This window comes from Carassius gibelio, chromosome A8 (genome assembly GCF_023724105.1).
Source record: "Carassius gibelio isolate Cgi1373 ecotype wild population from Czech Republic chromosome A8, carGib1.2-hapl.c, whole genome shotgun sequence".
Taxonomy (NCBI): Eukaryota; Metazoa; Chordata; class Actinopteri; order Cypriniformes; family Cyprinidae; genus Carassius; species Carassius gibelio.
In genome coordinates this window covers 12,564,337-12,693,180 of record NC_068378.1, presented here as the reverse complement: position 1 = coordinate 12,693,180, position 128,844 = coordinate 12,564,337, and the positions used below count along the sequence as shown (strand labels likewise).

General features: G+C 39.9%; 108 non-coding genes across 108 annotated transcripts; all 108 read right to left on the bottom strand.

The window, feature by feature from the left end:
- Window positions 1-39,749: 39,749 nt before the first annotated feature.
- On the bottom strand, window positions 39,750-39,843 carry trnai-uau (transfer RNA isoleucine (anticodon UAU)). Its single transcript has 2 exons — window positions 39,806-39,843; window positions 39,750-39,785 (listed from the first exon to the last, which is right to left on the bottom strand). It is a non-coding gene; the product is annotated as a tRNA-Ile (tRNA).
- Window positions 39,844-40,160: 317 nt separating this feature from the next.
- Window positions 40,161-40,254, bottom strand: trnai-uau (transfer RNA isoleucine (anticodon UAU)). Its single transcript has 2 exons — window positions 40,217-40,254; window positions 40,161-40,196 (listed from the first exon to the last, which is right to left on the bottom strand). It is a non-coding gene; the product is annotated as a tRNA-Ile (tRNA).
- Window positions 40,255-40,677: 423 nt separating this feature from the next.
- Window positions 40,678-40,771, bottom strand: trnai-uau (transfer RNA isoleucine (anticodon UAU)). Its single transcript has 2 exons — window positions 40,734-40,771; window positions 40,678-40,713 (listed from the first exon to the last, which is right to left on the bottom strand). It is a non-coding gene; the product is annotated as a tRNA-Ile (tRNA).
- Window positions 40,772-41,603: 832 nt separating this feature from the next.
- On the bottom strand, window positions 41,604-41,697 carry trnai-uau (transfer RNA isoleucine (anticodon UAU)). The gene is made up of 2 exons: window positions 41,660-41,697; window positions 41,604-41,639 (listed from the first exon to the last, which is right to left on the bottom strand). It is a non-coding gene; the product is annotated as a tRNA-Ile (tRNA).
- An 834-nt stretch (window positions 41,698-42,531) lies between these two features.
- trnai-uau (transfer RNA isoleucine (anticodon UAU)) lies at window positions 42,532-42,625 on the bottom strand. Its single transcript has 2 exons — window positions 42,588-42,625; window positions 42,532-42,567 (listed from the first exon to the last, which is right to left on the bottom strand). It is a non-coding gene; the product is annotated as a tRNA-Ile (tRNA).
- A 317-nt stretch (window positions 42,626-42,942) lies between these two features.
- trnai-uau (transfer RNA isoleucine (anticodon UAU)) lies at window positions 42,943-43,036 on the bottom strand. The gene is made up of 2 exons: window positions 42,999-43,036; window positions 42,943-42,978 (listed from the first exon to the last, which is right to left on the bottom strand). It is a non-coding gene; the product is annotated as a tRNA-Ile (tRNA).
- Window positions 43,037-43,459: 423 nt separating this feature from the next.
- Window positions 43,460-43,553, bottom strand: trnai-uau (transfer RNA isoleucine (anticodon UAU)). The gene is made up of 2 exons: window positions 43,516-43,553; window positions 43,460-43,495 (listed from the first exon to the last, which is right to left on the bottom strand). It is a non-coding gene; the product is annotated as a tRNA-Ile (tRNA).
- An 834-nt stretch (window positions 43,554-44,387) lies between these two features.
- On the bottom strand, window positions 44,388-44,481 carry trnai-uau (transfer RNA isoleucine (anticodon UAU)). Its single transcript has 2 exons — window positions 44,444-44,481; window positions 44,388-44,423 (listed from the first exon to the last, which is right to left on the bottom strand). It is a non-coding gene; the product is annotated as a tRNA-Ile (tRNA).
- Window positions 44,482-44,797: 316 nt separating this feature from the next.
- On the bottom strand, window positions 44,798-44,891 carry trnai-uau (transfer RNA isoleucine (anticodon UAU)). Its single transcript has 2 exons — window positions 44,854-44,891; window positions 44,798-44,833 (listed from the first exon to the last, which is right to left on the bottom strand). It is a non-coding gene; the product is annotated as a tRNA-Ile (tRNA).
- Window positions 44,892-45,314: 423 nt separating this feature from the next.
- trnai-uau (transfer RNA isoleucine (anticodon UAU)) lies at window positions 45,315-45,408 on the bottom strand. The gene is made up of 2 exons: window positions 45,371-45,408; window positions 45,315-45,350 (listed from the first exon to the last, which is right to left on the bottom strand). It is a non-coding gene; the product is annotated as a tRNA-Ile (tRNA).
- A 317-nt stretch (window positions 45,409-45,725) lies between these two features.
- On the bottom strand, window positions 45,726-45,819 carry trnai-uau (transfer RNA isoleucine (anticodon UAU)). The gene is made up of 2 exons: window positions 45,782-45,819; window positions 45,726-45,761 (listed from the first exon to the last, which is right to left on the bottom strand). It is a non-coding gene; the product is annotated as a tRNA-Ile (tRNA).
- A 424-nt stretch (window positions 45,820-46,243) lies between these two features.
- trnai-uau (transfer RNA isoleucine (anticodon UAU)) lies at window positions 46,244-46,337 on the bottom strand. The gene is made up of 2 exons: window positions 46,300-46,337; window positions 46,244-46,279 (listed from the first exon to the last, which is right to left on the bottom strand). It is a non-coding gene; the product is annotated as a tRNA-Ile (tRNA).
- Window positions 46,338-47,171: 834 nt separating this feature from the next.
- Window positions 47,172-47,265, bottom strand: trnai-uau (transfer RNA isoleucine (anticodon UAU)). Its single transcript has 2 exons — window positions 47,228-47,265; window positions 47,172-47,207 (listed from the first exon to the last, which is right to left on the bottom strand). It is a non-coding gene; the product is annotated as a tRNA-Ile (tRNA).
- Window positions 47,266-47,676: 411 nt separating this feature from the next.
- trnai-uau (transfer RNA isoleucine (anticodon UAU)) lies at window positions 47,677-47,770 on the bottom strand. The gene is made up of 2 exons: window positions 47,733-47,770; window positions 47,677-47,712 (listed from the first exon to the last, which is right to left on the bottom strand). It is a non-coding gene; the product is annotated as a tRNA-Ile (tRNA).
- Window positions 47,771-48,087: 317 nt separating this feature from the next.
- Window positions 48,088-48,181, bottom strand: trnai-uau (transfer RNA isoleucine (anticodon UAU)). The gene is made up of 2 exons: window positions 48,144-48,181; window positions 48,088-48,123 (listed from the first exon to the last, which is right to left on the bottom strand). It is a non-coding gene; the product is annotated as a tRNA-Ile (tRNA).
- Window positions 48,182-48,605: 424 nt separating this feature from the next.
- Window positions 48,606-48,699, bottom strand: trnai-uau (transfer RNA isoleucine (anticodon UAU)). Its single transcript has 2 exons — window positions 48,662-48,699; window positions 48,606-48,641 (listed from the first exon to the last, which is right to left on the bottom strand). It is a non-coding gene; the product is annotated as a tRNA-Ile (tRNA).
- An 834-nt stretch (window positions 48,700-49,533) lies between these two features.
- Window positions 49,534-49,627, bottom strand: trnai-uau (transfer RNA isoleucine (anticodon UAU)). Its single transcript has 2 exons — window positions 49,590-49,627; window positions 49,534-49,569 (listed from the first exon to the last, which is right to left on the bottom strand). It is a non-coding gene; the product is annotated as a tRNA-Ile (tRNA).
- A 317-nt stretch (window positions 49,628-49,944) lies between these two features.
- Window positions 49,945-50,038, bottom strand: trnai-uau (transfer RNA isoleucine (anticodon UAU)). Its single transcript has 2 exons — window positions 50,001-50,038; window positions 49,945-49,980 (listed from the first exon to the last, which is right to left on the bottom strand). It is a non-coding gene; the product is annotated as a tRNA-Ile (tRNA).
- Window positions 50,039-50,461: 423 nt separating this feature from the next.
- On the bottom strand, window positions 50,462-50,555 carry trnai-uau (transfer RNA isoleucine (anticodon UAU)). Its single transcript has 2 exons — window positions 50,518-50,555; window positions 50,462-50,497 (listed from the first exon to the last, which is right to left on the bottom strand). It is a non-coding gene; the product is annotated as a tRNA-Ile (tRNA).
- A 317-nt stretch (window positions 50,556-50,872) lies between these two features.
- On the bottom strand, window positions 50,873-50,966 carry trnai-uau (transfer RNA isoleucine (anticodon UAU)). Its single transcript has 2 exons — window positions 50,929-50,966; window positions 50,873-50,908 (listed from the first exon to the last, which is right to left on the bottom strand). It is a non-coding gene; the product is annotated as a tRNA-Ile (tRNA).
- Window positions 50,967-51,389: 423 nt separating this feature from the next.
- Window positions 51,390-51,483, bottom strand: trnai-uau (transfer RNA isoleucine (anticodon UAU)). Its single transcript has 2 exons — window positions 51,446-51,483; window positions 51,390-51,425 (listed from the first exon to the last, which is right to left on the bottom strand). It is a non-coding gene; the product is annotated as a tRNA-Ile (tRNA).
- Window positions 51,484-51,800: 317 nt separating this feature from the next.
- Window positions 51,801-51,894, bottom strand: trnai-uau (transfer RNA isoleucine (anticodon UAU)). Its single transcript has 2 exons — window positions 51,857-51,894; window positions 51,801-51,836 (listed from the first exon to the last, which is right to left on the bottom strand). It is a non-coding gene; the product is annotated as a tRNA-Ile (tRNA).
- A 424-nt stretch (window positions 51,895-52,318) lies between these two features.
- Window positions 52,319-52,412, bottom strand: trnai-uau (transfer RNA isoleucine (anticodon UAU)). Its single transcript has 2 exons — window positions 52,375-52,412; window positions 52,319-52,354 (listed from the first exon to the last, which is right to left on the bottom strand). It is a non-coding gene; the product is annotated as a tRNA-Ile (tRNA).
- Window positions 52,413-52,729: 317 nt separating this feature from the next.
- Window positions 52,730-52,823, bottom strand: trnai-uau (transfer RNA isoleucine (anticodon UAU)). The gene is made up of 2 exons: window positions 52,786-52,823; window positions 52,730-52,765 (listed from the first exon to the last, which is right to left on the bottom strand). It is a non-coding gene; the product is annotated as a tRNA-Ile (tRNA).
- A 423-nt stretch (window positions 52,824-53,246) lies between these two features.
- Window positions 53,247-53,340, bottom strand: trnai-uau (transfer RNA isoleucine (anticodon UAU)). Its single transcript has 2 exons — window positions 53,303-53,340; window positions 53,247-53,282 (listed from the first exon to the last, which is right to left on the bottom strand). It is a non-coding gene; the product is annotated as a tRNA-Ile (tRNA).
- A 317-nt stretch (window positions 53,341-53,657) lies between these two features.
- On the bottom strand, window positions 53,658-53,751 carry trnai-uau (transfer RNA isoleucine (anticodon UAU)). The gene is made up of 2 exons: window positions 53,714-53,751; window positions 53,658-53,693 (listed from the first exon to the last, which is right to left on the bottom strand). It is a non-coding gene; the product is annotated as a tRNA-Ile (tRNA).
- A 424-nt stretch (window positions 53,752-54,175) lies between these two features.
- Window positions 54,176-54,269, bottom strand: trnai-uau (transfer RNA isoleucine (anticodon UAU)). The gene is made up of 2 exons: window positions 54,232-54,269; window positions 54,176-54,211 (listed from the first exon to the last, which is right to left on the bottom strand). It is a non-coding gene; the product is annotated as a tRNA-Ile (tRNA).
- Window positions 54,270-55,103: 834 nt separating this feature from the next.
- trnai-uau (transfer RNA isoleucine (anticodon UAU)) lies at window positions 55,104-55,197 on the bottom strand. Its single transcript has 2 exons — window positions 55,160-55,197; window positions 55,104-55,139 (listed from the first exon to the last, which is right to left on the bottom strand). It is a non-coding gene; the product is annotated as a tRNA-Ile (tRNA).
- A 317-nt stretch (window positions 55,198-55,514) lies between these two features.
- On the bottom strand, window positions 55,515-55,608 carry trnai-uau (transfer RNA isoleucine (anticodon UAU)). Its single transcript has 2 exons — window positions 55,571-55,608; window positions 55,515-55,550 (listed from the first exon to the last, which is right to left on the bottom strand). It is a non-coding gene; the product is annotated as a tRNA-Ile (tRNA).
- Window positions 55,609-57,371: 1,763 nt separating this feature from the next.
- trnai-uau (transfer RNA isoleucine (anticodon UAU)) lies at window positions 57,372-57,465 on the bottom strand. The gene is made up of 2 exons: window positions 57,428-57,465; window positions 57,372-57,407 (listed from the first exon to the last, which is right to left on the bottom strand). It is a non-coding gene; the product is annotated as a tRNA-Ile (tRNA).
- A 1,763-nt stretch (window positions 57,466-59,228) lies between these two features.
- On the bottom strand, window positions 59,229-59,322 carry trnai-uau (transfer RNA isoleucine (anticodon UAU)). The gene is made up of 2 exons: window positions 59,285-59,322; window positions 59,229-59,264 (listed from the first exon to the last, which is right to left on the bottom strand). It is a non-coding gene; the product is annotated as a tRNA-Ile (tRNA).
- An 832-nt stretch (window positions 59,323-60,154) lies between these two features.
- On the bottom strand, window positions 60,155-60,248 carry trnai-uau (transfer RNA isoleucine (anticodon UAU)). Its single transcript has 2 exons — window positions 60,211-60,248; window positions 60,155-60,190 (listed from the first exon to the last, which is right to left on the bottom strand). It is a non-coding gene; the product is annotated as a tRNA-Ile (tRNA).
- Window positions 60,249-61,082: 834 nt separating this feature from the next.
- trnai-uau (transfer RNA isoleucine (anticodon UAU)) lies at window positions 61,083-61,176 on the bottom strand. The gene is made up of 2 exons: window positions 61,139-61,176; window positions 61,083-61,118 (listed from the first exon to the last, which is right to left on the bottom strand). It is a non-coding gene; the product is annotated as a tRNA-Ile (tRNA).
- Window positions 61,177-61,599: 423 nt separating this feature from the next.
- On the bottom strand, window positions 61,600-61,693 carry trnai-uau (transfer RNA isoleucine (anticodon UAU)). The gene is made up of 2 exons: window positions 61,656-61,693; window positions 61,600-61,635 (listed from the first exon to the last, which is right to left on the bottom strand). It is a non-coding gene; the product is annotated as a tRNA-Ile (tRNA).
- A 317-nt stretch (window positions 61,694-62,010) lies between these two features.
- On the bottom strand, window positions 62,011-62,104 carry trnai-uau (transfer RNA isoleucine (anticodon UAU)). The gene is made up of 2 exons: window positions 62,067-62,104; window positions 62,011-62,046 (listed from the first exon to the last, which is right to left on the bottom strand). It is a non-coding gene; the product is annotated as a tRNA-Ile (tRNA).
- Window positions 62,105-62,938: 834 nt separating this feature from the next.
- Window positions 62,939-63,032, bottom strand: trnai-uau (transfer RNA isoleucine (anticodon UAU)). The gene is made up of 2 exons: window positions 62,995-63,032; window positions 62,939-62,974 (listed from the first exon to the last, which is right to left on the bottom strand). It is a non-coding gene; the product is annotated as a tRNA-Ile (tRNA).
- Window positions 63,033-63,455: 423 nt separating this feature from the next.
- On the bottom strand, window positions 63,456-63,549 carry trnai-uau (transfer RNA isoleucine (anticodon UAU)). Its single transcript has 2 exons — window positions 63,512-63,549; window positions 63,456-63,491 (listed from the first exon to the last, which is right to left on the bottom strand). It is a non-coding gene; the product is annotated as a tRNA-Ile (tRNA).
- Window positions 63,550-64,383: 834 nt separating this feature from the next.
- Window positions 64,384-64,477, bottom strand: trnai-uau (transfer RNA isoleucine (anticodon UAU)). Its single transcript has 2 exons — window positions 64,440-64,477; window positions 64,384-64,419 (listed from the first exon to the last, which is right to left on the bottom strand). It is a non-coding gene; the product is annotated as a tRNA-Ile (tRNA).
- Window positions 64,478-65,312: 835 nt separating this feature from the next.
- trnai-uau (transfer RNA isoleucine (anticodon UAU)) lies at window positions 65,313-65,406 on the bottom strand. Its single transcript has 2 exons — window positions 65,369-65,406; window positions 65,313-65,348 (listed from the first exon to the last, which is right to left on the bottom strand). It is a non-coding gene; the product is annotated as a tRNA-Ile (tRNA).
- Window positions 65,407-66,238: 832 nt separating this feature from the next.
- Window positions 66,239-66,332, bottom strand: trnai-uau (transfer RNA isoleucine (anticodon UAU)). The gene is made up of 2 exons: window positions 66,295-66,332; window positions 66,239-66,274 (listed from the first exon to the last, which is right to left on the bottom strand). It is a non-coding gene; the product is annotated as a tRNA-Ile (tRNA).
- Window positions 66,333-67,166: 834 nt separating this feature from the next.
- trnai-uau (transfer RNA isoleucine (anticodon UAU)) lies at window positions 67,167-67,260 on the bottom strand. The gene is made up of 2 exons: window positions 67,223-67,260; window positions 67,167-67,202 (listed from the first exon to the last, which is right to left on the bottom strand). It is a non-coding gene; the product is annotated as a tRNA-Ile (tRNA).
- A 423-nt stretch (window positions 67,261-67,683) lies between these two features.
- trnai-uau (transfer RNA isoleucine (anticodon UAU)) lies at window positions 67,684-67,777 on the bottom strand. The gene is made up of 2 exons: window positions 67,740-67,777; window positions 67,684-67,719 (listed from the first exon to the last, which is right to left on the bottom strand). It is a non-coding gene; the product is annotated as a tRNA-Ile (tRNA).
- A 424-nt stretch (window positions 67,778-68,201) lies between these two features.
- Window positions 68,202-68,295, bottom strand: trnai-uau (transfer RNA isoleucine (anticodon UAU)). Its single transcript has 2 exons — window positions 68,258-68,295; window positions 68,202-68,237 (listed from the first exon to the last, which is right to left on the bottom strand). It is a non-coding gene; the product is annotated as a tRNA-Ile (tRNA).
- An 834-nt stretch (window positions 68,296-69,129) lies between these two features.
- On the bottom strand, window positions 69,130-69,223 carry trnai-uau (transfer RNA isoleucine (anticodon UAU)). Its single transcript has 2 exons — window positions 69,186-69,223; window positions 69,130-69,165 (listed from the first exon to the last, which is right to left on the bottom strand). It is a non-coding gene; the product is annotated as a tRNA-Ile (tRNA).
- A 317-nt stretch (window positions 69,224-69,540) lies between these two features.
- Window positions 69,541-69,634, bottom strand: trnai-uau (transfer RNA isoleucine (anticodon UAU)). The gene is made up of 2 exons: window positions 69,597-69,634; window positions 69,541-69,576 (listed from the first exon to the last, which is right to left on the bottom strand). It is a non-coding gene; the product is annotated as a tRNA-Ile (tRNA).
- A 423-nt stretch (window positions 69,635-70,057) lies between these two features.
- trnai-uau (transfer RNA isoleucine (anticodon UAU)) lies at window positions 70,058-70,151 on the bottom strand. The gene is made up of 2 exons: window positions 70,114-70,151; window positions 70,058-70,093 (listed from the first exon to the last, which is right to left on the bottom strand). It is a non-coding gene; the product is annotated as a tRNA-Ile (tRNA).
- Window positions 70,152-70,985: 834 nt separating this feature from the next.
- Window positions 70,986-71,079, bottom strand: trnai-uau (transfer RNA isoleucine (anticodon UAU)). Its single transcript has 2 exons — window positions 71,042-71,079; window positions 70,986-71,021 (listed from the first exon to the last, which is right to left on the bottom strand). It is a non-coding gene; the product is annotated as a tRNA-Ile (tRNA).
- Window positions 71,080-71,503: 424 nt separating this feature from the next.
- On the bottom strand, window positions 71,504-71,597 carry trnai-uau (transfer RNA isoleucine (anticodon UAU)). The gene is made up of 2 exons: window positions 71,560-71,597; window positions 71,504-71,539 (listed from the first exon to the last, which is right to left on the bottom strand). It is a non-coding gene; the product is annotated as a tRNA-Ile (tRNA).
- Window positions 71,598-72,842: 1,245 nt separating this feature from the next.
- Window positions 72,843-72,936, bottom strand: trnai-uau (transfer RNA isoleucine (anticodon UAU)). Its single transcript has 2 exons — window positions 72,899-72,936; window positions 72,843-72,878 (listed from the first exon to the last, which is right to left on the bottom strand). It is a non-coding gene; the product is annotated as a tRNA-Ile (tRNA).
- An 832-nt stretch (window positions 72,937-73,768) lies between these two features.
- On the bottom strand, window positions 73,769-73,862 carry trnai-uau (transfer RNA isoleucine (anticodon UAU)). Its single transcript has 2 exons — window positions 73,825-73,862; window positions 73,769-73,804 (listed from the first exon to the last, which is right to left on the bottom strand). It is a non-coding gene; the product is annotated as a tRNA-Ile (tRNA).
- Window positions 73,863-74,694: 832 nt separating this feature from the next.
- On the bottom strand, window positions 74,695-74,788 carry trnai-uau (transfer RNA isoleucine (anticodon UAU)). Its single transcript has 2 exons — window positions 74,751-74,788; window positions 74,695-74,730 (listed from the first exon to the last, which is right to left on the bottom strand). It is a non-coding gene; the product is annotated as a tRNA-Ile (tRNA).
- Window positions 74,789-75,622: 834 nt separating this feature from the next.
- trnai-uau (transfer RNA isoleucine (anticodon UAU)) lies at window positions 75,623-75,716 on the bottom strand. Its single transcript has 2 exons — window positions 75,679-75,716; window positions 75,623-75,658 (listed from the first exon to the last, which is right to left on the bottom strand). It is a non-coding gene; the product is annotated as a tRNA-Ile (tRNA).
- Window positions 75,717-76,139: 423 nt separating this feature from the next.
- On the bottom strand, window positions 76,140-76,233 carry trnai-uau (transfer RNA isoleucine (anticodon UAU)). Its single transcript has 2 exons — window positions 76,196-76,233; window positions 76,140-76,175 (listed from the first exon to the last, which is right to left on the bottom strand). It is a non-coding gene; the product is annotated as a tRNA-Ile (tRNA).
- An 835-nt stretch (window positions 76,234-77,068) lies between these two features.
- trnai-uau (transfer RNA isoleucine (anticodon UAU)) lies at window positions 77,069-77,162 on the bottom strand. The gene is made up of 2 exons: window positions 77,125-77,162; window positions 77,069-77,104 (listed from the first exon to the last, which is right to left on the bottom strand). It is a non-coding gene; the product is annotated as a tRNA-Ile (tRNA).
- Window positions 77,163-77,994: 832 nt separating this feature from the next.
- Window positions 77,995-78,088, bottom strand: trnai-uau (transfer RNA isoleucine (anticodon UAU)). The gene is made up of 2 exons: window positions 78,051-78,088; window positions 77,995-78,030 (listed from the first exon to the last, which is right to left on the bottom strand). It is a non-coding gene; the product is annotated as a tRNA-Ile (tRNA).
- An 834-nt stretch (window positions 78,089-78,922) lies between these two features.
- On the bottom strand, window positions 78,923-79,016 carry trnai-uau (transfer RNA isoleucine (anticodon UAU)). Its single transcript has 2 exons — window positions 78,979-79,016; window positions 78,923-78,958 (listed from the first exon to the last, which is right to left on the bottom strand). It is a non-coding gene; the product is annotated as a tRNA-Ile (tRNA).
- A 423-nt stretch (window positions 79,017-79,439) lies between these two features.
- On the bottom strand, window positions 79,440-79,533 carry trnai-uau (transfer RNA isoleucine (anticodon UAU)). The gene is made up of 2 exons: window positions 79,496-79,533; window positions 79,440-79,475 (listed from the first exon to the last, which is right to left on the bottom strand). It is a non-coding gene; the product is annotated as a tRNA-Ile (tRNA).
- A 317-nt stretch (window positions 79,534-79,850) lies between these two features.
- On the bottom strand, window positions 79,851-79,944 carry trnai-uau (transfer RNA isoleucine (anticodon UAU)). The gene is made up of 2 exons: window positions 79,907-79,944; window positions 79,851-79,886 (listed from the first exon to the last, which is right to left on the bottom strand). It is a non-coding gene; the product is annotated as a tRNA-Ile (tRNA).
- A 423-nt stretch (window positions 79,945-80,367) lies between these two features.
- trnai-uau (transfer RNA isoleucine (anticodon UAU)) lies at window positions 80,368-80,461 on the bottom strand. Its single transcript has 2 exons — window positions 80,424-80,461; window positions 80,368-80,403 (listed from the first exon to the last, which is right to left on the bottom strand). It is a non-coding gene; the product is annotated as a tRNA-Ile (tRNA).
- A 317-nt stretch (window positions 80,462-80,778) lies between these two features.
- On the bottom strand, window positions 80,779-80,872 carry trnai-uau (transfer RNA isoleucine (anticodon UAU)). Its single transcript has 2 exons — window positions 80,835-80,872; window positions 80,779-80,814 (listed from the first exon to the last, which is right to left on the bottom strand). It is a non-coding gene; the product is annotated as a tRNA-Ile (tRNA).
- A 423-nt stretch (window positions 80,873-81,295) lies between these two features.
- On the bottom strand, window positions 81,296-81,389 carry trnai-uau (transfer RNA isoleucine (anticodon UAU)). Its single transcript has 2 exons — window positions 81,352-81,389; window positions 81,296-81,331 (listed from the first exon to the last, which is right to left on the bottom strand). It is a non-coding gene; the product is annotated as a tRNA-Ile (tRNA).
- Window positions 81,390-81,706: 317 nt separating this feature from the next.
- Window positions 81,707-81,800, bottom strand: trnai-uau (transfer RNA isoleucine (anticodon UAU)). Its single transcript has 2 exons — window positions 81,763-81,800; window positions 81,707-81,742 (listed from the first exon to the last, which is right to left on the bottom strand). It is a non-coding gene; the product is annotated as a tRNA-Ile (tRNA).
- A 423-nt stretch (window positions 81,801-82,223) lies between these two features.
- On the bottom strand, window positions 82,224-82,317 carry trnai-uau (transfer RNA isoleucine (anticodon UAU)). Its single transcript has 2 exons — window positions 82,280-82,317; window positions 82,224-82,259 (listed from the first exon to the last, which is right to left on the bottom strand). It is a non-coding gene; the product is annotated as a tRNA-Ile (tRNA).
- A 317-nt stretch (window positions 82,318-82,634) lies between these two features.
- trnai-uau (transfer RNA isoleucine (anticodon UAU)) lies at window positions 82,635-82,728 on the bottom strand. Its single transcript has 2 exons — window positions 82,691-82,728; window positions 82,635-82,670 (listed from the first exon to the last, which is right to left on the bottom strand). It is a non-coding gene; the product is annotated as a tRNA-Ile (tRNA).
- Window positions 82,729-83,560: 832 nt separating this feature from the next.
- Window positions 83,561-83,654, bottom strand: trnai-uau (transfer RNA isoleucine (anticodon UAU)). The gene is made up of 2 exons: window positions 83,617-83,654; window positions 83,561-83,596 (listed from the first exon to the last, which is right to left on the bottom strand). It is a non-coding gene; the product is annotated as a tRNA-Ile (tRNA).
- Window positions 83,655-84,077: 423 nt separating this feature from the next.
- Window positions 84,078-84,171, bottom strand: trnai-uau (transfer RNA isoleucine (anticodon UAU)). Its single transcript has 2 exons — window positions 84,134-84,171; window positions 84,078-84,113 (listed from the first exon to the last, which is right to left on the bottom strand). It is a non-coding gene; the product is annotated as a tRNA-Ile (tRNA).
- Window positions 84,172-85,005: 834 nt separating this feature from the next.
- trnai-uau (transfer RNA isoleucine (anticodon UAU)) lies at window positions 85,006-85,099 on the bottom strand. The gene is made up of 2 exons: window positions 85,062-85,099; window positions 85,006-85,041 (listed from the first exon to the last, which is right to left on the bottom strand). It is a non-coding gene; the product is annotated as a tRNA-Ile (tRNA).
- Window positions 85,100-85,934: 835 nt separating this feature from the next.
- On the bottom strand, window positions 85,935-86,028 carry trnai-uau (transfer RNA isoleucine (anticodon UAU)). Its single transcript has 2 exons — window positions 85,991-86,028; window positions 85,935-85,970 (listed from the first exon to the last, which is right to left on the bottom strand). It is a non-coding gene; the product is annotated as a tRNA-Ile (tRNA).
- An 832-nt stretch (window positions 86,029-86,860) lies between these two features.
- On the bottom strand, window positions 86,861-86,954 carry trnai-uau (transfer RNA isoleucine (anticodon UAU)). Its single transcript has 2 exons — window positions 86,917-86,954; window positions 86,861-86,896 (listed from the first exon to the last, which is right to left on the bottom strand). It is a non-coding gene; the product is annotated as a tRNA-Ile (tRNA).
- Window positions 86,955-87,788: 834 nt separating this feature from the next.
- On the bottom strand, window positions 87,789-87,882 carry trnai-uau (transfer RNA isoleucine (anticodon UAU)). The gene is made up of 2 exons: window positions 87,845-87,882; window positions 87,789-87,824 (listed from the first exon to the last, which is right to left on the bottom strand). It is a non-coding gene; the product is annotated as a tRNA-Ile (tRNA).
- A 423-nt stretch (window positions 87,883-88,305) lies between these two features.
- On the bottom strand, window positions 88,306-88,399 carry trnai-uau (transfer RNA isoleucine (anticodon UAU)). Its single transcript has 2 exons — window positions 88,362-88,399; window positions 88,306-88,341 (listed from the first exon to the last, which is right to left on the bottom strand). It is a non-coding gene; the product is annotated as a tRNA-Ile (tRNA).
- A 317-nt stretch (window positions 88,400-88,716) lies between these two features.
- Window positions 88,717-88,810, bottom strand: trnai-uau (transfer RNA isoleucine (anticodon UAU)). Its single transcript has 2 exons — window positions 88,773-88,810; window positions 88,717-88,752 (listed from the first exon to the last, which is right to left on the bottom strand). It is a non-coding gene; the product is annotated as a tRNA-Ile (tRNA).
- Window positions 88,811-89,234: 424 nt separating this feature from the next.
- Window positions 89,235-89,328, bottom strand: trnai-uau (transfer RNA isoleucine (anticodon UAU)). The gene is made up of 2 exons: window positions 89,291-89,328; window positions 89,235-89,270 (listed from the first exon to the last, which is right to left on the bottom strand). It is a non-coding gene; the product is annotated as a tRNA-Ile (tRNA).
- A 423-nt stretch (window positions 89,329-89,751) lies between these two features.
- Window positions 89,752-89,845, bottom strand: trnai-uau (transfer RNA isoleucine (anticodon UAU)). The gene is made up of 2 exons: window positions 89,808-89,845; window positions 89,752-89,787 (listed from the first exon to the last, which is right to left on the bottom strand). It is a non-coding gene; the product is annotated as a tRNA-Ile (tRNA).
- A 1,763-nt stretch (window positions 89,846-91,608) lies between these two features.
- On the bottom strand, window positions 91,609-91,702 carry trnai-uau (transfer RNA isoleucine (anticodon UAU)). Its single transcript has 2 exons — window positions 91,665-91,702; window positions 91,609-91,644 (listed from the first exon to the last, which is right to left on the bottom strand). It is a non-coding gene; the product is annotated as a tRNA-Ile (tRNA).
- An 834-nt stretch (window positions 91,703-92,536) lies between these two features.
- trnai-uau (transfer RNA isoleucine (anticodon UAU)) lies at window positions 92,537-92,630 on the bottom strand. The gene is made up of 2 exons: window positions 92,593-92,630; window positions 92,537-92,572 (listed from the first exon to the last, which is right to left on the bottom strand). It is a non-coding gene; the product is annotated as a tRNA-Ile (tRNA).
- Window positions 92,631-93,053: 423 nt separating this feature from the next.
- Window positions 93,054-93,147, bottom strand: trnai-uau (transfer RNA isoleucine (anticodon UAU)). Its single transcript has 2 exons — window positions 93,110-93,147; window positions 93,054-93,089 (listed from the first exon to the last, which is right to left on the bottom strand). It is a non-coding gene; the product is annotated as a tRNA-Ile (tRNA).
- A 315-nt stretch (window positions 93,148-93,462) lies between these two features.
- Window positions 93,463-93,556, bottom strand: trnai-uau (transfer RNA isoleucine (anticodon UAU)). Its single transcript has 2 exons — window positions 93,519-93,556; window positions 93,463-93,498 (listed from the first exon to the last, which is right to left on the bottom strand). It is a non-coding gene; the product is annotated as a tRNA-Ile (tRNA).
- A 423-nt stretch (window positions 93,557-93,979) lies between these two features.
- Window positions 93,980-94,073, bottom strand: trnai-uau (transfer RNA isoleucine (anticodon UAU)). Its single transcript has 2 exons — window positions 94,036-94,073; window positions 93,980-94,015 (listed from the first exon to the last, which is right to left on the bottom strand). It is a non-coding gene; the product is annotated as a tRNA-Ile (tRNA).
- Window positions 94,074-95,318: 1,245 nt separating this feature from the next.
- Window positions 95,319-95,412, bottom strand: trnai-uau (transfer RNA isoleucine (anticodon UAU)). Its single transcript has 2 exons — window positions 95,375-95,412; window positions 95,319-95,354 (listed from the first exon to the last, which is right to left on the bottom strand). It is a non-coding gene; the product is annotated as a tRNA-Ile (tRNA).
- A 713-nt stretch (window positions 95,413-96,125) lies between these two features.
- Window positions 96,126-96,219, bottom strand: trnai-uau (transfer RNA isoleucine (anticodon UAU)). The gene is made up of 2 exons: window positions 96,182-96,219; window positions 96,126-96,161 (listed from the first exon to the last, which is right to left on the bottom strand). It is a non-coding gene; the product is annotated as a tRNA-Ile (tRNA).
- Window positions 96,220-97,374: 1,155 nt separating this feature from the next.
- trnai-uau (transfer RNA isoleucine (anticodon UAU)) lies at window positions 97,375-97,468 on the bottom strand. The gene is made up of 2 exons: window positions 97,431-97,468; window positions 97,375-97,410 (listed from the first exon to the last, which is right to left on the bottom strand). It is a non-coding gene; the product is annotated as a tRNA-Ile (tRNA).
- A 317-nt stretch (window positions 97,469-97,785) lies between these two features.
- Window positions 97,786-97,879, bottom strand: trnai-uau (transfer RNA isoleucine (anticodon UAU)). The gene is made up of 2 exons: window positions 97,842-97,879; window positions 97,786-97,821 (listed from the first exon to the last, which is right to left on the bottom strand). It is a non-coding gene; the product is annotated as a tRNA-Ile (tRNA).
- Window positions 97,880-98,302: 423 nt separating this feature from the next.
- trnai-uau (transfer RNA isoleucine (anticodon UAU)) lies at window positions 98,303-98,396 on the bottom strand. The gene is made up of 2 exons: window positions 98,359-98,396; window positions 98,303-98,338 (listed from the first exon to the last, which is right to left on the bottom strand). It is a non-coding gene; the product is annotated as a tRNA-Ile (tRNA).
- A 317-nt stretch (window positions 98,397-98,713) lies between these two features.
- On the bottom strand, window positions 98,714-98,807 carry trnai-uau (transfer RNA isoleucine (anticodon UAU)). Its single transcript has 2 exons — window positions 98,770-98,807; window positions 98,714-98,749 (listed from the first exon to the last, which is right to left on the bottom strand). It is a non-coding gene; the product is annotated as a tRNA-Ile (tRNA).
- Window positions 98,808-99,174: 367 nt separating this feature from the next.
- On the bottom strand, window positions 99,175-99,268 carry trnai-uau (transfer RNA isoleucine (anticodon UAU)). Its single transcript has 2 exons — window positions 99,231-99,268; window positions 99,175-99,210 (listed from the first exon to the last, which is right to left on the bottom strand). It is a non-coding gene; the product is annotated as a tRNA-Ile (tRNA).
- Window positions 99,269-99,691: 423 nt separating this feature from the next.
- trnai-uau (transfer RNA isoleucine (anticodon UAU)) lies at window positions 99,692-99,785 on the bottom strand. The gene is made up of 2 exons: window positions 99,748-99,785; window positions 99,692-99,727 (listed from the first exon to the last, which is right to left on the bottom strand). It is a non-coding gene; the product is annotated as a tRNA-Ile (tRNA).
- An 834-nt stretch (window positions 99,786-100,619) lies between these two features.
- On the bottom strand, window positions 100,620-100,713 carry trnai-uau (transfer RNA isoleucine (anticodon UAU)). Its single transcript has 2 exons — window positions 100,676-100,713; window positions 100,620-100,655 (listed from the first exon to the last, which is right to left on the bottom strand). It is a non-coding gene; the product is annotated as a tRNA-Ile (tRNA).
- Window positions 100,714-101,030: 317 nt separating this feature from the next.
- Window positions 101,031-101,124, bottom strand: trnai-uau (transfer RNA isoleucine (anticodon UAU)). Its single transcript has 2 exons — window positions 101,087-101,124; window positions 101,031-101,066 (listed from the first exon to the last, which is right to left on the bottom strand). It is a non-coding gene; the product is annotated as a tRNA-Ile (tRNA).
- A 713-nt stretch (window positions 101,125-101,837) lies between these two features.
- On the bottom strand, window positions 101,838-101,931 carry trnai-uau (transfer RNA isoleucine (anticodon UAU)). The gene is made up of 2 exons: window positions 101,894-101,931; window positions 101,838-101,873 (listed from the first exon to the last, which is right to left on the bottom strand). It is a non-coding gene; the product is annotated as a tRNA-Ile (tRNA).
- A 1,155-nt stretch (window positions 101,932-103,086) lies between these two features.
- On the bottom strand, window positions 103,087-103,180 carry trnai-uau (transfer RNA isoleucine (anticodon UAU)). Its single transcript has 2 exons — window positions 103,143-103,180; window positions 103,087-103,122 (listed from the first exon to the last, which is right to left on the bottom strand). It is a non-coding gene; the product is annotated as a tRNA-Ile (tRNA).
- Window positions 103,181-103,497: 317 nt separating this feature from the next.
- trnai-uau (transfer RNA isoleucine (anticodon UAU)) lies at window positions 103,498-103,591 on the bottom strand. The gene is made up of 2 exons: window positions 103,554-103,591; window positions 103,498-103,533 (listed from the first exon to the last, which is right to left on the bottom strand). It is a non-coding gene; the product is annotated as a tRNA-Ile (tRNA).
- A 713-nt stretch (window positions 103,592-104,304) lies between these two features.
- Window positions 104,305-104,398, bottom strand: trnai-uau (transfer RNA isoleucine (anticodon UAU)). Its single transcript has 2 exons — window positions 104,361-104,398; window positions 104,305-104,340 (listed from the first exon to the last, which is right to left on the bottom strand). It is a non-coding gene; the product is annotated as a tRNA-Ile (tRNA).
- Window positions 104,399-105,553: 1,155 nt separating this feature from the next.
- Window positions 105,554-105,647, bottom strand: trnai-uau (transfer RNA isoleucine (anticodon UAU)). The gene is made up of 2 exons: window positions 105,610-105,647; window positions 105,554-105,589 (listed from the first exon to the last, which is right to left on the bottom strand). It is a non-coding gene; the product is annotated as a tRNA-Ile (tRNA).
- A 317-nt stretch (window positions 105,648-105,964) lies between these two features.
- Window positions 105,965-106,058, bottom strand: trnai-uau (transfer RNA isoleucine (anticodon UAU)). Its single transcript has 2 exons — window positions 106,021-106,058; window positions 105,965-106,000 (listed from the first exon to the last, which is right to left on the bottom strand). It is a non-coding gene; the product is annotated as a tRNA-Ile (tRNA).
- Window positions 106,059-106,771: 713 nt separating this feature from the next.
- trnai-uau (transfer RNA isoleucine (anticodon UAU)) lies at window positions 106,772-106,865 on the bottom strand. The gene is made up of 2 exons: window positions 106,828-106,865; window positions 106,772-106,807 (listed from the first exon to the last, which is right to left on the bottom strand). It is a non-coding gene; the product is annotated as a tRNA-Ile (tRNA).
- A 1,155-nt stretch (window positions 106,866-108,020) lies between these two features.
- trnai-uau (transfer RNA isoleucine (anticodon UAU)) lies at window positions 108,021-108,114 on the bottom strand. The gene is made up of 2 exons: window positions 108,077-108,114; window positions 108,021-108,056 (listed from the first exon to the last, which is right to left on the bottom strand). It is a non-coding gene; the product is annotated as a tRNA-Ile (tRNA).
- A 317-nt stretch (window positions 108,115-108,431) lies between these two features.
- trnai-uau (transfer RNA isoleucine (anticodon UAU)) lies at window positions 108,432-108,525 on the bottom strand. The gene is made up of 2 exons: window positions 108,488-108,525; window positions 108,432-108,467 (listed from the first exon to the last, which is right to left on the bottom strand). It is a non-coding gene; the product is annotated as a tRNA-Ile (tRNA).
- Window positions 108,526-108,949: 424 nt separating this feature from the next.
- Window positions 108,950-109,043, bottom strand: trnai-uau (transfer RNA isoleucine (anticodon UAU)). Its single transcript has 2 exons — window positions 109,006-109,043; window positions 108,950-108,985 (listed from the first exon to the last, which is right to left on the bottom strand). It is a non-coding gene; the product is annotated as a tRNA-Ile (tRNA).
- A 2,033-nt stretch (window positions 109,044-111,076) lies between these two features.
- Window positions 111,077-111,170, bottom strand: trnai-uau (transfer RNA isoleucine (anticodon UAU)). Its single transcript has 2 exons — window positions 111,133-111,170; window positions 111,077-111,112 (listed from the first exon to the last, which is right to left on the bottom strand). It is a non-coding gene; the product is annotated as a tRNA-Ile (tRNA).
- A 317-nt stretch (window positions 111,171-111,487) lies between these two features.
- trnai-uau (transfer RNA isoleucine (anticodon UAU)) lies at window positions 111,488-111,581 on the bottom strand. The gene is made up of 2 exons: window positions 111,544-111,581; window positions 111,488-111,523 (listed from the first exon to the last, which is right to left on the bottom strand). It is a non-coding gene; the product is annotated as a tRNA-Ile (tRNA).
- Window positions 111,582-112,294: 713 nt separating this feature from the next.
- trnai-uau (transfer RNA isoleucine (anticodon UAU)) lies at window positions 112,295-112,388 on the bottom strand. Its single transcript has 2 exons — window positions 112,351-112,388; window positions 112,295-112,330 (listed from the first exon to the last, which is right to left on the bottom strand). It is a non-coding gene; the product is annotated as a tRNA-Ile (tRNA).
- Window positions 112,389-113,543: 1,155 nt separating this feature from the next.
- Window positions 113,544-113,637, bottom strand: trnai-uau (transfer RNA isoleucine (anticodon UAU)). The gene is made up of 2 exons: window positions 113,600-113,637; window positions 113,544-113,579 (listed from the first exon to the last, which is right to left on the bottom strand). It is a non-coding gene; the product is annotated as a tRNA-Ile (tRNA).
- A 317-nt stretch (window positions 113,638-113,954) lies between these two features.
- On the bottom strand, window positions 113,955-114,048 carry trnai-uau (transfer RNA isoleucine (anticodon UAU)). Its single transcript has 2 exons — window positions 114,011-114,048; window positions 113,955-113,990 (listed from the first exon to the last, which is right to left on the bottom strand). It is a non-coding gene; the product is annotated as a tRNA-Ile (tRNA).
- Window positions 114,049-114,472: 424 nt separating this feature from the next.
- trnai-uau (transfer RNA isoleucine (anticodon UAU)) lies at window positions 114,473-114,566 on the bottom strand. The gene is made up of 2 exons: window positions 114,529-114,566; window positions 114,473-114,508 (listed from the first exon to the last, which is right to left on the bottom strand). It is a non-coding gene; the product is annotated as a tRNA-Ile (tRNA).
- A 2,033-nt stretch (window positions 114,567-116,599) lies between these two features.
- On the bottom strand, window positions 116,600-116,693 carry trnai-uau (transfer RNA isoleucine (anticodon UAU)). Its single transcript has 2 exons — window positions 116,656-116,693; window positions 116,600-116,635 (listed from the first exon to the last, which is right to left on the bottom strand). It is a non-coding gene; the product is annotated as a tRNA-Ile (tRNA).
- A 425-nt stretch (window positions 116,694-117,118) lies between these two features.
- On the bottom strand, window positions 117,119-117,212 carry trnai-uau (transfer RNA isoleucine (anticodon UAU)). Its single transcript has 2 exons — window positions 117,175-117,212; window positions 117,119-117,154 (listed from the first exon to the last, which is right to left on the bottom strand). It is a non-coding gene; the product is annotated as a tRNA-Ile (tRNA).
- A 423-nt stretch (window positions 117,213-117,635) lies between these two features.
- Window positions 117,636-117,730, bottom strand: trnai-uau (transfer RNA isoleucine (anticodon UAU)). The gene is made up of 2 exons: window positions 117,692-117,730; window positions 117,636-117,671 (listed from the first exon to the last, which is right to left on the bottom strand). It is a non-coding gene; the product is annotated as a tRNA-Ile (tRNA).
- Between the last annotated feature and the right edge of the window lie 11,114 nt (window positions 117,731-128,844).

The following is a 128,844-nucleotide window of genomic DNA, read 5'->3' as shown; positions in this document are numbered from 1 at the left end:
ACATAATTTTGCATTTCTATCTTTATAGTAACAGGGTCTCTTCAAGGTGAGCATATCATATCTATCTATCTATCTATCTATCTATCTATCTATCTATCTATATATATATATATATATATATATATATATATATATATATGATCATACATTTTTAGTCATAGTACATATTTATTTCTCAATGCAAACTGCTGTTCACACAGAGTATGTTTGAATGGAATAGGTCACTATACACTGATTAATTGTGCCTTTGTGCTGGGTTGATTTTACAAATAACCAGGTGGATTAGAGAGGTCAGAAATGCCCTGGTAAACATTACAGTTTTATCTTGCTACATGTATACATTTGAAAAGACACTGAGTGTACATACACTGGAGACCAAAATCTTGCACGTGCGTGTGAATATAAATTACTCATGCAGCTTTGCACAAACCTAATCCGAAAAGTATGCTGGGATGCTATTAATAATGAAGATGACAGGGCTCCATTTATTAAAATAGTGAAAAGTCATGTTTTCTGTGATGTGGCCTATTTAGGAATGAGCAGCACTGGGAATAACATGGCCCACCAATTGCCAACTGTTCAGTCCCGGGCCATGCGAGAGAACCGGTGAGGACGAGAAGCTACAAAGAACATAAGCACAATCCAGCACTCCAAAGGGATCTTAAATCTTAAGTGATGGAAAACAGTTTGAACACAAGTTCCTTGCATACATGGGTTTATCTGGACTACATGCTCTTTCTTTCTCTGAGCTTCTCTTTATCTTTTTTCCATTTTAGTCTCTCTCTCTCTCTCTCTCTGTCATGCATGGATCTTACATTTTATTATCCATGAAAATATTCAGTATATTTTTATGCCTTAAGCTATAAAGAGTAATGAAAGGGGAACACCCCACGGTGCATAAAATATTTTCTTTTCTTTTTTTTTCTTTTTTTGCAGCCATACTGTAGACAGCTCTCTCACAAAAGGCCAAAGGCTTTGGATTTTATCTTTTGATTCCCACATTAACCTTCCATTAAAAATTATCTATGTTATCGTCACCTCAAATTTGAGCTTGTAAATTGCCATTTTATGAGCCATCTTAACAAGGAGAAATATTCTGATGTTATAGATTAAGCAACATATGTTCCAATTTACTGACATCTACCAGATTTGACACAACACCAGCCATCCATACACATCAGTGTCATTTGGTGGCACTAAATTGCCTCGCAATAAGTCGCCCCGTGGAATTTTTTGGTGATCAGGCAGCACATGGAGTTAGAAATTAATAGCCCGCAGCCTTTACAGGGGAGACAAGGCCAAATCAGCTCGTCTCCAAAAAAACTGCTCCCATTTTCAGAGACTGTCCCGTATGGTGCACAGTTTCCTTGTGGCACTCTTTCTCTAACAGTTAAAGGATTAAATGCTGAGACATTTTTATCTGGTTTGGATGGTCTTATTGAACATTTTATTATTTGGCCTATCAAGTGATTAACCAAATTCATGACATGTCAGTTAATATGTAAATGTGAATTCATAAATGTAAATGTTAACATGGAATTTCCATCCATTGATTGCATTCCATCTATAAAAAAATAAATAAAAGAGGCACATACAGTCATCGAAGAGAGATTACAAAAAGTGTCTTTGGAAGGAAATATATTGTTTTGTGTCTCGTTGTAACCTTGTTAACCCTCTCAGGCTCAAATTAAGTTTTAGTAACAAGTTTTTAGTACTCCAGATAAATGAAATATGTAAGGTTTTTAGTTTTTAACTGTTGCAAATCAGCAATGTCTGCCTTGAGAGAGTTAAGTGCAGTTGTTTTGGTTTACATGCGTTTCATTTTTTATTTATTTATTATTATTATTATTATTAATTACACTGAATCAACAAATTAATTAACAGTTTTTGTATTCTTTTGGTACATTGGTAAACCAATTTTTTTTTTTCTGAAAACCAAGAATCTTAGATTTTCAATAGCTAATTAATTAGTAAATCGTAAAAATTTGTAAAACTCGTCGTTTTGGATGAGACAAGACCCATAAAGCGTTGTTTCGTACCCTTACGTTATTGTGCATACAATCAGTCTGCTATAGTGGTTTTATAATGCATTGAATTCAAAATCTATTCCAGTTGGGTGACCTCACACTGAAAAGGTCAACAGGTGAAAGGTTAGGGTCATTTTTATCCATTTCTCTGCTCTGATGCACACCCCGGGATGGGTTCAGGAGAGAAACAGGCGCCAAGTGGAAATGAACCCTCACTGGACAGCTGAGGCAATAACCTGAATAGATGTCAGCTCCCAGTGCAATTAAACCCTCCCTGATTACACCTCTCTAGCTATCGATTGGAAACTTTCACTTAATAACCACTAGCATGGTCTCTTATGGTAACCCAAGGTCCGGGCTTTAAGATTGGGACTTCTTGAAATTTATGTCCAATGGCTTAGTGAGTCCTAAGGGAGTCCGTGTCATTTCGTTATTCCAATGTGTAGAGTGGGACTAACTCAGCTTTTTACATCATGTTATTCAGGGTCAGACATCTGTAGACAACAGGACATTGTTTTGTGTACAAAGATATATTGTATTTGAGTAAAGGGTGTGGTGTTACATTGTTAAAGACGGTGCATTACTGTGTATCCTTTTTAATAATGTAACTCCACACTCCAAACAATATATCTCTTGACATACATAACTAATGCATTTGATATACATGTATATTACTTGATACACATTGTATACATTGTACATTGCCAGGTAGTTAAAATAAAGGCAAATCAAATCAGATCAAGTAAAGGGAAAAAGCAAGATATATATATATAAATAATAAATACAAACGGTACACTTAACGGAATATGGTTAAAATTTGTGTCACAGCAGACTGAAGTGCACACAGACTACAACCAACAGAATTAAGAAATGTGAAAATGGCATTGCATAATCAAAAATTCATGCCATTTACGCCCATGAGGCAATTTTATTCAAAACAGTCAGTTTGCAATGTGTGTAAAGCTTCTTGAGTCAGGTCCCAACAGCAAGACTGGCTCCAAAAGCAACATTACCTCCACGTAAGAAAATTCACCCTTCACAGCCTGCGTCTTCCCACCATACACCTGTTTGGCTGAGCATGCCAACTTGGATCCCTGGACCGCTTGCTGCTTACTCATGTGAGGAGAGCACAGGTTGTCCACGGTACTGCCCTCAGGCACTGCAATGTGTTCACAGCCCCGGCTAGGGAAAAGAAGCGAGGGATGAGAGGGCTAGAAAGAAAGGATTAGAGGAACAATGCTATGGCCTTTATGTCTTACTGGATGAGGAGATTAAAGAAGGTTGATCTAACAATGAGCACTTCACAATATTCCCTGCACATAGATGGTCTTTTCGAACTGTGTTCGCACTAGCAATATCTGAACAGAATTTGATTTCTAAAAGACACTTGAATTAGAATTATTAACAAAGGATGTGATTTCATGTATATGGCCATATGCATTGGATGGATGCATATAGGCTATGTGGCACATTATATAATTCAAACATTGTGTATATGGTGCTAGGCGTAAACAAACAGGAAAAGGAGACTAGGAGCAGTGCATTAGGTCGGTGTCACAGAAAAATAAAATCCACATGAAACTATAAGTCAGCAAACTAAGGAGCCTTTCATACATAGCGTGCTCTTGTGATTAAAATCAATTGACTTAGCGCAGCAGAATAAAAAAAGAAAGCAGGGTCTCTAGAAAATTCTTCAAACTTCAAAGGTGTCTTAAAAACTTGGTGCTCAAAACAAATTTACACCAAAGAATGATTAAAATTCCATTCTCTCAAATGCAAAAATCCATTCTGTGTGTAACTTATCAATGGCCCTATTAACCGTCTGCAAATGAAGCTGAATGAGTTTTTAGTGCATCTGTAACAGTTTATGGATAACAGGGAGAGAGACAACAGATTAAAACATGTAGCTACAAAAGTGCGCTAAAGTACATGCTGTGAACGCACAAAATAGATTAACAGGGACAATGTGCCTCAAACGCCAGACACTTGTTATTTTACTATTTGCTACAGAGATCAGAGTTTGTCTATTTTATAAGGGAGTATGATCATTTTCTGTATACCATTCCTTAAAAATGCACACAGAACCTTTAAAAAGAGTTACAACTACTTAAATTTACCACTAGCCTTTTGTGGCAAAATGTAGAAATAGTAGAATCAAGTCTAAATTTAGTATAAAATCATTAAAGATGAAGGTCACACCTTATATTTACCTCAATAAACTGGAGTGGTTTGGTCAAGCATTAATTTGTTACATTTTTATAGCACTTTTCTGGGTACTCAAAGCGCTTTACATGAAAATAATATCAAAATAAATGCCTTTGAAATATCAAAAGAGATGCCTGTGCCCCTAAATGGTATATTGTTGAACTATGAGTATGAAAAGGGGGTTGAAAATCATTTGCAAGTGTGATGAGGCTATAAAGGTGTTTGATTGCTCTTGACTACGCCACTCCAATTTTACTTGGGTAGGAGATCCCCAATCATTCAAGGGTTTCCCCGCTCGGCTATCCAATTAAATGAATAAGCTTAAGGCCAAACTGCTATGAGAATTAAAATATCACTTTTATTAAATACACGGATTCTGGTCTCATTTGATTTCCTTCACAAGCTAACCACATTTAGTAATACAGGATGTCAGTACACTAGATTATGTAGGGTAACAATACCTCAAAAATAAAATATACACAAAAAAAATTAATAAAATACAATAAACCCCAAAAGAAATTACAAACTTTCTGCACCGCACACTATGTGCACAAAAACACACTCAAACTCGTTCCACACCACACTGGTGTATAAATCAAAAAGAGCATCTTCCCCACATAGTTACTCTATTAAGAGCTGTTGAAACTGACTTAGCTTGAAGTTCACAAAATAAACCATAAAGAAAATACAACGGATTAATTCTGGGCCAACAAACAAACAAAATTACAAATGAATAGAAAACTGATTACAATACCATAACCCTATAAAGAAACAAAAAAAAAAAACACAAAGGTAGGGAAAAACAGTGGTCATTTGCACTGGATGGATCGAATTCTATAAAGGAAAAACAATAAGGCAAAAACACATTCTTATTAAAAAATACAAGTATTATCTTCAGACATAACATTAGGCCCGTACATCTATTACAAAGTCAATCAATGTTAAAATATGCTAGCTATTCCAGAATTACATTAATAAATAGATACCTTATTTCAGACGCCACAGGAAGTACAACCGTCGTTAATATCCACTGCTCATCTCGTTCAGCAGCCAATATGAGGGCCTTTAAGGAAACTTCTCTAAAAAGTATTTATTTATTTTAATACATACAAAAAGGTATTTCACCGCTCATTTCGGACAATAAAACAACCTGCTTTGAAAAAGGGCAAACACTCACATGCAGTGTACTGCAATGGTAACCCAGTGTCCACCACTCATCCAGTCAAACCTTCTCAGCATTAAGGTATTTAGAACACACGTCTAAACAAACCAACTACATAAACACAATGAATTGATCAAATACGCCATGCCCAATTAAAACAACACTAACACCCAAATCGCTGGCTCTTGGCCAACACGTCAAACCAATCACAAAACATCACAAGTGAGCATTAAAACACTATTCTTAAGACCATAACCTCTCTTAAATAAACCTACCAGAGCTTGTTCTTCCAGCGACCGACCATACCAAACTATTCAAACACTGCAGCCATTCCAACCAACAGGAAGTGACATATTTAAAGGGAACTTACACCCTATACTGATACCCTCAGCAGCGCCCTCTACTGACCTGGCTACACAAGCTATTTAAACTGCAATGTTATAATCTAAAATGTACAAATATAATTAAAATAAACTACACTGGAGAATGTGTCAGACCACAGGAACTTGTTCCAGGCCAGTCTGTCCCACCAAACTGAATCCTAAGTTAGTTAAAATACAGTGTTCTGTGATTTTACCTCTGGCTGCTCGTCAGGGGAGACACCGCTTCCCCAAGTATTGTGGTGAAAATGGGAGGAGGAGGATTAAATGCTAGTAAAATTTACAATTCATTTCAGTTCATGTCTCAGAATGTGTATTGTTTGTTTATAATTTCAGAGCTATAATGCCATAACATAGGCTATTACTAAAGTTGTAAAGTACCGCTTTTCTATCGCAAATCAGATCGCGATAGATCTCCAACAGTGGATCATGTATCATTGTTAAATTTCTTCATATTGACCAGTAAAACTGCTCAGTGTAAAGAATTAAGCCATTATAGAGGTAACAGAGCTTACTAGAAGCTGCTTTGAAACTATGTGTATTGTGAATGTTATGCAAATAAATATCTTGTCTTAAATGATCCAAATTGAAGATTCTTACAATTAGAGATGCTGAACAACGATGCAAGCGATCAAATTAACCAATGAAACTTAATCTGTATCAACAAGCTGCCGCAAGATAACGTTTCCTTGTTCGATTTTCTTCTGTTAGTAGTGTGAGGGCTTACAGTTTAATGCAAACCACTGTATTTAATAAATCTAGAGAGATCAGTTATTAAGACACATCTTATTTGAGTTGTTTACCATATCAAGTTCCGTAGTGAATGCAGACATTTTATATTATTTTATGTTTATATGATTCAATGTAAGATCACGTTGAAATTATTAATGCTTACTCTGTCAACATAGCATTAATCAAAAGCAGAGGTATTTAATGCAGACATTGATAAGGGCAATGGCATTCCCCTTATCAATGTTTGCAGAAAATACCTCTGCTTTTAAGCTTTCTAACAATGAAAAAAGCCCAAAAAACCCATGAGCTGCCACTGGATTTTACCAATGCCGTGCAAATCACAAAAATACACCAGAAAAACTTTAATTTACCTGATGTAATTAGTGCGATCTAGTCCCATCCAAACAGAATGCAACAGTGCCTGTCCACTTTTTCAGCAACACTGATTCCAGAAGTATTTCTCCCATAGAGATAAAAATAAAATAAATAAGTTAAATTTATGCATTTAACAGACGCTTTTATCCAAAGCAACTTTCAGTGCATTCAGGCTATAAATTTTTACCTAACATGTGTTCCCAGGGAATCGAACCCCCAACCTTGCGCTTGATAACACAAAACACTTCACAAAAAGTCCACACACACACAAATAGTCTGAGAGTGTAGGAACATTCTATTACGTCATTCACAGTGCTACTTGGGACAAAGTGGGCCAAAAGCTATTTTTGCAATTTGCTTGCTTAGATTCTTTGTTTGGTGGAGAATTGTCTGCTGAATCAAAGGTAATGTTATTTTTCAATTCTTCTTTCAAATATGATTATTTAAAAAAAAAAAAAAATGCCTTGAACAAAAGCATATATCATTGATTAACACACTTGTCTTTAACAGCTTAGTTATCATTCAATATCAGTTCCCCCTTGGAGAAAATTAATGTATTTTTTATTTTTTGTCTGTTGCACTCTAACGGCTGATTTCAGCATTAGGGCCTAGAGTTTCATGGGATTCTTTTTTAGTTTCCTTCTTTTCATGGTGGAGTATATTATATATTGTGTAAATCCGTCTGCCATGGTCCTACCTGACAGCACACTCTGTGCTCTATATGATGGTTAATCTTCATAAAACATCAATGACTTCCCGTATTCCACACACCCCACTGATTTCACCATTAAGATCTGCTTTTATGACAAATACAATGAGGCTGATGGGAGCTCATATATAACGCACTGACAGACAGGAGTGAGTTTAAATATTTTAAACTACTAACCCATAGACACATTCACATTATAAAATATTTAAAGATTCATAGAGAAAATGAATGTGTTGAATTAAACCAGACTTGTTGAGGATGCTCCTGTTCTTTTTTTAATCATCCAAGGTGCTATTCTTTGGCATGGCGGAGTAGCAGTGACTGCTGCATTTATCACAGGGATCTACAGAGAGTGGAAGACAATAGCTAATGAGTGCTTTCTCCCCGTTGGGCTGGAGGGCCAGACAATGCAAAAACATCTGTGCTGGCGTTCTGAAGTTCCTCTTCCCCAGAGTTGTGGGACAAGAGTGGGGGAGGCAGCAGCCTCACCTGTCCTGTGTTTTCAGACACCCCCTTCTTCCCAACCCCCCTCCTCCTCAATCGTTCTCGTTCTTCCCTTCATTCAGCCTGCTGATCGAGGAGCCAAGCTTGTTGAGGGGACTCCCAGGTCAAATCCATAAAGCATCTCCCTAGAAGGTCACAGTTCATGCTTGTAACCCGGATCCCAGAAAATAAATATTTAAAACGTCCAAAAATTTTGAGGAAGCACTGTGAGTAGAGAAGGATGGCCTACCCCAAGAGGGAAAACGACAGAGAGAGAGAATGTGAAGAAAAAAAATTTGAGAAGAAAACCAGGTGTGGACTTCAGTTTTAAGTGTTGTTTAATGAATGGGCCCCCACAGTGGTTTAACACATGAGCGTGGCTCTACATTTCCCCCTCTTCTCCAAGGAAATGCACTGGACATACAGATGATTTAGGGACTGAGGAGTGCAAACTGTAAATACTATATGTCAATTTGTCTCGCGGTTTGGGGGTAACTCATCGCACTTGGACTGCCGCCTTGAGTATTGTCGCAATCCAAAACACAAACTTTTGCCATTTCAAACTCAAAACTTTTTTATTTATTTTCTGCCGAAGAAGGGATAATGTACTGTCAAATGTTCATCACAATATAAACACTGACATGGTGATCAGGGCTTTTGAACCACCCTATATCCCAACTATCTGTTCAGAAGTTTGGGGTTGGTAAGACTTTTTAATGTTTTTAAAGAGGCCTCTTATGTTATCCAAAGTTGCATTTATTTAATTAAAAATACACTAAAATCAGTAATAACGGGGAATATTATTACAATTTAAAATAATGGTTTTCTCTTTTTATATATTGTACAATGTAATTTATTCCTGCGATGCAAAGCTGAATTTTCTCCAATCTTCAGTGTCACAAGATCCTTCAAAAAACATTCTAAAATGCTGATTTACTGCTCAAAAAACATTTATTATTATAATCAATATAAAAAAAAATGAATAAATACAAAGTTAATAGTTAATATTTTTTGTGAAAACCGTGATGCATTTATAGGATACTTTGATAAACGGATAGTTCAAAGGATTTTTTTTTTTTTTCCCTGAAGCATATGTATTTTGTAACATTACACATGCCCTATATAATATATAAATATGTGTGTGTGTGTGTGTGTGTGTAAGAAATGTATGTAAATATTATACTAATATTTACAGTGGTGTTCCTCCCCCCTCTTTATGTTTATATTAATACTATACAAAATAAATACATATATAAAGACATGTATAAAAATGTATTTGCAATACTTATATTAGTTTAGTTGCAGATACTATAGAAAGACTGAATACAGGTTAAAAATTGGATTCCAGGAAGAATGGTCAGGTATACAGTGTTCCCATGGACAGCAATGATTATTCAGAAGTGTTTGAACACTCAGTGATGCAATCAAATATTCCAAAGTGCAATAACATGGAAAAATTAAGCCATCAAAATGAAAACATTGCAAAATGAGAAAATAACATTGTGTTGACATTTGCATGATACAGAAAAAAAGGAGATTGGCTTATATTGTAAATGATGCTGTTCCGATAGTGCTGATTGTCACAAATATGCAAGTAAATAAGCTAAACATTTTCACTCTCATTGGAACAAAAATATATTCTGATAAAAAAAAAAAAAAAAAAAAAAATCATGCAAACTACAGTTTTACACCAAGCATATTTAAATCCCTTTTCATGAATTAATGATCTGTTTTGAGCCTTTTGGGGGCCTAATGAATTTATTCCAGATGCCCATATAATCTCACAAATACCATCCATATATTAATACATTAATAACTGTAAATGTTTACAGACTTTACCTGCACCACATCTCCCATCTTTAACTCCAAGAGGCACATGCAGGCTGTGACCCCTGTAAAGGACAGAGAAGAAGTTGTTGGTAATTAAAATGCAATCTCCAGCACTTCAACCCCCAGGGCGCGCTGTAACAGCGGTGTCACCCAGGAGCCCCAGGGCATGAGGTGCCACCTGCCCAGCCGTGCCACCTGTGCTCATGTCCTCCCTTTATTAAAATTTGTATTTATACCATGCATTCCTCCTGGCCCCCCAATCCACAACCCCATCCCTCCTCCCATGCAGGACTCTTGTCCGCTTAAGCAAGGCTTTATTAGAAGTAATGTGCTGCCTCAGAGATGCAAAGGGAGGCCTGGAGCCGGGGTGCCAGAGGAGAGGGTCCCCAGCACTTGTACTGTCACTTTGAATAAACGTGAATGGGCAAGCTGAGCGTGGAGATAAGCATGGACAGGCACATGACAGCCATGTTTTCCACTCGGCAGAGGGGAAAAGCAAAGTATTTTTCTGTAGAATCTGTAAAACACATTAAATCGTTTTTTTTTTTGTTTTTTTTTATCAATAAACTCTTATTAATGTATAGCCTTATGCCACAATTGCATATGTAAACTTTATAATTATGACATTACATATTTAAATTTTCATGTAGCAGCCAGTATTTGTGTATGTAACAATCAGAACATTTCTGCATTCGGATACAACGTCGTACAGTTACTTGATAAGACCGTTATTTTTTTTATTTTTTTTCATAGTTATCACTGAACAAGTATGTAGTGTCAAAGAGAGATGTCATGACAAACATTTAGTGGTCTTCTGAACACGACTGAATCAATTCAATGCGCACATTTTCATTACGCAGAACACTTTAAGAGTCTTAATGTTTAGTGAACTTCACTAAACAGATGTGTGTGTGCCACGCAAACCAGCAAAAGGTAAAGAGGCTAACATTTAGGCCAAGTATACATTGTATATGTATATAAGCTGATTATTTGCCTACTCTTGAGAGAGAACTGATTTGGTTTTTGAGAGACTGAGACGCGCAACGCGGGTTTTTGATTGGTGAGCGTGCTGATATTAGTATATTAGAGTAGTACTTCATTCCCTTAAGACAATAATATGTAGGCCTACCTTTTGGGGTAAAAAGGGAACAAATATGTCCTTTAAAAGGTAAGCTGAAAAAACAGCAGCATATTTGGGCACTTTTTTGTATATAGCCTATACGTGCACGGCAATTTCTGAAACAACAGACAGCCCTATTATATGTATGGACATCACAAAAAATGGTCTAAATCCTAGTCTGGGGCTGTGGAAAATAATTTAAGGTTCTTGAACTGTACCTTCATGTAGCACACAGCTCGATACTAGATCCTACAAAATCAAAACCATGGACCAGAAACAGAAGATTTTCGGATCGACTCACAGAAGCAATTATTAGCAAGGATGATAGTAAAAATTTATAAATAAATGAACCACTCGGAATACTGGAATGTAGCTAATTAAAGGCTAAGTGTATTTCTTTTCTCTTTGTTTGTTGTCTTGCATATGTTGTATTTTTCGAAATTGGCAGAATGAAATAAAACAACAAAAAAATAAAACAAATGGATAACAGTAACACACAGTATTTGAAATAAATTATAAACACAGAAACAGTCAACAATTCCAAATGTCAGTTTCTGAAATTTGACCTCAGTGTCTCAATTTCAAGTTCAATATCTCAATTTCAAATTCAAAAAGAAAAAAAAAAAGAAGAAAGAAATAGGAATGTTCATCAAAAATGAATTAATGAGTACAGCCCATGGAGAAAAAAAAAAGAAAAAAACTTTGTCCTCAGGGAAATCCAGGAAAAACTTGGAAAAAGAAAGAAAACCCGTAATGTGTGCAGTCTGTCCTACCAATCAGAAAACTCTTTCTTGCAACTCTCACAACTCTTTTGCTCTGTTTCCAGGTACAAGAATAAGGGATGGCTCGCCAGTCCAAACCAGGGATAAGGATCCACAGCCAGGACAGAATTCAAGATCACAGCAGCAATCCAGAAGCTCACAAAAAAGAGAAATAAAACAAGAAACACAAAAAACCCGGCCTTGCAAAAACAAAGCCAAAACAATCATCCGTTAAACTCATTCAAATAAACAGTTTCAAATTACTAAAATGTCTATTTAAATTATTTGGATACAAGAAACAAATACATGCTAGTCACCCTGTGCTTAATCTACACACTAGAGTCTATATGCAGTACTAGCACCAACTTTACAACTTTTAGAAAAATATAATCTCAACAAAAAGTATGTCTTTCAAACATTTAAACATAACTATATGCACTCACATATTATATCAGAAACACTTAAAGCATTTTCAAACTATTTTTTTTTTACATCACATAATTTTTCAAATGTATTTTACACATTGAGATTACAAAAACAGTATCCACATTTCCAAAATACATTTCTTATAAAGAAATTTGTACTCACCAAGAAGAAATATAAATCAGAGAACAAAAGGAAAAAAAAGAAAAGAAAAATCGTTTCAAGGAAAAAGATCGCAAGGTTGATCCTTTCACATTAGTGTTATCTTCTCGTCGCATTCAAGTTCACAATGAACTTCTCAAAGCTTAAAGGGGGGGTGAAATGCTCGTTTTCACTCAATATCCTGTTAATCTTGAGTACCTATAGAGTAGTACTGCATCCTTCATAACTCCAAAAAGTCTTTAGTTTTATTATATTCATAAGAGAAAGATATTCTGTACTGATTTTTCCCGGAAAAACACGACCAGCTGGAGGCGTGACGTGTGGGCGGAGCTAATGAATCATGAGCGCGAGTAGGCTTTTGCATTGAGAGCGTTTGGAAGCTGTGATATTACCGTGAGGAAAACACATCCAAAACAAACCATGGCTAACAGTCAGATTCAGCGTATATTTATGATCCAGAATCAGATCCAGAGGCTGAAATTTAACAAGAGCAGCATCAGCAACGACGTCTCTATGTGGTATGTACTGAAAATGTAGATATTTGCTCAGCGGTTTTGGAAAATGACTAAGTTCCACTTTTTTTTTTTTTTTTTTTTAAGCTGTACATGTGGAAAGTGCAGTTTGATGACAACATCGCATGTTGTTTACTTGATGTGCTTACGCGCCGATAGCTAAGTTAACAACACAGATATATTTGAAGCAGTTTTACTCACCGCCTGCGGTTCCAACACACAATCGTGACCCTTTTTCGTTGGGACTGCATTATCCTTAAGAAATAAACTATGTGCAAATCCGGCGTCAAACTGGGCCTTGTTTGTAAAACAAGCATCTTCGAAATGCAGGGAACAAACACAAACACTTGCACAACTCCGTTGATATGCTCTGTAAAAATAAACTCCATCCACTGGTCCCTTAATGCTGTTTTTCTTTTTTTTTGGTAATCTGTGCAGGGTTGTCTTGCCCTGGCAACCAAAAACACAGTGAATGTCTGTTGTGCTCTCAGTGCTCTGCTATACGGGAGCCCGCGCTCTTCCGGGAGAAGTGCCCTTAGGACCCATATAAGGAAATTCCGCTCCATCTAACGTCACACAGAGCCATACTCGAAAAAAACTTTCCGAAACTTGTGACAAACCGGAAGGAGTATTTTTGGAACAGAAATACTCCTTCAAACGTACAACTTAATTTTTGAAACTTTGTCCATGTTTAGCATGGGAATCCAACTCTTTAACAGTGTAAAAAACTCAGTATGCATGAAATAGCATTTCACCCCCCCCCCCCCCCCCCCCCTTTGAATGATCTATAGCTGGATTATTTTAAACATCGATTCTCAAATTATTTAATCTACTATCACTGTCGTGTCGTTCGCAGTCTCTCTCACTCTCTCTCATCTCTGCTTGACATGATCTTTTTTGGAAACTTTCCAACAAGGGCGGGGCTAACCTTCCACCTCACCAATAAGGATTTAGTTCAACTTCTATGTTTTGGATTATTTGTAATGAAATAAATAAATTTTACTTCATGTCCTTCTTTTCTTACTATTAATTTTATAGTGATATAAATAAAAGAATAATAATTATTAATATTAGTGACCCGAGTTAATGACCTGGGTTACATTCACTTCCCTTTTCCTTTACTTTCCCCAATATCTCCCAATGTTCCAATGTCACCCTTTTCTTTTTCTTACCTGTCACTTCTTCACCAGCAGGTCTACTGTTATGAGCTATTATATTATATTATATTATATTTATTATATTTATTATATTATTATTTTTATTTAGCAAGGATACTTTAAATTTATTAAATGATAAAGACATTTATGATGTTACAAAATATTTCTATTTCAGATAAATGCTGATCTTCTGAACTTTCTATTAATCAAAGAAACTTGAGAAAAAAATACTGTTTTCAACAATACTACTACTACTACTACTACTACTACTACTAATAATAATAATAATAATAATAATAATACATGTTTTTTGAGCATAAAATCAAGGATATTAGAATGATTTCTGAAGGAATGTGTGACTGGAGTGGAATGATGCTTAAACTTTGAAAATAGCAGCTTTGAAATCACAGGAATAAATGACATTAAATGACATCACATAAAATATATTCAAATAGAAATCAGTTTTGTACGGAAGTTCTAAGCGGCCATGCATTTTATTTTTTTTATTTTTGTTTTCTCGTTATAACGACTTAATTTTCTCGTTATCTCGACATAGCGAAGGTCGTTTTCTCGTTATAACAACTTAATTTTCTCGTTATCTCGACATAACGAAGTTTGTTTTCTTGTTATAATGACTTAATTTTCTCGTTTTCTCGATATAACGAAGTTCGTTTTCTCGTTATAACGACTTAATTTTCTCTAAGAAGTTACAAAACTGCCCCAGCAGGTGGCACTATAGACATGAATATAACTGATGGGGTGTTGTATACTATCCACTTTACTGTACGCTGACCTTCCTCATGATCGCTACAATTTGTGCAGTCTTGTTCATTACTGACATTTAATTAATTCATAAATGTTAAATGCTTGAATCAATATGAATATTTTTTGTATTAAGTTTGTGCTAGATGCATGAGTTTCACCAACGCGTCCTGTGTCATAAAATAACTGCTTATCAAAACCAAGGTTGACATCACTGTATTCTGTTTGTCTACAGTAGGACGGGATTTAACGATGTAGGCTGATGTGCTTCTTTTCCTTATTACTAATCTTTATTGTTAACCATATTGATGAGAAATGTGATGTATATGTAAAATCCATAGGCTAATTTAATTCAGTTTTGCCCTATAATGTTGTAATCATTTTTTTCTACACACACACACACACACACACACACACACACACACACACTACACGTACACATGAACGCTCTTTTCAAACAGAAGCTTGTAACACACATGATATCTGCCACATCATATAATGACTACTACAAATTACAAATTATATATAACTGTATTTCAAATAAAGGGAAAATTAAAAGTGAGTTTAATCCAAGCAGCTCTAATGGCGCGGTGTTGCCATTTAAACATGTTAATTACAAAAACAAAACGTTCGTTGTACTGTCTCTGGAAAAATCAACAGTGATTGATCAGCCTTTATTTATGTACAGTACTGTAGACGTTATTACCTAGGCGAAGCAAAATTTGCTTAAATGTAAGAACGCCTGCATGGTTGTCCATCAGATGCCTGTCAAAGTTGAGTTGGTTACTATAGCAACAGTAAAACTGTCATGTCGTTATAACGAGAAAACAAACTTTCGTTATGTCGAGATAACAAGAAAAATAAGTCATAATAACGAGAAAATGAACTTCGCTATGTCGAGATAACGAGAAAATTAAGTCGTTATAACGAGAAAACAAAAAGGAAAAAAAATTATAATGCATGGCCGCTTAGAACTTCCGTAGGTTTTTTAAATATAAAAATATTTCACAAAATTACTGTTTTTACTGTATTTTGGATCAAATAAATGTAAGCTTGGTAAACCTATAAGAGACGTCTTTAAAAAACATTAAAAGTCTTTAGACCATGACATTTTCTAAAGTGCCTAGTTCTTAAAATTAGTACAATATATTTGTTGAAAAATTCTAATACTGAACACACTATTTAAATATTTGGCTGTGTTGCTCCCTCCCTCCCTGTATAACAAATCCATGTGAATATCTGTATCTGCTCATTTTTTATTTTATTTTATTTTTTGTCCTTTAGCGTAGTATTCTTAATGATGATAATAATGGGGTGCTACTGATAGCCTAACATATACTAGCAGTTTAATACTCAACTATTTTAATAAAGACAAAACTATCTATCACTATCTATTTACAGATGAAACTGATCAGCACTTAAACCCTAACAGGTCATTAATTTTGCAACATTTCACTGCTTTTTCTGGCCGGTTCCTCTCCTTCATCGAGTCCTGGGCATCAGGTCTGATCGGAATTGTTTGATAGATGCAAAGAAGAGATGTGAGCTGATTCGTATAGCACAGCGCCGCCAGTCAAGACTAACCGATATGATTTATAATCATATTAATAAATTGGAAATTATCACTTTGGTACATTGAGAAGGCATCAGTATAAAATAATAATCATTTAATAAAACAGGGAAGCAGGCAAAATCAGCCGCCGGGCCACTGGGAATGCTCTCAGTGCTACAGATGGACAGTCCGGACCTGAGATAAGATTTGACTTGCAGAGTGTCTCTTTAAGCACAAATATTATTTAGTCGTGTTCATTAGGAATGTTTCAGTCAAGTGTTGCAACTAGTTGCATTATGTCCTACTCGAAAATTCAGCATTCATCAGTAAAATACATTTGGGTCTAATTGAAGACAGCTGCATTGCATAATGCAATTACTGAAGACGATTCCACATTATAGTCCTGAAACGTGTCCATGTGGTCAATAAGTCAAGAGCGCAGGGGCAATGGAGAAGCTATGTGTGAGCTAGCAATGCTTAAAAGGGCATTTCAGTGGAGTCGTTATCATTCCACCACACCAATTAGACACAAATAACCTCCATACAACTCTATTCTGAGAAAGGGCAATCAGCGGCATGCCGTACTCTCGCACCGTAGCCTAATCCACATTTCATGTGCACACCCATCAAGAAACTATATACTTCATTAGTGTTAAAATGGCTAGCATTTTATAGGCAGATGTTGATTTTAGCATTATTACCCCTCCGTAATGTTCTCCTAAAGGGTGCGTGAGGCAACCAATTAAACTAGAAACTCTGCAAGAGAACAGACAGGGGAACTCTGAAAGATAGTATTTAGCACCCCAACCATCCGGAATGTGACTGTATTTTATTTCCTGAGGAATGACTAGCTCGCATCAGCCTTATCAGATGGAAAAATCAAAGAAGGTATATGGATTCTATGCTCACAAATAATACAATGCCCACTTCGCTGGGATTGCCTCTAATGAGATTACACTTTGAGATTACACGGTTAGTACCTGAGCAAGGACGCACATAATCTTTCCATTACCTTACAGATGTCTTGTTAACATGGTCATGCATTTGAAGTGTCTTTATTTTCCCACACATTGGATCACTAACTGTATGTACACATTTATTTGTAAATAAACCTGTGCGGGCGTGTTTTAACACAGTAATTATATTTCATCTGAATTTAAACTTGAGTGTTTCCTCAACTTAAGGCACTTTAATGCCCTAAGGGTTGATCTTTATCAAAATTATGGGGCAGTTGGATTAATACAGCCATTATGTTATGACTTCAGAACTATTTTTAAAAACTAGAAATTAGCCATGAGATCGGTCATACTTTTTAGTCTTAAATTCTAAATTTAATAAAATAATTATTTTAAAGCAGTTTATGATACCGATCTCATCTTTTTTTTTTTTTTTTTTTTTTTTTTTTTTGCATAATAGATCAATGTATATATACAGGTGCTGGTCATATAATTAGAATATCATCAAAAAGTTGATTTATTTCACAAATTCCATACAATTTTTACACTTGTAAATTATATTCATTAATTACACTCAGACTTTCTTTTAATTTTGATGATTATAACTGACATCTAAGGAAAATGCCAAATTCAGTTTCTCAGATAATTTAAAAAATATATATAACAGCTTGTGCCACACTCCAATCAGCTAGTTAACGCAAAACACCTGGAAAGGCCTTTAAATGGTCTCTTAGTCTAGTTCTGTAGGTTATTATGGAGATGGAGACTTTATGGAGGTGCAGATTTCATTTTCCCAACTAAGTATTGAGTGCTGTACATGCTCATACTTTTCATGTTCCTACCTTTCAGTTGGCCAAGATTTCTAAAAATCCTTTCTTTGTATTGGTCTTAAGTAATATTCAAATTTTCTGAGATTCTGAATCCGTGATTTTCCATAGTTGTCAGTTATAATCATCAAAATTAAAAGAAGAAATGAACATTTTAAATATATCAGTCTGTGTGTAATGAATGGATATAATATGCAAGTTTCAGTTTTTGAATGGAATTAGTGAAATCAACTTTTTCATGATATTCTAATTATATGACCAGCACCTGTACATCATCAGTCCTTCCACCTTTAGTCTTTATTTAAATGCATTCTAATATGAAGGTAAAGTAAAACTTATAAATAAGCACAACCTGCCATGACAGTGGTTGGTGTGAAGACCTCAGAGAGTGAGATAAGCTAAACACAGCACCAGTGTGAGGTGCAGAGGGATCTAGACGCCTGCTTTCCTCCTCTGGTCTGTGGTCTCAGTGCTGTTATAGTGCTGTCACTTCTCATTGGCTGTGCTGGTTTCCACTGGGTGCCACCACCTCAACTGTGGCATCACTCCTGATAGAAAACACAGCATGTGATTTGTGAACTCTCACCGTCTTTGTAATTTCATCAGGGTAATGGGATTATATTTCAAATCACCACTCCTTTCTTCATTACACCTCTAAGCTCCTCTGACAGACCAAAAAAAAACGTAAATAAAATGTGTGCATCAGCCCTGATTGACTTCGCCCGCCGCTTGCAGTTGATTAGACAAACAGCGCGGAACACAAAGGGGGGAATAATGTGCTCATTTATTCATTTTGCCAACGAGTCACAATAGATTTTTAACGACCGATGGCTGACCTCCCTTAAGTCCCCGTGTTTAGGAGGGTTAATAAAGCCCAACAGTCTGGAGCTGAGAAGAAGTAAGCGAGAGAGTGCCGAAGAACAGGAAAAGACTGGGCTCCCATATCAATATAAAGACAGCCACATTACAGGCCCCAAAACAAACTGCCACTCCTTCCTCCATCTTGTACACTACCACCCTAGAGAGATGGAGAGAAAGAGAGACAGAGGGATGGAGAGTTAGACTGCTTTTCCACTTAAGATTCCAACTCCACTGGTCTCTGAGGGACAATTAAAGGCAGTATGGTAGAAGCAGAATCACTTCTTAGAGCTCTCTGGCATGCATGTTAAAAGTTTTTCTCCTGGTATCACTGACACAACAGACTCTGTAGCAACAGGTTGGACAGGAGAGATAGAGCACGAAGGGGGTGGAGGGGTTCGGAGGAGGAGAAACTTGCCTCTTAAAAACTGACATCATACAGCAGAGGGTAATGAATGTTTAGCAGAACCAAAACCTGTTTGGCTTTTAAAGGTCTGGAGTGAGAAGGAACTTGTGTGATGATGATGGCATTGTGACAGAGGAAAATAAGTGCAGTGTGTACCTGATTGCAATACTATTTATTTTTATTTATTTTTTTTGCTTCTTTTATTATTATTTTTTTTTTTTTTAAGAAATCAAAACAAATATTATTGGAGTATGTTTTACAAGGAAGTACTATTTTATGCTTCTAAACTTCACAATTAATTAAATGTGTTAATTGTTGTTTCCAGGGGCGCAGATGGAATTTTTTAACTGGGGTTGACCAAGCTGTCCAGCAGTTAATTTTTTTACGACTTACAGCTTAAGAAAATAAAACAAATTCAGTATCTCAAAAATTTGAATATTCTATTTTGCTTGATTAGTTTCATTAATTTTTAGTATAAATACAGTGTACCTCCTGGGCTAGTTTAGAACAAACAACCACAATTATGGGAAAGACTACTGACAATTGTCCCGAAGACAATCATCAACACCACCCTCCACAAGGAAGGTAAGCCACAGAAGGTCATTGCTGAAAGGGCTGCTGTTCACAGAGTGCTATATCAAACTATATTCATAGAAAGTTAAAAGGTGTGGTAGGAAAAAGTGCACAAGCAACAGGGATGACCACAGTCTTGGGATGATTATCAGGAAAAGCTGATTCAAGAACTCGGGAGAGTGTCACAAGGATTGGACTGAAGCCGGAGTCAGAAACAGGAATCAGCACACTCAGACGTCTTTAGGAAAGAGCTACAGCTGTCACATTCCTAGAACCAAGCCACTTCTGAACCAGTGAATAACATCTGAAGCATCTCACCTGGGGTAAGGAGAAAAATAACTGGACTGTTTCTCAGTGGTCCACAGTCCTCTTTTCAGATGAAAGTAAATTTAGCATTTCATGTAGTCTGGAGAAAGACTGGAGAGGCACATAATCCAAAGTCCTGTGTGGGGTTTCTGAAGTCAGTGATGATTTGGGTGCTGTAATGTCTGCTGGTGTTGCTCCATTGTGTTTTATCAAGTCCAGAGTCAAAGCAGCCATCTACCAGGAGATTTTGGGAGCACTTCCGTCTTCCATCTGCTGACAAGCTTTATGGAGATGCTGATTTCCTCTTCATGCAGAACGTTAGCACCTGCCCCCAAGTGTCAAAACCACTTCCAAGTGGTTTGATGGCCATTACACTACTGTGCTTGATTGGCCAGCCAACTCACCTGACCTGAACCTCACAGAGAATATATGGGGTATTGTGAAGAGGAAGATAAGTTACATCTGACAAACCATACAGAGGAGCTGAAGGCCACTATTGAAGCAATCTGGGCTTCAGTAATGCCTCAGCAGTGCCACAGACTGATCACATTCATGCCACGCCACACTGCAGCCCAAAAACAAAGTATTAAGTGCATAATTAAACCTAATTTGGATTTAAAATGTTCTTTTTCTTTAAATGTTTCCTTCTTGTAATTTTTTTTAAGCTGTTAGTCACCATTAGAATTAATTTAGAATTTTGGGTTACACTTTATTTTATAGTATGTGTACTAACATGTACTTATAGTGTACTTACAGTGTATTTATCTAAGAATGTTCTGGTAATACAAGGCAACTACATGGGGTAGGGTTAGGTTTAGGGGTAGGTTCAGGGTTAGTACCTAGTTATTACATATAGTAGTTATTGTAATTACTATAATAAGTACATAGTGTGTATATGGGGAACAGGACTGTAAAATAAAGTGCTACCGAATTTTGATTTATCAGCTTATGCTGATGATGTTGTTGTAATTGTAAAAGAGCAAAATGATGTGAACCTTTTAATGAAAACTTTGGATGATTTTGAAATGGTATCAGCTGCAAAAGTGAAATGGTCAAAAAGCCAAGCTGTTTTGGTGGGAGAGTGGATAACAAGACCACCCCCCCCCCCCCAAACTCCCTGGTGGTCTGACATGGAAAAAAGATGGGTTAAAATATTTGGGAGTTTATTTGGGGGATGGGTCTTTTCTATAAAAAAATTGGGAAGAGATGATTGAGAAAATATGGCAAGTTCTATTTAAAAAAAAAAAAAACGGTGCAGTGGTCTAAATCTGGACAAATCCTTATTTTTATTGGATACAAAAACTTTAAATGTGGAGAAATTTCCATTTTTTATTCTTTTTAAAGTATGGAGTCTTTTTAAACTCAAAAGGATATGTGTTCTTCTCTCTTTTTCTTCTGGTTTCCTCTGCCGTTGCCCTTTCTCTCTACTCCCTAAACTTATACATGGATCTTTTGAGGGTGGGTTCATTAAATATGAATGGAGGGAGGGATAGTTATAAACAAGGTTTGTTCTCTGAAATCATGAAAAATAAAAAGTTACATGTCATTCTATTGCAAGAAACACATAGTGATATGGATAACAAGATTGGAGAATGGGGATTGGGAGAGTGGTCAATGTGGTGGAAAGGCCAACATGTAGCCATGGTACAAATCTGAGTGCTGGAATTGCTCTCCTTTTTTCTCCACATATAAAAGTTAGCATTAAAAAACTGAAGAAGTTGTAAAAGGTCATCCGGTTCTTGTCAAAACTATTATTGAGGGGATGACAATTTATTTTATAAATGTTTATGCACCAAATGTGGGAAATGAGTGATTACAGTTGGTAAGAATGCTATCTAATGTTTTAAAACAGGATTTCAGTGACGGAGACATCATCATTGGTGGAGATTGGAATTGTACAGAATGTTTCAATGTTGACCGTAATAATGAAGAGCCTCAAGTGGAGAATCAAGCATCCGGTAGATAAACAATATACATGGGTTAAAATGTTTGACAATAAAGTAGGTTCTGCTCGCTTAGACAAAATTTATGTTTCAAAAAACTTTAATAAGAGGATTATTGATTGTCTCATCTCTCCTGTAGGTTTTTCTGATCACCATCTGATATTTCAGTAAATATGGCACAATTTCCTAGAAAATCTTCTTATTGGCATTTTAATGCTAAACTGTTACAGGATGTTTTATTCTCCGAACATTTTGTGTTTTTTTTTTTTTTTTTTTTTTTTGGAATCATTGGAAGGAGAAGAAAAATTATTCTGAAAATTTAAAGCAATGGTGGGAGGTTGGAAAAACTCAAATAAAACTATTCTGTCAACAGTATACTGCATTTTGTAGGACTACTCAAAGAGAAACAATTCAAGCTCTGGAAAGAGATATAGAGTCCATGGAGACAGAAGTGATTAAAAGGAATGACCCAGGTTTTATTAAAACTTGCAACAGAAAAAGAAAAAGCTAACTTTTCATTTGAATGAGAGGGCGAAAGCAGCTTTGGTGAGAGCATGGTTTACATCAGTTAATGAGGTGGATGCCCCAAGTGCATTTTTTTTTTTTTTAATTTAGAATGTTTAGGGGCACAGTCCAAGCAGATGACATGTTTATGCTTTCCAGATGGGAAGATTACAAATGACATTATAGAAATGCATCATCATGCTGTTGGGTTTTATTCTTCTTTATACCAAGCTGATTATTGCAACTCTAGTTGTGCAGAGCAAATTTTGCATTAACTTCCTCAAATAGACTTTATTACTAAGACTGCTTTGGACACTCAAATTACTTTTCAAAAACTCACTATTGCTGTTGGACAGTTGAATTCCGGTCGTTCTCCTGGAATTGATGGGTTGACTTCTGAATTTTATTAAAAAAAAAAAATTGGAATATGTTGGAATGGATCTTTATGAAGTTTTCTGTGAGAGTTATATGTGGCACTTAACCTGCTACATGTCAACGTGCTGTTTTGCCCCTGTTATCTAAAAAGAGAGACTTGACTCTGTTAAAGAACTGGAGACCTATTGCTTTATTAACAACAGAGTATAAAATCTCAGTCTAAATGTTTGTCTAATAGGCTTAAAAAGTTTTTACATTTGAAAATTCATCAAGACCAAACCCACTGCATTCAAAAAAAGATCTATAATGGATTATCTTTTTTTTATTGAGAGATACTTTGGATATCTGCAAAATGGTTAATGCAGAGGTTGGATTGATTGCTTTAGACCAAGAAAAGGCGTTTAATCGCGTTTAATCGCGTCATAACTATCCTTTTAATCTACTTGCTGCATTCGGGTTTTATCAAATGGATACGTTTATTGTACACTGCAGCTTCTTGTATGGTTAAGGTGGGGGGTGGCCTAAGTTGGCCTAATGTGGTTTCAAGGGGCATCAGATATGGTTGCCTTCTATCAGGACAATTGTATAATATTGCCATTTAACCCTTACTTTCTAATATAAAAAAAACTCTAAATGGTTTATCAATACCCACAATGCCTCAAAATTTAAGAACTACAATTACTGCTTATGCTAATGATGATAACAATGATATAAAAGCTTTGTCCAGAGCATTCAAAGGATGCTGGTGAATTTTTTTGGTCAGGACAGCATTGGTTCTGATCAGATGTCCTGTTTTTGCCAGTGCAAGAAGGGGGGCAAGGTCTTGTGGACATCAGGTCGAGACTCATGGCCTTTTGTCTGCACGCTGTTTAGAGACTGCTGTATTATGGTGATATGGGTTGGTCCAATACTGCAGTTGCACTCTTGAGGAAAGCAAGCAACGTGGGACTTGACAAACATCTCTTTTTATTGAATCTGAACGAATCAACTCTTACAGAATTGACTCCCTTCTACAGATCTGTGATGGAAGCCTGGAAAGTTTTCTTTGTCTCAAGACCTGCTGGAATACATGCAGGTTTTTGGCTGATGGAAGAGCCATTGTTCCAGAACCCCTTTTTACCTTCTAGACACCTGTGCTCTGTTCATTTGTCATCACAGCTGATAGCTGTTGGATGTGTAAAACACATTTTAAGCATCAGTTTGGAGACCCTGAGTGAGAGAACTGGAATAAATTATATTCAGGCTTTGAAATCAGTTACTGACGAAGTGCTTGGAGAACTGAACTATGATCAGATACTTTTTATATTAAAGAGTGGATGGCTGGACATGACTATTATTTTCCATCCTTGATGATAGCTGCTGATGCAAGGGAATGGAATGAGGAAGATAATCTTTTATTGTCTTTTCAAAACTTTTAAGACCATCCTTAAAAATATTTTGGTTTGCTGTAACAGTCATTTTAAAAAAAAAGGGTCGGTAGATCGGTCTATTTTTTTTTTTTTTTTCAAGTTTCAATGTAAAAAAAAAAAGTACATTTTAATTTAAACAAATTAGCATATAGTGATGTCATAAACTGGGTCTTCAACCTGTGCCTTCGGGCGCATAATTGCAAACCTCATTTTGATGCAGGCTATATAGACCACAAACAAATGTAAATATTTGTCAAAAACATGTTTATTGCATGAATTTCAGGTGAGAAGAAAAAAAAATGAGGTACTGTTATACTGTTTTACTTGCATCCACCGCTAGGTGTCAATGCAACCTACAAATGAGAGACCGTTTACTTTGCTTTCTTGGGTTGTCATTTTCGTGAAAAAAATCCTGTTTGATTTGATTAAGTGTTCATTGAATCGATTGTAAAATCGATTTTGTATGTCTAAATAAGTTTTAAAAGGCAAATAACACCAAGTATAGGTAAATCCACGGACAACAGGCAGGAGGAATGTAAAGATTCAATATATTGGTAAAGACCAATATTTCTGATTATTTATTGGCGTGAAGTTACGTGCACAATGACAGACAGGAGTGCAACATTTTCGAAAAACAATAAGCAGAGTGGACTGCCATAACAATGCAAAACATTTACTGCAGGCTTCAACATTGCATTATAAGGTTATGTTAGCCTATCCAGTTGAAGCCACTACAAAAAAAAGAGAACATCAATGTGGAGAAGATCTTGTTTACTTCAAAACTGAAACCAAGCCGTTCACACATAATGCATATTTCCCACATTTTCTAGAGGGACAACGTTGGACTCGCGTCTCGAACAAGACAGCCGCATGTTTAGAAAGACATGTAAAATTAATGTATTTAATTTAATTTTCTAAAAATATCTTGAGACTTTATGTTGGGTTTTTGTTCCCCATCCCATTGCATCTCCTGTTTTTAAATGAAAAAATGTATTCTGTGAGACTGGTTTTCCACCCTTTTTATTTATTTAACAATGCATGCATACATGATGCTGTTTTGTTTATAGTTCTTTAAGCAACTTAATAATAATTGGTTCATAAACATTATTTTAAATATTATGTTGTTTTTTCACAGTCATGTATTCTACTGCTTTGAATATACGTGCAGTAATATTTTGCTCCATCCATCTTGAGGCCTCAAAAGAGAAGCAAAACGCTTTTATTCACCCTTACTGAAATTATGCATTTTAAATTCCAATACAATTCAAATTTTGATCATATTTAAGTAAAAAAAATCTAATTTAGTTTTTCAGCTATTTCGACAGCCCTAGGAGATTATAGCCCAAATCTGTATGTGACTGTCTGACTACTGGCAGAATTCATATTTCTGTTGTAAAAAGAGAAATGTTGTGCAGAAGTATTATTTGCTGTTATGCGTGTGTGTCCCAAGCTGCAGTTGCTGTGTGACGCGTGTAAAAAAAAAACAAACCTGAATGCGTGTCGAGTGAAGGTACTTAAAATCACCAAGGGATGGGAAAAGATCTGGGCACAGTTTTTCCAGAACTTCTTGCCAAGTTAAAGCGGTGTAGAGCTGTTTTCATGATTTTTTTAGATGTATTATGGTGCCCGAACCCGTATGACTTTGAACAGTGACCGCGAACATTTTGTTTACTGCAGCCGCATTATTACCAAGTGCGAACAGTTGACTCTGACAGTGAATGAGAGGAGACGAAGCGAACGCACAGGCCATAGTGTGACATCCGTGTAAACATAGGTGACATCACAGATGAATTGGACTTACCATTACTACACATCCACCTGTTTACTAAGTAACCACTGAGTGTCGCATTGATGGATTCTAACTTCTGTTTGCTGTCCTGTTCCGGTAGGATGCGGTACTGCTGTAATGGAAGATATGAGCAATATCTGTTTTCAGTGGCGCTAACCTCAGGCCGTTTCATGTCATCTACTCACTTTAAACTTTGACAGTTGAATCACTGCAAAAAGACAGTCATTGCTACATTGTAAAGTGATGGAACTATGGAGCAACATCCTTTTAAAATCTTTAATTTTCATTGGTTTAACAATTCATTATCAGCTCAGAAAATATGTTACTAGAAATACCATAGACTGTAAATGTAAAGCATCATTATGGTCTGAGTCAGGCAAGACTTCTGCACTCAGGAAAAAGGTGGATAAGAGGAAGAATCATTTTGGATGAACCGATTCATTATAATGAAAAGAAACAACTGAAAATTACATTCTGATCGAACCGAATCTCAGAAAGCTTTTCCATTTTTGCTTCTTCTCAGCACAGTGGAGTGGTACTGAAGGATGTATTCATTAATCTTAATTCAATAAAATACATAAGATTATGTCTATTCATAAGAGAAAACAACTGTATTAATATATATTATTTGACTGTGAGTAACTGTGGTCACCGTGATTTTGTCAAGACATGTTCCATCTTTTGTTGATCTGGGATCAACAGAACTGTCCAAAAATATAGACTTAACCCAATCACTACCCCTAAACCGAAATGATAGCTGGTTAACAAGGGTGTAAAAGCAATGAACACCTTAACCAGATATTTCATGAAAAGTTATCCCTCAATTATGATTGGTTGATAGGAATGTTGTTCCAGGATCAACAAAGATGTTGTTCCCAGGGACATGTTGTACTTGGTGAAATCACATTCACAGTGTAACTGTACACACTGTAGAAAATATTTAATTATTTAAAGTTTGAAAAACACTCATATATGGAAAGAGACTGTACCCATGCTCAGGAGCTAGAAATGCATGTATGACAAGCTATTGATCATCTTTTAGGAACTCATATATGGTAAAAAAGAAAATGCCTTGTCCAAAAATAAAGTGCATATATGGAATTCTTTAAACAGTTTCAGGTGTATATAGGAGAGTGCAAAACAGATATTTTGGATTGTTGCTTGCAAGAAATCACTCAACTTTTGTTAATAAAAGTCTTTCTGTCTTCAAAACCTCTTCAGAACAATTATTTTGATAAAGAATTACTCCACAACAATACAACCAGTGAAAAGTACCAGTGACTGTATTTGAAAAGTTGGAACAAAACTCGGCCAATCCCATTTGAAGACCCAAACTAACCGTTGTATAATTATAATTAAATAATTATTTGAGTTTGTCTTCTCTCTCTTATGCTTCCTCTATCTGATAGGGTGTCCTGCTATTATGAGGAGGTGTTTAACAATCACATAATTTTTCCATAATAGCTAAAGAAATGTCCTGTAATGTCCTGTAATGTTGACACACTGAACTTTAAAGGCCACTCAAGAAGCAAAGACCAAACTGGCATTAAGTGACACTGGGTGTCCATTTAAAAGACAGAGCATATTTTTTATCCTAGCAATCTTGGCATTTGAATGTATTAATGGGTTAATGCAGATGGCAATGTCCTCATAAACGTCCTGGCAAATTCCTGAATCTTGATCTTATCACGTCACACCTCCTCCATAATAGATCACAAAAATTAACATGCACAAAGCCATTCAAAGCCATTTGCTAGTGCACACACTTCTTCTTTCACATTTCTCAGACACTTTTCCATCAAAAGTGGCTAACATTGAAGTTACATTGCTAGCATGTGCTAAGGGATGAGTTAACATGCACTCTTGAAGTGTGCTTAAATGTATCGAATATATTCATGAAAGCATACATTTTTTGAAAGTATATATATAATTTTTGTACTTTCAAATAATATAATATTATTGAAATGGAAGGCAACTTGCGTGTACTTTTGAGTGCACATTTATGACACACTGTAATAATGTCAAAAGTTTTAATTTAAATTAATAATTGTCTTAATGATCTTTGAAGTAAGTATGCTTTTTGCCAGACAAACAAGACTGAAAATCTCAAAAGATAAACTGTCCGCACACTTGAATCCTTAAAGCAAATTTAATCAACAAAGTTTCGGTCAAACGACCTACTTAAAATCTTACTTAATTGCATCAGAAAGCACTCTTAAGATCAACTAATGGCTTCTAATATAAAGTAATACATATATTTTTATTTAATTGTAATATCATGTAATTAACTGTTCAAAAAGTTAACCTAATGTATATTATTATTTTAAAGTAAAATATTTCCATAATAACTACTTTTTTAAGTATGCTAAAGTGTCCTTATTTAACTATGAGTGGAACATATGAGTGGGAAAAATAATATATCACATAATCTGCTATGGACTTACAGGTGCATCTCAATGAATTAGAATGTTGTGGAAAAGTTACATTATTTCAGTAATTCAACTCAAATTGTGAAACTTGTGTATTAAATAAATTAAATGCACACAGACTGAAGTAGATTAAGTCTCTGCTTCTTTTAATTGTGATGATTTTGGCTCACATTTAACAAAAACCCACCCATCTCAACAAATTGGACCTTGGTTGAGATGGGTTACTAGGCTACAAAATCATGGGGAAGACTGCTGATCCGACAGTTTTCCAGAAGACAATCATTTACACCCTTCACAAGAAGGGTAAGCCACAAACATTCATTGCCAAAGAAGCTGGCTGTTCACAGAGTGCTGTATCTTAGCATGTTAACAGAAAGTTGAGTGGAAGGAAAAAGTGTATTACATAATCTGCTATGGACTTACAGATGCATCTCAATAAATTAGAATGTTGTGGAAAAGTTAAATTATTTCAGTAGTTCAACTCAAATTGTGAAACTTGTGTATTAAATAAATTAAATGCACACAGACTGAAGTAGATTAAGTCTCTGCTTCTTTTAATTGTGATGATTTTGGCTCACATTTAACAAAAACCCACCGATCTCAACAAATTAGAATATGGTGACATGCCAATCAGCTAATCAATTCTAAACACCTTCAAAGGTTTCATGAGCCTTCAAAATGGTCTCTCAGTTTGGTTAACTAGGCTACAAAATCATGGGGAAGACTGCTGATCTGACAGTTTTCCAGAAGACAATCATTTACATCCTTCACAAGAAGGTTCACTAGGCTACACAGTCATGAAGAAGACTGCTGATCTGACAGTTTTCCAGAAGACAATCATTGACACCCTTCACGAGGAGGGTAAACCACAAACATTCATTGCCAAAGAAGCTGGCTGTTCACAGAGTGCTGTATCCAAGCATGTTAACAGAAAGTTGAGTGGAAGGAAAAAGTGTGGAAGAAAAAGATGTACAACCAACCGAGAGCAAAATCGATTCAAGAATTTGAGTGAACTTCACAAGGAATGGACTGAGGCTGGGGTCAAGGCATACAGACGTGTCAGGGAATTTGGCTACAGTTGTATTATCCCACCCATCTCAACAAATTAGAATATGGTGACATGCCAATCAGCTAATCAATTCAAAACACCTGCAAATGTTTCATGAGCCTTCAAAATGGTCTCTCAGTTTGGTTTACTAGGCTACAAAATCATGGGGAAGACTGCTGATCTGACAGTTTTCCAGAAGACAATCATTTACACCCTTCACAAGAAGGGTAAGCCACAAACATTCATTGCCAAAGAAGCTGGCTGTTCACAGAGTGCTGTATCCAAGCATGTTAACAGAAAGTTGAGTGGAAGGAAAAAGTGTGGAAGAAAAAGATGTACAACCAACCGAGAGCAAAGTCGATTCAAGAATTTGAGTGAACTTCACAAGGAATGGACTGAGGCTGGGGTCAAGGCATACAGATGTGTCAGGGAATTTGGCTACAGTTGTATTATTTTTGTTAAGCCACTCCTGAGCCACAGACAACATCAGAGGCATCTTACCTGGGCTAAGGAGATGAAGAACTGGACTGTTGCCCAGTGGTCCAAAGTCCTCTTTTCAGATGAGAGCAAGTTTTGTATTTCATTTGTAAACCAAGGTCCTAGATTCCGGAGGAAGGGTGGAGAAGCTCATAGCCCAAGTTGCTTGAAGTCCAGTGTTAAGTGTCTGTGATGATCTGGGGTGCATTTTCATCTGCTGGTGTTGATCCATTGCTTTTTTTGAAAACCAAAGTCACTTCACCCGTTTACCAAGAAATTTTGGAGCACTTCATGCTCCCTTCTGCTCACCAGCTTTTTGAAGATGCTGATTTAATTTTCCAGCAGGATTTGGCACCTGCACACACTGCCAAAAGCACCAAAAGTTGTTTAAATTACCATGGTGTTGGTGTGCTTGACTGGCCAGCAAACTCACCAGACCTGAACCCAATAAGCAATCTATGGGGTATTGTCAAGAGGAAAATAATAAACAAGAGACCAAAAAATGGAGATGAGCTGAAGACCACTTTCAAATAAATTTGGGCCTCCATACCCCATAAGCAGTGCCACAAACTGATCACCTCCATGCCACGCCAAATTGAGGCAGTAATTAAAGCAAAAGGATCCCCTACCAAGTATTAAGTACATGTACAGTAAATGACCATACTTTCCAGAATTTTCCATACTTTTTTTGCACGAGCAACGAAGTGCGAGGACCCTCTTGTATCTGCTTTGTCTATTATTATTATTCCGCTTCTTCTTCTTCTTCTCCCGAATGAATTACATTTTTGAGGGCTTAAACATACTCAAAAAGTCATGAAACTTTGCACACGCGTCAAACCTGGTGAAATTTTCATCTAATATAGGATTCAGAAGAGGGTGTGGCAAAATGGCTCGTCAGCGCCACCTATATTTAAAAAAAAAATAACATCATCTAAGCTATGTTTCACGTATATGAACGAAAATTGCCACACACATGAAACACACCAATACCTACAAAAAAGACTCTTGGAGCAAAATTCTAATCCCAAAAGGAAGTCGGTTATTTTCAATATTATGAGCAAATTTTGTGTAATTTTTCCATTAATTTCCATGCACTGCATTTTAACGAACTCCTCCTAGAGATTTATTCAGATCAAAACCAAATTTGGTCTGCCAAATCTAAAGGCCTTTGCGATGTTAAATTGAGAAGATCTTGAGTTTTCGTTGAAGGGCGTGTCCGTGGCGGCCTGGTGAATTTCGATGATTTTCCATGAAAAATGAAGTTGCTACAACTCAGACATACAATGTCCAATCTGCCCGAAGATCAACTTCACATGTTTGATAAGACTCCGAACCTGAACAGATTGACATGTCCATACTTAGTTACAGTCATAGTGCCACCTATTGGCAACAGGAAGTGGCATATTTTACACTGCGATTAACTACTCCTAGAAATGTTATGACATCAATGACTTTTTTGTGGTCAGTCTAATCTAAAGGCCTGTGCGATGTGAAGATCTTGAGTTTTCTTTAAAAGGCGTGTCCATGGCACCGTGGCGAAGTTCGATGTCCTGGGACTAAAAGATGTTATAACTCAGGCATAAAATGTATGATCTTCCCCAAAATTCACATGTGTGATAAGAGTCCTGGCCTGAACACATCTGAAGGCCAATATTCCATCGGGTGTGGCAAAATGGCTCAATAACGTCACCTATACATGTTCAACGGAGTGCGCCTCGAGCTATGTTTCACCTACATCTACAAAAATGTGTACACACATGTAACACACCAATACCTACAAAAAAGTCTCTTGGTACGAAATCCGAATCCCAACAGGAAGTCAGTTATTTAGAATTTTCTCTGCAAAATTGTTGTTGTTTTTGCCATTTTCAGGGGTTGTACTTTAACAAACTCCTCCTAGAGATTTATTCAGATCAACACCAAACTTGGTCAGTGTAATCTAAAGCCCTTTGCGATGTTAAATTGTGAAGATCTTGAGGTTTTGTTAAAGGGCGTGTCCATGGTGGCCTGACAAAAATTTTATGTTTCATTGTGAAAAAGGAAGTTGCTGTAACTCAGACATACAATGTCCAATCTGCCCCAAACTTCACATGTTAGATGTGAAGACTTCTGCCCTTAACAGATCTACATGCCCATATTCAGTTATAGTCATAGTGCCACCTGTTGGAAACAGGAAGTGGCATGTTTTACGCTGTGACAAACTACTCCTAGAATTTTTTTGACATTAATGTATTTTTTTGTGGTCAGTCTAATCTAAAGGCCTGTGCAATGTTAAATTGTGGAGATCTTGAGGTTTTGTTAAAGGGCGTGTCCATGGCGCCATGACACAATTTGAAGTCTCACCACAGCAAGAAAAGTTGTTGTAACTCAGTCATAAAATGTTCAATCTTCCCCAAACTTCACATGTTTGATAAGAGTCCTGGCCTGAACACATCTGAAGGCCAATATTCCATTATAATGATCGCGTCACCTACTGGCAACAGGAAGCTTGGCACATACATGGAATATAATTTGTTATATTCCACTTATATGTATGACGTTAAATGCATATTTCTCCCTGTTCACCTTTTTACTAAAGCCACTCGCTGGTGGTGAGCCCGGGTGCGAGGGCCCGTTCATCGCTGCTTGCAGCTTTTATTTATTATTATTATTGGTCTTATGAAGTAGTCTAATTTGTTAAGATAGTGAATCATGACAATTAAAAGAACCAAAGACTTAAACTACTTCAGTCTGTGTGCACTGAATTTAATACACAAGTTTTACAAATTGAGTTGAATTTCTGAAATAACTAAACTTTTCCACGACATTCTAATTTATTTTAATTTATTTATGCACCTGTATCTTTAAATACATGCTAAATGCTAAAGTTGCATCATTGGCACAGCGAGTCATCTCCCCTTTAGATACAACAAAGTCGAAAATACAGTGTGTTATGATGTCTCCTTCAGATCACATTCATGACTTTAAAACAAGGAGCACTCGCCAGGAAGTTGAGCATATTCAGAGTGGAATATGAAATATATCCATTTGCTTTTCACCCCCCTCTCAACATCTAAGCAACATTTACATCTAATTGCTCCCTCTATTTTAGCAGCTCTTTGTTAGGGGCCACATGGGAATGGGGGAAGTCTACCTGATAATTAGCAAAGTTATGTCCGCCTCTTAGGGCTCCTACTGTGGAGGAGGTAGATGTTCCAACAGCAAAATCCAAATAAAGAGAAGAGAGAAAGAGAAAGAGAAAGAAATTGTTAGACTTGCCTTTGTCTTTATTTAAAACAATGAATAAAACTGACTCTAATGCTCCTGGTGTTTTACTATTTGTTTCAGACATAAATTGATTTTTTTTGGAAGTAGCAGTGGTGGTCACCATTACACACCACTTCAAACAGTGAGGCTTGTTCAGCTCATGTCACTCTTTAATTATTATAATGGCATTATCCATATCCCTCAATGTAACAAGGAAGAAAGAAAAAGCTGAACGCAGTGGGCATTAAGTGCAGGTTTTTAATCCCCTGCAGTTGAAATAAGTTTTTATCTAAAGTAGACTTTATTGGTGATGCTATCATCATCACTGCAACAAATTATTAAGCGGGATGCATCAGCAAATGTCATCACTCGTACATGTCGGGAAGCGAGATTTTCTCCTCAGGGGCTTTATTGGATATAATTATGACTTATGTGTTTGTTTGTTTTTATTTAGTTAAAATTTTTCTTACCCTGCTGAGCAGAGCGATGTTTTGCACTGAAGCTCCGTGTGCACCATGTCACCTCTCAAGAAATGTGATAGTTAACACGGAGGGATTGTTTAGATTGCAGTCCAATACAGTCGTGTCTAGCGAGCGAGCAGATGAGACTAAAGCAGAGGCAGTCATTATTTTATGTGCAATTAGAGGAAACCTGAAGTCCTTGATAATGAGCGCAAAAAATGCCACATAATTAGAAAAACACCACAAACAGCATTATTGTCAGGAGAACACAGCCTTATAATGAAGCAATTATAAATGAGCGGCTGAACTCCTTTCATTAATTTCAGCTTTTAAGGGTGCAAGAAGATGAGCAGAGGCTAAATGTTTCATAGAGAGTAAGTGCTGAAAGGGTGCTTAAGGGAATCAATGCCTTAAAAACCACTTGAGGTTTCCCACAACGGTCAGATTAAGCCTTAAGTGCCCTGTGGAATACTCCTCTGAGCCCAAGTGTGAGGAAAAGAGCTTTGAGCATTGAATCCTAAACAGTTATGGATGACACATGAGAGTTTGTACATGTTTTTGTACACGTTTTAAAGCATGAAACGAGGAAACTGACCTTGATGTAGAAAAGCATTTTAAAGAGCCAGCAAAGATTTGGAAGATCTGCACTCTTCCAAATGAAGGGCTCAATTGAGTGTTTTTGCAGCAATGCCACTGAAGAACCATTTTGGGTTCTCAAAAACCTTTCAGTAAACAGTTCTTAAATGAACTATTTTTTTTTTTTTTTTTAGTGTAATGAACATTTAAATCATCTAAATATCTTTTTTCACTATAAAGAACTTTGTGCATTTAAAAGATTCCTAATATTGATAGCATGTAAGCTTAAAGGCAGAGATAAAACTTAGTTATGGCCACACTTGGAGGAAAGAGAAAAACTGCTCATCCACGAAAATAACTAAAACGTATTGATCTCACTTTGAAATGCACATGATGTTCTCTAGGGCTGCAACTAACAATTATTTTGATAATTGATTACTTGGCCAATTTTTTTATTTTTTATTAATCGATTTAATCAGATCAATAAAACACAAATTTCTTTATTTAAATTGTATTGACAAAAACAAACTATTCCAGATTCTGCCCAATGTCCTTCAATCAAACAAATGTGCTACCTGAATGCCATGAAAACATACAGTGCTTAATAATTTATTAGACCACCTTTCATAAGAGAAAACACAAATATTTTAGGAATCTGTCAAAAAAAAAAAAAATACTTTTAAAAATGTTATTGTCATTTATTGGCAAATAACAAACCAAAACAACTAAAAACTATTTAATCACATAATAACACAAAAAAAGGCCTCCTTTCCCTTTGATAACAGCTTGCACGCTTGCAAAAAGTACTTTTTATGTACTTTTTGAATAATTTGGGTATCTGAATAAAACACAAAGCACTTGACTATTTTTGCTGCCTTTCTTTCATAGATAACATAAATATATGTATTTTAACATTAAAAATTGCCTACTACTGTAACTAAAGAGCTTATGAATATTGAAGGACTAACCAATACAGAAAGCTAAAAAATGATTTTGGTAATTATCAATACTGTTAGTTAAGAGCAGCAGTGGCACAAACCTTACAAAATTGGTTAAAAACCTTATAAACATAAATTTGTTTTATTACATCTGTTAATCACTGTAGGCAAAATAGTTAAAATCTCTAGATTACAAATTTAAATAATAAAGATAATTATGACAAATAAAATCAGTAAAGTTCTGCAGGAATGCAAGCACTTTGATCAGTCAGTCTCCACTTACTATCATTTCTTTATCCTGTAAAAGCATCTAACATTTATGTTCAGACAATTACACACTGCTGTCCCTTCAGTTTCTAGTACTCTCATAAATTACTTGCACCGCATGTTGACTTTTTAACATAAATGTAACAGATACAAACAACAGATATTAAATATAGCTGCAAGCAGCAATTACGGGGCCAAGCACTCCAACGGCAAAAGTAGGACTTAAGCATGGCATGGAGCATCAGACCAAATGCAACAATGAGTAATAAAAGCAATTTCAGGATGATTGTAATTGAAATGGCTGAACAATCATAAATTCAACCTCTAGTAATATGATTTAATGGCTTATCATTTTTGACCAACAGGTGGCATTGTAATCAAATCATCTTAGTGTGTTCTGTGTGAGGTGACAATGGCAGACACAAAGTTTGTTGTCATTATGTCAAAGGTAAAGCCTCAGACTCATTTTGGCACCATGACTTAAATTTGTAATGGTGCTGTACGAAAACGGTTCAAAGGTTGTCAATCGACACGAAATGGACAGTATTAAATCTAGTAATATAATAGTAATATAATCCTCTTCTTTGTGAAGTGCTTTCTTACTACTACTTTGTGACATGATTAGGTCTACCTGTTGTTGTTGGATAACTGTGGATGGAGTAGAGGCCCAAAGCCTGGCCAGGTGATCCACTCAGGCAAAATCAGGCAAAATCAGTAAGTAAGCGAAAGAGCTCAGTAATCCTGCGTTTGTCGCAGTCGTCTTGGTCCGAGAGCCTTATACGGTTTGGTTTTGTCTTGGTTTCTTGCCTCTGATCAGAAATGTTTTTTTGAATGTATTGAAGCCACGCCGAGACTCCGCTGAAGCGTGTCAGTAGTCTCAAGCGTCAGATGTACAAGCGTCTTTCACTCAATGATGATACTAAAAAACTGGTACTGTATGACTGTTGTCGGCATGACCCAAGGAATATTTTGAGATCAGTTTCATTACAATAGCATAAAGCAATCAAAAGTTATAAGCATTTTTGGAAATTTCATAATTAAAGGTTGATTAATGGTTATTTACTCTTGGCCAATAGGTGGCAAATTGACAAATTGATGCACTGTGGTCAGTGTGAGGTGACAATGGCACATACAGAGTTTGGTGTAAATATGTCAAACCTTTGCAGAGATACAGCCCTCAGATTCAGTTTGGCATCTTTCCAGCAAATTTTTTCATGTGCTAAACGAAAACTTTATTGTGTATCAACACAAAGTCAATAACTTTGGGCCTGCTTGGTCTAAAGGTGATCTGAGTGAAATTTGGTTGAAAATCAGACCAACGATCAAGGAAGAGTTTGTAAAAATAGGTTGTCATCATGAATCAAAATAGTGGACAAGAAAGTTAAGCATTTATAAGCATTTTTCTAAATTTCATCATAACTTTTGACCACAAGGTGGCACTGCCCCAAAACATTTTGTGTACCATGAGGGTATGGAGCCGAAGATTTTGGTAATTCATTCTGTTAAGATGCGCTAAAGCGTTCATAAAATACAGAATTTATAACAAAATTATTCAAAATGGCTGACATTGGAAAACTGTTGAATCTGCAAATTTAACGAGACCGGTTTTGTGACATTTGGCCAAAGCATTCAGAAGTTATGAGCAAAAATATCCTGACTACTAGGGGGCACAGTGCCGAAACACTGCAGGTAGTCTCAGGTCATGCTTGTTAAAACAATTGAAAATAGTGAAAAAATTTACCTTACGATTTTTGAATTTTGGTGTTCTTTCGACTCGGCATGAGCCAAGCAATCAGAGGAAAAAAATATTTTTAATTTGTGGTTTACGGTTCAAAATTTATTAGCATAAAATTTTGGAACAAGAGTGGTAGCGCTAGAGAGTTTGAGCTAGAGACTCCAAATTTGCTATGGTAAATTTTCTCACTGTCCTCTATCAGTGTGCCCAATTTCACAACTTTTCCCGCAAGCGGTTCTATGGGCTGCCATAAGCTTGCTCTGGAAGAAAAAATCACGCTAACGGATAGAATATGTGGTTAAGCACCTACAGTGCCTGACCCCTTAATAATAGATAAAAGATATCAAACTCACAAACTGGACATTGCTCTGCTGCAAACTGTCTAATACAAACCTCACACTGACCGATTGTACAGCTGGAGCTGTTGACTCAAATGCGTATTACTAAAGGCTATGGTCTTTAGTCAGACTTGTTTTAAAAGCTACAAAATGACCTTTCTTTGATAGTGATAACATTAATCCAGTTTTCACCTTATCATTTATGTTAGGCGTCAAACTCCATTGCTTTGGAAATGTCTATCACTTTCTAAAGCCTTTCTCCAGGTAAGGCTTGAACTCACAACCTCTGCATTGGTCTGCTGCATACTGTCTCATAAGAATCATGGTGACAGATTGAATTACTGGAGTTATTGACTCAAATGCATAATACCAAACACTATGATCTTTAGTTACGGTGATCTTTTTAAATTAATCCATTAACTTTCTTTTAATGAATTGCAACCGAATCATTTTCAAATGATTGTTTATGTTATGCTTTGAACTCCATTGTTAGTGAAATGTCTCTCACTTCCTAAAACCTTTCTTCATGTGAGGTACAAACTCACAGCCTTGGCATTACACTGTCTTACAAGCAACGCACATTGACCAATTGTGCCACTGGAGCAGTTGATAGAATCTCACTTAGTATGATCAATCTCTATCATTAAGCTATGGCCTCCTTTGCTATTGAAATGTCTCTTAATTTCTATACATTGCTCCAGGTGAGGCTCAAACTCACAACGGCATTGCTCTGCTGCGTACTGACTTAAAGGTAGCATGCTGACCAATTTCACCATTTGAGCTGCTGACTGATTGCACAACTGAAGCTTTTGATTCTTTTCTTCTAAGTTAGTGATCCTCAAATCTGGCTCGCGAGATCCAGTTTTCCTGCAGAGTTTAGCTCCGACTCTAATTAAACACACCTGCCTGTGATTTTCTAATGATCCTGAAGACACTGATTAGCAAACTCATGCGTGTTTGATTAGGGTTAGAGCTAAACTTCGCAGGAAAGTGGATCTCGCGAGCCAGATTTGAGGATCACTGTTCTAAGTGATAAAAGGGGTGTAACACTCAACTGACCATTTATGCAAGGATTCAAATTCCATTGCTTTTGAATGTCTTTCTAAAACATTGCTCCAGATGAGGATTGACTTCGGCATTGCTCTGCTGAATACTGCCTTATAAATACCACACGCTGACAGATTGTGCCACTAGAGCTACTGACTGTTTGTGCCATTGGAGCTTTTGACCGATTGCACTACTGGAGCTATTGACTCAAATACATATTACCAAACACTATGGCCTTTAGTTAGACTGATTTTAAAAACTACATCGTGACCATTCTACTAAGTGATGACAGGAATCTTATTTTCAACTAATCGTTTATGTTAGGTTTCGAACTCCATTGCTACTGAAATGTCTCTCACTTTCAAAAACCTTGATCCAGGTGAGGCGCAAACTAACAAGCTCAGCATTGCTCTGCTGAATACTGTCTTATAAACACACTGTTCTCACCGCTTGCACTACTGGAGCTATTGACTAAGCTTGACATTGGAGGTTTTGACCAATTACACTACTGGAGCTGTTGCCTCAAATACATATTACCAAACTCTAACTGATTACAGACATCTGATCTTCAACCAATCTTTAATATTAAGCCATGACCTTAGATGGTGATTGATTGTTTGATTGATTACTGTCTTATAAGCATCGCGCTCACCGCTTGCACCACTGGAGCTGATGACTAGTTGAGACATTGTACCTTTTGACCAAATGCACTACTGGAGCTGTTGACTCAACCGCATATTACTGAACAGTATGGTCTTTAATCAGACTGATTTTCAAAACTACACCGTGATCTTTCTTCTAGGTAAAAACACGAATCTTGATTTCAACTGATTGTATATGTTAGGCTGTGACCTCCATTGCTACTGAAATGTCTCGCTTTCTAAAACCTTGTTCCAGGTGAGGCTCGGACTCACAACCTCGGCATTGCTCTGCTGAATACTGTCTTATAAGTACCGCGCGCTGACCGATTGCGCCACTGGAGCTGACATCTTAGTTTGCCATTGTAGTTTTTTACCGATTGCACTACTTGAGCTGACCACATTGACCAGCTGATTACTGTCTTATAAGTAACGCACGCTGATGCCACTGGAGCTGGTGACAGAACCTTGCTTGAAGATGGGCATTCTTTACTAAGCTGGTTTCAATGAGACTCATCTTTCAGAACACCCTGTGATCTTTCTTCTAACTGATTAAAGATATCTGATTTTCAACGTATATTTATTATCTTAATTTCAACTGATTGTATATGTTAGGCTATGAACTCAATTGCTACCGAAATATCTCTCGCTTTCTAAAACCTTGCTCCAGGTGAGGCTCGAACTCACAACCTCGGCATCGCTCTGCTGAATACTGTCTTATAAGTACCGCGCGCTGACCGATTGCGCCACTGGGGCTGGCATCTTCGACGCCATTGTAGTTTTTGACCGATTGCGCTACTGGAGCTGTTGACTCGAATACATATTACCAAAGACTAACTGATTACAGACATCTGCTCTTCAACCAGTCTTTAATATTAAGCCATGACCTTAGCTGGTGATTGATTGTTTGATTGATTACTGTCTTATAAGCATCGCGCTCACCGCTTGCACCACTGGAGCTGATGACTAGTTGAGACATTGTACCTTTTGACCGAATGCACTACTGGAGCTGTTGACTCAACCGCATATTACTGAACAGTATGGTATTTAATCAAACTGATTTTCAAAACTACACCGTGATCTTTCTTCTAGGTAAAAACACGAATCTTGATTTCAACTGATTGTATATGTTAGGCTGTGACCTCCATTGCTACTGAAATGTCTCGCTTTCTAAAATCTTGCTCCAGGTGAGGCTCGAACTCACAACCTCGGCATTGCTCTGCTGAATACTGTCTTATAAGTACCGCGCGCTGACCGATTGCGCCACTGGAGCTGACATCTTAGTTCGCCATTGTAGTTTTTTACCGATTGCACTACTTGAGCTGACCACATTGACCAGGTGATTACTGTCTTATAAGTAACGCACGCTGATGCCACTGGAGCTGGTGACAGAGCCTTGCTTGAAGATGGGCATTCTTTACTAAGCTGGTTTCAATGAGACTCATCTTTCAGAACACCCTGTGAACTTTCTTCTAACTGATTAAAGATATCTGATTTTCAACGTATATTTATTATCTTAATTTCAACTGATTGTATATGTTAGGCTATTAACTCAATTACTACTGAAATATCTCTCGCTTTCTAAAACCTTGCTCCAGGTGAGGCTCGAACTCACAACCTCGGCATCGCTCTGCTGAATACTGTCTTATAAGTACCGCGCTGACCGATTGCGCCACTGGGGCTGGCATCATCGACGCCATTGTAGTTTTTGACCGATTGCGCTACTGGAGCTGTTGACTCGAATACATATTACCAAAGACTAACTGATTGCAGACATCTGCTCTTCAAACAGTCTTTAATATTAAGCCTTGACTTTAAATGGTGATTGATTGTTTGATTGATTACTGTCTTATAAGCATCGCGCTCACCGCTTGCACCACTGGAGCTGATGACTAGTTGAGACATTGTACCTTTTGACCGAATGCACTACTGGAGCTGTTGACTCAACCGCATATTACTGAACAGTATGGTATTTAATCAAACTGATTTTCAAAACTACACCGTGATCTTTCTTCTAGGTAAAAACACGAATCTTGATTTCAACTGATTGTATATGTTAGGCTGTGACCTCCATTGCTACTGAAATGTCTCGCTTTCTAAAATCTTGCTCCAGGTGAGGCTCAAATTCACAACCTCGGCATTGCTCTGCTGAATACTGTCTTATAAGTACCGCGCGCTGACCGATTGCGCCACTGGAGCTGACATCTTAGTTCGCCATTGTAGTTTTTTACCGATTGCACTACTTGAGCTGACTACATTGACCAGCTGATTACTGTCTTATAAGTAACGCACGCTGATGCCACTGGAGCTGGTGACAGAACCTTGCTTGAAGATGGGCATTCTTTACTAAGCTGGTTTCAATGAGACTCATCTTTCAGAACACCCTGTGAACTTTCTTCTAACTGATTAAAGATATCTGATTTTCAACGTATATTTATTATCTTAATTTCAACTGATTGTATATGTTAGGCTATTAACTCAATTGCTACTGAAATAGCTCTTGCTTTCTAAAACCTTGCTCCAGGTGAGGCTCGAACTCACAACCTCTGCATTGCTCTGCTGAATACTGTCTTATAAGTACCCCTCGCTGACCGATTGCGCCACTGGGGCTGACATCTTTGACGCCATTGTAGTTTTTGACCGATTGTGCTACTGGAGCTGTTGACTCGAATACATATTACCAAAGACTAACTGATTACAGACATCTGCTCTTCAACCAGTCTTTAATATTAAGCCATGACCTTAGCTGGTGATTGATTGTTTGATTGATTACTGTCTTATAAGCATCACGCTCACCGCTTGCACCACTGGAGCTGATGACTAGTTGAGACATTGTACCTTTTGACCAAATGCACTACTGGAGCTGTTGACTCAACCGCATATTACTGAACAGTATGGTCTTTAATCAGACTGATTTTCAAAACTACACCGTGATCTTTCTTCTAGGTAAAAACACGAATCTTGATTTCAACTGATTGTATATGTTAGGCTGTGACCTCCATTGCTACTGAAATGTCTCGCTTTCTAAAACCTTGTTCCAGGTGAGGCTCGGACTCACAACCTCGGCATTGCTCTGCTGAATACTGTCTTATAAGTACCGCGCGCTGACCGATTGCGCCACTGGAGCTGACTTCTTAGTTCGCCATTGTAGTTTTTTACCGATTGCACTACTTGAGCTGACTACATTGACCAGCTGATTACTGTCTTATAAGTAACGCACGCTGATGCCACTGGAGCTGGTGACAGAACCTTGCTTGAAGATGGGCATTCTTTACTAAGCTGGTTTCAATGAGACTCATCTTTCAGAACACCCTGTGAACTTTCTTCTAACTGATTAAAGATATCTGATTTTCAACGTATATTTATTATCTTAATTTCAACTGATTGTATATGTTCGGCTATGAACTCAATTGCTACTGAAATAGCTCTTGCTTTCTAAAACCTTGCTCCAGGTGAGGCTCGAACTCACAACCTCGGCATTGCTCTGCTGAATACTGTCTTATAAGTACCGCGCGCTGACCGATTGCGCCACTGGGGCTGGCATGTCCGACGCCATTGTAGTTTTTGACCGATTGCGCTACTGGAGCTGTTGACTCGAATACATATTACCAAAGACTAACTGATTGCAGACATCTGCTCTTCAAACAGTCTTTAATATTAAGCCTTGACTTTAAATGGTGATTGATTGTTTGATTGATTACTGTCTTATAAGCATCTCGCTCACCGCTTGCACCACTGGAGCTGATGACTAGTTGAGACATTGTACCTTTTGACCGAATGCACTACTGGAGCTGTTGACTCAACCGCATATTACTGAACAGTATGGTATTTAATCAAACTGATTTTCAAAACTACACCGTGATCTTTCTTCTAGGTAAAAACACGAATCTTGATTTCAACTGATTGTATATGTTAGGCTGTGACCTCCATTGCTACTGAAATGTCTCGCTTTCTAAAATCTTGCTCCAGGTGAGGCTCAAATTCACAACCTCGGCATTGCTCTGCTGAATACTGTCTTATAAGTACCGCGCGCTGACCGATTGCGCCACTGGAGCTGACATCTTAGTTCGCCATTGTAGTTTTTTACCGATTGTACTACTTGAGCTGACTACATTGACCAGCTGATTACTGTCTTATAAGTAACGCACGCTGATGCCACTGGAGCTGGTGACAGAACCTTGCTTGAAGATGGGCATTCTTTACTAAGCTGGTTTCAATGAGACTCATCTTTCAGAACACCCTGTGAACTTTCTTCTAACTGATTAAAGATATCTGATTTTCAACGTATATTTATTATCTTAATTTCAACTGATTGTATATGTTAGGCTATGAACTCAATTGCTACTGAAATAGCTCTTGCTTTCTAAAACCTTGCTCCAGGTGAGGCTCGAACTCACAACCTCTGCATTGCTCTGCTGAATACTGTCTTATAAGTACCCCTCGCTGACCGATTGCGCCACTGGGGCTGACATCTTTGACGCCATTGTAGTTTTTGACCGATTGTGCTACTGGAGCTGTTGACTCGAATACATATTACCAAAGACTAACTGATTACAGACATCTGCTCTTCAACCAGTCTTTAATATTAAGCCATGACCTTAGCTGGTGATTGATTGTTTGATTGATTACTGTCTTATAAGCATCACGCTCACCGCTTGCACCACTGGAGCTGATGACTAGTTGAGACATTGTACCTTTTGACCAAATGCACTACTGGAGCTGTTGACTCAACCGCATATTACTGAACAGTATGGTCTTTAATCAGACTGATTTTCAAAACTACACCGTGATCTTTCTTCTAGGTAAAAACACGAATCTTGATTTCAACTGATTGTATATGTTAGGCTGTGACCTCCATTGCTACTGAAATGTCTCGCTTTCTAAAACCTTGTTCCAGGTGAGGCTCGGACTCACAACCTCGGCATTGCTCTGCTGAATACTGTCTTATAAGTACCGCGCGCTGACCGATTGCGCCACTGGAGCTGACTTCTTAGTTCGCCATTGTAGTTTTTACCGATTGCACTACTTGAGCTGACTACATTGACCAGCTGATTACTGTCTTATAAGTAACGCACGCTGATGCCACTGGAGCTGGTGACAGAACCTTGCTTGAAGATGGGCATTCTTTACTAAGCTGGTTTCAATGAGACTCATCTTTCAGAACACCCTGTGATCTTTCTTCTAACTGATTAAAGATATCTGATTTTCAACGTATATTTATTATCTTAATTTCAACTGATTGTATATGTTAGGCTATGAACTCAATTGCTACTGAAATATCTCTCGCTTTCTAAAACCTTGCTCCAGGTGAGGCTCGAACTCACAACCTCGGCATCGCTCTGCTGAATACTGTCTTATAAGTACCGCGTGCTGACCGATTGCGCCACTGGGGCTGGCATCATCGACGCCATTGTAGTTTTTGATCGATTGCGCTACTGGAGCTGTTGACTCGAATACATATTACCAAAGACTAACTGATTGCAGACATCTGCTCTTCAAACAGTCTTTAATATTAAGCCTTGACTTTAAATGGTGATTGATTGTTTGATTGATTACTGTCTTATAAGCATCGCGCTCACCGCTTGCACCACTGGAGCTGATGACTAGTTGAGACATTGTACCTTTTGACCGAATGCACTACTGGAGCTGTTGACTCAACCGCATATTACTGAACAGTATGGTATTTAATCAAACTGATTTTCAAAACTACACCGTGATCTTTCTTCTAGGTAAAAACACGAATCTTGATTTCAACTGATTGTATATGTTAGGCTGTGACCTCCATTGCTACTGAAATGTCTCGCTTTCTAAAATCTTGCTCCAGGTGAGGCTCGAACTCACAACCTCGGCATTGCTCTGCTGAATACTGTCTTATAAGTACCGCGCGCTGACCGATTGCGCCACTGGAGCTGACATCTTAGTTCGCCATTGTAGTTTTTTACCGATTGCACTACTTGAGCTGACCACATTGACCAGCTGATTACTGTCTTATAAGTAACGCACGCTGATGCCACTGGAGCTGGTGACAGAGCCTTGCTTGAAGATGGGCATTCTTTACTAAGCTGGTTTCAATGAGACTCATCTTTCAGAACACCCTGTGAACTTTCTTCTAACTGATTAAAGATATCTGATTTTCAACGTATATTTATTATCTTAATTTCAACTGATTGTATATGTTAGGCTATTAACTCAATTACTACTGAAATATCTCTCGCTTTCTAAAACTGTGCTCCAGGTGAGGCTCGAACTCACAACCTCGGCATTGCTCTGCTGAATACTGTCTTATAAGTACCGCGCGCTGACCGATTGCGCCACTGGGGCTGACATCTTTGTGCGCCATTGTAGTTTTTGACCGATTGCGCTACTGCAGCTGTTGACTCGAATACATATTACCAAAGACTAACTGATTACAGACATCTGCTCTTCAACCAGTCTTTAATATTAAGCCATGACCTTAGCTGGTGATTGATTGTTTGATTGATTACTGTCTTATAAGCATCACGCTCACCGCTTGCACCACTGGAGCTGATGACTAGTTGAGACATTGTACCTTTTGACCAAATGCACTACTGGAGCTGTTGACTCAACCGCATATTACTGAACAGTATGGTCTTTAATCAGACTGATTTTCAAAACTACACCGTGATCTTTCTTCTAGGTAAAAACACGAATCTTGATTTCAACTGATTGTATATGTTAGGCTGTGACCTCCATTGCTACTGAAATGTCTCGCTTTCTAAAATCTTGCTCCAGGTGAGGCTCAAATTCACAACCGCGGCATTGCTCTGCTGAATACTGTCTTATAAGTACCGCGCGCTGACCGATTGCGCCACTGGAGCTGACATCTTAGTTCGCCATTGTAGTTTTTTACCGATTGCACTACTTGAGCTGACTACATTGACCAGCTGATTACTGTCTTATAAGTAACGCACGCTGATGCCACTGGAGCTGGTGACAGAACCTTGCTTGAAGATGGGCATTCTTTACTAAGCTGGTTTCAATGAGACTCATCTTTCAGAACACCCTGTGAACTTTCTTCTAACTGATTAAAGATATCTGATTTTCAACGTATATTTATTATCTTAATTTCAACTGATTGTATATGTTCGGCTATGAACTCAATTGCTACTGAAATAGCTCTTGCTTTCTAAAACCTTGCTCCAGGTGAGGCTCGAACTCACAACCTCGGCATTGCTCTGCTGAATACTGTCTTATAAGTACCCCTCGCTGACCGATTGCGCAACTGGGGCTGACATCTTTGACGCCATTGTAGTTTTTGACCGATTGTGCTACTGGAGCTGTTGACTCGAATACATATTACCAAAGACTAACTGATTACAGACATCTGCTCTTCAACCAGTCTTTAATATTAAGCCATGACCTTAGCTGGTGATTGATTGTTTGATTGATTACTGTCTTATAAGCATCGCGCTCACCGCTTGCACCACTGGAGCTGATGACTAGTTGAGACATTGTACCTTTTGACCAAATGCACTACTGGAGCTGTTGACTCAACCGCATATTACTGAACAGTATGGTCTTTAATCAGACTGATTTTCAAAACTACACCGTGATCTTTCTTCTAGGTAAAAACACGAATCTTGATTTCAACTGATTGTATATGTTAGGCTGTGACCTCCATTGCTACTGAAATGTCTCGCTTTCTAAAACCTTGTTCCAGGTGAGGCTCGGACTCACAACCTCGGCATTGCTCTGCTGAATACTGTCTTATAAGTACCGCGCGCTGACCGATTGCGCCACTGGAGCTGACATTGTAGTTTTTGACCGATTGCGCTACTGGAGCTGTTGACTCGAATACATATTACCAAAGACTAACTGATTACAGACATCTGCTCTTCAACCAGTCTTTAATATTAAGCCATGACCTTAGCTGGTGATTGATTGTTTGATTGATTACTGTCTTATAAGCATCGCGCTCACCGCTTGCACCACTGGAGCTGATGACTAGTTGAGACATTGTACCTTTTGACCGAATGCACTACTGGAGCTGTTGACTCAACCGCATATTACTGAACAGTATGGTATTTAATCAAACTGATTTTCAAAACTACACCGTGATCTTTCTTCTAGGTAAAAACACGAATCTTGATTTCAACTGATTGTATATGTTAGGCTGTGACCTCCATTGCTACTGAAATGTCTCGCTTTCTAAAATCTTGCTCCAGGTGAGGCTCGAACTCACAACCTCGGCATTGCTCTGCTGAATACTGTCTTATAAGTACCGCGCGCTGACCGATTGCGCCACTGGAGCTGACATCTTAGTTCACCATTGTAGTTTTTTACCGATTGCACTACTTGAGCTGACCACATTGACCAGCTGATTACTGTCTTATAAGTAACGCACGCTGATGCCACTGGAGCTGGTGACAGAGCCTTGCTTGAAGATGGGCATTCTTTACTAAGCTGGTTTCAATGAGACTCATCTTTCAGAACACCCTGTGAACTTTCTTCTAACTGATTAAAGATATCTGATTTTCAACGTATATTTATTATCTTAATTTCAACTGATTGTATATGTTAGGCTATTAACTCAATTACTACTGAAATATCTCTCGCTTTCTAAAACTGTGCTCCAGGTGAGGCTCGAACTCACAACCTCGGCATTGCTCTGCTGAATACTGTCTTATAAGTACCGCGCGCTGACCGATTGCGCCACTGGGGCTGACATCTTTGTGCGCCATTGTAGTTTTTGACCGATTGCGCTACTGCAGCTGTTGACTCGAATACATATTACCAAAGACTAACTGATTACAGACATCTGCTCTTCAACCAGTCTTTAATATTAAGCCATGACCTTAGCTGGTGATTGATTGTTTGATTGATTACTGTCTTATAAGCATCACGCTCACCGCTTGCACCACTGGAGCTGATGACTAGTTGAGACATTGTACCTTTTGACCAAATGCACTACTGGAGCTGTTGACTCAACCGCATATTACTGAACAGTATGGTCTTTAATCAGACTGATTTTCAAAACTACACCGTGATCTTTCTTCTAGGTAAAAACACGAATCTTGATTTCAACTGATTGTATATGTTAGGCTGTGACCTCCATTGCTACTGAAATGTCTCGCTTTCTAAAATCTTGCTCCAGGTGAGGCTCAAATTCACAACCTCGGCATTGCTCTGCTGAATACTGTCTTATAAGTACCGCGCGCTGACCGATTGCGCCACTGGAGCTGACATCTTAGTTCGCCATTGTAGTTTTTTACCGATTGCACTACTTGAGCTGACTACATTGACCAGCTGATTACTGTCTTATAAGTAACGCACGCTGATGCCACTGGAGCTGGTGACAGAACCTTGCTTGAAGATGGGCATTCTTTACTAAGCTGGTTTCAATGAGACTCATCTTTCAGAACACCCTGTGAACTTTCTTCTAACTGATTAAAGATATCTGATTTTCAACGTATATTTATTATCTTAATTTCAACTGATTGTATATGTTCGGCTATGAACTCAATTGCTACTGAAATAGCTCTTGCTTTCTAAAACCTTGCTCCAGGTGAGGCTCGAACTCACAACCTCGGCATTGCTCTGCTGAATACTGTCTTATAAGTACCCCTCGCTGACCGATTGCGCAACTGGGGCTGACATCTTTGACGCCATTGTAGTTTTTGACCGATTGTGCTACTGGAGCTGTTGACTCGAATACATATTACCAAAGACTAACTGATTACAGACATCTGCTCTTCAACCAGTCTTTAATATTAAGCCATGACCTTAGCTGGTGATTGATTGTTTGATTGATTACTGTCTTATAAGCATCGCGCTCACCGCTTGCACCACTGGAGCTGATGACTAGTTGAGACATTGTACCTTTTGACCAAATGCACTACTGGAGCTGTTGACTCAACCGCATATTACTGAACAGTATGGTCTTTAATCAGACTGATTTTCAAAACTACACCGTGATCTTTCTTCTAGGTAAAAACACGAATCTTGATTTCAACTGATTGTATATGTTAGGCTGTGACCTCCATTGCTACTGAAATGTCTCGCTTTCTAAAACCTTGTTCCAGGTGAGGCTCGGACTCACAACCTCGGCATTGCTCTGCTGAATACTGTCTTATAAGTACCGCGCGCTGACCGATTGCGCCACTGGAGCTGACATCTTAGTTTGCCATAGTAGTTTTTTACCGATTGCACTACTTGAGCTGACCACATTGACCAGCTGATTACTGTCTTATAAGTAACGCACGCTGATGCCACTGGAGCTGGTGACAGAACCTTGCTTGAAGATGGGCATTCTTTACTAAGCTGGTTTCAATGAGACTCATCTTTCAGAACACCCTGTGATCTTTCTTCTAACTGATTAAAGATATCTGATTTTCAACGTATATTTATTATCTTAATTTCAACTGATTGTATATGTTAGGCTATGAACTCAATTGCTACCGAAATATCTCTCGCTTTCTAAAACCTTGCTCCAGGTGAGGCTCGAACTCACAACCTCGGCATCGCTCTGCTGAATACTGTCTTATAAGTACCGCGCGCTGACCGATTGCGCCACTGGGGCTGGCATCTTCGACGCCATTGTAGTTTTTGACCGATTGCGCTACTGGAGCTGTTGACTCGAATACATATTACCAAAGACTAACTGATTACAGACATCTGCTCTTCAACCAGTCTTTAATATTAAGCCATGACCTTAGCTGGTGATTGATTGTTTGATTGATTACTGTCTTATAAGCATCGCGCTCACCGCTTGCACCACTGGAGCTGATGACTAGTTGAGACATTGTACCTTTTGACCGAATGCACTACTGGAGCTGTTGACTCAACCGCATATTACTGAACAGTATGGTATTTAATCAAACTGATTTTCAAAACTACACCGTGATCTTTCTTCTAGGTAAAAACACGAATCTTGATTTCAACTGATTGTATATGTTAGGCTGTGACCTCCATTGCTACTGAAATGTCTCGCTTTCTAAAATCTTGCTCCAGGTGAGGCTCGAACTCACAACCTCGGCATTGCTCTGCTGAATACTGTCTTATAAGTACCGCGCGCTGACCGATTGCGCCACTGGAGCTGACATCTTAGTTCGCCATTGTAGTTTTTTACCGATTGCACTACTTGAGCTGACCACATTGACCAGGTGATTACTGTCTTATAAGTAACGCACGCTGATGCCACTGGAGCTGGTGACAGAACCTTGCTTGAAGATGGGCATTCTTTACTAAGCTGGTTTCAATGAGACTCATCTTTCAGAACACCCTGTGAACTTTCTTCTAACTGATTAAAGATATCTGATTTTCAACGTATATTTATTATCTTAATTTCAACTGATTGTATATGTTAGGCTATTAACTCAATTACTACTGAAATATCTCTCGCTTTCTAAAACCTTGCTCCAGGTGAGGCTCGAACTCACAACCTCGGCATCGCTCTGCTGAATACTGTCTTATAAGTACCGCGCGCTGACCGATTGCGCCACTGGGGCTGGCATCATCGACGCCATTGTAGTTTTTGACCGATTGCGCTACTGGAGCTGTTGACTCGAATACATATTACCAAAGACTAACTGATTGCAGACATCTGCTCTTCAAACAGTCTTTAATATTAAGCCTTGACTTTCAATGGTGATTTATTGTTTGATTGATTACTGTCTTATAAGCATCGCGCTCACCGCTTGCACCACTGGAGCTGATGACTAGTTGAGACATTGTACCTTTTGACCGAATGCACTACTGGAGCTGTTGACTCAACCGCATATTACTGAACAGTATGGTATTTAATCAAACTGATTTTCAAAACTACACCGTGATCTTTCTTCTAGGTAAAAACACGAATCTTGATTTCAACTGATTGTATATGTTAGGCTGTGACCTCCATTGCTACTGAAATGTCTCGCTTTCTAAAATCTTGCTCCAGGTGAGGCTCGAACTCACAACCTCGGCATTGCTCTGCTGAATACTGTCTTATAAGTACCGCGCGCTGACCGATTGCGCCACTGGAGCTGACATCTTAGTTCGCCATTGTAGTTTTTTACCGATTGCACTACTTGAGCTGACCACATTGACCAGCTGATTACTGTCTTATAAGTAACGCACGCTGATGCCACTGGAGCTGGTGACAGAGCCTTGCTTGAAGATGGGCATTCTTTACTAAGCTGGTTTCAATGAGACTCATCTTTCAGAACACCCTGTGAACTTTCTTCTAACTGATTAAAGATATCTGATTTTCAACGTATATTTATTATCTTAATTTCAACTGATTGTATATGTTAGGCTATTAACTCAATTACTACTGAAATATCTCTCGCTTTCTAAAACCTTGCTCCAGGTGAGGCTCGAACTCACAACCTCGGCATTGCTCTGCTGAATACTGTCTTATAAGTACCGCGCGCTGACCGATTGCGCCACTGGGGCTGACATCTTTGTGCGCCATTGTAGTTTTTGACCGATTGCGCTACTGCAGCTGTTGACTCGAATACATATTACCAAAGACTAACTGATTACAGACATCTGCTCTTCAACCAGTCTTTAATATTAAGCCATGACCTTAGCTGGTGATTGATTGTTTGATTGATTACTGTCTTATAAGCATCACGCTCACCGCTTGCACCACTGGAGCTGATGACTAGTTGAGACATTGTACCTTTTGACCAAATGCACTACTGGAGCTGTTGACTCAACCGCATATTACTGAACAGTATGGTCTTTAATCAGACTGATTTTCAAAACTACACCGTGATCTTTCTTCTAGGTAAAAACACGAATCTTGATTTCAACTGATTGTATATGTTAGGCTGTGACCTCCATTGCTACTGAAATGTCTCGCTTTCTAAAATCTTGCTCCAGGTGAGGCTCAAATTCACAACCTCGGCATTGCTCTGCTGAATACTGTCTTATAAGTACCGCGCGCTGACCGATTGCGCCACTGGAGCTGACATCTTAGTTCGCCATTGTAGTTTTTTACCGATTGCACTACTTGAGCTGACTACATTGACCAGCTGATTACTGTCTTATAAGTAACGCACGCTGATGCCACTGGAGCTGGTGACAGAACCTTGCTTGAAGATGGGCATTCTTTACTAAGCTGGTTTCAATGAGACTCATCTTTCAGAACACCCTGTGAACTTTCTTCTAACTGATTAAAGATATCTGATTTTCAACGTATATTTATTATCTTAATTTCAACTGATTGTATATGTTAGGCTATTAACTCAATTACTACTGAAATATCTCTCGCTTTCTAAAACCTTGCTCCAGGTGAGGCTCGAACTCACAATCTCGGCATCGCTCTGCTGAATACTGTCTTATAAGTACCGCGCGCTGACCGATTGCGCCACTGGGGCTGGCATCATCGACGCCATTGTAGTTTTTGACCGATTGCGCTACTGGAGCTGTTGACTCGAATACATATTACCAAAGACTAACTGATTGCAGACATCTGCTCTTCAAACAGTCTTTAATATTAAGCCTTGACTTTCAATGGTGATTGATTGTTTGATTGATTACTGTCTTATAAGCATCGCGCTCACCGCTTGCACCACTGGAGCTGATGACTAGTTGAGACATTGTACCTTTTGACCGAATGCACTACTGGAGCTGTTGACTCAACCGCATATTACTGAACAGTATGGTATTTAATCAAACTGATTTTCAAAACTACACCGTGATCTTTCTTCTAGGTAAAAACACGAATCTTGATTTCAACTGATTGTATATGTTAGGCTGTGACCTCCATTGCTACTGAAATGTCTCGCTTTCTAAAATCTTGCTCCAGGTGAGGCTCGAACTCACAACCTCGGCATTGCTCTGCTGAATACTGTCTTATAAGTACCGCGCGCTGACCGATTGCGCCACTGGAGCTGACATCTTAGTTCGCCATTGTAGTTTTTTACCGATTGCACTACTTGAGCTGACCACATTGACCAGCTGATTACTGTCTTATAAGTAACGCACGCTGATGCCACTGGAGCTGGTGACAGAGCCTTGCTTGAAGATGGGCATTCTTTACTAAGCTGGTTTCAATGAGACTCATCTTTCAGAACACCCTGTGAACTTTCTTCTAACTGATTAAAGATATCTGATTTTCAACGTATATTTATTATCTTAATTTCAACTGATTGTATATGTTAGGCTATTAACTCAATTACTACTGAAATATCTCTCGCTTTCTAAAACCTTGCTCCAGGTGAGGCTCGAACTCACAACCTCGGCATTGCTCTGCTGAATACTGTCTTATAAGTACCGCGCGCTGACCGATTGCGCCACTGGGGCTGACATCTTTGTGCGCCATTGTAGTTTTTGACCGATTGCGCTACTGCAGCTGTTGACTCGAATACATATTACCAAAGACTAACTGATTACAGACATCTGCTCTTCAACCAGTCTTTAATATTAAGCCATGACCTTAGCTGGTGATTGATTGTTTGATTGATTACTGTCTTATAAGCATCACGCTCACCGCTTGCACCACTGGAGCTGATGACTAGTTGAGACATTGTACCTTTTGACCAAATGCACTACTGGAGCTGTTGACTCAACCGCATATTACTGAACAGTATGGTCTTTAATCAGACTGATTTTCAAAACTACACCGTGATCTTTCTTCTAGGTAAAAACACGAATCTTGATTTCAACTGATTGTATATGTTAGGCTGTGACCTCCATTGCTACTGAAATGTCTCGCTTTCTAAAATCTTGCTCCAGGTGAGGCTCAAATTCACAACCTCGGCATTGCTCTGCTGAATACTGTCTTATAAGTACCGCGCGCTGACCGATTGCGCCACTGGAGCTGACTTCTTAGTTCGCCATTGTAGTTTTTTACCGATTGCACTACTTGAGCTGACTACATTGACCAGCTGATTACTGTCTTATAAGTAACGCACGCTGATGCCACTGGAGCTGGTGACAGAACCTTGCTTGAAGATGGGCATTCTTTACTAAGCTGGTTTCAATGAGACTCATCTTTCAGAACACCCTGTGAACTTTCTTCTAACTGATTAAAGATATCTGATTTTCAACGTATATTTATTATCTTAATTTCAACTGATTGTATATGTTAGGCTATGAACTCAATTGCTACTGAAATAGCTCTTGCTTTCTAAAACCTTGCTCCAGGTGAGGCTCGAACTCACAACCTCTGCATTGCTCTGCTGAATACTGTCTTATAAGTACCCCTCGCTGACCGATTGCGCCACTGGGGCTGACATCTTTGACGCCATTGTAGTTTTTGACCGATTGTGCTACTGGAGCTGTTGACTCGAATACATATTACCAAAGACTAACTGATTACAGACATCTGCTCTTCAACCAGTCTTTAATATTAAGCCATGACCTTAGCTGGTGATTGATTGTTTGATTGATTACTGTCTTATAAGCATCACGCTCACCGCTTGCACCACTGGAGCTGATGACTAGTTGAGACATTGTACCTTTTGACCAAATGCACTACTGGAGCTGTTGACTCAACCGCATATTACTGAACAGTATGGTCTTTAATCAGACTGATTTTCAAAACTACACCGTGATCTTTCTTCTAGGTAAAAACACGAATCTTGATTTCAACTGATTGTATATGTTAGGCTGTGACCTCCATTGCTACTGAAATGTCTCGCTTTCTAAAACCTTGTTCCAGGTGAGGCTCGGACTCACAACCTCGGCATTGCTCTGCTGAATACTGTCTTATAAGTACCGCGCGCTGACCGATTGCGCCACTGGAGCTGACTTCTTAGTCCGCCATTGTAGTTTTTTACCGATTGCACTACTTGAGCTGACTACATTGACCAGCTGATTACTGTCTTATAAGTAACGCACGCTGATGCCACTGGAGCTGGTGACAGAACCTTGCTTGAAGATGGGCATTCTTTACTAAGCTGGTTTCAATGAGACTCATCTTTCAGAACACCCTGTGATCTTTCTTCTAACTGATTAAAGATATCTGATTTTCAACGTATATTTATTATCTTAATTTCAACTGATTGTATATGTTAGGCTATTAACTCAATTACTACTGAAATATCTCTCGCTTTCTAAAAACTTGCTCCAGGTGAGGCTCGAACTCACAACCTCGGCATCGCTCTGCTGAATACTGTCTTATAAGTACCGCGCGCTGACCGATTGCGCCACTGGGGCTGGCATCTTTGTGCGCCATTGTAGTTTTTGACCGATTGCGCTACTGCAGCTGTTGACTCGAATACATATTACCAAAGACTAACTGATTACAGACATCTGCTCTTCAACCAGTCTTTAATATTAAGCCATGACCTTAGCTGGTGATTGATTGTTTGATTGATTACTGTCTTATAAGCATCACGCTCACCGCTTGCACCACTGGAGCTGATGACTAGTTGAGACATTGTACCTTTTGACCAAATGCACTACTGGAGCTGTTGACTCAACCGCATATTACTGAACAGTATGGTCTTTAATCAGACTGATTTTCAAAACTACACCGTGATCTTTCTTCTAGGTAAAAACACGAATCTTGATTTCAACTGATTGTATATGTTAGGCTGTGACCTCCATTGCTACTGAAATGTCTCGCTTTCTAAAATCTTGCTCCAGGTGAGGCTCAAATTCACAACCTCGGCATTGCTCTGCTGAATACTGTCTTATAAGTACCGCGCGCTGACAGATTGCGCCACTGGAGCTGACATCTTAGTTCGCCATTGTAGTTTTTTACCGATTGCACTACTTGAGCTGACTACATTGACCAGCTGATTACTGTCTTATAAGTAACGCACGCTGATGCCACTGGAGCTGGTGACAGAACCTTGCTTGAAGATGGGCATTCTTCACTAAGCTGGTTTCAATGAGACTCATCTTTCAGAACACCCTGTGAACTTTCTTCTAACTGATTAAAGATATCTGATTTTCAACGTATATTTATTATCTTAATTTCAACTGATTGTATATGTTAGGCTATGAACTCAATTGCTACTGAAATAGCTCTTGCTTTCTAAAACCTTGCTCCAGGTGAGGCTCGAACTCACAACCTCGGCATTGCTCTGCTGAATACTGTCTTATAAGTACCCCTCGCTGACCGATTGCGCCACTGGGGCTGACATCTTTGACGCCATTGTAGTTTTTGACCGATTGTGCTACTGGAGCTGTTGACTCGAATACATATTACCAAAGACTAACTGATTACAGACATCTGCTCTTCAACCAGTCTTTAATATTAAGCCATGACCTTAGCTGGTGATTGATTGTTTGATTGATTACTGTCTTATAAGCATCGCGCTCACCGCTTGCACCACTGGAGCTGATGACTAGTTGAGACATTGTACCTTTTGACCAAATGCACTACTGGAGCTGTTGACTCAACCGCATATTACTGAACAGTATGGTCTTTAATCAGACTGATTTTCAAAACTACACCGTGATCTTTCTTCTAGGTAAAAACACGAATCTTGATTTCAACTGATTGTATATGTTAGGCTGTGACCTCCATTGCTACTGAAATGTCTCGCTTTCTAAAACCTTGTTCCAGGTGAGGCTCGGACTCACAACCTCGGCATTGCTCTGCTGAATACTGTCTTATAAGTAACGCGCGCTGACCGATTGCGCCACTGGAGCTGACATCTTAGTTCGCCATTGTAGTTTTTTACCGATTGCACTACTTGAGCTGACTACATTGACCAGCTGATTACTGTCTTATAAGTAACGCACGCTGATGCCACTGGAGCTGGTGACAGAACCTTGCTTGAAGATGGGCATTCTTTACTAAGCTGGTTTCAATGAGACTCATCTTTCAGAACACCCTGTGATCTTTCTTCTAACTGATTAAAGATATCTGATTTTCAACGTATATTTATTATCTTAATTTCAACTGATTGTATATGTTAGGCTATTAACTCAATTACTACTGAAATATCTCTCGCTTTCTAAAAACTTGCTCCAGGTGAGGCTCGAACTCACAACCTCGGCATCGCTCTGCTGAATACTGTCTTATAAGTACCGCGCGCTGACCGATTGCGCCACTGGGGCTGGCATCTTTGTGCGCCATTGTAGTTTTTGACCGATTGCGCTACTGCAGCTGTTGACTCGAATACATATTACCAAAGACTAACTGATTACAGACATCTGCTCTTCAACCAGTCTTTAATATTAAGCCATGACCTTAGCTGGTGATTGATTGTTTGATTGATTACTGTCTTATAAGCATCACGCTCACCGCTTGCACCACTGGAGCTGATGACTAGTTGAGACATTGTACCTTTTGACCAAATGCACTACTGGAGCTGTTGACTCAACCGCATATTACTGAACAGTATGGTCTTTAATCAGACTGATTTTCAAAACTACACCGTGATCTTTCTTCTAGGTAAAAACACGAATCTTGATTTCAACTGATTGTATATGTTAGGCTGTGACCTCCATTGCTACTGAAATGTCTCGCTTTCTAAAATCTTGCTCCAGGTGAGGCTCAAATTCACAACCTCGGCATTGCTCTGCTGAATACTGTCTTATAAGTACCGCGCGCTGACAGATTGCGCCACTGGAGCTGACATCTTAGTTCGCCATTGTAGTTTTTTACCGATTGCACTACTTGAGCTGACTACATTGACCAGCTGATTACTGTCTTATAAGTAACGCACGCTGATGCCACTGGAGCTGGTGACAGAACCTTGCTTGAAGATGGGCATTCTTTACTAAGCTGGTTTCAATGAGACTCATCTTTCAGAACACCCTGTGAACTTTCTTCTAACTGATTAAAGATATCTGATTTTCAACGTATATTTATTATCTTAATTTCAACTGATTGTATATGTTAGGCTATGAACTCAATTGCTACTGAAATAGCTCTTGCTTTCTAAAACCTTGCTCCAGGTGAGGCTCGAACTCACAACCTCGGCATTGCTCTGCTGAATACTGTCTTATAAGTACCCCTCGCTGACCGATTACGCCACTGGGGCTGACATCTTTGACGCCATTGTAGTTTTTGACCGATTGTGCTACTGGAGCTGTTGACTCGAATACATATTACCAAAGACTAACTGATTACAGACATCTGCTCTTCAACCAGTCTTTAATATTAAGCCATGACCTTAGCTGGTGATTGATTGTTTGATTGATTACTGTCTTATAAGCATCGCGCTCACCGCTTGCACCACTGGAGCTGATGACTAGTTGAGACATTGTACCTTTTGACCAAATGCACTACTGGAGCTGTTGACTCAACCGCATATTACTGAACAGTATGGTCTTTAATCAGACTGATTTTCAAAACTACACCGTGATCTTTCTTCTAGGTAAAAACACGAATCTTGATTTCAACTGATTGTATATGTTAGGCTGTGACCTCCATTGCTACTGAAATGTCTCGCTTTCTAAAACCTTGTTCCAGGTGAGGCTCGGACTCACAACCTCGGCATTGCTCTGCTGAATACTGTCTTATAAGTAACGCGCGCTGACCGATTGCGCCACTGGAGCTGACATCTTAGTTCGCCATTGTAGTTTTTTACCGATTGCACTACTTGAGCTGACTACATTGACCAGCTGATTACTGTCTTATAAGTAACGCACGCTGATGCCACTGGAGCTGGTGACAGAACCTTGCTTGAAGATGGGCATTCTTTACTAAGCTGGTTTCAATGAGACTCATCTTTCAGAACACCCTGTGATCTTTCTTCTAACTGATTAAAGATATCTGATTTTCAACGTATATTTATTATCTTAATTTCAACTGATTGTATATGTTAGGCTATGAACTCAATTGCTACTGAAATATCTCTCGCTTTCTAAAACCTTGCTCCAGGTGAGGCTCGAACTCACAACCTCGGCATCGCTCTGCTGAATACTGTCTTATAAGTACCGCGCGTTGACCGATTGCGCCACTGGGGCTGGCATCTTCGACGCCATTGTAGTTTTTGACCGATTGCGCTACTGGAGCTGTTGACTCGAATACATATTACCAAAGACTAACTGATTACAGACATCTGCTCTTCAACCAGTCTTTAATATTAAGCCATGACCTTAGCTGGTGATTGATTGTTTGATTGATTACTGTCTTATAAGCATCACGCTCACCGCTTGCACCACTGGAGCTGATGACTAGTTGAGACATTGTACCTTTTGACCAAATGCACTACTGGAGCTGTTGACTCAACCGCATATTACTGAACAGTATGGTCTTTAATCAGACTGATTTTCAAAACTACACCGTGATCTTTCTTCTAGGTAAAAACACGAATCTTGATTTCAACTGATTGTATATGTTAGGCTGTGACCTCCATTGCTACTGAAATGTCTCGCTTTCTAAAACCTTGTTCCAGGTGAGGCTCGGACTCACAACCTCGGCATTGCTCTGCTGAATACTGTCTTATAAGTAACGCGCGCTGACCGATTGCGCCACTGGAGCTGACTTCTTAGTTCGCCATTGTAGTTTTTTACCGATTGCACTACTTGAGCTGACTACATTGACCAGCTGATTACTCTTATAAGTAACGCACGCTGATGCCACTGGAGCTGGTGACAGAACCTTGCTTGAAGATGGGCATTCTTTACTAAGCTGGTTTCAATGAGACTCATCTTTCAGAACACCCTGTGATCTTTCTTCTAACTGATTAAAGATATCTGATTTTCAACGTATATTTATTATCTTAATTTCAACTGATTGTATATGTTAGGCTATGAACTCAATTGCTACTGAAATATCTCTCGCTTTCTAAAACCTTGCTCCAGGTGAGGCTCGAACTCACAACCTCGGCATCGCTCTGCTGAATACTGTCTTATAAGTACCGCGCGCTGACCGATTGCGCCACTGGGGCTGCCATCTTCGACGCCATTGTAGTTTTTGACCCATTGCGCTACTGGAGCTGTTGACTCGAATACATATTACCAAAGACTAACTGATTGCAGACATCTGCTCTTCAAACAGTCTTTAATATTAAGCCTTGACTTTAAATGGTGATTGATTGTTTGATTGATTACTGTCTTATAAGCATCGCGCTCACCGCTTGCACCACTGGAGCTGATGACTAGTTGAGACATTGTACCTTTTGACCAAATGCACTACTGGAGCTGTTGACTCAACCGCATATTACTGAACAGTATGGTCTTTAATCAGACTGATTTTCAAAACTACACCGTGATCTTTCTTCTAGGTAAAAACACGAATCTTGATTTCAACTGATTGTATATGTTAGGCTGTGACCTCCATTGCTACTGAAATGTCTCGCTTTCTAAAACCTTGTTCCAGGTGAGGCTCGGACTCACAACCTCGGCATTGCTCTGCTGAATACTGTCTTATAAGTAACGCGCGCTGACCGATTGCGCCACTGGAGCTGGCTTCTTAGTTCGCCATTGTAGTTTTTTACCGATTGCACTACTTGAGCTGACTACATTGACCAGCTGATTACTGTCTTATAAGTAACGCACGCTGATGCCACTGGAGCTGGTGACAGAACCTTGCTTGAAGATGGGCATTCTTTACTAAGCTGGTTTCAATGAGACTCATCTTTCAGAACACCCTGTGATCTTTCTTCTAACTGATTAAAGATATCTGATTTTCAACGTATATTTATTATCTTAATTTCAACTGATTGTATATGTTAGGCTATGAACTCAATTGCTACTGAAATATCTCTCGCTTTCTAAAACCTTGCTCCAGGTGAGGCTCGAACTCACAACCTCGGCATCGCTCTGCTGAATACTGTCTTATAAGTACCGCGCGCTGACCGATTGCGCCACTGGGGCTGGCATCATCGACGCCATTGTAGTTTTTGACCGATTGCGCTACTGGAGCTGTTGACTCGAATACATATTACCAAAGACTAACTGATTGCAGACATCTGCTCTTCAAACAGTCTTTAATATTAAGCCTTGACTTTAAATGGTGATTGATTGTTTGATTGATTACTGTCTTATAAGCATCGCGCTCACCGCTTGCACCACTGGAGCTGATGACTAGTTGAGACATTGTACCTTTTGACCGAATGCACTACTGGAGCTGTTGACTCAACCGCATATTACTGAACAGTATGGTATTTAATCAAACTGATTTTCAAAACTACACCGTGATCTTTCTTCTAGGTAAAAACACGAATCTTGATTTCAACTGATTGTATATGTTAGGCTGTGACCTCCATTGCTACTGAAATGTCTCGCTTTCTAAAATCTTGCTCCAGGTGAGGCTCGAACTCACAACCTCGGCATTGCTCTGCTGAATACTGTCTTATAAGTACCGCGCGCTGACCGATTGCGCCACTGGAGCTGACATCTTAGTTCGCCATTGTAGTTTTTTACCGATTGCACTACTTGAGCTGACCACATTGACCAGGTGATTACTGTCTTATAAGTAACGCACGCTGATGCCACTGGAGCTGGTGACAGAGCCTTGCTTGAAGATGGGCATTCTTTACTAAGCTGGTTTCAATGAGACTCATCTTTCAGAACACCCTGTGAACTTTCTTCTAACTGATTAAAGATATCTGATTTTCAACGTATATTTATTATCTTAATTTCAACTGATTGTATATGTTAGGCTATTAACTCAATTACTACTGAAATATCTCTCGCTTTCTAAAACCTTGCTCCAGGTGAGGCTCGAACTCACAACCTCGGCATCGCTCTGCTGAATACTGTCTTATAAGTACCGCGCGCTGACCGATTGCGCCACTGGGGCTGGCATCATCGAAGCCATTGTAGTTTTTGACCGATTGCGCTACTGGAGCTGTTGACTCGAATACATATTACCAAAGACTAACTGATTACAGACATCTGCTCTTCAACCAGTCTTTAATATTAAGCCATGACCTTAGCTGGTGATTGATTGTTTGATTGATTACTGTCTTATAAGCATCACGCTCACCACTTGCACCACTGGAGCTGATGACTAGTTGAGACATTGTACCTTTTGACCAAATGCACTACTGGAGCTGTTGACTCAACCGCATATTACTGAACAGTATGGTCTTTAATCAGACTGATTTTCAAAACTACACCGTGATCTTTCTTCTAGGTAAAAACACGAATCTTGATTTCAACTGATTGTATATGTTAGGCTGTGACCTCCATTGCTACTGAAATGTCTCGCTTTCTAAAATCTTGCTCCAGGTGAGGCTCAAATTCACAACCTCGGCATTGCTCTGCTGAATACTGTCTTATAAGTACCGCGTGCTGACCGATTGCGCCACTGGAGCTGACATCTTAGTTCGCCATTGTAGTTTTTTACCGATTGCACTACTTGAGCTGACTACATTGACCAGCTGATTACTGTCTTATAAGTAACGCACGCTGATGCCACTGGAGCTGGTGACAGAACCTTGCTTGAAGATGGGCATTCTTTACTAAGCTGGTTTCAATGAGACTCATCTTTCAGAACACCCTGTGATCTTTCTTCTAACTGATTAAAGATATCTGATTTTCAACGTATATTTATTATCTTAATTTCAACTGATTGTATATGTTAGGCTATGAACTCAATTGCTACTGAAATATCTCTCGCTTTCTAAAACCTTGCTCCAGGTGAGGCTCGAACTCACAACCTCGGCATCGCTCTGCTGAATACTGTCTTATAAGTACCGCGCGCTGACCGATTGCGCCACTGGGGCTGGCATCATCGACGCCATTGTAGTTTTTGACCGATTGCGCTACTGGAGCTGTTGACTCGAATACATATTACCAAAGACTAACTGATTGCAGACATCTGCTCTTCAAACAGTCTTTAATATTAAGCCTTGACTTTAAATGGTGATTGATTGTTTGATTGATTACTGTCTTATAAGCATCGCGCTCACCGCTTGCACCACTGGAGCTGATGACTAGATGAGACATTGTACCTTTTGACCGAATGCACTACTGGAGCTGTTGACTCAACCGCATATTACTGAACAGTATGGTATTTAATCAAACTGATTTTCAAAACTACACCGTGATCTTTCTTCTAGGTAAAAACACGAATCTTGATTTCAACTGATTGTATATGTTAGGCTGTGACCTCCATTGCTACTGAAATGTCCCGCTTTCTAAAATCTTGCTCCAGGTGAGGCTCGAACTCACAACCTCGGCATTGCTCTGCTGAATACTGTCTTATAAGTACCGCGCGCTGACCGATTGCGCCACTGGAGCTGACATCTTAGTTTGCCATTGTAGTTTTTTACCGATTGCACTACTTGAGCTGACTACATTGACCAGCTGATTACTGTCTTATAAGTAACGCACGCTGATGCCACTGGAGCTGGTGACAGAACCTTGCTTGAAGATGGGCATTCTTTACTAAGGTGGTTTCAATGAGACTCATCTTTCAGAACACCCTGTGAACTTTCGTCTAACTGATTAAAGATATCTGATTTTCAACGTATATTTATTATCTTAATTTCAACTGATTGTATATGTTAGGCTATGAACTCAATTGCTACTGAAATAGCTCTCGCTTTCTAAAACTTTGCTCCAGGTGAGGCTCGAACTCACAACCTCGGCATTGCTCTGCTGAATACTGTCTTATAAGTACCCCTCGCTGACCGATTGCGCCACTGGGGCTGACATCTTTGACGCCATTGTAGTTTTTGACCGATTGCGCTACTGGAGCTGTTGACTCGAATACATATTACCAAAGACTAACTGATTACAGACATCTGCTCTTCAACCAGTCTTTAATATTAAGCCATGACCTTAGCTGGTGATTGATTGTTTGATTGATTACTGTCTTATAAGCATCGCGCTCACCGCTTGCACCACTGGAGCTGATGACTAGTTGAGACATTGTACCTTTTGACCAAATGCACTACTGGAGCTGTTGACTCAACCGCATATTACTGAACAGTATGGTCTTTAATCAGACTGATTTTCAAAACTACACCGTGATCTTTCTTCTAGGTAAAAACACGAATCTTGATTTCAACTGATTGTATATGTTAGGCTGTGACCTCCATTGCTACTGAAATGTCTCGCTTTCTAAAACCTTGCTCCAGGTGAGGCTCGAACTCACAACCTCGGCATTGCTCTGCTGAATACTGTCTTATAAGTACCGCGCACTGACCGATTGCGCCACTGGGGCTGAAAACTTTGTGCGCCATTGTAGTTTTTGACCGATTGCGCTACTGGAGCTGTTGACTCGAATACATATTACCAAAGACTAACTGATTACAGACATCTGCTCTTCAACCAGTCTTTAATATTAAGCCATGACCTTAGCTGGTGATTGATTGTTTGATTGATTACTGTCTTATAAGCATCACGCTCACCGCTTGCACCACTGGAGCTGATGACTAGTTGAGACATTGTACCTTTTGACCAAATGCACTACTGGAGCTGTTGACTCAACCGCATATTACTGAACAGTATGGTCTTTAATCAGACTGATTTTCAAAACTACACCGTGATCTTTCTTCTAGGTAAAAACACGAATCTTGATTTCAACTGATTGTATATGTTAGGCTGTGACCTCCATTGCTACTGAAATGTCTCGCTTTCTAAAACCTTGTTCCAGGTGAGGCTCGGACTCACAACCTCGGCATTGCTCTGCTGAATACTGTCTTATAAGTAACGCGCGCTGACCGATTGCGCCACTGGAGCTGACTTCTTAGTTCGCCATTGTAGTTTTTTACCGATTGCACTACTTGAGCTGACTACATTGACCAGTTGATTACTGTCTTATAAGTAACGCACGCTGATGCCACTGGAGCTGGTGACAGAACCTTGCTTGAAGATGGGCATTCTTTACTAAGCTGGTTTCAATGAGACTCATCTTTCAGAACACCCTGTGATCTTTCTTCTAACTGATTAAAGATATCTGATTTTCAACGTATATTTATTATCTTAATTTCAACTGATTGTATATGTTAGGCTATGAACTCAATTGCTACTGAAATATCTCTCGCTTTCTAAAACCTTGCTCCAGGTGAGGCTCGAACTCACAACCTCGGCATCGCTCTGCTGAATACTGTCTTATAAGTACCGCGCGCTGACCGATTGCGCCACTGGGGCTGGCATCTTCGACGCCATTGTAGTTTTTGACCGATTGCGCTACTGGAGCTGTTGACTCGAATACATATTACCAAAGACTAACTGATTACAGACATCTGCTCTTCAACCAGTCTTTAATATTAAGCCATGACCTTAGCTGGTGATTGATTGTTTGATTGATTACTGTCTTATAAGCATCACGCTCACCGCTTGCACCACTGGAGCTGATGACTAGTTGAGACATTGTACCTTTTGACCAAATGCACTACTGGAGCTGTTGACTCAACCGCATATTACTGAACAGTATGGTCTTTAATCAGACTGATTTTCAAAACTACACCGTGATCTTTCTTCTAGGTAAAAACACGAATCTTGATTTCAACTGATTGTATATGTTAGGCTGTGACCTCCATTGCTACTGAAATGTCTCGCTTTCTAAAACCTTGTTCCAGGTGAGGCTCGGACTCACAACCTCGGCATTGCTCTGCTGAATACTGTCTTATAAGTAACGCGCGCTGACCGATTGCGCCACTGGAGCTGACTTCTTAGTTCGCCATTGTAGTTTTTTACCGATTGCACTACTTGAGCTGACTACATTGACCAGCTGATTACTCTTATAAGTAACGCACGCTGATGCCACTGGAGCTGGTGACAGAACCTTGCTTGAAGATGGGCATTCTTTACTAAGCTGGTTTCAATGAGACTCATCTTTCAGAACACCCTGTGATCTTTCTTCTAACTGATTAAAGATATCTGATTTTCAACGTATATTTATTATCTTAATTTCAACTGATTGTATATGTTAGGCTATGAACTCAATTGCTACTGAAATATCTCTCGCTTTCTAAAACCTTGCTCCAGGTGAGGCTCGAACTCACAACCTCGGCATCGCTCTGCTGAATACTGTCTTATAAGTACCGCGCGCTGACCGATTGCGCCACTGGGGCTGGCATCTTCGACGCCATTGTAGTTTTTGACCCATTGCGCTACTGGAGCTGTTGACTCGAATACATATTACCAAAGACTAACTGATTGCAGACATCTGCTCTTCAAACAGTCTTTAATATTAAGCCTTGACTTTAAATGGTGATTGATTGTTTGATTGATTACTGTCTTATAAGCATCGCGCTCACCGCTTGCACCACTGGAGCTGATGACTAGTTGAGACATTGTACCTTTTGACCAAATGCACTACTGGAGCTGTTGACTCAACCGCATATTACTGAACAGTATGGTCTTTAATCAGACTGATTTTCAAAACTACACCGTGATCTTTCTTCTAGGTAAAAACACGAATCTTGATTTCAACTGATTGTATATGTTAGGCTGTGACCTCCATTGCTACTGAAATGTCTCGCTTTCTAAAACCTTGTTCCAGGTGAGGCTCGGACTCACAACCTCGGCATTGCTCTGCTGAATACTGTCTTATAAGTAACGCGCGCTGACCGATTGCGCCACTGGAGCTGGCTTCTTAGTTCGCCATTGTAGTTTTTTACCGATTGCACTACTTGAGCTGACTACATTGACCAGCTGATTACTGTCTTATAAGTAACGCACGCTGATGCCACTGGAGCTGGTGACAGAACCTTGCTTGAAGATGGGCATTCTTTACTAAGCTGGTTTCAATGAGACTCATCTTTCAGAACACCCTGTGATCTTTCTTCTAACTGATTAAAGATATCTGATTTTCAACGTATATTTATTATCTTAATTTCAACTGATTGTATATGTTAGGCTATGAACTCAATTGCTACTGAAATATCTCTCGCTTTCTAAATCCTTGCTCCAGGTGAGGCTCGAACTCACAACCTCGGCATCGCTCTGCTGAATACTGTCTTATAAGTACCGCACGCTGACCGATTGCGCCACTGGGGCTGGCATCATCGACGCCATTGTAGTTTTTGACCGATTGCGCTACTGGAGCTGTTGACTCGAATACATATTACCAAAGACTAACTGATTACAGACATCTGCTCTTCAACCAGTCTTTAATATTAAGCCATGACCTTAGCTGGTGATTGATTGTTTGATTGATTACTGTCTTATAAGCATCGCGCTCACCGCTTGCACCACTGGAGCTGATGACTAGTTGAGACATTGTACCTTTTGACCAAATGCACTACTGGAGCTGTTGACTCAACCGCATATTACTGAACAGTATGGTCTTTAATCAGACTGATTTTCAAAACTACACCGTGATCTTTCTTCTAGGTAAAAACACGAATCTTGATTTCAACTGATTGTATATGTTAGGCTGTGACCTCCATTGCTACTGAAATGTCTCGCTTTCTAAAACCTTGCTCCAGGTGAGGCTCGAACTCACAACCTCGGCATTGCTCTGCTGAATACTGTCTTATAAGTACCGCGCACTGACCGATTGCGCCACTGGGGCTGAAAACTTTGTGCGCCATTGTAGTTTTTGACCGATTGCGCTACTGGAGCTGTTGACTCGAATACATATTACCAAAGACTAACTGATTACAGACATCTGCTCTTCAACCAGTCTTTAATATTAAGCCATGACCTTAGCTGGTGATTGATTGTTTGATTGATTACTGTCTTATAAGCATCACGCTCGCCGCTTGCACCACTGGAGCTGATGACTAGTTGAGACATTGTACCTTTTGACCAAATGCACTACTGGAGCTGTTGACTCAACCGCATATTACTGAACAGTATGGTCTTTAATCAGACTGATTTTCAAAACTACACCGTGATCTTTCTTCTAGGTAAAAACACGAATCTTGATTTCAACTGATTGTATATGTTAGGCTGTGACCTCCATTGCTACTGAAATGTCTCGCTTTCTAAAATCTTGCTCCAGGTGAGGCTCAAATTCACAACCTCGGCATTGCTCTGCTGAATACTGTCTTATAAGTACCGCGCGCTGACCGATTGCGCCACTGGAGCTGACATCTTAGTTCGCCATTGTAGTTTTTTACCGATTGCACTACTTGAGCTGACTACATTGACCAGCTGATTACTGTCTTATAAGTAACGCACGCTGATGCCACTGGAGCTGGTGACAGAACCTTGCTTGAAGATTGGCATTCTTTACTAAGCTGGTTTCAATGAGACTCATCTTTCAGAACACCCTGTGAACTTTCTTCTAACTGATTAAAGATATCTGATTTTCAACGTATATTTATTATCTTAATTTCAACTGATTGTATATGTTAGGCTATGAACTCAATTGCTACTGAAATAGCTCTTGCTTTCTAAAACCTTGCTCCAGGTGAGGCTCGAACTCACAACCTCTGCATTGCTCTGCTGAATACTGTCTTATAAGTACCCCTCGCTGACCGATTGCGCCACTGGGGCTGACATCTTTGACGCCATTGTAGTTTTTGACCGATTGTGCTACTGGAGCTGTTGACTCGAATACATATTACCAAAGACTAACTGATTACAGACATCTGCTCTTCAACCAGTCTTTAATATTAAGCCATGACCTTAGCTGGTGATTGATTGTTTGATTGATTACTGTCTTATAAGCATCACGCTCACCGCTTGCACCACTGGAGCTGATGACTAGTTGAGACATTGTACCTTTTGACCAAATGCACTACTGGAGCTGTTGACTCAACCGCATATTACTGAACAGTATGGTCTTTAATCAGACTGATTTTCAAAACTACACCGTGATCTTTCTTCTAGGTAAAAACACGAATCTTGATTTCAACTGATTGTATATGTTAGGCTGTGACCTCCATTGCTACTGAAATGTCTCGCTTTCTAAAACCTTGTTCCAGGTGAGGCTCGGACTCACAACCTCGGCATTGCTCTGCTGAATACTGTCTTATAAGTACCGCGCGCTGACCGATTGCGCCACTGGAGCTGACTTCTTAGTTCGCCATTGTAGTTTTTTACCGATTGCACTACTTGAGCTGACTACATTGACCAGCTGATTACTGTCTTATAAGTAACGCACGCTGATGCCACTGGAGCTGCTGACAGAACCTTGCTTGAAGATGGGCATTCTTTACTAAGCTGGTTTCAATGAGACTCATCTTTCAGAACACCCTGTGATCTTTCTTCTAACTGATTAAAGATATCTGATTTTCAACGTATATTTATTATCTTAATTTCAACTGATTGTATATGTTAGGCTATGAACTCAATTGCTACTGAAATATCTCTCGCTTTCTAAAACCTTGCTCCAGGTGAGGCTCGAACTCACAACCTCGGCATCGCTCTGCTGAATACTGTCTTATAAGTACCGCGCGCTGACCGATTGCGCCACTGGGGCTGGCATCTTCGACGCCATTGTAGTTTTTGACCGATTGCGCTACTGGAGCTGTTGACTCGAATACATATTACCAAAGACTAACTGATTGCAGACATCTGCTCTTCAAACAGTCTTTAATATTAAGCCTTGACTTTAAATGGTGATTGATTGTTTGATTGATTACTGTCTTATAAGCATCGCGCTCACCGCTTGCACCACTGGAGCTGATGACTAGATGAGACATTGTACCTTTTGACCGAATGCACTACTGGAGCTGTTGACTCAACCGCATATTACTGAACAGTATGGTATTTAATCAAACTGATTTTCAAAACTACACCGTGATCTTTCTTCTAGGTAAAAACACGAATCTTGATTTCAACTGATTGTATATGTTAGGCTGTGACCTCCATTGCTACTGAAATGTCCCGCTTTCTAAAATCTTGCTCCAGGTGAGGCTCGAACTCACAACCTCGGCATTGCTCTGCTGAATACTGTCTTATAAGTACCGCGCGCTGACCGATTGCGCCACTGGAGCTGACATCTTAGTTCGCCATTGTAGTTTTTTACCGATTGCACTACTTGAGCTGACTATATTGACCAGCTGATTACTGTCTTATAAGTAACGCACGCTGATGCCACTGGAGCTGGTGACAGAACCTTGCTTGAAGATGGGCATTCTTTACTAAGGTGGTTTCAATGAGACTCATCTTTCAGAACACCCTGTGAACTTTCGTCTAACTGATTAAAGATATCTGATTTTCAACGTATATTTATTATCTTAATTTCAACTGATTGTATATGTTAGGCTATGAACTCAATTGCTACTGAAATAGCTCTCGCTTTCTAAAACTTTGCTCCAGGTGAGGCTCGAACTCACAACCTCGGCATTGCTCTGCTGAATACTGTCTTATAAGTACCCCTCGCTGACCGATTGCGCCACTGGGGCTGACATCTTTGACGCCATTGTAGTTTTTGACCGATTGCGCTACTGGAGCTGTTGACTCGAATACATATTACCAAAGACTAACTGATTACAGACATCTGCTCTTCAACCAGTCTTTAATATTAAGCCATGACCTTAGCTGGTGATTGATTGTTTGATTGATTACTGTCTTATAAGCATCGCGCTCACCGCTTGCACCACTGGAGCTGATGACTAGTTGAGACATTGTACCTTTTGACCAAATGCACTACTGGAGCTGTTGACTCAACCGCATATTACTGAACAGTATGGTCTTTAATCAGACTGATTTTCAAAACTACACCGTGATCTTTCTTCTAGGTAAAAACACGAATCTTGATTTCAACTGATTGTATATGTTAGGCTGTGACCTCCATTGCTACTGAAATGTCTCGCTTTCTAAAACCTTGCTCCAGGTGAGGCTCGAACTCACAACCTCGGCATTGCTCTGCTGAGTACTGTCTTATAAGTACCGCGCACTGACCGATTGCGCCACTGGGGCTGAAAACTTTGTGCGCCATTGTAGTTTTTGACCGATTGCGCTACTGGAGCTGTTGACTCGAATACATATTACCAAAGACTAACTGATTACAGACATCTGCTCTTCAACCAGTCTTTAATATTAAGCCATGACCTTAGCTGGTGATTGATTGTTTGATTGATTACTGTCTTATAAGCATCGCGCTCACCGCTTGCACCACTGGAGCTGATGACTAGTTGAGACATTGTACCTTTTGACCAAATGCACTACTGGAGCTGTTGACTCAACCGCATATTACTGAACAGTATGGTCTTTAATCAGACTGATTTTCAAAACTACACCGTGATCTTTCTTCTAGGTAAAAACACGAATCTTGATTTCAACTGATTGTATATGTTAGGCTGTGACCTCCATTGCTACTGAAATGTCCCGCTTTCTAAAATCTTGCTCCAGGTGAGGCTCGAACTCACAACCTCGGCATTGCTCTGCTGAATACTGTCTTATAAGTACCGCGCGCTGACCGATTGCGCCACTGGAGCTGACATCTTAGTTCGCCATTGTAGTTTTTTACCGATTGCACTACTTGAGCTGACTACATTGACCAGCTGATTACTGTCTTATAAGTAACGCACGCTGATGCCACTGGAGCTGGTGACAGAACCTTGCTTTAAGATGGGCATTCTTTACTAAGGTGGTTTCAATGAGACTCATCTTTCAGAACACCCTGTGAACTTTCGTCTAACTGATTAAAGATATCTGATTTTCAACGTATATTTATTATCTTAATTTCAACTGATTGTATATGTTAGGCTATGAACTCAATTGCTACTGAAATAGCTCTCGCTTTCTAAAACTTTGCTCCAGGTGAGGCTCGAACTCACAACCTCGGCATTGCTCTGCTGAATACTGTCTTATAAGTACCCCTCGCTGACCGATTGCGCCACTGGGGCTGACATCTTTGACGCCATTGTAGTTTTTGACCGATTGCGCTACTGGAGCTGTTGACTCGAATACATATTACCAAAGACTAACTGATTACAGACATCTGCTCTTCAACCAGTCTTTAATATTAAGCCATGACCTTAGCTGGTGATTGATTGTTTGATTGATTACTGTCTTATAAGCATCACGCTCACCGCTTGCACCACTGGAGCTGATGACTAGTTGAGACATTGTACCTTTTGACCAAATGCACTACTGGAGCTGTTGACTCAACCGCATATTACTGAACAGTATGGTCTTTAATCAGACTGATTTTCAAAACTACACCGTGATCTTTCTTCTAGGTAAAAACACGAATCTTGATTTCAACTGATTGTATATGTTAGGCTGTGACCTCCATTGCTACTGAAATGTCTCGCTTTCTAAAACCTTGTTCCAGGTGAGGCTCGGACTCACAACCTCGGCATTGCTCTGCTGAATACTGTCTTATAAGTAATGCGCGCTGACCGATTGCGCCACTGGAGCTGACATCTTAGTTCGCCATTGTAGTTTTTTACCGATTGCACTACTTGAGCTGACTACATTGACCAGCTGATTACTGTCTTATAAGTAACGCACGCTGATGCCACTGGAGCTGGTGACAGAACCTTGCTTGAAGATGGGCATTCTTTACTAAGCTGGTTTCAATGAGACTCATCTTTCAGAACACCCTGTGATCTTTCTTCTAACTGATTAAAGATATCTGATTTTCAACGTATATTTATTATCTTAATTTCAACTGATTGTATATGTTAGGCTATGAACTCAATTGCTACTGAAATATCTCTCGCTTTCTAAAACCTTGCTCCAGGTGAGGCTCGAACTCACAACCTCGGCATCGCTCTGCTGAATACTGTCTTATAAGTACCGCGCGTTGACCGATTGCGCCACTGGGGCTGGCATCTTCGACGCCATTGTAGTTTTTGACCGATTGCGCTACTGGAGCTGTTGACTCGAATACATATTACCAAAGACTAACTGATTACAGACATCTGCTCTTCAACCAGTCTTTAATATTAAGCCATGACCTTAGCTGGTGATTGATTGTTTGATTGATTACTGTCTTATAAGCATCACGCTCACCGCTTGCACCACTGGAGCTGATGACTAGTTGAGACATTGTACCTTTTGACCAAATGCACTACTGGAGCTGTTGACTCAACCGCATATTACTGAACAGTATGGTCTTTAATCAGACTGATTTTCAAAACTACACCGTGATCTTTCTTCTAGGTAAAAACACGAATCTTGATTTCAACTGATTGTATATGTTAGGCTGTGACCTCCATTGCTACTGAAATGTCTCGCTTTCTAAAACCTTGTTCCAGGTGAGGCTCGGACTCACAACCTCGGCATTGCTCTGCTGAATACTGTCTTATAAGTAACGCGCGCTGACCGATTGCGCCACTGGAGCTGACTTCTTAGTTCGCCATTGTAGTTTTTTACCGATTGCACTACTTGAGCTGACTACATTGACCAGCTGATTACTCTTATAAGTAACGCACGCTGATGCCACTGGAGCTGGTGACAGAACCTTGCTTGAAGATGGGCATTCTTTACTAAGCTGGTTTCAATGAGACTCATCTTTCAGAACACCCTGTGATCTTTCTTCTAACTGATTAAAGATATCTGATTTTCAACGTATATTTATTATCTTAATTTCAACTGATTGTATATGTTAGGCTATGAACTCAATTGCTACTGAAATATCTCTCGCTTTCTAAAACCTTGCTCCAGGTGAGGCTCGAACTCACAACCTCGGCATCGCTCTGCTGAATACTGTCTTATAAGTACCGCGCGTTGACCGATTGCGCCACTGGGGCTGGCATCTTCGACGCCATTGTAGTTTTTGACCGATTGCGCTACTGGAGCTGTTGACTCGAATACATATTACCAAAGACTAACTGATTACAGACATCTGCTCTTCAACCAGTCTTTAATATTAAGCCATGACCTTAGCTGGTGATTGATTGTTTGATTGATTACTGTCTTATAAGCATCACGCTCACCGCTTGCACCACTGGAGCTGATGACTAGTTGAGACATTGTACCTTTTGACCAAATGCACTACTGGAGCTGTTGACTCAACCGCATATTACTGAACAGTATGGTCTTTAATCAGACTGATTTTCAAAACTACACCGTGATCTTTCTTCTAGGTAAAAACACGAATCTTGATTTCAACTGATTGTATATGTTAGGCTGTGACCTCCATTGCTACTGAAATGTCTCGCTTTCTAAAACCTTGTTCCAGGTGAGGCTCGGACTCACAACCTCGGCATTGCTCTGCTGAATACTGTCTTATAAGTAACGCGCGCTGACCGATTGCGCCACTGGAGCTGACTTCTTAGTTCGCCATTGTAGTTTTTTACCGATTGCACTACTTGAGCTGACTACATTGACCAGCTGATTACTCTTATAAGTAACGCACGCTGATGCCACTGGAGCTGGTGACAGAACCTTGCTTGAAGATGGGCATTCTTTACTAAGCTGGTTTCAATGAGACTCATCTTTCAGAACACCCTGTGATCTTTCTTCTAACTGATTAAAGATATCTGATTTTCAACGTATATTTATTATCTTAATTTCAACTGATTGTATATGTTAGGCTATGAACTCAATTGCTACTGAAATATCTCTCGCTTTCTAAAACCTTGCTCCAGGTGAGGCTCGAACTCACAACCTCGGCATCGCTCTGCTGAATACTGTCTTATAAGTACCGCGCGCTGACCGATTGCGCCACTGGGGCTGGCATCTTCGACGCCATTGTAGTTTTTGACCCATTGCGCTACTGGAGCTGTTGACTCGAATACATATTACCAAAGACTAACTGATTGCAGACATCTGCTCTTCAAACAGTCTTTAATATTAAGCCTTGACTTTAAATGGTGATTGATTGTTTGATTGATTACTGTCTTATAAGCATCGCGCTCACCGCTTGCACCACTGGAGCTGATGACTAGTTGAGACATTGTACCTTTTGACCAAATGCACTACTGGAGCTGTTGACTCAACCGCATATTACTGAACAGTATGGTCTTTAATCAGACTGATTTTCAAAACTACACCGTGATCTTTCTTCTAGGTAAAAACACGAATCTTGATTTCAACTGATTGTATATGTTAGGCTGTGACCTCCATTGCTACTGAAATGTCTCGCTTTCTAAAACCTTGTTCCAGGTGAGGCTCGGACTCACAACCTCGGCATTGCTCTGCTGAATACTGTCTTATAAGTAACGCGCGCTGACCGATTGCGCCACTGGAGCTGGCTTCTTAGTTCGCCATTGTAGTTTTTTACCGATTGCACTACTTGAGCTGACTACATTGACCAGCTGATTACTGTCTTATAAGTAACGCACGCTGATGCCACTGGAGCTGGTGACAGAACCTTGCTTGAAGATGGGCATTCTTTACTAAGCTGGTTTCAATGAGACTCATCTTTCAGAACACCCTGTGATCTTTCTTCTAACTGATTAAAGGTATCTGATTTTCAACGTATATTTATTATCTTAATTTCAACTGATTGTATATGTTAGGCTATGAACTCAATTGCTACTGAAATATCTCTCGCTTTCTAAAACCTTGCTCCAGGTGAGGCTCGAACTCACAACCTCGGCATCGCTCTGCTGAATACTGTCTTATAAGTACCGCGCGCTGACCGATTGCGCCACTGGGGCTGGCATCATCGACGCCATTGTAGTTTTTGACCGATTGCGCTACTGGAGCTGTTGACTCGAATACATATTACCAAAGACTAACTGATTACAGACATCTGCTCTTCAACCAGTCTTTAATATTAAGCCATGACCTTAGCTGGTGATTGATTGTTTGATTGATTACTGTCTTATAAGCATCGCGCTCACCGCTTGCACCACTGGAGCTGATGACTAGTTGAGACATTGTACCTTTTGACCAAATGCACTACTGGAGCTGTTGACTCAACCGCATATTACTGAACAGTATGGTCTTTAATCAGACTGATTTTCAAAACTACACCGTGATCTTTCTTCTAGGTAAAAACACGAATCTTGATTTCAACTGATTGTATATGTTAGGCTGTGACCTCCATTGCTACTGAAATGTCTCGCTTTCTAAAACCTTGCTCCAGGTGAGGCTCGAACTCACAACCTCGGCATTGCTCTGCTGAATACTGTCTTATAAGTACCGCGCACTGACCGATTGCGCCACTGGGGCTGAAAACTTTGTGCGCCATTGTAGTTTTTGACCGATTGCGCTACTGGAGCTGTTGACTCGAATACATATTACCAAAGACTAACTGATTACAGACATCTGCTCTTCAACCAGTCTTTAATATTAAGCCATGACCTTAGCTGGTGATTGATTGTTTGATTGATTACTGTCTTATAAGCATCACGCTCGCCGCTTGCACCACTGGAGCTGATGACTAGTTGAGACATTGTACCTTTTGACCAAATGCACTACTGGAGCTGTTGACTCAACCGCATATTACTGAACAGTATGGTCTTTAATCAGACTGATTTTCAAAACTACACCGTGATCTTTCTTCTAGGTAAAAACACGAATCTTGATTTCAACTGATTGTATATGTTAGGCTGTGACCTCCATTGCTACTGAAATGTCTCGCTTTCTAAAACCTTGTTCCAGGTGAGGCTCGGACTCACAACCTCGGCATTGCTCTGCTGAATACTGTCTTATAAGTAATGCGCGCTGACCGATTGCGCCACTGGAGCTGACATCTTAGTTCGCCATTGTAGTTTTTTACCGATTGCACTACTTGAGCTGACTACATTGACCAGCTGATTACTGTCTTATAAGTAACGCACGCTGATGCCACTGGAGCTGGTGACAGAACCTTGCTTGAAGATGGGCATTCTTTACTAAGCTGGTTTCAATGAGACTCATCTTTCAGAACACCCTGTGATCTTTCTTCTAACTGATTAAAGATATCTGATTTTCAACGTATATTTATTATCTTAATTTCAACTGATTGTATATGTTAGGCTATGAACTCAATTGCTACTGAAATATCTCTCGCTTTCTAAAACCTTGCTCCAGGTGAGGCTCGAACTCACAACCTCGGCATCGCTCTGCTGAATACTGTCTTATAAGTACCGCGCGTTGACCGATTGCGCCACTGGGGCTGGCATCTTCGACGCCATTGTAGTTTTTGACCGATTGCGCTACTGGAGCTGTTGACTCGAATACATATTACCAAAGACTAACTGATTACAGACATCTGCTCTTCAACCAGTCTTTAATATTAAGCCATGACCTTAGCTGGTGATTGATTGTTTGATTGATTACTGTCTTATAAGCATCACGCTCACCGCTTGCACCACTGGAGCTGATGACTAGTTGAGACATTGTACCTTTTGACCAAATGCACTACTGGAGCTGTTGACTCAACCGCATATTACTGAACAGTATGGTCTTTAATCAGACTGATTTTCAAAACTACACCGTGATCTTTCTTCTAGGTAAAAACACGAATCTTGATTTCAACTGATTGTATATGTTAGGCTGTGACCTCCATTGCTACTGAAATGTCTCGCTTTCTAAAACCTTGTTCCAGGTGAGGCTCGGACTCACAACCTCGGCATTGCTCTGCTGAATACTGTCTTATAAGTAACGCGCGCTGACCGATTGCGCCACTGGAGCTGACTTCTTAGTTCGCCATTGTAGTTTTTTACCGATTGCACTACTTGAGCTGACTACATTGACCAGCTGATTACTCTTATAAGTAGCGCACGCTGATGCCACTGGAGCTGGTGACAGAACCTTGCTTGAAGATGGGCATTCTTTACTAAGCTGGTTTCAATGAGACTCATCTTTCAGAACACCCTGTGATCTTTCTTCTAACTGATTAAAGATATCTGATTTTCAACGTATATTTATTATCTTAATTTCAACTGATTGTATATGTTAGGCTATGAACTCAATTGCTACTGAAATATCTCTCGCTTTCTAAAACCTTGCTCCAGGTGAGGTTCGAACTCACAACCTCGGCATCGCTCTGCTGAATACTGTCTTATAAGTACCGCGCGCTGACCGATTGCGCCACTGGGGCTGGCATCTTCGACGCCATTGTAGTTTTTGACCCATTGCGCTACTGGAGCTGTTGACTCGAATACATATTACCAAAGACTAACTGATTGCAGACATCTGCTCTTCAAACAGTCTTTAATATTAAGCCTTGACTTTAAATGGTGATTGATTGTTTGATTGATTACTGTCTTATAAGCATCGCGCTCACCGCTTGCACCACTGGAGCTGATGACTAGTTGAGACATTGTACCTTTTGACCAAATGCACTACTGGAGCTGTTGACTCAACCGCATATTACTGAACAGTATGGTCTTTAATCAGACTGATTTTCAAAACTACACCGTGATCTTTCTTCTAGGTAAAAACACGAATCTTGATTTCAACTGATTGTATATGTTAGGCTGTGACCTCCATTGCTACTGAAATGTCTCGCTTTCTAAAACCTTGTTCCAGGTGAGGCTCGGACTCACAACCTCGGCATTGCTCTGCTGAATACTGTCTTATAAGTAACGCGCGCTGACCGATTGCGCCACTGGAGCTGGCTTCTTAGTTCGCCATTGTAGTTTTTTATCGATTGCACTACTTGAGCTGACTACATTGACCAGCTGATTACTGTCTTATAAGTAACGCACGCTGATGCCACTGGAGCTGGTGACAGAACCTTGCTTGAAGATGGGCATTCTTTACTAAGCTGGTTTCAATGAGACTCATCTTTCAGAACACCCTGTGATCTTTCTTCTAACTGATTAAAGATATCTGATTTTCAACGTATATTTATTATCTTAATTTCAACTGATTGTATATGTTAGGCTATGAACTCAATTGCTACTGAAATATCTCTCGCTTTCTAAAACCTTGCTCCAGGTGAGGCTCGAACTCACAACCTCGGCATCGCTCTGCTGAATACTGTCTTATAAGTACCGCGCGCTGACCGATTGCGCCACTGGGGCTGGCATCATCGACGCCATTGTAGTTTTTGACCGATTGCGCTACTGGAGCTGTTGACTCGAATACATATTACCAAAGACTAACTGATTGCAGACATCTGCTCTTCAAACAGTCTTTAATATTAAGCCTTGACTTTAAATGGTGATTGATTGTTTGATTGATTACTGTCTTATAAGCATCGCGCTCACCGCTTGCACCACTGGAGCTGATGACTAGTTGAGACATTGTACCTTTTGACCGAATGCACTACTGGAGCTGTTGACTCAACCGCATATTACTGAACAGTATGGTATTTAATCAAACTGATTTTCAAAACTACACCGTGATCTTTCTTCTAGGTAAAAACACGAATCTTGATTTCAACTGATTGTATATGTTAGGCTGTGACCTCCATTGCTACTGAAATGTCTCGCTTTCTAAAATCTTGCTCCAGGTGAGGCTCGAACTCACAACCTCGGCATTGCTCTGCTGAATACTGTCTTATAAGTACCGCGCGCTGACCGATTGCGCCACTGGAGCTGACATCTTAGTTCGCCATTGTAGTTTTTTACCGATTGCACTACTTGAGCTGACCACATTGACCAGGTGATTACTGTCTTATAAGTAACGCACGCTGATGCCACTGGAGCTGGTGACAGAGCCTTGCTTGAAGATGGGCATTCTTTACTAAGCTGGTTTCAATGAGACTCATCTTTCAGAACACCCTGTGAACTTTCTTCTAACTGATTAAAGATATCTGATTTTCAACGTATATTTATTATCTTAATTTCAACTGATTGTATATGTTAGGCTATTAACTCAATTACTACTGAAATATCTCTCGCTTTCTAAAACCTTGCTCCAGGTGAGGCTCGAACTCACAACCTCGGCATCGCTCTGCTGAATACTGTCTTATAAGTACCGCGCGCTGACCGATTGCGCCACTGGGGCTGGCATCATCGACGCCATTGTAGTTTTTGACCGATTGCGCTACTGGAGCTGTTGACTCGAATACATATTACCAAAGACTAACTGATTACAGACATCTGCTCTTCAACCAGTCTTTAATATTAAGCCATGACCTTAGCTGGTGATTGATTGTTTGATTGATTACTGTCTTATAAGCATCACGCTCACCACTTGCACCACTGGAGCTGATGACTAGTTGAGACATTGTACCTTTTGACCAAATGCACTACTGGAGCTGTTGACTCAACCGCATATTACTGAACAGTATGGTCTTTAATCAGACTGATTTTCAAAACTACACCGTGATCTTTCTTCTAGGTAAAAACACGAATCTTGATTTCAACTGATTGTATATGTTAGGCTGTGACCTCCATTGCTACTGAAATGTCTCGCTTTCTAAAATCTTGCTCCAGGTGAGGCTCAAATTCACAACCTCGGCATTGCTCTGCTGAATACTGTCTTATAAGTACCGCGCGCTGACCGATTGCGCCACTGGAGCTGACATCTTAGTTCGCCATTGTAGTTTTTTACCGATTGCACTACTTGAGCTGACTACATTGACCAGCTGATTACTGTCTTATAAGTAACGCACGCTGATGCCACTGGAGCTGGTGACAGAACCTTGCTTGAAGATGGGCATTCTTTACTAAGCTGGTTTCAATGAGACTCATCTTTCAGAACACCCTGTGATCTTTCTTCTAACTGATTAAAGATATCTGATTTTCAACGTATATTTATTATCTTAATTTCAACTGATTGTATATGTTAGGCTATGAACTCAATTGCTACTGAAATATCTCTCGCTTTCTAAAACCTTGCTCCAGGTGAGGCTCGAACTCACAACCTCGGCATCGCTCTGCTGAACACTGTCTTATAAGTACCGCGCGCTGACCGATTGCGCCACTGGGGCTGGCATCTTCGACGCCATTGTAGTTTTTGACCGATTGCGCTACTGGAGCTGTTGACTCGAATACATATTACCAAAGACTAACTGATTGCAGACATCTGCTCTTCAAACAGTCTTTAATATTAAGCCTTGACTTTAAATGGTGATTGATTGTTTGATTGATTACTGTCTTATAAGCATCGCGCTCACCGCTTGCACCACTGGAGCTGATGACTAGTTGAGACATTGTACCTTTTGACCGAATGCACTACTGGAGCTGTTGACTCAACCGCATATTACTGAACAGTATGGTATTTAATCAAACTGATTTTCAAAACTACACCGTGATCTTTCTTCTAGGTAAAAACACGAATCTTGATTTCAACTGATTGTATATGTTAGGCTGTGACCTCCATTGCTACTGAAATGTCTCGCTTTCTAAAATCTTGCTCCAGGTGAGGCTCGAACTCACAACCTCGGCATTGCTCTGCTGAATACTGTCTTATAAGTACCGCGCGCTGACCGATTGCGCCACTGGAGCTGACATCTTAGTTCGCCATTGTAGTTTTTTACCGATTGCACTACTTGAGCTGACCACATTGACCAGGTGATTACTGTCTTATAAGTAACGCACGCTGATGCCACTGGAGCTGGTGACAGAGCCTTGCTTGAAGATGGGCATTCTTTACTAAGCTGGTTTCAATGAGACTCATCTTTCAGAACACCCTGTGAACTTTCTTCTAACTGATTAAAGATATCTGATTTTCAACGTATATTTATTATCTTAATTTCAACTGATTGTATATGTTAGGCTATTAACTCAATTACTACTGAAATATCTCTCGCTTTCTAAAACCTTGCTCCAGGTGAGGCTCGAACTCACAACCTCGGCATCGCTCTGCTGAATACTGTCTTATAAGTACCGCGCGCTGACCGATTGCGCCACTGGGGCTGGCATCATCGACGCCATTGTAGTTTTTGACCGATTGCGCTACTGGAGCTGTTGACTCGAATACATATTACCAAAGACTAACTGATTACAGACATCTGCTCTTCAACCAGTCTTTAATATTAAGCCATGACCTTAGCTGGTGATTGATTGTTTGATTGATTACTGTCTTATAAGCATCACGCTCACCACTTGCACCACTGGAGCTGATGACTAGTTGAGACATTGTACCTTTTGACCAAATGCACTACTGGAGCTGTTGACTCAACCGCATATTACTGAACAGTATGGTCTTTAATCAGACTGATTTTCAAAACTACACCGTGATCTTTCTTCTAGGTAAAAACACGAATCTTGATTTCAACTGATTGTATATGTTAGGCTGTGACCTCCATTGCTACTGAAATGTCTCGCTTTCTAAAATCTTGCTCCAGGTGAGGCTCAAATTCACAACCTCGGCATTGCTCTGCTGAATACTGTCTTATAAGTACCGCGCGCTGACCGATTGCGCCACTGGAGCTGACATCTTAGTTCGCCATTGTAGTTTTTTACCGATTGCACTACTTGAGCTGACTACATTGACCAGCTGATTACTGTCTTATAAGTAACGCACGCTGATGCCACTGGAGCTGGTGACAGAACCTTGCTTGAAGATGGGCATTCTTTACTAAGCTGGTTTCAATGAGACTCATCTTTCAGAACACCCTGTGATCTTTCTTCTAACTGATTAAAGATATCTGATTTTCAACGTATATTTATTATCTTAATTTCAACTGATTGTATATGTTAGGCTATGAACTCAATTGCTACTGAAATATCTCTCGCTTTCTAAAACCTTGCTCCAGGTGAGGCTCGAACTCACAACCTCGGCATCGCTCTGCTGAACACTGTCTTATAAGTACCGCGCGCTGACCGATTGCGCCACTGGGGCTGGCATCTTCGACGCCATTGTAGTTTTTGACCGATTGCGCTACTGGAGCTGTTGACTCGAATACATATTACCAAAGACTAACTGATTACAGACATCTGCTCTTCAACCAGTCTTTAATATTAAGCCATGACCTTAGCTGGTGATTGATTGTTTGATTGATTACTGTCTTATAAGCATCACGCTCACCGCTTGCACCACTGGAGCTGATGACTAGTTGAGACATTGTACCTTTTGACCAAATGCACTACTGGAGCTGTTGACTCAACCGCATATTACTGAACACTATGGTCTTTAATCAGACTGATTTTCAAAACTACACCGTGATCTTTCTTCTAGGTAAAAACACGAATCTTGATTTCAACTGATTGTATATGTTAGGCTGTGACCTCCATTGCTACTGAAATGTCTCGCTTTCTAAAACCTTGTTCCAGGTGAGGCTCGGACTCACAACCTCGGCATTGCTCTGCTGAATACTGTCTTATAAGTAACGCGCGCTGACCGATTGCGCCACTGGAGCTGACTTCTTAGTTCGCCATTGTAGTTTTTTACCGATTGCACTACTTGAGCTGACTACATTGACCAGCTGATTACTCTTATAAGTAACGCACGCTGATGCCACTGGAGCTGGTGACAGAACCTTGCTTGAAGATGGGCATTCTTTACTAAGCTGGTTTCAATGAGACTCATCTTTCAGAACACCCTGTGATCTTTCTTCTAACTGATTAAAGATATCTGATTTTCAACGTATATTTATTATCTTAATTTCAACTGATTGTATATGTTAGGCTATGAACTCAATTGCTACTGAAATATCTCTCGCTTTCTAAAACCTTGCTCCAGGTGAGGCTCGAACTCACAACCTCGGCATCGCTCTGCTGAATACTGTCTTATAAGTACCGCGCGCTGACCGATTGCGCCACTGGGGCTGGCATCATCGACGCCATTGTAGTTTTTGACCGATTGCGCTACTGGAGCTGTTGACTCGAATACATATTACCAAAGACTAACTGATTGCAGACATCTGCTCTTCAAACAGTCTTTAATATTAAGCCTTGACTTTAAATGGTGATTGATTGTTTGATTGATTACTGTCTTATAAGCATCGCGCTCAACGCTTGCACCACTGGAGCTGATGACTAGATGAGACATTGTACCTTTTGACCGAATGCACTACTGGAGCTGTTGACTCAACCGCATATTACTGAACAGTATGGTATTTAATCAAACTGATTTTCAAAACTACACCGTGATCTTTCTTCTAGGTAAAAACACGAATCTTGATTTCAACTGATTTTATATGTTAGGCTGTGACCTCCATTGCTACTGAAATGTCCCGCTTTCTAAAATCTTGCTCCAGGTGAGGCTCGAACTCACAACCTCGGCATTGCTCTGCTGAATACTGTCTTATAAGTACCGCGCGCTGACCGATTGCGCCACTGGAGCTGACATCTTAGTTCGCCATTGTAGTTTTTTACCGATTGCACTACTTGAGCTGACTACATTGACCAGCTGATTACTGTCTTATAAGTAACGCACGCTGATGCCACTGGAGCTGGTGACAGAACCTTGCTTGAAGATGGGCATTCTTTACTAAGGTGGTTTCAATGAGACTCATCTTTCAGAACACCCTGTGAACTTTCGTCTAACTGATTAAAGATATCTGATTTTCAACGTATATTTATTATCTTAATTTCAACTGATTGTATATGTTAGGCTATGAACTCAATTGCTACTGAAATAGCTCTCGCTTTCTAAAACTTTGCTCCAGGTGAGGCTCGAACTCACAACCTCGGCATTGCTCTGCTGAATACTGTCTTATAAGTACCCCTCGCTGACCGATTGCGCCACTGGGGCTGACATCTTTGACGCCATTGTAGTTTTTGACCGATTGCGCTACTGGAGCTGTTGACTCGAATACATATTACCAAAGACTAACTGATTACAGACATCTGCTCTTCAACCAGTCTTTAATATTAAGCCATGACCTTAGCTGGTGATTGATTGTTTGATTGATTACTGTCTTATAAGCATCGCGCTCACCGCTTGCACCACTGGAGCTGATGACTAGTTGAGACATTGTACCTTTTGACCAAATGCACTACTGGAGCTGTTGACTCAACCGCATATTACTGAACAGTATGGTCTTTAATCAGACTGATTTTCAAAACTACACCGTGATCTTTCTTCTAGGTAAAAACACGAATCTTGATTTCAACTGATTGTATATGTTAGGCTGTGACCTCCATTGCTACTGAAATGTCTCGCTTTCTAAAACCTTGCTCCAGGTGAGGCTCGAACTCACAACCTCGGCATTGCTCTGCTGAATACTGTCTTATAAGTACCGCGCACTGACCGATTGCGCCACTGGGGCTGAAAACTTTGTGCGCCATTGTAGTTTTTGACCGATTGCGCTACTGGAGCTGTTGACTCGAATACATATTACCAAAGACTAACTGATTACAGACATCTGCTCTTCAACCAGTCTTTAATATTAAGCCATGACCTTAGCTGGTGATTGATTGTTTGATTGATTACTGTCTTATAAGCATCACGCTCACCGCTTGCACCACTGGAGCTGATGACTAGTTGAGACATTGTACCTTTTGACCAAATGCACTACTGGAGCTGTTGACTCAACCGCATATTACTGAACAGTATGGTCTTTAATCAGACTGATTTTCAAAACTACACCGTGATCTTTCTTCTAGGTAAAAACACGAATCTTGATTTCAACTGATTGTATATGTTAGGCTGTGACCTCCATTGCTACTGAAATGTCTCGCTTTCTAAAACCTTGTTCCAGGTGAGGCTCGGACTCACAACCTCGGCATTGCTCTGCTGAATACTGTCTTATAAGTAACGCGCGCTGACCGATTGCGCCACTGGAGCTGACTTCTTAGTTCGCCATTGTAGTTTTTTACCGATTGCACTACTTGAGCTGACTACATTGACCAGCTGATTACTGTCTTATAAGTAACGCACGCTGATGCCACTGGAGCTGGTGACAGAACCTTGCTTGAAGATGGGCATTCTTTACTAAGCTGGTTTCAATGAGACTCATCTTTCAGAACACCCTGTGATCTTTCTTCTAACTGATTAAAGATATCTGATTTTCAACGTATATTTATTATCTTAATTTCAACTGATTGTATATGTTAGGCTATGAACTCAATTGCTACTGACATATCTCTCGCTTTCTAAAACCTTGCTCCAGGTGAGGCTCGAACTCACAACCTCGGCATCGCTCTGCTGAATACTGTCTTATAAGTACCGCGCGCTGACCGATTGCGCCACTGGGGCTGGCATCTTCGACGCCATTGTAGTTTTTGACCGATTGCGCTACTGGAGCTGTTGACTCGAATACATATTACCAAAGACTAACTGATTACAGACATCTGCTCTTCAACCAGTCTTTAATATTAAGCCATGACCTTAGCTGGTGATTGATTGTTTGATTGATTACTGTCTTATAAGCATCACGCTCACCGCTTGCACCACTGGAGCTGATGACTAGTTGAGACATTGTACCTTTTGACCAAATGCACTACTGGAGCTGTTGACTCAACCGCATATTACTGAACAGTATGGTCTTTAATCAGACTGATTTTCAAAACTACACCGTGATCTTTCTTCTAGGTAAAAACACGAATCTTGATTTCAACTGATTGTATATGTTAGGCTGTGACCTCCATTGCTACTGAAATGTCTCGCTTTCTAAAACCTTGTTCCAGGTGAGGCTCGGACTCACAACCTCGGCATTGCTCTGCTGAATACTGTCTTATAAGTAACGCGCGCTGACCGATTGCGCCACTGGAGCTGACTTCTTAGTTCGCCATTGTAGTTTTTTACCGATTGCACTACTTGAGCTGACTACATTGACCAGCTGATTACTCTTATAAGTAACGCACGCTGATGCCACTGGAGCTGGTGACAGAACCTTGCTTGAAGATGGGCATTCTTTACTAAGCTGGTTTCAATGAGACTCATCTTTCAGAACACCCTGTGATCTTTCTTCTAACTGATTAAAGATATCTGATTTTCAACGTATATTTATTATCTTAATTTCAACTGATTGTATATGTTAGGCTATGAACTCAATTGCTACTGAAATATCTCTCGCTTTCTAAAACCTTGCTCCAGGTGAGGCTCGAACTCACAACCTCGGCATCGCTCTGCTGAATACTGTCTTATAAGTACCGCGCGCTGACCGATTGCGCCACTGGGGCTGGCATCTTCGACGCCATTGTAGTTTTTGACCCATTGCGCTACTGGAGCTGTTGACTCGAATACATATTACCAAAGACTAACTGATTGCAGACATCTGCTCTTCAAACAGTCTTTAATATTAAGCCTTGACTTTAAATGGTGATTGATTGTTTGATTGATTACTGTCTTATAAGCATCGCGCTCACCGCTTGCACCACTGGAGCTGATGACTAGTTGAGACATTGTACCTTTTGACCAAATGCACTACTGGAGCTGTTGACTCAACCGCATATTACTGAACAGTATGGTCTTTAATCAGACTGATTTTCAAAACTACACCGTGATCTTTCTTCTAGGTAAAAACACGAATCTTGATTTCAACTGATTGTATATGTTAGGCTGTGACCTCCATTGCTACTGAAATGTCTCGCTTTCTAAAACCTTGTTCCAGGTGAGGCTCGGACTCACAACCTCGGCATTGCTCTGCTGAATACTGTCTTATAAGTAACGCGCGCTGACCGATTGCGCCACTGGAGCTGGCTTCTTAGTTCGCCATTGTAGTTTTTTATCGATTGCACTACTTGAGCTGACTACATTGACCAGCTGATTACTGTCTTATAAGTAACGCACGCTGATGCCACTGGAGCTGGTGACAGAACCTTGCTTGAAGATGGGCATTCTTTACTAAGCTGGTTTCAATGAGACTCATCTTTCAGAACACCCTGTGATCTTTCTTCTAACTGATTAAAGATATCTGATTTTCAACGTATATTTATTATCTTAATTTCAACTGATTGTATATGTTAGGCTATGAACTCAATTGCTACTGAAATATCTCTCGCTTTCTAAAACCTTGCTCCAGGTGAGGCTCGAACTCACAACCTCGGCATCGCTCTGCTGAATACTGTCTTATAAGTACCGCGCGCTGACCGATTGCGCCACTGGGGCTGGCATCATCGACGCCATTGTAGTTTTTGACCGATTGCGCTACTGGAGCTGTTGACTCGAATACATATTACCAAAGACTAACTGATTGCAGACATCTGCTCTTCAAACAGTCTTTAATATTAAGCCTTGACTTTAAATGGTGATTGATTGTTTGATTGATTACTGTCTTATAAGCATCGCGCTCACCGCTTGCACCACTGGAGCTGATGACTAGTTGAGACATTGTACCTTTTGACCGAATGCACTACTGGAGCTGTTGACTCAACCGCATATTACTGAACAGTATGGTATTTAATCAAACTGATTTTCAAAACTACACCGTGATCTTTCTTCTAGGTAAAAACACGAATCTTGATTTCAACTGATTGTATATGTTAGGCTGTGACCTCCATTGCTACTGAAATGTCTCGCTTTCTAAAATCTTGCTCCAGGTGAGGCTCGAACTCACAACCTCGGCATTGCTCTGCTGAATACTGTCTTATAAGTACCGCGCGCTGACCGATTGCGCCACTGGAGCTGACATCTTAGTTCGCCATTGTAGTTTTTTACCGATTGCACTACTTGAGCTGACCACATTGACCAGGTGATTACTGTCTTATAAGTAACGCACGCTGATGCCACTGGAGCTGGTGACAGAGCCTTGCTTGAAGATGGGCATTCTTTACTAAGCTGGTTTCAATGAGACTCATCTTTCAGAACACCCTGTGAACTTTCTTCTAACTGATTAAAGATATCTGATTTTCAACGTATATTTATTATCTTAATTTCAACTGATTGTATATGTTAGGCTATTAACTCAATTACTACTGAAATATCTCTCGCTTTCTAAAACCTTGCTCCAGGTGAGGCTCGAACTCACAACCTCGGCATTGCTCTGCTGAATACTGTCTTATAAGTACCGCGCGCTGACCGATTGCGCCACTGGGGCTGACATCTTTGTGCGCCATTGTAGTTTTTGACCGATTGCGCTACTGCAGCTGTTGACTCGAATACATATTACCAAAGACTAACTGATTACAGACATCTGCTCTTCAACCAGTCTTTAATATTAAGCCATGACCTTAGCTGGTGATTGATTGTTTGATTGATTACTGTCTTATAAGCATCACGCTCACCACTTGCACCACTGGAGCTGATGACTAGTTGAGACATTGTACCTTTTGACCAAATGCACTACTGGAGCTGTTGACTCAACCGCATATTACTGAACAGTATGGTCTTTAATCAGACTGATTTTCAAAACTACACCGTGATCTTTCTTCTAGGTAAAAACACGAATCTTGATTTCAACTGATTGTATATGTTAGGCTGTGACCTCCATTGCTACTGAAATGTCTCGCTTTCTAAAATCTTGCTCCAGGTGAGGCTCAAATTCACAACCTCGGCATTGCTCTGCTGAATACTGTCTTATAAGTACCGCGCGCTGACCGATTGCGCCACTGGAGCTGACATCTTTGACGCCATTGTAGTTTTTGACCGATTGTGCTACTGGAGCTGTTGACTCGAATACATATTACCAAAGACTAACTGATTACAGACATCTGCTCTTCAACCAGTCTTTAATATTAAGCCATGACCTTAGCTGGTGATTGATTGTTTGATTGATTACTGTCTTATAAGCATCACGCTCACCGCTTGCACCACTGGAGCTGATGACTAGTTGAGACATTGTACCTTTTGACCAAATGCACTACTGGAGCTGTTGACTCAACCGCATATTACTGAACAGTATGGTATTTAATCAAACTGATTTTCAAAACTACACCGTGATCTTTCTTCTAGGTAAAAACACGAATCTTGATTTCAACTGATTGTATATGTTAGGCTGTGACCTCCATTGCTACTGAAATGTCTCGCTTTCTAAAATCTTGCTCCAGGTGAGGCTCGAACTCACAACCTCGGCATTGCTCTGCTGAATACTGTCTTATAAGTACCGCGCGCTGACCGATTGCGCCACTGGAGCTGACATCTTAGTTCGCCATTGTAGTTTTTTACCGATTGCACTACTTGAGCTGACTATATTGACCAGCTGATTACTGTCTTATAAGTAACGCACGCTGATGCCACTGGAGCTGCTGACAGAACCTTGCTTGAAGATGGGCATTCTTTACTAAGCTGGTTTCAATGAGACTCATCTTTCAGAACACCCTGTGAACTTTCGTCTAACTGATTAAAGATATCTGATTTTCAACGTATATTTATTATCTTAATTTCAACTGATTGTATATGTTAGGCTATGAACTCAATTGCTACTGAAATAGCTCTCGCTTTCTAAAACTTTGCTCCAGGTGAGGCTCGAACTCACAACCTCGGCATTGCTCTGCTGAATACTGTCTTATAAGTACCCCTCGCTGACCGATTGCGCCACTGGGGCTGACATCTTTGACGCCATTGTAGTTTTTGACCGATTGCGCTACTGGAGCTGTTGACTCGAATACATATTACCAAAGACTAACTGATTACAGACATCTGCTCTTCAACCAGTCTTTAATATTAAGCCATGACCTTAGCTGGTGATTGATTGTTTGATTGATTACTGTCTTATAAGCATCGCGCTCACCGCTTGCACCACTGGAGCTGATGACTAGTTGAGACATTGTACCTTTTGACCAAATGCACTACTGGAGCTGTTGACTCAACCGCATATTACTGAACAGTATGGTCTTTAATCAGACTGATTTTCAAAACTACACCGTGATCTTTCTTCTAGGTAAAAACACGAATCTTGATTTCAACTGATTGTATATGTTAGGCTGTGACCTCCATTGCTACTGAAATGTCTCGCTTTCTAAAACCTTGCTCCAGGTGAAGCTCGAACTCACAACCTCGGCATTGCTCTGCTGAGTACTGTCTTATAAGTACCGCGCACTGACCGATTGCGCCACTGGGGCTGAAAACTTTGTGCGCCATTGTAGTTTTTGACCGATTGCGCTACTGGAGCTGTTGACTCGAATACATATTACCAAAGACTAACTGATTACAGACATCTGCTCTTCAACCAGTCTTTAATATTAAGCCATGACCTTAGCTGGTGATTGATTGTTTGATTGATTACTGTCTTATAAGCATCACGCTCACCGCTTGCACCACTGGAGCTGATGACTAGTTGAGACATTGTACCTTTTGACCAAATGCACTACTGGAGCTGTTGACTCAACCGCATATTACTGAACAGTATGGTCTTTAATCAGACTGATTTTCAAAACTACACCGTGATCTTTCTTCTAGGTAAAAACACGAATCTTGATTTCAACTGATTGTATATGTTAGGCTGTGACCTCCATTGCTACTTAAATGTCTCGCTTTCTAAAACCTTGTTCCAGGTGAGGCTCGGACTCACAACCTCGGCATTGCTCTGCTGAATACTGTCTTATAAGTAACGCGCGCTGACCGATTGCGCCACTGGAGCTGACTTCTTAGTTCGCCATTGTAGTTTTTTACCGATTGCACTACTTGAGCTGACTACATTGACCAGCTGATTACTGTCTTATAAGTAACGCACGCTGATGCCACTGGAGCTGGTGACAGAACCTTGCTTGAAGATGGGCATTCTTTACTAAGCTGGTTTCAATGAGACTCATCTTTCAGAACACCCTGTGATCTTTCTTCTAACTGATTAAAGATATCTGATTTTCAACGTATATTTATTATCTTAATTTCAACTGATTGTATATGTTAGGCTATGAACTCAATTGCTACTGAAATATCTCTCGCTTTCTAAAACCTTGCTCCAGGTGAGGCTCGAACTCACAACCTCGGCATCGCTCTGCTGAATACTGTCTTATAAGTACCGCGCGCTGACCGATTGCGCCACTGGGGCTGGCATCTTCGACGCCATTGTAGTTTTTGACCGATTGCGCTACTGGAGCTGTTGACTCGAATACATATTACTAAAGACTAACTGATTACAGACATCTGCTCTTCAACCAGTCTTTAATATTAAGCCATGACCTTAGCTGGTGATTGATTGTTTGATTGATTACTGTCTTATAAGCATCACGCTCACCGCTTGCACCACTGGAGCTGATGACTAGTTGAGACATTGTACCTTTTGACCAAATGCACTACTGGAGCTGTTGACTCAACCGCATATTACTGAACAGTATGGTCTTTAATCAAACTGATTTTCAAAACTACACCGTGATCTTTCTTCTAGGTAAAAACACGAATCTTGATTTCAACTGATTGTATATGTTAGGCTGTGACCTCCATTGCTACTGAAATGTCTCGCTTTCTATAACCTTGTTCCAGGTGAGGCTCGGACTCACAACCTCGGCATTGCTCTGCTGAATACTGTCTTATAAGTAACGCGCGCTGACCGATTGCGCCACTGGAGCTGACTTCTTAGTTCGCCATTGTAGTTTTTTACCGATTGCACTACTTGAGCTGACCACATTGACCAGCTGATTACTGTCTTATAAGTAACGCACGCTGATGCCACTGGAGCTGGTGACAGAACCTTGCTTGAAGATGGGCATTCTTTACTAAGCTGGTTTCAATGAGACTCATCTTTCAGAACACCCTGTGATCTTTCTTCTAACTGATTAAAGATATCTGATTTTCAACGTATATTTATTATCTTAATTTCAACTGATTGTATATGTTAGGCTATGAACTCAATTGCTACTGAAATATCTCTCGCTTTCTAAAACCTTGCTCCAGGTGAGGCTCGAACTCACAACCTCGGCATCGCTCTGCTGAATACTGTCTTATAAGTACCGCGCGCTGACCGATTGCGCCACTGGGGCTGGCATCTTTGACGCCATTGTAGTTTTTGACCGATTGCGCTACTGGAGCTGTTGACTCGAATACATATTACCAAAGACTAACTGATTGCAGACATCTGCTCTTCAAACAGTCTTTAATATTAAGCCTTGACTTTAAATGGTGATTGATTGTTTGATTGATTACTGTCTTATAAGCATCGCGCTCACCGCTTGCACCACTGGAGCTGATGACTAGTTGAGACATTGTACCTTTTGACCGAATGCACTACTGGAGCTGTTGACTCAACCGCATATTACTGAACAGTATGGTATTTAATCAAACTGATTTTCAAAACTACACCGTGATCTTTCTTCTAGGTAAAAACACGAATCTTGATTTCAACTGATTGTATATGTTAGGCTGTGACCTCCATTGCTACTGAAATGTCTCACTTTCTAAAATCTTGCTCCAGGTGAGGCTCGAACTCACAACCTCGGCATTGCTCTGCTGAATACTGTCTTATAAGTACCGCGCGCTGACCGATTGCGCCACTGGAGCTGACATCTTAGTTCGCCATTGTAGTTTTTTACCGATTGCACTACTTGAGCTGACTACATTGACCAGCTGATTACTCTTATAAGTAACGCACGCTGATGCCACTGGAGCTGGTGACAGAACCTTGCTTGAAGATGGGCATTCTTTACTAAGCTGGTTTCAATGAGACTCATCTTTCAGAACACCCTGTGATCTTTCTTCTAACTGATTAAAGATATCTGATTTTCAACGTATATTTATTATCTTAATTTCAACTGATTGTATATGTTAGGCTATGAACTCAATTGCTACTGAAATATCTCTCGCTTTCTAAAACCTTGCTCCAGGTGAGGCTCGAACTCACAACCTCGGCATCGCTCTGCTGAATACTGTCTTATAAGTACCGCGCGCTGACCGATTGCACCACTGGGGCTGGCATCTTCGACGCCATTGTAGTTTTTGACCGATTGCGCTACTGGAGCTGTTGACTCGAATACATATTACCAAAGACTAACTGATTGCAGACATCTGCTCTTCAAACAGTCTTTAATATTAAGCCTTGACTTTAAATGGTGATTGATTGTTTGATTGATCACTGTCTTATAAGCATCGCGCTCACCGCTTGCACCACTGGAGCTGATGACTAGTTGAGACATTGTACCTTTTGACCGAATGCACTACTGGAGCTGTTGACTCAACCGCATATTACTGAACAGTATGGTATTTAATCAAACTGATTTTCAAAACTACACCGTGATCTTTCTTCTAGGTAAAAACACGAATCTTGATTTCAACTGATTGTATATGTTAGGCTGTGACCTCCATTGCTACTGAAATGTCTCACTTTCTAAAATCTTGCTCCAGGTGAGGCTCGAACTCACAACCTCGGCATTGCTCTGCTGAATACTGTCTTATAAGTACCGCGCGCTGACCGATTGCGCCACTTGAGCTGACATCTTAGTTTGCCATTGTAGTTTTTTACCGATTGCACTACTTGAGCTGACCACATTGACCAGCTGATTACTGTCTTATAAGTAACGCACGCTGATGCCACTGGAGCTGGTGACAGAACCTTGCTTGAAGATGGGCATTCTTTACTATACTGGTTTCAATGAGACTCATCTTTCAGAACACCCTGTGAACTTTCTTCTAACTGATTAAAGATATCTGATTTTCAACGTATATTTATTATCTTAATTTCAACTGATTGTATATGTTAGGCTATGAACTCAATTGCTACTGAAATAGCTCTCGCTTTCTAAAACCTTGCTCCAGGTGAGGCTCGAACTCACAACCTCGGCCTTGCTCTGCTGAATACTGTCTTATAAGTACCCCTCGCTGACCGATTGCGCCACTGGGGCTGACATCTTTGACGCCATTGTAGTTTTTGACCGATTGTGCTACTGGAGCTGTTGACTCGAATACATATTACCAAAGACTAACTGATTACAGACATCTGCTCTTCAAACAGTCTTTAATATTAAGCCTTGACTTTAAATGGTGATTGATTGTTTGATTGATTACTGTCTTATAAGCATCGCGCTCACCGCTTGCACCACTGGAGCTGATGACTAGTTGAGACATTGTACCTTTTGACCGAATGCACTACTGGAGCTGTTGACTCAACCGCATATTACTGAACAGTATGGTATTTAATCAAACTGATTTTCAAAACTACACCGTGATCTTTCTTCTAGGTAAAAACACGAATCTTGATTTCAACTGATTGTATATGTTAGGCTGTGACCTCCATTGCTACTGAAATGTCTCGCTTTCTAAAATCTTGCTCCAGGTGAGGCTCGAACTCACAACCTCGGCATTGCTCTGCTGAATACTGTCTTAAAAGTACCGCGCGCTGACCGATTGCGCCACTGGAGCTGACTTCTTAGTTCGCCATTGTAGTTTTTTACCGATTGCACTACTTGAGCTGACCACATTGACCAGCTGATTACTGTCTTATAAGTAACGCACGCTGATGCCACTGGAGCTGGTGACAGAACCTTGCTTGAAGATGGGCATTCCTTACTAAGCTGGTTTCAATGAGACTCATCTTTCAGAACACCCTGTGAACTTTCTTCTAACTGATTAAAGATATCTGATTTTCAACGTATATTTATTATCTTAATTTCAACTGATTGTATATGTTAGGCTATTAACTCAATTACTACTGAAATATCTCTCGCTTTATAAAACCTTGCTCCAGGTGAGGCTCGAACTCACAACCTCGGCATTGCTCTGCTGAATACTGTCTTATAAGTACCGCGCGCTGACCGATTGCGCCACTGGGGCTGACATCTTTGTGCGCCATTGTAGTTTTTGAGCGATTGTGCTACTGGAGCTGTTGACTCGAATACATATTACCAAAGACTAACTGATTGCAGACATCTGCTCTTCAAACAGTCTTTAATATTAAGCCTTGACTTTAAATGGTGATTGATTGTTTGATTGATTACTGTCTTATAAGCATCGCGCTCACCGCTTGCACCACTGGAGCTGATGACTAGTTGAGACATTGTACCTTTTGACCGAATGCACTACTGGAGCTGTTGACTCAACCGCATATTACTGAACAGTATGGTCTTTAATCAGACTGATTTTCAAAACTACACCGTGATCTTTCTTCTAGGTAAAAACACAAATCTTGATTTCAACTGATTGTATATGTTAGGCTGTGACCTCCATTGCTACTGAAATGTCTCGCTTTCTAAAACCTTGTTCCAGGTGAGGCTCGGACTCACAACCTCGGCATTGCTCTGCTGAATACTGTCTTATAAGTACCGCGCGCTGACCGATTGCGCCAGTAGTACCTTTTGACCAAATGCACTACTGGAGCTGTTGACTCAACCGCATATTACTGAACAGTATGGTCTTTAATCAGACTGATTTTCAAAACTACACCGTGATCTTTCTTCTAGGTAAAAACACGAATCTTGATTTCAACTGATTGTATATGTTAGGCTGTGACCTCCATTGCTACTGAAATGTCTCGCTTTCTAAAACCTTGTTCCAGGTGAGGCTCGAACTCACAACCTCGGCATTGCTCTGCTGAATACTGTCTTATAAGTACCGCGCGCTGACCGATTGCGCCACTGGAGCTGACTTCTTAGTTCGCCATTGTAGTTTTTTACCGATTGCACTACTTGAGCTGACTACATTGACCAGCTGATTACTGTCTTATAAGTAACGCACGCTGATGCCACTGGAGCTGGTGACAGAACCTTGCTTGAAGATGGGCATTCTTTACTAAGCTGGTTTCAATGAGACTCATCTTTCAGAACACCCTGTGAACTTTCTTCTAACTGATTAAAGATATCTGATTTTCAACGTACATTTATTATCTTAATTTCAACTGATTGTATATGTTAGGCTATGAACTCAATTGTTACTGAAATATCTCTCGCTTTCTAAAATCTTGCTCCAGGTGAGGCTCGAACTCACAACCTCGGCATTGCTCTGCTGAATACTGTCTTATAAGTACCCCTCGCTGATCGATTGCGCCACTGGGGCTGACATCTTTGATGCCATCGTAGTTTTTGTACTGTCTTATAAGCATCGCGCTCACCGCTTGCACCACTGGAGCTGATGACTAGTTGAGACATTGTACCATTGTAGTTTTTTACCGATTGCACTACTTGAGCTGACTACATTGACCAGCTGATTACTGTCTTATAAGTAACGCACGCTGATGCCACTGGAGCTGGTGACAGAACCTTGCTTGAAGATGGGCATTCTTTACTAAGCTGGTTTCAATGAGACTCATCTTTCAGAACACCCTGTGAACTTTCTGTCTTATAAGTAACCCTCGCTGACCGATTGCGCCACTGGGGCTGACATCTTCGACGCCATTGTAGTTTTTGACCGATTGCGCTACTGGAGCTGTTGACTCGAATACATATTACCAAAGACTAACTGATTACAGACATCTGCTCTTCAACCAGTCTTTAATATTAAGCCATGACCTTAGCTGGTGATTGATTGTTTGATTGATTACTGTCTTATAAGCATCGCGCTCACCGCTTGCACCACTGGAGCTGATGACTAGTTGAGACATTGTACCTTTTGACCGAACGCACTACTAGAGCTGTTGTCTCAACCGCATATTACTGAACAGTATGGTCTTTAATCAGACTGATTTTCAAAACTACACCGTGATCTTTCTTCTAGGTAAAAACACGAATCTTGATTTCAACTGATTGTATATGTTAGGCTGTGACCTCCATTGCTACTGAAATGTCTCGCTTTCTAAAACCTTGTTCCAGGTGAGGCTCGAACTCACAACCTCGGCATTGCTCTGCTGAATACTGTCTTATAAGTACCGCGCGCTGACCAATTGCGCCACTGGAGCTGACTTCTTAGTTCGCCATTGTAGTTCTTTACCGATTGCACTACTTGAGCTGACTACATTGACCAGCTGATTACTGTCTTATAAGTAACGCACGCTGATGCCACTGGAGCTGGTGACAGAACCTTGCTTGAAGATGGGCATTCTTTACTAAGCTGGTTTCAATGAGACTCATCTTTCAGAACACCCTGTGATCTTTCTTCTAACTGATTAAAGATATCTGATTTTCAACGTATATTTATTATCTTAATTTCAACTGATTGTATATGTTAGGCTATGAACTCAATTGCTACTGAAATATCTCTCGCTTTCTAAAACCTTGCTCCAGGTGAGGCTCGAACTCACAACCTCGGCATCGCTCTGCTGAATACTGTCTTATAAGTACCGCGCGCTGACCGATTGCACCACTGGGGCTGGCATCTTCGACGCCATTGTAGTTTTTGACCGATTGCGCTACTGGAGCTGTTGACTCGAATACATATTACCAAAGACTAACTGATTGCAGACATCTGCTCTTCAAACAGTCTTTAATATTAAGCCTTGACTTTAAATGGTGATTGATTGTTTGATTGATTACTGTCTTATAAGCATCGCGCTCACCGCTTGCACCACTGGAGCTGATGACTAGTTGAGACATTGTACCTTTTGACCGAATGCACTACTGGAGCTGTTGACTCAACCGCATATTACTGAACAGTATGGTATTTAATCAAACTGATTTTCAAAACTACACCGTGATCTTTCTTCTAGGTAAAAACACGAATCTTGATTTCAACTGATTGTATATGTTAGGCTGTGACCTCCATTGCTACTGAAATGTCTCACTTTCTAAAATCTTGCTCCAGGTGAGGCTCGAACTCACAACCTCGGCATTGCTCTGCTGAATACTGTCTTATAAGTACCGCGCGCTGACCGATTGCGCCACTGGAGCTGACTTCTTAGTTCGCCATTGTAGTTTTTTACCGATTGCACTACTTGAGCTGACCACATTGACCAGCTGATTACTGTCTTATAAGTAACGCACGCTGATGCCACTGGAGCTGGTGACAGAACCTTGCTTGAAGATGGGCATTCTTTACTAAGCTGGTTTCAATGAGACTCATCTTTCAGAACACCCTGTGAACTTTCTTCTAACTGATTAAAGATATCTGATTTTCAACGTATATTTATTATCTTAATTTCAACTGATTGTATATGTTAGGCTATTAACTCAATTACTACTGAAATATCTCTCGCTTTCTAAAACCTTGCTCCAGGTGAGGCTCGAACTCACAACCTCGGCATTGCTCTGCTGAATACTGTCTTATAAGTACCGCGCGCTGACCGATTGCGCCACTGGGGCTGACATCTTTGTGCGCCATTGTAGTTTTTGACCAATTGCGCCACTGGAGCTGACTTCTTAGTTCGCCATTGTAGTTCTTTACCGATTGCACTACTTGAGCTGACTACATTGACCAGCTGATTACTGTCTTATAAGTAACGCACGCTGATGCCACTGGAGCTGGTGACAGAACCTTGCTTGAAGATGGGCATTCTTTACTAAGCTGGTTTCAATGAGACTCATCTTTCAGAACACCCTGTGATCTTTCTTCTAACTGATTAAAGATATCTGATTTTCAACGTATATTTATTATCTTAATTTCAACTGATTGTATATGTTAGGCTATGAACTCAATTGCTACTGAAATATCTCTCGCTTTCTAAAACCTTGCTCCAGGTGAGGCTCGAACTCACAACCTCAGCATCGCTCTGCTGAATACTGTCTTATAAGTACCGCGCGCTGACCGATTGCACCACTGGGGCTGGCATCATCGACGCCATTGTAGTTTTTGACCGATTGCGCTACTGGAGCTGTTGACTCGAATACATATTACCAAAGACTAACTGATTGCAGACATCTGCTCTTCAAACAGTCTTTAATATTAAGCCTTGACTTTAAATGGTGATTGATTGTTTGATTGATTACTGTCTTATAAGCATCGCGCTCACCGCTTGCACCACTGGAGCTGATGACTAGTTGAGACATTGTACCTTTTGACCGAATGCACTACTGGAGCTGTTGACTCAACCGCATATTACTGAACAGTATGGTATTTAATCAAACTGATTTTCAAAACTACACCGTGATCTTTCTTCTAGGTAAAAACACGAATCTTGATTTCAACTGATTGTATATGTTAGGCTGTGACCTCCATTGCTACTGAAATGTCTCACTTTCTAAAATCTTGCTCCAGGTGAGGCTCGAACTCACAACCTCGGCATTGCTCTGCTGAATACTGTCTTATAAGTACCGCGCGCTGACCGATTGCGCCACTTGAGCTGACATCTTAGTTTGCCATTGTAGTTTTTTACCGATTGCACTACTTGAGCTGACCACATTGACCAGCTGATTACTGTCTTATAAGTAACGCACGCTGATGCCACTGGAGCTGGTGACAGAACCTTGCTTGAAGATGGGCATTCTTTACTATACTGGTTTCAATGAGACTCATCTTTCAGAACACCCTGTGAACTTTCTTCTAACTGATTAAAGATATCTGATTTTCAACGTATATTTATTATCTTAATTTCAACTGATTGTATATGTTAGGCTATGAACTCAATTGCTACTGAAATAGCTCTCGCTTTCTAAAACCTTGCTCCAGGTGAGGCTCGAACTCACAACCTCGGCCTTGCTCTGCTGAATACTGTCTTATAAGTACCCCTCACTGACCGATTGCGCCACTGGGGCTGACATCTTTGACGCCATTGTAGTTTTTGACCGATTGTGCTACTGGAGCTGTTGACTCGAATACATATTACCAAAGACTAACTGATTACAGACATCTGCTCTTCAAACAGTCTTTAATATTAAGCCTTGACTTTAAATGGTGATTGATTGTTTGATTGATTACTGTCTTATAAGCATCGCGCTCACCGCTTGCACCACTGGAGCTGATGACTAGTTGAGACATTGTACCTTTTGACCGAATGCACTACTGGAGCTGTTGACTCAACCGCATATTACTGAACAGTATGGTATTTAATCAAACTGATTTTCAAAACTACACCGTGATCTTTCTTCTAGGTAAAAACACGAATCTTGATTTCAACTGATTGTATATGTTAGGCTGTGACCTCCATTGCTACTGAAATGTCTCGCTTTCTAAAATCTTGCTCCAGGTGAGGCTCGAACTCACAACCTCGGCATTGCTCTGCTGAATACTGTCTTATAAGTACCGCGCGCTGACCGATTGCGCCACTGGAGCTGACTTCTTAGTTCGCCATTGTAGTTTTTTACCGATTGCACTACTTGAGCTGACCACATTGACCAGCTGATTACTGTCTTATAAGTAACGCACGCTGATGCCACTGGAGCTGGTGACAGAACCTTGCTTGAAGATGGGCATTCTTTACTAAGCTGGTTTCAATGAGACTCATCTTTCAGAACACCCTGTGATCTTTCTTCTAACTGATTAAAGATATCTGATTTTCAACGTATATTTATTATCTTAATTTCAACTGATTGTATATGTTAGGCTATTAACTCAATTACTACTGAAATATCTCTCGCTTTCTAAAACCTTGCTCCAGGTGAGGCTCGAACTCACAACCTCGGCATTGCTCTGCTGAATACTGTCTTATAAGTACCGCGCGCTGACCGATTGCGCCACTGGGGCTGACATCTTTGTGCGCCATTGTAGTTTTTGACCGATTGTGCTACTGGAGCTGTTGACTCGAATACATATTACCAAAGACTAACTGATTACAGACATCTGCTCTTCAACCAGTCTTTAATATTAAGCCATGACCTTAGCTGGTGATTGATTGTTTGATTGATTACTGTCTTATAAGCATCACGCTCACCGCTTGCACCACTGGAGCTGATGACTAGTTGAGACATTGTACCTTTTGACCGAATGCACTACTGGAGCTGTTGACTCAACCGCATATTACTGAACAGTATGGTCTTTAATCAGACTGATTTTCAAAACTACACCGTGATCTTTCTTCTAGGTAAAAACACAAATCTTGATTTCAACTGATTGTATATGTTAGGCTGTGACCTCCATTGCTACTGAAATGTCTCGCTTTCTAAAACCTTGTTCCAGGTGAGGCTCGGACTCACAACCTCGGCATTGCTCTGCTGAATACTGTCTTATAAGTACCGCGCGCTGACCGATTGCGCCAGTAGTACCTTTTGACCAAATGCACTACTGGAGCTGTTGACTCAACCGCATATTACTGAACAGTATGGTCTTTAATCAGACTGATTTTCAAAACTACACCGTGATCTTTCTTCTAGGTAAAAACACGAATCTTGATTTCAACTGATTGTATATGTTAGGCTGTGACCTCCATTGCTACTGAAATGTCTCGCTTTCTAAAACCTTGTTCCAGGTGAGGCTCGAACTCACAACCTCGGCATTGCTCTGCTGAATACTGTCTTATAAGTACCGCGCGCTGACCGATTGCGCCACTGGAGCTGACTTCTTAGTTCGCCATTGTAGTTTTTTACCGATTGCACTACTTGAGCTGACTACATTGACCAGCTGATTACTGTCTTATAAGTAACGCACGCTGATGCCACTGGAGCTGGTGACAGAACCTTGCTTGAAGATGGGCATTCTTTACTAAGCTGGTTTCAATGAGACTCATCTTTCAGAACACCCTGTGAACTTTCTTCTAACTGATTAAAGATATCTGATTTTCAACGTACATGTATTATCTTAATTTCAACTGATTGTATATGTTAGGCTATGAACTCAATTGTTACTGAAATATCTCTCGCTTTCTAAAATCTTGCTCCAGGTGAGGCTCGAACTCACAACCTCGGCATTGCTCTGCTGAATACTGTCTTATAAGTACCCCTCGCTGATCGATTGCGCCACTGGGGCTGACATCTTTGATGCCATCGTAGTTTTTGTACTGTCTTATAAGCATCGCGCTCACCGCTTGCACCACTGGAGCTGATGACTAGTTGAGACATTGTACCATTGTAGTTTTTTACCGATTGCACTACTTGAGCTGACTACATTGACCAGCTGATTACTGTCTTATAAGTAACGCACGCTGATGCCACTGGAGCTGGTGACAGAACCTTGCTTGAAGATGGGCATTCTTTACTAAGCTGGTTTCAATGAGACTCATCTTTCAGAACACCCTGTGAACTTTCTGTCTTATAAGTACCCCTCGCTGACCGATTGCGCCACTGGGGCTGACATCTTCGACGCCATTGTAGTTTTTGACCGATTGCGCTACTGGAGCTGTTGACTCGAATACATATTACCAAAGACTAACTGATTACAGACATCTGCTCTTCAACCAGTCTTTAATATTAAGCCATGACCTTAGATGGTGATTGATTGTTTGATTGATTACTGTCTTATAAGCATCGCGCTCACCGCTTGCACCACTGGAGCTGATGACTAGTTGAGACATTGTACCTTTTGACCGAACGCACTACTGGAGCTGTTGTCTCAACCGCATATTACTGAACAGTATGGTCTTTAATCAGACTGATTTTCAAAACTACACCGTGATCTTTCTTCTAGGTAAAAACACGAATCTTGATTTCAACTGATTGTATATGTTAGGCTGTGACCTCCATTGCTACTGAAATGTCTCGCTTTCTAAAATCTTGCTCCAGGTGAGGCTCGAACTCACAACCTCGGCATTGCTCTGCTGAATACTGTCTTATAAGTACCGCGCGCTGACCGATTGCGCCACTGGAGCTGACTTCTTAGTTCGCCATTGTAGTTTTTTACCGATTGCACTACTTGAGCTGACCACATTGACCAGCTGATTACTGTCTTATAAGTAACGCACGCTGATGCCACTGGAGCTGGTGACAGAACCTTGCTTGAAGATGGGCATTCTTTACTAAGCTGGTTTCAATGAGACTCATCTTTCAGAACACCCTGTGAACTTTCTTCTAACTGATTAAAGATATCTGATTTTCAACGTATATTTATTATCTTAATTTCAACTGATTGTATATGTTAGGCTATTAACTCAATTACTACTGAAATATCTCTCGCTTTCTAAAACCTTGCTCCAGGTGAGGCTCGAACTCACAACCTCGGCATTGCTCTGCTGAATACTGTCTTATAAGTACCGCGCGCTGACCGATTGCGCCACTGGGGCTGACATCTTTGTGCGCCATTGTAGTTTTTGACCGATTGTGCTACTGGAGCTGTTGACTCGAATACATATTACCAAAGACTAACTGATTGCAGACATCTGCTCTTCAAACAGTCTTTAATATTAAGCCTTGACTTTAAATGGTGATTGATTGTTTGATTGATTACTGTCTTATAAGCATCGCGCTCACCGCTTGCACCACTGGAGCTGATGACTAGTTGAGACATTGTACCTTTTGACCGAATGCACTACTGGAGCTGTTGACTCAACCGCATATTACTGAACAGTATGGTCTTTAATCAGACTGATTTTCAAAACTACACCGTGATCTTTCTTCTAGGTAAAAACACAAATCTTGATTTCAACTGATTGTATATGTTAGGCTGTGACCTCCATTGCTACTGAAATGTCTCGCTTTCTAAAACCTTGTTCCAGGTGAGGCTCGGACTCACAACCTCGGCATTGCTCTGCTGAATACTGTCTTATAAGTACCGCGCGCTGACCGATTGCGCCAGTAGTACCTTTTGACCAAATGCACTACTGGAGCTGTTGACTCAACCGCATATTACTGAACAGTATGGTCTTTAATCAGACTGATTTTCAAAACTACACCGTGATCTTTCTTCTAGGTAAAAACACGAATCTTGATTTCAACTGATTGTATATGTTAGGCTGTGACCTCCATTGCTACTGAAATGTCTCGCTTTCTAAAACCTTGTTCCAGGTGAGGCTCGAACTCACAACCTCGGCATTGCTCTGCTGAATACTGTCTTATAAGTACCGCGCGCTGACCGATTGCGCCACTGGAGCTGACTTCTTAGTTCGCCATTGTAGTTTTTTACCGATTGCACTACTTGAGCTGACTACATTGACCAGCTGATTACTGTCTTATAAGTAACGCACGCTGATGCCACTGGAGCTGGTGACAGAACCTTGCTTGAAGATGGGCATTCTTTACTAAGCTGGTTTCAATGAGACTCATCTTTCAGAACACCCTGTGAACTTTCTTCTAACTGATTAAAGATATCTGATTTTCAACGTACATTTATTATCTTAATTTCAACTGATTGTATATGTTAGGCTATGAACTCAATTGTTACTGAAATATCTCTCGCTTTCTAAAATCTTGCTCCAGGTGAGGCTCGAACTCACAACCTCGGCATTGCTCTGCTGAATACTGTCTTATAAGTACCCCTCGCTGATCGATTGCGCCACTGGGGCTGACATCTTTGATGCCATCGTAGTTTTTGTACTGTCTTATAAGCATCGCGCTCACCGCTTGCACCACTGGAGCTGATGACTAGTTGAGACATTGTACCATTGTAGTTTTTTACCGATTGCACTACTTGAGCTGACTACATTGACCAGCTGATTACTGTCTTATAAGTAACGCACGCTGATGCCACTGGAGCTGGTGACAGAACCTTGCTTGAAGATGGGCATTCTTTACTAAGCTGGTTTCAATGAGACTCATCTTTCAGAACACCCTGTGAACTTTCTGTCTTATAAGTACCCCTCGCTGACCGATTGCGCCACTGGGGCTGACATCTTCGACGCCATTGTAGTTTTTGACCGATTGCGCTACTGGAGCTGTTGACTCGAATACATATTACCAAAGACTAACTGATTACAGACATCTGCTCTTCAACCAGTCTTTAATATTAAGCCATGACCTTAGCTGGTGATTGATTGTTTGATTGATTACTGTCTTATAAGCATCGCGCTCACCGCTTGCACCACTGGAGCTGATGACTAGTTGAGACATTGTACCTTTTGACCGAACGCACTACTGGAGCTGTTGTCTCAACCGCATATTACTGAACAGTATGGTCTTTAATCAGACTGATTTTCAAAACTACACCGTGATCTTTCTTCTAGGTAAAAACACGAATCTTGATTTCAACTGATTGTATATGTTAGGCTGTGACCTCCATTGCTACTGAAATGTCTCGCTTTCTAAAACCTTGTTCCAGGTGAGGCTCGAACTCACAACCTCGGCATTGCTCTGCTGAATACTGTCTTATAAGTACCGCGCGCTGACCGATTGCGCCACTGGAGCTGACTTCTTAGTTCGCCATTGTAGTTTTTTACCGATTGCACTACTTGAGCTGACCACATTGACCAGCTGATTACTGTCTTATAAGTAACGCACGCTGATGCCACTGGAGCTGGTGACAGAACCTTGCTTGAAGATGGGCATTCTTTACTAAGCTGGTTTCAATGAGACTCATCTTTCAGAACACCCTGTGAACTTTCTTCTAACTGATTAAAGATATCTGATTTTCAACGTATATTTATTATCTTAATTTCAACTGATTGTATATGTTAGGCTATTAACTCAATTACTACTGAAATATCTCTCGCTTTCTAAAACCTTGCTCCAGGTGAGGCTCGAACTCACAACCTCGGCATTGCTCTGCTGAATACTGTCTTATAAGTACCGCGCGCTGACCGATTGCGCCACTGGGGCTGACATCTTTGTGCGCCATTGTAGTTTTTGACCGATTGTGCTACTGGAGCTGTTGACTCGAATACATATTACCAAAGACTAACTGATTGCAGACATCTGCTCTTCAAACAGTCTTTAATATTAAGCCTTGACTTTAAATGGTGATTGATTGTTTGATTGATTACTGTCTTATAAGCATCGCGCTCACCGCTTGCACCACTGGAGCTGATGACTAGTTGAGACATTGTACCTTTTGACCGAATGCACTACTGGAGCTGTTGACTCAACCGCATATTACTGAACAGTATGGTCTTTAATCAGACTGATTTTCAAAACTACACCGTGATCTTTCTTGTAGGTAAAAACACAAATCTTGATTTCAACTGATTGTATATGTTAGGCTGTGACCTCCATTGCTACTGAAATGTCTCGCTTTCTAAAACCTTGTTCCAGGTGAGGCTCGGACTCACAACCTCGGCATTGCTCTGCTGAATACTGTCTTATAAGTACCGCGCGCTGACCGATTGCGCCAGTAGTACCTTTTGACCAAATGCACTACTGGAGCTGTTGACTCAACCGCATATTACTGAACAGTATGGTCTTTAATCAGACTGATTTTCAAAACTACACCGTGATCTTTCTTCTAGGTAAAAACACGAATCTTGATTTCAACTGATTGTATATGTTAGGCTGTGACCTCCATTGCTACTGAAATGTCTCGCTTTCTAAAACCTTGTTCCAGGTGAGGCTCGAACTCACAACCTCGGCATTGCTCTGCTGAATACTGTCTTATAAGTACCGCGCGCTGACCGATTGCGCCACTGGAGCTGACTTCTTAGTTCGCCATTGTAGTTTTTTACCGATTGCACTACTTGAGCTGACTACATTGACCAGCTGATTACTGTCTTATAAGTAACGCACGCTGATGCCACTGGAGCTGGTGACAGAACCTTGCTTGAAGATGGGCATTCTTTACTAAGCTGGTTTCAATGAGACTCATCTTTCAGAACACCCTGTGAACTTTCTTCTAACTGATTAAAGATATCTGATTTTCAACGTACATTTATTATCTTAATTTCAACTGATTGTATATGTTAGGCTATGAACTCAATTGTTACTGAAATATCTCTCGCTTTCTAAAATCTTGCTCCAGGTGAGGCTCGAACTCACAACCTCGGCATTGCTCTGCTGAATACTGTCTTATAAGTACCCCTCGCTGATCGATTGCGCCACTGGGGCTGACATCTTTGATGCCATCGTAGTTTTTGTACTGTCTTATAAGCATCGCGCTCACCGCTTGCACCACTGGAGCTGATGACTAGTTGAGACATTGTACCATTGTAGTTTTTTACCGATTGCACTACTTGAGCTGACTACATTGACCAGCTGATTACTGTCTTATAAGTAACGCACGCTGATGCCACTGGAGCTGGTGACAGAACCTTGCTTGAAGATGGGCATTCTTTACTAAGCTGGTTTCAATGAGACTCATCTTTCAGAACACCCTGTGAACTTTCTGTCTTATAAGTACCCCTCGCTGACCGATTGCGCCACTGGGGCTGACATCTTCGACGCCATTGTAGTTTTTGACCGATTGCGCTACTGGAGCTGTTGACTCGAATACATATTACCAAAGACTAACTGATTACAGACATCTGCTCTTCAACCAGTCTTTAATATTAAGCCATGACCTTAGCTGGTGATTGATTGTTTGATTGATTACTGTCTTATAAGCATCGCGCTCACCGCTTGCACCACTGGAGCTGATGACTAGTTGAGACATTATACCTTTTGACCGAACGCACTACTGGAGCTGTTGTCTCAACCGCATATTACTGAACAGTATGGTCTTTAATCAGACTGATTTTCAAAACTACACCGTGATCTTTCTTCTAGGTAAAAACACGAATCTTGATTTCAACTGATTGTATATGTTAGGCTGTGACCTCCATTGCTACTGAAATGTCTCGCTTTCTAAAACCTTGTTCCAGGTGAGGCTCGAACTCACAACCTCGGCATTGCTCTGCTGAATACTGTCTTATAAGTACCGCGCGCTGACCAATTGCGCCACTGGAGCTGACTTCTTAGTTCGCCATTGTAGTTCTTTACCGATTGCACTACTTGAGCTGACTACATTGACCAGCTGATTACTGTCTTATAAGAAACGCACGCTGATGCCACTGGAGCTGGTGACAGAACCTTGCTTGAAGATGGGCATTCTTTACTAAGCTGGTTTCAATGAGACTCATCTTTCAGAACACCCTGTGAACTTTCTTCTAACTGATTAAAGATATCTGATTTTCAACGTATATTTATTATCTTAATTTCAACTGATTGTATATGTTAGGCTATGAACTCAATTGCTACTAAAATATCTCTCGCTTTCTAAAACCTTGCTCCAGGTGAAGCTTGAACTCACAACCTCGGCATTGCTCTGCTGAATACTGTCTTATAAGTACCGCGCGCTGACCGATTGCGCCACTGGGGCTGAAAACTTTGTGCGCCATTGTAGTTTTTGACCGATTGCGCTACTGGAGCTGTTGACTCGAATACATATTACCAAAGACTAACTGATTACAGACATCTGCTCTTCAACCAGTCTTTAATATTAAGCCATGACCTTAGCTGGTGATTGATTGTTTGATTGATTACTGTCTTATAAGCATCGCGCTCACCGCTTGCACCACTGGAGCTGATGACTAGTTGAAACATTGTACCTTTTGACCAAATGCACTACTGGAGCTGTTGACTCAACCGCATATTACTGAACAGTATGGTCTTTAATCAGACTGATTTTCAAAACTACACCGTGATCTTTCTTCTAGGTAAAAACACGAATCTTGATTTCAACTGATTGTATATGTTAGGCTGTGACCTCCATTGCTACTGAAATGTCTCGCTTTCTAAAACCTTGTTCCAGGTGAGGCTCGGACTCACAACCTCGGCATTGCTCTGCTGAATACTGTCTTATAAGTACCGCGCGCTGACCGATTGCGCCACTGGAGCTGACATCTTAGTTCGCCATTGTAGTTTTTTACCGATTGCACTACTTGAGCTGACCACATTGACCAGCTGATTACTGTCTTATAAGTAACGCACGCTGATGCCACTGGAGCTGGTGACAGAACCTTGCTTGAAGATGGGCATTCTTTACTAAGCTGGTTTCAATGAGACTCATCTTTCAGAACACCCTGTGATCTTTCTTCTAACTGATTAAAGATATCTGATTTTCAACGTATATTTATTATCTTAATTTCAACTGATTGTATATGTTAGGCTATGAACTCAATTGTTACTGAAATATCTCTCGCTTTCTAAAATCTTGCTCCAGGTGAGGCTCGAACTCACAACCTCGGCATTGCTCTGCTGAATACTGTCTTATAAGTACCCCTCGCTGATCGATTGCGCCACTGGGGCTGACATCTTTGATGCCATCGTAGTTTTTGTACTGTCTTATAAGCATCGCGCTCACCGCTTGCACCACTGGAGCTGATGACTAGTTGAGACATTGTACCATTGTAGTTTTTTACCGATTGCACTACTTGAGCTGACTACATTGACCAGCTGATTACTGTCTTATAAGTAACGCACGCTGATGCCACTGGAGCTGGTGACAGAACCTTGCTTGAAGATGGGCATTCTTTACTAAGCTGGTTTCAATGAGACTCATCTTTCAGAACACCCTGTGTACTTTCTGTCTTATAAGTACCCCTCGCTGACCGATTGTGCCACTGGGGCTGACATCTTCGACGCCATTGTAGTTTTTGACCGATTGCGCTACTGGAGCTGTTGACTCGAATACATATTACCAAAGACTAACTGATTACAGACATCTGCTCTTCAACCAGTCTTTAATATTAAGCCATGACCTTAGCTGGTGATTGATTGTTTGATTGATTACTGTCTTATAAGCATCGCGCTCCCCGCTTGCACCACTGGAGCTGATGACTCAAACGCATATTACTGAACAGTATGGTCTTTAATCAGACTGATTTTGAAAACTACACCGTGATCTTTCTTCTAGGTAAAAACACAAATCTTGATTTCAACTGATTGTATATGTTAGGCTGTGACCTCCATTGCTACTGAAATGTCTCGCTTTCTAAAACCTTGTTCCAGGTGATGCTCGAACTCACAACCTCGGCATTGCTCTGCTGAACACTGTCTTATAAGTACCGCGCGCTGACCGATTGCGCCACTGTAGCTGACTTCTTAGTTCGCCATTGTAGTTTTTTACCGATTGCACTACTTGAGCTGACTACATTGACCAGCTGATTACTGTCTTATAAGTAACGCACGCTGATGCCACTGGAGCTGGTGACAGAACCTTGCTTGAAGATGGGCATTCTTTACTAAGCTGGTTTCAATGAGACTCATCTTTCAGAACACCCTGTGAACTTTCTTCTAACTGATTAAAGATATCTGATTTTCAACGTATATTTATTATCTTAATTTCAACTGATTGTATATGTTAGGCTATGAACTCAATTGCTACTGAAATATCTCTCGCTTTCTAAAACCTTGCTCCAGGTGAGGCTCGAACTCACAACCTCGGCATTGCTCTGCTGAATACTGTCTTATAAGTACCCCTCGCTGACCGATTGCGCCACTGGGGCTGACATCTTTGACGCCATTGTAGTTTTTGACCGATTGCGCTACTGGAGCTGTTGACTCGAATACATATTACCAAAGACTAACTGATTACAGACATCTGCTCTTCAACCAGTCTTTAATATTAAGCCATGACCTTAGCTGGTGATTGATTGTTTGATTGATTACTGTCTTATAAGCATCGCGCTCACCGCTTGCACCACTGGAGCTGATGACTAGTTGAGACATTGTACCTTTTGACCGAATGCACTACTGGAGCTGTTGACTCAACTGCATATTACTGAACAGTATGGTCTTTAATCAGACTGATTTTCAAAACTACACCGTGATCTTTCTTCTAGGTAAAAACACGAATCTTGATTTCAACTGATTGTATATGTTAGGCTGTGACCTCCATTGCTACTGAAATGTCTCGCTTTCTAAAACCTTGTTCCAGGTGAGGCTCGAACTCACAACCTCGGCATTGCTCTGCTGAATACTGTCTTATAAGTACCGCGCGCTGACCGATTGCGCCACTGGAGCTGACTTCTTAGTTCGCCATTGTAGTTTTTTACCGATTGCACTACTTGAGCTGACCACATTGACCAGCTGATTACTGTCTTATAAGTAACGCACGCTGATGCCACTGGAGCTGGTGACAGAACCTTGCTTGAAGATGGGCATTCTTTACTAAGCTGGTTTCAATGAGACTCATCTTTCAGAACACCCTGTGAACTTTCTTCTAACTGATTAAAGATATCTGATTTTCAACGTATATTTATTATCTTAATTTCAACTGATTGTATATGTTAGGCTATTAACTCAATTACTACTGAAATATCTCTCGCTTTCTAAAACCTTGCTCCAGGTGAGGCTCGAACTCACAACCTCGGCATTGCTCTGCTGAATACTGTCTTATAAGTACCGCGCGCTGACCGATTGCGCCACTGGGGCTGACATCTTTGTGCGCCATTGTAGTTTTTGACCGATTGTGCTATTGGAGCTGTTGACTCGAATACATATTACCAAAGACTAACTGATTGCAGACATCTGCTCTTCAAACAGTCTTTAATATTAAGCCTTGACTTTAAATGGTGATTGATTGTTTGATTGATTACTGTCTTATAAGCATCGCGCTCACCGCTTGCACCACTGGAGCTGATGACTAGTTGAGACATTGTACCTTTTGACCGAATGCACTACTGGAGCTGTTGACTCAACCGCATATTACTGAACAGTATGGTCTTTAATCAGACTGATTTTCAAAACTACACCGTGATCTTTCTTGTAGGTAAAAACACAAATCTTGATTTCAACTGATTGTATATGTTAGGCTGTGACCTCCATTGCTACTGAAATGTCTCGCTTTCTAAAACCTTGTTCCAGGTGAGGCTCGGACTCACAACCTCGGCATTGCTCTGCTGAATACTGTCTTATAAGTACCGCGCGCTGACCGATTGCGCCAGTAGTACCTTTTGACCAAATGCACTACTGGAGCTGTTGACTCAACCGCATATTACTGAACAGTATGGTCTTTAATCAGACTGATTTTCAAAACTACACCGTGATCTTTCTTCTAGGTAAAAACACGAATCTTGATTTCAACTGATTGTATATGTTAGGCTGTGACCTCCATTGCTACTGAAATGTCTCGCTTTCTAAAACCTTGTTCCAGGTGAGGCTCGAACTCACAACCTCGGCATTGCTCTGCTGAATACTGTCTTATAAGTACCGCGCGCTGACCGATTGCGCCACTGGAGCTGACTTCTTAGTTCGCCATTGTAGTTTTTTACCGATTGCACTACTTGAGCTGACTACATTGACCAGCTGATTACTGTCTTATAAGTAACGCACGCTGATGCCACTGGAGCTGGTGACAGAACCTTGCTTGAAGATGGGCATTCTTTACTAAGCTGGTTTCAATGAGACTCATCTTTCAGAACACCCTGTGAACTTTCTTCTAACTGATTAAAGATATCTGATTTTCAACGTACATTTATTATCTTAATTTCAACTGATTGTATATGTTAGGCTATGAACTCAATTGTTACTGAAATATCTCTCGCTTTCTAAAATCTTGCTCCAGGTGAGGCTCGAACTCACAACCTCGGCATTGCTCTGCTGAATACTGTCTTATAAGTACCCCTCGCTGATCGATTGCGCCACTGGGGCTGACATCTTTGATGCCATCGTAGTTTTTGTACTGTCTTATAAGCATCGCGCTCACCGCTTGCACCACTGGAGCTGATGACTAGTTGAGACATTGTACCATTGTAGTTTTTTACCGATTGCACTACTTGAGCTGACTACATTGACCAGCTGATTACTGTCTTATAAGTAACGCACGCTGATGCCACTGGAGCTGGTGACAGAACCTTGCTTGAAGATGGGCATTCTTTACTAAGCTGGTTTCAATGAGACTCATCTTTCAGAACACCCTGTGAACTTTCTGTCTTATAAGTACCCCTCGCTGACCGATTGCGCCACTGGGGCTGACATCTTCGACGCCATTGTAGTTTTTGACCGATTGCGCTACTGGAGCTGTTGACTCGAATACATATTACCAAAGACTAACTGATTACAGACATCTGCTCTTCAACCAGTCTTTAATATTAAGCCATGACCTTAGCTGGTGATTGATTGTTTGATTGATTACTGTCTTATAAGCATCGCGCTCACCGCTTGCACCACTGGAGCTGATGACTAGTTGAGACATTATACCTTTTGACCGAACGCACTACTGGAGCTGTTGTCTCAACCGCATATTACTGAACAGTATGGTCTTTAATCAGACTGATTTTCAAAACTACACCGTGATCTTTCTTCTAGGTAAAAACACGAATCTTGATTTCAACTGATTGTATATGTTAGGCTGTGACCTCCATTGCTACTGAAATGTCTCGCTTTCTAAAACCTTGTTCCAGGTGAGGCTCGAACTCACAACCTCGGCATTGCTCTGCTGAATACTGTCTTATAAGTACCGCGCGCTGACCAATTGCGCCACTGGAGCTGACTTCTTAGTTCGCCATTGTAGTTCTTTACCGATTGCACTACTTGAGCTGACTACATTGACCAGCTGATTACTGTCTTATAAGAAACGCACGCTGATGCCACTGGAGCTGGTGACAGAACCTTGCTTGAAGATGGGCATTCTTTACTAAGCTGGTTTCAATGAGACTCATCTTTCAGAACACCCTGTGAACTTTCTTCTAACTGATTAAAGATATCTGATTTTCAACGTATATTTATTATCTTAATTTCAACTGATTGTATATGTTAGGCTATGAACTCAATTGCTACTAAAATATCTCTCGCTTTCTAAAACCTTGCTCCAGGTGAAGCTTGAACTCACAACCTCGGCATTGCTCTGCTGAATACTGTCTTATAAGTACCGCGCGCTGACCGATTGCGCCACTGGGGCTGAAAACTTTGTGCGCCATTGTAGTTTTTGACCGATTGCGCTACTGGAGCTGTTGACTCGAATACATATTACCAAAGACTAACTGATTACAGACATCTGCTCTTCAACCAGTCTTTAATATTAAGCCATGACCTTAGCTGGTGATTGATTGTTTGATTGATTACTGTCTTATAAGCATCGCGCTCACCGCTTGCACCACTGGAGCTGATGACTAGTTGAAACATTGTACCTTTTGACCAAATGCACTACTGGAGCTGTTGACTCAACCGCATATTACTGAACAGTATGGTCTTTAATCAGACTGATTTTCAAAACTACACCGTGATCTTTCTTCTAGGTAAAAACACGAATCTTGATTTCAACTGATTGTATATGTTAGGCTGTGACCTCCATTGCTACTGAAATGTCTCGCTTTCTAAAACCTTGTTCCAGGTGAGGCTCGGACTCACAACCTCGGCATTGCTCTGCTGAATACTGTCTTATAAGTACCGCGCGCTGACCGATTGCGCCACTGGAGCTGACATCTTAGTTCGCCATTGTAGTTTTTTACCGATTGCACTACTTGAGCTGACCACATTGACCAGCTGATTACTGTCTTATAAGTAACGCACGCTGATGCCACTGGAGCTGGTGACAGAACCTTGCTTGAAGATGGGCATTCTTTACTAAGCTGGTTTCAATGAGACTCATCTTTCAGAACACCCTGTGATCTTTCTTCTAACTGATTAAAGATATCTGATTTTCAACGTATATTTATTATCTTAATTTCAACTGATTGTATATGTTAGGCTATGAACTCAATTGTTACTGAAATATCTCTCGCTTTCTAAAATCTTGCTCCAGGTGAGGCTCGAACTCACAACCTCGGCATTGCTCTGCTGAATACTGTCTTATAAGTACCCCTCGCTGATCGATTGCGCCACTGGGGCTGACATCTTTGATGCCATCGTAGTTTTTGTACTGTCTTATAAGCATCGCGCTCACCGCTTGCACCACTGGAGCTGATGACTAGTTGAGACATTGTACCATTGTAGTTTTTTACCGATTGCACTACTTGAGCTGACTACATTGACCAGCTGATTACTGTCTTATAAGTAACGCACGCTGATGCCACTGGAGCTGGTGACAGAACCTTGCTTGAAGATGGGCATTCTTTACTAAGCTGGTTTCAATGAGACTCATCTTTCAGAACACCCTGTGTACTTTCTGTCTTATAAGTACCCCTCGCTGACCGATTGTGCCACTGGGGCTGACATCTTCGACGCCATTGTAGTTTTTGACCGATTGCGCTACTGGAGCTGTTGACTCGAATACATATTACCAAAGACTAACTGATTACAGACATCTGCTCTTCAACCAGTCTTTAATATTAAGCCATGACCTTAGCTGGTGATTGATTGTTTGATTGATTACTGTCTTATAAGCATCGCGCTCCCCGCTTGCACCACTGGAGCTGATGACTCAAACGCATATTACTGAACAGTATGGTCTTTAATCAGACTGATTTTGAAAACTACACCGTGATCTTTCTTCTAGGTAAAAACACAAATCTTGATTTCAACTGATTGTATATGTTAGGCTGTGACCTCCATTGCTACTGAAATGTCTCGCTTTCTAAAACCTTGTTCCAGGTGATGCTCGAACTCACAACCTCGGCATTGCTCTGCTGAACACTGTCTTATAAGTACCGCGCGCTGACCGATTGCGCCACTGTAGCTGACTTCTTAGTTCGCCATTGTAGTTTTTTACCGATTGCACTACTTGAGCTGACTACATTGACCAGCTGATTACTGTCTTATAAGTAACGCACGCTGATGCCACTGGAGCTGGTGACAGAACCTTGCTTGAAGATGGGCATTCTTTACTAAGCTGGTTTCAATGAGACTCATCTTTCAGAACACCCTGTGAACTTTCTTCTAACTGATTAAAGATATCTGATTTTCAACGTATATTTATTATCTTAATTTCAACTGATTGTATATGTTAGGCTATGAACTCAATTGCTACTGAAATATCTCTCGCTTTCTAAAACCTTGCTCCAGGTGAGGCTCGAACTCACAACCTCGGCATTGCTCTGCTGAATACTGTCTTATAAGTACCCCTCGCTGACCGATTGCGCCACTGGGGCTGACATCTTTGACGCCATTGTAGTTTTTGACCGATTGCGCTACTGGAGCTGTTGACTCGAATACATATTACCAAAGACTAACTGATTACAGACATCTGCTCTTCAACCAGTCTTTAATATTAAGCCATGACCTTAGCTGGTGATTGATTGTTTGATTGATTACTGTCTTATAAGCATCGCGCTCACCGCTTGCACCACTGGAGCTGATGACTAGTTGAGACATTGTACCTTTTGACCGAATGCACTACTGGAGCTGTTGACTCAACTGCATATTACTGAACAGTATGGTCTTTAATCAGACTGATTTTCAAAACTACACCGTGATCTTTCTTCTAGGTAAAAACACGAATCTTGATTTCAACTGATTGTATATGTTAGGCTGTGACCTCCATTGCTACTGAAATGTCTCGCTTTCTAAAACCCTGCTCCAGGTGAGGCTCGAACTCACAACCTCGGCATTGCTCTGCTGAATACTGTCTTATAAGTACCGCGCGCTGACCGATTGCGCCACTGGGGCTGAAAACTTTGTGCGCCATTGTAGTTTTTGACCGATTGCGCTACTGGAGCTGTTGACTCGAATACATATTACCAAAGACTAACTCATTACAGACATCTGCTCTTCAACCAGTCTTTAATATTAAGCCATGACCTTAGCTGGTGATTGATTGTTTGATTGATTACTGTCTTATAAGCATCACGCTCACCGCTTGCACCACTGGAGCTGATGACTAGTTGAGACATTGTACCTTTTGACCGAACGCACTACTGGAGCTGTTGACTCAACCGCATATTACTGAACAGTATGGTCTTTAATCAGACTGATTTTCAAAACTACACCGTGATCTTTCTTCTAGGTAAAAACACGAATCTTGATTCAACTGATTGTATATGTTAGGCTATGAACTCAATTGCTACTGAAATATCTCTCGCTTTCTAAAACCTAGCTCCAGGTGAGGCTCGAACTCACAACCTCGGCATTGCTCTGCTGAATACTGTCTTATAAGTACCGCGCGCTGACAGATTGCGCCACTGGGGCTGACATCTTCGACGCCATTGTAGTTTTTGACCTATTGCGCTACTGGAGCTGTTGACTCGAATACATATTACCAAAGACTAACTGATTACAGACATCTGCTCTTCAACCAGTCTTTAATATTAAGCCATGACCTTAGCTGGTGATTGATTGTTTGATTGATTACTGTCTTATAAGCATCGCGCTCACCGCTTGCACCACTGGAGCTGATGACTAGTTGAGACATTGTACCTTTTGACCGAATGCACTACTGGAGCTGGTGACTCAACCGCATATTACTTAACAGTATGGTCTTTAATCAGACTTATTTTCAAAACTACACCGTGATCTTTCTTCTAGGTAAAAACACGAATCTTGATTTCAACTGATTGTATATGTTAGGCTGTGACCTCCATTGCTACTGAAATGTCTCGCTTTCTAAAACCTTGTTCCAGGTGAGGCTCGAACTCACAACCTCGGCATTGCTCTGCTGAATACTTTCTTATAAGTACCGCGCGCTGACCGATTGCGTCTACTGGAGCTGACATCTTAGTTCGCCATTGTAGTTTTTTACCGATTGCACTACTGGAGCTGTTGACTCAAACACATATTACCAAATACTAACTGATTATAGACATCTGATCTTCAACCAATCTTTAATATTAAGCCATGAATAGTTGAGCCATTGTAGCTTTTGACCGAATGCACTCTTGGAGGTCTCGACTCGAAATGTATATTACTGAACACTATGGTCTTTAGTTAGACTGATTTTCAAAACTACACCGTGAGCTTTCTTCTATGTAATAGCAGGAATCTAATTGCCAACTGATTATTTATGTTATGCTTCAAACTCCACTGCTTCCAAAATGTCTTTCTAAAATCTTCCTCTAGCTGAGGCTCGAGCTCACAACCTCAGTATTGCCCTGCTGCCTACTGTTTTAGTTTTACAGTGCTGACTGATTGCACTTTTGGAACTTTTGAAGCCAAAACATATTGCCAAATAAAAAAAAAACTTACATTCCAATTAAGACTATCACAATATTAGATCTTTCTTATCATGGTTATTTTGGCCATAAGAATTCAAGATATAAAAATATTGTGATATCTACAGAAACTATGAACAATGCTCTTTTTTACAGGTGCCGGTCTAATGCTTTATCAAAAGGTTGTTTCTTTTTTGTATTTTGATGTCTGATTCCTTGTGCTAAAACTGTTGCACACATCTCAATAAATTACAATGTCGTGGAAAAGTTCATTTATTTCAGTAATTCAAACTCAAATTGTGAAACTCGTGTTTTAAATAAATCCAGTGCACTACTGAAGTAGTTTAAGTATCTGGTTATTTTAATTGTGATGATTTTGTCTCACATTTAACAAAAATCCACCAATTCTCAACAAATAGCCTTCATAAGTCCAATAAATAAAATCATGTTTAGTGAATGGTTGGCATTTTGGAAAGTATGTTGATTTATTGTACATGTACTCAATACTTGGTAGGTGCTCTTTTTGCTTTCATTACTGCCACAATTCAGCGTGGAATGGAGAATCAGTTTGTGGCACTGCTGAGGTGGTAAGGAAGCCCAGGTTTCTTTGACAGTGGCCTTCAGCTCATCTGCATTTTTTGGTCTCTTGTTTCTCATTTTCCTCTTGACAATACCCCATAGATTCTCTATGAGTTTCAGGTCTGGTGAGTTTGCAGGCCAGTCAAGCACACCAACACCATGACCATTTAATGAACTTTTGGCAGTGTAGGCAGGTGCCTAATCCTGCTGGAAGATGAAATCATCATCTTCAAAAAGCTGGTGAGCAGAAGGAAGCATGAAGTGCTCGAAAAGTTCTTGGTAAACTGGTGCAGTGATTTTTATTTTCAAAAAAACAATGGACTAACACCAGCAGATGACATTGCACCCCAAAATCATCACAGACTGTGTAAACTTAACACTGGACTTCAAGCAACTTGGGTTATGAGCTTTTCCACCGCTTCCTCCAGACTTTAGGAACAAAAAGTCCAGACTTTACAAAACATGCTCTCATCTGAAAAGAGGACTTTGGACCACTGGGCAACAGTCCAGTTCTTCTTCTCCTTAGCCCAGGTAAGAGGCCTCTGACGTTGTCTGTGTTTCAGGAATGGCTTAACAAGAGGAATACAAAAGCTGTAGCCAAATTCCTTGAGGCGTCTGTATGCCTTGACCCCAGCCTCAGTCCATTCCTTGTGAAGGTCTCTCAACTTCTTGAATCGATTTAACTTGACAATCCTCATAAGGCTGTGGTTCTTTCGGTTGGTAGTGCATCTATTTCTTCCACACTTTTTCGTTCCACTCAACTTTCAGTTAGCATGCTTGGATACAGCACTCTGTGAACAGCCAGCTTCTTTGGCAATGAATGTTTGTGGCTTACCCTTCTTGTGAAGGGTGTCAGTAATTGTCTTTTGGAATGTATTTAATACATAAATACATAACGAGAAAAGTCATGACATTTGCCAAGTATGGTAACCAATACTCAGAATTGATGCTCTACATTTAACCCATCCAAGTGCACACACACACACACACACAGCAGTGAGAAGTGAACACACACCCAGAGCAGTGGGCAGCTATATATCCAGAAATCGGGGAGCAACTGGGGGTTCAGTGCCTTGTTCAAGGGCACTTCAGCCATGGGTATTGAGAGTGGAGGAGAGCACTGTTCATTTTCAATGAACCCCCCCATCCCCCCCCCCCCCCCTTCTGGTAACTAGTCTCTAACCATTAGGCCACAGCTGCCCCAGTTTCACAATTTGAGTTGAATTACTAAAATAAATGAACTTTTTCACAAAATTCTAATTTATTGAGACACACCTGCACAAGTAAGGAAATGAGCACCCCCTGCTGGCTGGACTAAAACTAGCTACAGCAGCAAGCAATTTTTATTTATTTTTTCACAGCAGCCTACCAGCCATCAGAATGTGCTACTAGCTTCAAAAAGAAAAGCTGGTACTACAGACACACTACATCATTATTGTCTTGAGAATGCAGTTCTAGAGAAGGAGGCAATTAGGCTGAGGAAGCTGCGAGGTTTCCATTATTTTAGCATTTAATGACCAGGCTTGATGCAGAGATGAAGGTCTCAGCTCTGAAATTATGCATTATCTGGCAGATCTTAGTGCACCCTCCTAAGACTCCTTCTCCCTCACCATGAATACATTTACATGGGAATGCTTATTTTGAATATACAATACAAATCTACCCATGGAAGACAAGCATCTACTCACTGTTAAGGTTTTTAATGACCCTGTTTCATATCTTCCTGCACTTTTTTTCTAGTCATAGGGGTGGGGGCAACTTGTGGAAATGAGAATCATGTCTTTCCATTAGTTTAGATAAAATTGTTACAAAATGGAGGAATATTTTAAGGCATGTCTAGGAAGTCAGTCATATTAGTGGTAGAAACTCTTTAATGAGAACATCTTTACTAAAACAGCAAATGCTGAAGGAATGGTAACTAGTTCATCATATAATCAGTGTCTCTCCAAAAAGTCACAACCCCTGCCCCTTTAGTCTGATCTAAGTGAGAAACTAATACAAATAATAAAAGCAAACAACATAATTACTAAAACGTAAAAATTAAAATGAAAACTTAAAATATAAAAATAAAAGTATTAAATACTATGATAGTATATATATTACATAGTATATACATATTACAAAAACAACACTAGTGTGCATGTGTAGAAATGTCCTAAATGTATTGTCAAAGATGGCATCATTACATAAAACAAAAGAAAGAATTACTATAACTATAATATCACTAAAACCAATTTGTCTGACGCTCTCTGCTACTTTTCAGAACCCAGAAGTGTCAACATGGCCCTTGTATGCACTGTCATCTAGAGCTCTTCTATGAGCACATTCCTGCATGAAAAGTTTCAGCCATCCAGTGAAGTCAGGACTGAGGAGATGTGTCTTTCACTGCTAAGAGATGTTCATCATTCTTGATCCCAGTCTGTCTGGCCCTGGTGTTTTAGTGCCTCTTGCTATTAGGCAGAATTGACAGGCCAAGAAGGTTGCAAATAGCAGAAATGCATGAAATTAAGGAGGGCACCGCGTGTGTGTGCATGATGGGAGAGAGCAAGTGAAGTGTGGCCGTCATTTAATCTGCAATTTATCAGTTTAGGCTGCACCTTGTTTCAATAGAGCAACGGCGTCTCATCTCTTCCATTGCATCCTCTCTCTCATTCGCTCTTTCTCTGCATGCACCTCTTAATGTAGTTTGTCAGCGTGGGGCCGGATGGAGTGGGAGAGATATAGTGGAGAGGTATTTTTTATTTTTATTTTTATTATTTCTGAAAACCATCTATTAATATATAGCGTTGTCGTCCCCTCCATGGGCGAGTTTCTATAGCTGTGTGACAGAGAGATAAAGAGAGAGTGCCTGTGGAGGCTTATATGTCACATAGGGCTGAGGTCACACTCTCAGATCGTTTGCTTCGGGAACGTGCATGCACAAACATACACATCTCTTCTTTAACACTGAGAACAATCATTTCAGGGCAATCAATGCTTAATTGGCATTTTTCCCATTAGGCCTCTCTATTAATGTCTTTTTAAATCAGATTTGTATGAGTTGTGAGCTAGTTCCTGTTATATTTCCCATTTTAGAAGCCTAATCGAATTACCTCACTGGGCTTCTGTGGAATGCTATTTTTCTATATCCATGACAATATTCAATTTAAATGGCCTCCCTGCTAAACAGGTTGACAAGCATAGTGTATTAATCTTAGTGCAATATCTCCTGAAATGACATGCAATCTGCAACCTGCTTTGTTGCGTTTATGTGCCCAGATGTCTGCGAAGGAAGTGTCCATAATGACGTGAAAAAAAAGGCACACATGGTTTTGGTAGAAATTGCTATTTGTTCAGTTTTGTTTTGCAGTAAATAGCATTAAGTATAAAATTGCTTAAAAGTTACAGTGAAGACATCATGACATTGAGAAAAAAGTTTCTTTGCTGTGTTTATTTTTATATTTATTTATTTTTTAAATTTACAATAAAGACATTTAAAATATTACAGAAGACTGTGTTGTCCAGTTTTGCTTTGCAGTAATAAGTAAAGGAATTAATACTTTTATTCAGCAAGGATGCATTAAATTATTTCCTGAAATGACATGAAATCTGCATTAAAAGGATGCACTTTTTCAAGATAACCTAACTATGCAACTCCTCCTCACTGCACATCATTTACATCTCTGCACATCATCTGTGTAGCAGTTTCTTTGTATCATCTCTACACATCATCTGTGTTGTAGTTTGATATATTTCATTATTTGTATTTAATTATATTCTTTTTATTATTATTATTATTATTATTATTATTATTATTATTATTATTATTATTATTATTATTATTATTATTATTATTATTATTATGATATTCCATTATTTGTATTTAGTTTTCTCTTTTTTCACAGTTTAAAAAGAGTATGCCAGACCTACATTTCACTCCTTATTGTGTCATATAACTTGTGTGTGAGAAATAAAACCTTGAATCTTGATAAATTTATCAAAAGTAACAGTAAATATATTATTATTATTATTATCAATAATAATAATAATAATAATAATAATAATAATAATAATAATAATAATAGGATTTGCATTACAAATACATTTGTGAATAAAGTGTCCATCATGATGTAGAAAAAAATTATAAAAAATCCTCAGTGATCCCACTCATGGTTTTGGAGTAAAACTCAGGTTGTTGTCCGTTTTTTATTTATTTATTTATTTTATTTTTTCAATTATTAATTAAATGGATCAAAAGTCACACTAAACACATTTAATATTACAGAAGATTTCTATTTCCAATAAATTTGTGAATTAATGCAATTTGCAGTGATGCCATTAAAGAAACTTTTTTGATTCCCCAAATAACTTTTCAGTCAATAGTTTAAAACATTAAAATACAGGTTCCAAGAGTTAGTGATTAATGCAATAGAAAGCATGAAGAAGCCTAAAAAGGGATCTAAAGAACCTACTATAAGGAACCTTTTGCAAAATTGCAAGATTTTTCATGGAACCATCAATCCCAATATAGAAACATTATTTTTAAAAGTGTATGTGTTGCCCATTTTTGTTCAGCAGTCCTGCACATGAGAATAAGTGTTGGGGCATTAATGGTCAGCAGGACACTGGTCTGGACTGGACCATGGTGCCACTATCACACAGCACTTTTTCAACAAGAGCCTCTTTAATATAGAGCAAATTCACCTTTGTTATCCTGCTGGGCTGACAAGCATGGCATGGAAGCCAGAACCAGCCCTGTTTAATGCTTGTGCCCTGTAAAACAGCATTGCACAGCAGAAAAGTCAAGCCTGTGTTAAATACCTGCAGGGTGTATAATTCAGGCAACCAGGGGAGAAGAAGAGAGAAATGGAGAGAGGAAAAAGAACTAGGGCATCTAAAAAAAGGAGAGATGGGGAACAGGAACTCTCACCTGGAAGGATTTGATGACACGCATAAGTAGCAGGATGTAATTTAAACTAAGTTTAAGAATAGCAGAGGTTAAAACATGAATCTTAATAATAGTTTAGTGAGGTTCAAAATGTTAAATTTATTTACCCTGTAACATACAGCTTTAATATTAGCAAGGCCTTTAGACAAGGCTTTGGCAGTTAAACTGTAGTAAACAAATAATTTTAGCTGAATAAATAAATACTTGTTGGCTTGTAGGCCTTTCTTTCTTTTTGAGGTTTGGGATCAAAAAAAATTTTTGCATTACAAATGACCAAAAGTGACAGTAAAGACATTTATTATAAAGATTTTTATTTCAAATAAATGCTGTTCTTTTTTACTTTCAATTCAAAGAATCCTGAAAAATACATTTGTATCTTGGTATTAACAAAATCATTAAGCAGGACAACTGTTTGTAACATTCATAATAATAATATTAATAATAATAAATGTTTCTCAAGCAGCAGATCTGCATATTAGAATTATTTCTAAAGTATCATGTGACACTGAAGACTGTAACTGATTATGAAAATTCAGCTTTTCCCTCAAAGGAATAAATGACATTTTAAAATATATTAAACTAGAAAGTGGTTATTTTAAATTATAATATTGTAATAACTGTAATATCCTATGATAATACTGTTTACTCTTTAACTGTATTTGTGATCATAAATACAGCCTACAGGTGAGCATAAAAAGGTGTAGAATATCAAAAAATAATGATACAATACAGTTTCATGGTCAGTAAGAAACATGGATGTCCAAAACGTTCATCAGTGGCATAAAGTTCATTTTAGACACTACAAACTGTCACCTATTTTGCCCTAACATATTTTGTTGCTTTGTTATAGTCCATTAAAACCATGCTATACATATAGATGTATATATGTATATATATATATATATATATATATATATATATATATATATATATATATATATATATATATATATATGTAGATATAAACTATACATTTTATCATATTGTTTTGCGATCAGATCGCTTCAGCAATGACAACTGTTTTTTCCTCAAACGTGGATTAAACTCTTCTCCGATGATGACGTGACATGACATTCTCTGCTCATTGCGTGTCGGGAGTCGAGACAACTCATTTTTCCATCAGGCACGTCGCCAGACAGCCTGCCCTGGGTCAGGTCCTCATAGGAGGGCCGCTGTGGCTGGAGACACATTTGCTTGTAACTTCTGTCACCTGTTGCTTGAGGGACAAGGCAGCATGACTGAGAGCAGTCACATCAGTGTAGATGAGCTATCTGATACCGGAAAACTGTGTGCCCGTCAATTTAGTTTCTTTTGGCATATCAGTGGCACAGCTCAGAGCTCATTTTTCATATTAATGCTGACAGAAATCAGTAAAGCAGGCGTCAAGCATACATACTTAGGCCAGATCGCTCTCACTCGGAAGGAGCCATTGGCTACAGATGATGCATGTCTAATTGATCGTACTGGTGGACTTTAGAGACGTCTGAGATCAAATATATCATCATCTGAGAAGAGCTTTCTATAGGCTGAGGTGAACACTAACAAAAAGGGATCTTAAAGGGGCAGTTCACCCCAAAAATCTTTTATCAGCTTCCTGTCATTCCAAACCTGTATGAATGTCTCTGTGTGGGATCCAAAATAATATATATATATATATATATAAAGAAAAAAAAACATTCTGTCTAAAATCAATAAACAAAAATAACACTGGCACTCACAATACAGACAAAAACACACACCAAAAAATCTAATTGTGTTATTTTGTGTTCGACAGAATAAAGTACTAGATTTTTGGAATGAGGGTAATTTTTTTATTGATTTTTGTTGTATTTATAATTATAATTGACCAGGTTTACTGCAAAAGATATTTCAAATAATGTTTTTGACCATAAACTTATTTGACTTTCATTATTTAAAAAAAAAATAGTATATATAAATAGTTTATCTAATCTCTAATCTAATCTAATCTGATAATTTGCTTTTACTCTGAAATTACTTTCCTTTCTGATGATTTAGGCCTTGCAGGCTATTGGATAATAGTCAAATAGTCTTATTTTAGCAAATTCTAAAATAGGTCTGGCTCAGTTCTGATACAAATCACCCTGTTTTACCATCAAACCAACATATTTATACTACATTTACATTTATTCATTTAGCAGACGCTCTTTTATCCAAAGCGACATACAAATGAGGACAATGGAAGCAATCAAAAACAACAAAAAGAGCAATGATATATACGTGCTATAACAAGTCTCAGTTAGCTTAACACATTACATGTAGCAAGGGCTTTTAAATAATATAATAAATAAAAAGAACTATACTGATATTGTTATTATTATGCTGATGGACAATAAAAAAAATAAAAATAAACTAGAGACATTACGCATTAATAAATCATAAAATATTTAGATTGGCTAATCTGTAGTCCCAGATCAGGTTGATTTTTATGATGATAATAATAATAATGATAATTTGTTTAGATTATATTAACAAATAGAACACACACACACACACACACACACAAAGATGTATTGCACTGAACTAACATTTAATCTGATTAGTTTATTTTTATTACAGCCAAAGTACCAGAGGTTCATATCATCTTAGATAGGAGGGCCTTCAAATATTGTATTGGAGTCCAAAAGATGGAGAACCACTGAGATTTAAAAATAAAATAAATAAATAAAATAAATCCCACTCTACATTTTTTCCTGATGGTCTGTTTCACTCTTAAATACATCACATTACGCAAGTAAAAATGTGAATGCTTGCTGACTTTAAAGAGGATATTCTCTGCTAACTGCAACAAAACAGGGCATAAAAATAAGTCGTGTAGTATATTAGAAGACATTACTTAGGAGCTGAAACACCTAATATTCTTACAAGATCTGTAAAACGTTATTAATCTTCCATAAGTAGTATCATATAATAGGTTTATCTACTGCAGAAAGCTGCATTACAGACACTGAAGACCCTTTTTTCTGGAATGCTGAAAGTCTCTCGTGTCCATGCTGCAATCCCAGTGTGTGCAGGTTGAGCTGGGTTTCATTATTTACATCCCTGCGGATCCTCCTGAGCTCTAATCTGCATGTCTCGCAGGCTCCTCAGGGCTATTTCATTTAGCTTTAATATGTGCATTTGACGTTTTGTTCATTTAGCTTCCCCCTTTAATTTAATTGACATGCTGCTGCCTTGTTTTGTTTGTTCTCGCCTGTGTAGAGATGTTTTTTTTTTTTTCTCTCTCTCTCATCTTCTAATGTTTCAATAATGCTTCAGTTGTGTTAGAACTTTTATTGTGTGCAGACAGACAGAGAAAATGAATTTATGCAAGCATGCTTATGGGAAGGTAAAAGTCAGTGATTTTTTCATTACATTACAATTGAGGTACCTGTGGGCATCAGCAGAATTGTGTTACGCAATCTAATTGACTGAATTATAACCAGTTTAGATTATGAGACTTCCGTTATTCTGGTTATCGATTATGTGCACTGGTTAATGTTGCCTCTACATTAGCAGTAACTCCATTTCATAAAAGAACTTTAATAAAACAAGAGCAAAGAAAGAGTTGTGATTTTCAGTTTAACGTTTCAAGAGCATAAACTTAATTTCTTATTATTTGAGTAGCACGATTTTTTATTTCTACTTTTTGCTCTTGTGAAGCTATTCAGGGACCATAAATACTTCTCAAAAGTAGCCTAAGAGCCACAGGTTCCCAATTTTTATTTTAGAATAGTATAAAAGAATGCTGAAGAAGTTATGGATTCTTTTCTTAAGAATTCGTTTCCTTGTAAGTGATATGTAAAACGTTAAAATAGGCTAAATTAAAATAAATTTGCAAAGTTTTACATTGTTGTTTATTAACATTTGGGAATTTAAATAATCTTGTAGACGTTCCATTTGTAATTTTTAGCATTACTTTGTCTAAAAGATGCATTTTAAAGGAAGGTTTCACAAAATGGTGTGTGTTTTATCTACAGTATCTAATTGTGTTCTTTGTTTCGGCGACTTTAGAAGCGCTGGTCGCAAATGACGCGCCTGCCATCTAGCGGTCACGACGAGAATGACACTCACTCGAACACTGTATTAGAGGCCTTACCTGAACATTGCCTGATGATATTCCATCAATCGCAAATGATTCAGAGCAACTGGCGCAGCTTCGTATTAGTACACGTGTTCATTAAACTTTCACACTCTGAGGCTGGAATAACACGATACAAATTTCAAATAAAACAGATGTTGAAACTGTTCATAATTCAGCATTTCTGAATGCATACTGTATGTGATATATTGGGTATATTACATAAAGTAGCCTATTTTAAAGGTGGATGACCCATGAGTGTATTGATTGTATAGCTGCATGTGAATCACAAATTATGTGAATACAGCAGGCTTTACATAAAAATATAATATATAAAAAAAAATATCTCTTTGCGTGTGTGTGTGTGTGTGTGTGTGTGTGTGTGTGTGTGTGTGTGTGTGTGTAGTCATGTGTGAGCCTCACTGGACTGATGATCTGTGATTTCAGTGCCATCTGGGCTTGGCCCTCAGGCTGTTTAGATCTTCATGCAACAATCTGACTTCAGTATGTAACACAGTTGCATCAGACAAGACCCATTCCCAAATCCAGCATGCACAATAAAATCAGCAACCCCCCAATAACCTTTGTTTACAAACGGATAAATGACAGTAACACAACCAGAGGACTGCCAAATGTGTTAAGATGTGGGGGAATGACCCCGTGTTGTATAATCAAAGTTTATTCATATCACTAGCCTGTTTCACCAATAAGGCCTCCATCTCACACAGCGGGCTGCCGATATCCACCCGATCTCACCTAAACTAAACCCATCTCAACTCCAATCAAGGGAGTCATTTCAGGTTATTAATACAACTAATTACCCTTTTTCTGGCCAAATTTGAATTTAAATGAACAATCAGTGATATCATCAAGAGAAGCAAAGTCACCCCGCTGTGTTCTTTTCCTCTGATGGAAAGATTACAATTAGAGCACTGGAGGTGTACGAGAGTGTATTACACAGAAAAAAAGAAAATCAGTAATTAAATGTGTGTCGAGTGCAGGGGCTGTTTTTGCTATTTGTTGCGTCATATTCAAGTCCAGTGACGTGCTCGATGTGGAGACAGACATCAGTGTGTGTAGAGATGGAGA